Here is a 144,179-nt window from a genome sequence, read left to right as displayed (position 1 = left end):
ATATTGGGATTTCAGTTTGAGGAAAAATTCCATTAAAAATGTACCCAATATACAAGAAGGAAACAAAGACTGGTGACGTGGTGTTACGGGCTGAATTGTGTCCCCATAAAATTCACGTGTTGAAGCCCTAACCCCTAGTCCCCCAGAATGTGACTGTATCTGGAGATAGGGTCTTTGAAGAAGTAATGAGGTCATTAGGGTGCACCCTAATCCAACATGACGAGTGTCCTTCTAAGAAGAGGAAACTTGGGCACAGACATGCTCACACACAGACAGAAGGGAGACCATGTGGGGACACAGTGAGAAGGGGGCCATCTATAGCCAAGGAGACAGGCCTCAGAAGAACCCAACCCTGCTGACACCTTGATCTTGGACTTCAGCCTCCAGAACTGTGAGAGAATAAATTTCTGTTATTTAAGCCACCCAGGCTGTGGTACTTTGTTATGGCAGCCCTAGAAGACTCATACATGTGGTGATTTTTAATGTGGCAGAAGCTAAATATTAGCCCCACCGAGGCCTACTGTTCAAGCTGATTCAGGGAAAATTACTCCCTGCCTCACATTTTTATTCCCCTCTCTCCCCAACTTGGAACTTTCTGATATCTGGTCTTACATCTATCGCCATTATGCCCTTCCTAATAACATTTACTTTCCCAACCTGGCCCCTAAACTTAATAAAACCTGAGCTCCTTGAAGCCCGATCCTGGACTAAAAGGAAGGACACAGAGACTTGAAAGTTCATCCTGAGTGGCAGGGAGTCTGGAAGGACTGGAATGCTCTGGAATTTGGGTAACCTAACTGATACTGTTATGAAATGTGGATGCTAAAAAAAATGGTGATACAAACACTTCCAAAAGGCAAACTTTCTTACTATGAGTCTCACAGTTCATTGTGGGATTTCATCATTATGATAGACGGGACTGAACTAAGACAAGAGGAGAGACAAGGATGAAGGATGAGCAGTAAGGCACAGGTGTTTGGAGTTGTTCATTTAGTCCACAAATGTTTACTGAGCGTCCACTGTGTGTTTGCTTCAGATACACTGCAGAGCAAAACCTACACAGGCCCTGCCTTCTAGAAGCTTCTAGCAAAGAAAACAGAAACTGATATAAATATATATAGATAATATATCATATATATGTACATATACAATATAATAACATATATAATATACAATACATATGCAATATACATATTTTATATGTACATATACATATACAATAACGACTGTAGAAAGTTCCATGAGGGTTAAGTCCAGAAAGCTTTGAGAGTGAGCACAGCTTGATCTGCTCTGGTCTGAGTGGACAGGAAGCCTTGCCTGAGGAATGACCCTTGAGTCAGTGCCATGGGGAACGTTGGTCCCTCAGCTAACACTCGCCCCACTCCACTTCCCCTCCATCACCAGGACTGGAAGCCTGAAGACGACATTTTCCAGACTCCCTTGCCAGCTGGTTCTGCCAATAGGAGGCACTGCCAGGGGACTGTAAAGTAGGAGGAAGAGAGAAGCCGTGTTTCTTCCTGATTCTCATGGCGGCGGCGGTGGCAGCAGCAATAGGGGCAGTGACAACAATGACGAACGCAATAATGGTGGTGGCAACAGCAGTGGCAGGAGTGAGTGAGGGCTCGCGGGCTCCTCTGGCAGCCAGTTCCAGAGCAGCAGCCTCAGCAGCACAGCAGTGTGGGCTCTGGGTAATGCCATGTTCTCTCCCGTGCTTCCAGCCCTAGAGGTGGAGTGGCCTTCTAAAATCACCAAGCTTTATACAGACGACAATATTGTACTGGAATCATCAAACTTGCTAAGAGACTAGAACTTAATGATTCCAACCACCAAAAAGAAAGGATAATTATGTAACGTGATGGAAGTGCTAATTATCGCTACGATGGCAATCATATTACAATTATATAAATGTTTCAAATTAACATGTTGTACAGCTTAAATTTACACAATGTTATATGTCAAATATATTCAATAAATTCTTTTTTAAATTACCAAGTTTTGAGTAATTCAGCCTTTCCTTTTTCGCTCTTCCACTGTTCCAATTGACCTGTGTTCAATTCCCTCTGTTTGAAAAACCTAGGGGCCGGCCCGTGGTGTAGTGGTAATGTCACCAACTAGTGCCCCGAGGAACTCAAGGGTGGGTTTGGAAGCATTTATTTCCAAGTTGTTTTTTTATGTTAAGGAGACACAACCAGCAACACCCTGAAGCTAACCAAGCCTCCCTACAAGAGCTATGCCCGTGACCTTGCCTTATTTTTAATGCAAAGATCTCTTCAGGAGGAGATTAAGCCTCATTACCATAATCTGCAGTGTACCTTCCTCTCCCTTTTGAATATTCATTCCCCAACCGAAATAAAAGTTCCTGCTTCCCTTTGTTAGGGGATGCCATGACTTTGGAAATGATTCCTCATGGCCTCCTATTTGCTGCAAATACACTTTACATCGTGAGACAACTTCCACTGGTGTAGAGTCTTATTTAACTCACCAGGAGGCGAGCCCACTTGGTTCAGTATCAGTAAAGTCTGGCATGTTCTGCTTCAACAGCCCAGGTTCTCGGGTTCAGATCCCAGGCGTGGACCTACACCACTCCTCAAGCCATGCTGTGGTGGCAACCCACACACAAAAGAGAGGAAGGTTGGCACAGATGTTAGCTCAGGGCCAATCTTCCTCAAGCCAAAAAAGAGGAAGATTGGTGGTGACGGATGTTAGCTCAGAGCAAATCTTCCTCACCAAAAAACAAAACAAAACCAAAAAACCTAGAGTAGTTTTTGCCTCCCCAGCTAAACTAAAGCTTAGCTCCTAAAATAGCCCCAAGATACTGACTCAAAGATAGGAATCTGGATTAATTATCTGAGCTGATTCAGCTTGAATGCAGTAATGACCTCAATGTCAGTGGGAAATGGGATACTGGCCATCTACAGTATGCAGTGGCAAATGGTTACTTAAGTTATCATTGCTGGTTGCTTGGGATGAAGTGCTTATGGAAGGAAAGGCTTGAGAGGACCAAGTAGATGACTATAAAGGTTCTGGGTGGGCTGGCTGCTTCTGAACATACTGGTGAGTTCACAGAAAAAAATGACAAGCTCAGGGCCTCAATATCTCAGCTAATGTCAAGGTCAGAGAACCATAAAGCTCCTATAACAGCAAAAGAGAACCTCTTGTCTCTGATAGCCACAGAGCCAATCTAGCTAAAAAGTCAGACCTCACATTCGATCCTGTAGGTTGCAGAATTATAATTAACAGACTTACCAGGTCTCTTACGTGACCTATGAGTCTCTAATCAATCAACCAATCAAGTTACTGTTCTAGATACTAGAACTTGTTCCAGGTTTCACGTTATTGTTCTCTGTTTGGGTATAGAAGTGAATAAGACCAACAGCACTTCTGCCCTCAGAGAAGTCCATGCAAAGATCTGGAGGAAGGGCATTCCAAGCAGAGGGAACAGTAAAGCCCTGTAATGGAGTCAGCTTGGTGAGTATGAGGGACAGAAAATAGGCTAGTGTGGCTGGAGTGTAGTGAGTGTGGACATGTGGAGGAGAGTAGAGGGAGATGGGGCCAGAGAGCCAGGCAGGGGTTAGGACCGGCAAGACCAAGGTGAAGACTTATTTCATTCTGGTTTAATAAAAGCCATTTGAAAGTGCTAAGCAGGTGATGTACTGCAATATGATTCTGACGCTAAGCACCCAGAGTCAGCACAGACCCCACAGGTTAAAGGGCACAGCCCCCAAGAAGACTGTCATTACTTCAGATGCCAACTGCAAGTTCAGGGGTCCCAAGGCCACACACACTTCTGACCAACTGGCTAAAAATTCAGGGCTTCTATGACTCCCTCAGGTTCTATAATTCACTAGAATTTACAGAACTCAGGGAAGTGCTATACTTACAATTACAGTTTTATTATAAAGGATACAAATCAGGACCAGCCAAATGAAGAGACACGTAGGGCGAGGTCTGGGAGGGTCCCTAATGCAGAACCTCTGTGCCATCTGCTCAAGGAATCAGTATGTGTCACCCTCCCAGCATGTGGATGTGTTCACCAAGCAGGAAGCTCCTCTGAGCCTTGGTGTCCAGGGTTTCTATTGAGGATTCATTATGTAAGCATGATTGACTGAATCATTGGCCATGTGGTTGAAGTCAATCTCTAGCCCCTCACCTCCCCCCAGAGGTTGGTAGATCAGGCTGATATGGGGCTCAAAGCCCCAACCCTTTCATTACAAATAGTTGATCTTTCCAGCATGGGCTACGCCATCCTAAATCATCTTATTAGCATAACCTATTAAGACCCACCATGCATAACAAAGCCACTCCTATCACTTGGGAAATTCCAAGGGTTTTAAAAGCTCCCTGCCAGGAACCTGGGACAAAGAACACAGAAATTCTTTATGATACAACAGCAGGAGCGTATCAAAATCTGAGTTAAATTTTAGGAAGATTATTGCAGCTGCTACAGGGAGGGGTGGGCTGTAAGAGGCAAGAGTGAGCTTATGTTGGCATTCTAACCAGATGGCCCCTGGGCAGACTCCTTGGCTGTCTTCTGGACACCTAGTCTCCCTTGGTCTCTGTCCATTTTCCAAAACTGTTTCTCTAGCCTTCCCATTGATTCTAGGAGCTACATGACATCCTTGTAATAAATACTTTCTGCTGAGGTTAACTAGAATTTGTTTCTGTTGTTTACTACCAAGAACACTAAGTCTTGCATACTTTCTCTTTCCTTTCTACCATCAAACTTCCATAGTCGTTGCTCTTGCACAAAATAGGATGTGGCTGATTCGCAGCTCCTAACGATACCGGCTCAAGACCAGGTTGACATGAGGGAAGCCATGTTGTAGAGAAGAAACCCTACTGTAACCTTGAATGACCTCTGACTAACTAACCCAGCTGGATATGCACCCTCCAGGAGATATAACTGCTCTGTGGATTTTACGACCTCTGCTTGTGCATGTACCTCCAGCTGTGATAAGATGATAACTTTGTTCTTTTGAGTTCCTTAGGAATGTGATGACCCCTGAACAGAGAATCTATACTAATAGCCATCATCAATGAACACCAAAAGATCTGGTGTGGCAACTCCCAGTCTGTAACACCAGAGGGTCAACATTCCTAACCCCTCCCCTGTAACCCACCGGCCTCCATAACTGCTGTAAGACTTTGTGCCCCCTTAAGATGGTTCTTTCAGACATTAGTCTGCCATCTTCCCTCTTGCCAGCAAGCTGTAATAAAGAGTCCTTTCTTCCCTACCACCTTGCCTCTTGACTATTGGCATGTCTTGCAGCAAGCGGAAGACCCCCTTCGGGTGGTAACACTAAGTTTACATCTTTCAGTTCTAGACACTCACATTGGTTTTCAGTTCCATTTCCAAATTCCTAGGAAAGAGAACTTGATCACTTCATTTTGGGTCATACATAACTCTCTTAATCCAACAAGGGTAGCTAAGAAGGCAGGGTCATGTAGTACAAACATCATTGCTAGAGTCTCATGAGCTGAAAATTATTATAAGTAGAATAGACACCCCAAACATTGTTTCCTACAAAGAGGTAGAATTTAGATAGCCAGGGAAGAAAAGTATGAATTTCAAGAAGGAAAACATGAGCTGATGATGCATAGGAGCTGGAATGGTTGTGGCATTTTCAAAGAACAGGGGAGATTCTGGCCAAATCACAGCAGAGGGATCTGACAGGAAATGGAGGAGGCGTGGGCTTGGCTAAGAAGGGTGAGGCCATATTATGGAGGCCCTGAACACTTGGCAGAAAAGTTTCAACTTGTGAAGAAAATGGGAAGCCACTGAATTTTTCTTGGATGGAGAAAGATCTGATGAAAGTATTATCTGAACAGTGGTAGCAAGTTGAAATGGAGGTGATGGTGAGGGAGAGTGAGAGATAGATATGAATTTTTTGTAAATGGGATACAGCAGTTTACTCTGTATGGAAAATGAAAGAGAAATAAATCATAATTACTCCTACAATATTCAAAGCCATTAATGAGAGAACGCAGTAAATCTCAAAGTTACAACCGACCAACTTAAGAACGTCCCATAAAAAAGACTAGCCAGTTGTACACTACATCCTTTCTGTGCTTGTTCCTATGGCAGCCCTGCCTTTCAGGAGGCAACAGCATGGCCTGTTACTGGCAAGGAACTCTCAAATCTAATGAATAGCTTTTTTCCTCTTTAAGGGGAATCACGCATTTTGCTGACTCACCTCAATTTGACCAATATGGGAGATTTCTTTTTCATATGCACACATGCCCTTTTTTAAGAGCCTCTTTTCCCTCTTTCCTCTCATGTAATTTTTGCTCAATTACCTCAGGAAAATGTCCCTCCCTTTTGTCTCCCTTTTCTTCCATTTGTGAGACAAAGAAAAATGACCCTAATCGTGAATGATAAGTTTCAAGTATTGCCAGTGATACAGCCATACAGGGGAAAAAGGAAGGCCCTACGTTTGGAAGTGAGATGTAAAGTCGTAAAGACCCAATAGCATCAATTGAAAGCCTGGGAAAAGGCCCAAATTTCCCTTCAGAATCTCCACTACAGTACCAATCTATATTTTCATCCTCCTTTAATTAAGTCTATTTATCCAAAGGCATCATCATTTAGTAAAAATGAAAACTTTTCTTAATCAATTTCAGGGATGAGAGATTAAATTACTTACATAAAAGCTAATACTGCAATGCAAATTTTTTTTTTACTAATTTTTCTTGCAAATACGCAAATGGCATCAATATCATAAGTTTAAATGGCTTTGGTGGGCCAGCCTGGGTAGCTAGTTGCATTCATAATGGCATTTTTATGAGAAAATGCATTATATCTTCAAACCAACAGACTTGCAAGCTGATTTCTGGAAATCTCGTTTTTGAAAGTTGAACACTGCTTAACTCTCAATAAAAAGATTCTAATGAGAAATATGAAGTTATATAATTATTTTAAGTATAGTGCTGGAGAATTCCAACGTGCATGTTTAATGCATGTGACTTCGTTTCCTCACCATTTAATGGGTTTTTGGAAGCAGCCAGTTCTTTATTTGTTGTTCTTAAGCTGTCATTATGAATTCTGCTAGTTCACAGAGTGAAAAAAAAGACAAGCTGGAGGTATGAGTTCTGCTGCATGAATTTTCTAAATATATTTATTAATGCTCCTTAAATTATCCTCAAAGCTGGGTGACTCTCTCAATTTAGAGACTTCCAACTTCTCACTTGCTTTAGCACCACGATCTCACTTTTATTGTCCGGATAGCCAGATGCAGCTGCATGTATTTGCATTTTTTAAATGAATGAAACTCTTAACTTGTGGACATATTGGAGAGTCTAAAAATGTCCCATTTAAAGTCGTCGTCACAACTATATCCGCATGGGTGGCAGTTGAATTAGCCCCACTTTGTAGCACAGTTGATTTTCAAGGGAAACGTCTGAGTGAAAATGAAGGGTTTAGAAAGCCTTATTACTGGGTGACACAGAAGAAACTATTTTGGTTGCATTTCAAGTTTCCAACCGAAATGTCAAGTCAAGGCCACGAGATAAAAAACACAGGAGCAAAATGGATGAGAAGGCAGCTGCATGTCTGCTCAGACTTCCCATCGGCTACTTCTCCAGTAACTCAATTATCTTCTTTTGAACTTTTGGCTATGGTGAAGAAAGATCAGAAATTCTGAAGCTTTGATACATACTTCAAGGCCAGCCTCCCAATGACCCACATTGTATGATCTGAAGAGTATTCGTTCATTCACTAACACTTACCAAGGCCCCCCATCGTGTAAAGCCCTGTGTGATGGAGCCACAGGGATACAGGAGTGAATAAAATTCAGTGAGTGCCCTTGAGGAGCTCATAATCTGGAGGAAAGACAACTAGCTATAACATACAGCATAGTGAAAAGAGGTACTATAGTAGAGGAGTAAGCAAAATACTGTGGCAAAGCAAAGTAGGGAATGATTAATTCCAACGAGGCGACTCAGGAAAAGCTACATGGAGAGGTGGATTTGAGTGGAAGCGAGGAAGATTCCACAGATGGCATAAACAAAAACACAGAGGCATGGGTGGCAAGTTCAGGGGAGGGCCAGTAGTGCAGTGTGACAACGGTGGGGGCAGAGTTGATGCTAAGTCTTGGAGGGTCTTGAGGCCACAACCAGGAATTGAACAAGATACTTTGGGCAAGAGGAAGCCACTGAAGATTTTGAGGGGCTAAAACTATCTGACTTTGTGTTTTCAGAAGACAACTCATATGACAATGAAGAAAACGGGGTGGAGATTTGATATGTCAAGAAGCTACTGAAATAATCCAGAGGAGAATTAATAAGTACTTAAATTAGAACAGAACCAAGGCGTTGGATTGGAAAGGAAGCTCAAAGGAAGAAAGGACAGGATGTGGCAATTGATTATTTGGATGTCAACAGAGACTGGAATCTAGAGAGAATGGAGAACAAGCAGTGGAAGATGACTGAGGTTTCCCACCCAAGTGACAACAAGGGGAGAAGTCCCAATAGGCACGATAAGTAAATATGGCGAGAGCAGCAGTATGGTGGAAAGTGGGTGTTAGATAAAGCGTGGTCAGTTTTAGTTACTGATGAGAAATGCATGTGAAGATATCCAGGAGACCACTGGAAATTTGTCTTCTCCACAAGAAGTTTAGTAGAGGATCTACGTGAGATCCCTCTGAAACAGACCCTGAGCAAGAAGAGGAAATATGGGAAGATAAAACTTTGAGGAAAGCTATATTTAAAGAACAGGAACCAGGAAGAATCACAGAGAAGGCATCATCCGAGATGTAGTAAAGAGCCAGAGCAATGTTCTTCTTGGGAGCTAAAGAAGGGGGAACGGGGAGGCATGGATTTCAAAACTCCCTCAAATGAAACCTCTTTGAGGTGCTACCTGTCACTGCTATGGCCACACCAAAAAAACTAAACAGGGTCTCTCCTTAGTAATGGAATTATGGCCCCTAGCTCTCCTCCCTACACCTACTCATAAGACACTCAGGAGCATCTCCTCTCGGCCAGTCAGTTACGGAGCAGAAAACTACCACATCCGTGAAACACTCATGGGATGAATTAAGCAGGGAACCAATCCAGCAGTTTGGCAAAGCTGAAGTTGCAAACTTTCTCCTTTCAATTAATGTGTCTGATTTCTATTCTCAGATCTGCCCTACGCCATACCCCCAGGTCCTCTATGTTTAGTTAAGGAAATGAAGTCCTTTTTGTTTATTAGGGGTGATACTGACAATCTATAAGGTTAGCTGAAATTGCGCAGGCATCTCCCTGTACCCCAAATGGCTGTTTTTGTTACTGTAATTGTTGTTGTTAGACACTATTTATGTACAGAGTACTTTATAGCTAATGAACGCTTTTCCATGCCCTGACCCATTCCATGTACTGACACATTTCCATGCATTGATTTCTCACCACAACCATGTAAGGAAGACACTATTCTGTTCTCCCTGATTCTCACACTCAGAAATTCCCTGCACTAATCTCTCTGTCTCTGTCTCTGTCTCCATGTCTCTCTCTCAGGATTGAGCTCAGGTCATCTTTCCAAGTCTTTCTCTAGTTTGTTCTCTCTATTAACTGGAATCCACCTCACCTCCTTTCCCTTAGCACATGATTCTTTCTTTCTAACCTCATCCCTAGTCAATATTTTCCTTCTGGCAATCCTTGCCTCCGAGCTAACAAGATCACCATTGTCTGTCCCACTTTCGTTAGGTTTCTCTCCCTCTCTCTCTGCCCCATCACCCTTGAGCATTAAAAGAATCTACACTAGGACTTAGCATTAAGAGACAGCTATTTCCCATAGCAACAAAAGGTGCCACCACAATGCAAATAGACTTGAAAGGGGGACTTTTCATACTAGAGATATCCTTGGACAGGCAAATCAAAGTTGAGGAGGGGTAGGCTGCCGGTAGCTGGCTCCCGCCCCAATGGCATTGTCGGTACGCATTCCACACCCCCATCCCCTTCCTGGGAACCCCACTCTCCACCCTTCTTCACCCTTCTTTGTACCCCATGGGGGAGACCTTTATAGATTGCATCCACAGGCTCTCTTGCCCTCCAGCTCCTGGCGGGAAAGGCAAACAGAAATCAGGGGGTAGGAGAACAGTACAATCAGGTATTTTCCCCCTGGTCCCTCTCTGCTGTGCTGAAGGTGACAGTGGTCACCTGTCTCTCCAGAAGGCCACAGATCCTGTTGGCAGCCATCTCCTACAGCCACAGATGCTGCTCTCCCTGGCCCCAGTAACGGTCCTTCCCCTGCCTCCTTCAAGCCATAGGGTGGTAATGGCACCCTCTGTTACTAGCCCCAGCTGGTAGTAGTCATCCCTCACCATCCCCGTTAGTTCCCTTACCCCTGTCCATATCTTTGTGTGTCACTTCATTAAGCTCCTCAATTACCGCATTTGAGGGTGACCTGCCAGTCAAGGTCTCTTTACAGAACATGCAGTGCCCAGCAGCTGCCCACACACCCCTGATACCATCAACAACTGTAAATACCTTCGTAATAATTCATTTGCTAAGTTAACCCAATGGAGTACAAGGACATAAGGAAATGAAACTTCAGACAGTAAACTTTGATGACAGGAACAGTGTGTTAGTTTCCTAGGGCTGTCATAACAAAGTACCACAAACTGGGTAGCTTAAACCAACAGAAGTGTATTCTCTCACAGTTCTGGCAGCTAGAAGTCCGATATCAAGGCGTCAGCAGCGCCGTCCCTCTAAAACCTGTAGGGAAGAATCCTTCCTTGCCTCCTCTAGCTTCTGGTGTTTGCTGGCAATCCTTGGCTTTCCTTGGCTTGAGCTGCAGCACTTCAGTCTCTGCCTCTTTCGTCACATGGCCTTCTCTGCCTTCACATGGCATTCTCCTCTTTGCTTTGTCTATGTCCAAATTTCCGCTTCTTATAAGGACACCAGTCATATTGGATACGGCCCACCCTAAGGGCTCCATCTTAACTTGATTACATCTGCAAAGAACCAATTTCCAAGTAAGGTCCCATTCTGAGGTTCTGGGAGTTGGGATTTCAAAGTATCTTTTTGGAGAACACAATTCAACCCATAACAGATGGGTTCAGAAGCATAGGTTGCTAGGTGTCTGCGAAGCCCTCGTGTTTCTAAAGAGGCTGAATCTGCAAAGCAAGCTGCCTACAGCTGATGGGGACCTGCCAGCACAGCACCTGCTCCTGCCACTGAGGGGTCGGCATGGGGGACTTAAGAAGAAACCAGCCTCCTGAACTTGTTCATTGCACATTCAGTCCTACTCATGGGCCAAAATATCAGCCCCTCCAATGAAGCTGTGAAAAGGTGAGAAATGTAATGGGTTCTGTTTGTGAAAGACTTGAGGAAGCTCAGGTGGACGACGCTGTCTATGGTGATGATATATAATCATGGAGGCTATATTTAGACTCTTTCATTATAGAAAATGACACCATGTTCATGCTGGTCTTACCACTCACTGGCTTTTTCCACGTTTGCTTCCCTGAGTCCATTACTGCTACTTTCAAAGACTTTAACTCAAGAAAAATAATCTCTGTTCTGAGACCACAGACTTGCTACTTGGATATTCCAAGCTGGCAACTGGTATTTTTAACAGTCTTTTTTTTATAGCATCAAGGGACAAAAATCTGGCGACATCTTTAGATAGATTGAAGATCTAAAATTCGTAAATCTCAAACTATAAACTATAACTCTCCACTGCCTAGCCCTATAAAACCAACTCAGTGTTTCAACTAACACGCTTTAGCACCCTCGGTAAAACATTGTCCAAACTCCCCTACCTGGCATTTAAGATGCTCAGTAGTCTCACGTAACCATGTACACACCTTATATCCAATCACATATCATTCATTTCATTTATTCACTCAATACGTAATAATTAATCACCTACTATTTGCTTAGCAGGTGTTATGGGTTGAACTGTGTCCCCAAAGGTATACTGAAGTTCTAACTGTACCAGTATCTGTAAGGTAACTCTACCTGGTACCTGTGAATGTGACCTTATTAGGAAATAGGATCTTTGCAGGTATAATGGAGTTAAAGTGAGATCATAGTGAATTAGGGTGGGCCCTAATCCAACATGACTGGTGTCCTTATAAGAAGAGGAGAAGAGACACTGAGACAGAGACAACATGGAGGACACATGTGACAACCACAAGGCAGAGATGGGAGTGATGCACCTACAAAGAATGCCAAGGATTGTCGGCAACACCAAAAGCTAAGAGAAAAGCATGGAACAGATTCTCCCTTGGAGCAAGCATGGCCCTACCAACACCTTGATTTTGGACTTCTAGCCTCCAGAACTGGGAGAAAATAAATTACTGTAGTTTTAAGCTACTCAGTTTGTGGCAATTGGTTATGGCAGCCATAGGAGACTAATACAGCTGGTAAACCCCTAAGTTTAGCCAGACTCGTCCCCCATTCCCTCTGTAATGCTTTACTCTCTATCCCAACTCTGTGACTTTGCAAAAACATTTCCTTGCATTTGGAATGTCCTCTTCTCTACTCTCTACCTCTACAGATCACTGAAGTCTAACCTTTATTCAAAGACTAATTCAGGATTCTTGGCTCCTTGAAGCTCCCTGAACGATTCCAGCTCACATAAATCTCTCCTGAATAGACTAGTATAATATTTACTATATAAATGATCCGATTTAGTCCTTAATTATACCCTGTGTTATATTGTCTTTACCACCATTTATTATCTACTTCATCTTGCTGAGCCTCAATTTGTTGTTGTTGTTAGTGCCATCAAGTCAATTCCAACTCCTAGGACCCTGTGGACAGCAGAGCAGAACCCTGCCTGGTCTTTTTGCACCATCCTCTCCCCTTCCAGCGCTATATCAGACAATGCTCCGCTGCTATTCATAGGGTTTTCACGGCCAATTCTTTTGGAAGTGGGTGGCCAGGTTCTTCTTCCTAGTCTGTCTAGTCTGGAAGATCTGCTGAAACCTGTCCACCATGGGTGACCTGCTGGTATTTGAAATCCTGGTGGCATAGCTTTCAGCATCACAGCAACAGGCAGCCACCACAGTGTGACACTGGACAGACGGGTGGTGTGGTTCCCTTACTGGGAAATGAATCATCGGCCACGGGGGTGAGAGCGCCAAATCTTAACCACTAGACCACCAGGGCTAAGCCTCAATATCCTCATCTGTAAAATGGGGATAATAACACTCCACTATTATGGTAAAGACGATAATAACACTCAACTCACAAGGTGGTTGTGACGATTAAATTAGATATCAGGTTGAACCACATAAAGCTACAAAACAGCAAATCTAATATACATCAAGTCTTTCAAAGAGCATTCAGCATATAACAGGCACAGTTTGCTGGTGTTATTCCTGCTCTTGTTCTTCTTATTGGCTCAAGTCTTTTAGCTCATTTGAAAGGTTTTGAAAACCAAAATATTCCTATTATCCGCCATTGTGACTCTGTTAGGTGGCTTCTAATCCATTTAACTTAGCAAACCATAACTCAATAATTACCTGTTGGTTGACCTACAGGGTCCAGGCTAGATCTCAGGCCCAGAATCCAACCACTTCTCCCCATCTCCACTGCCACCCAGCTAGGAGTCACCATTGCCTCTCCCCTGGATGACTGCAAGAGCCTCGACTGCTCTCTGTGCTTCCACTTTGTCCTGGACAGTCTATTCCGAATATAGCAATCAGAGTGATCCTTTTTAACTTGTCACATCGTGTCACCCTTCCTCTTCAAATCTCCCATAGGTTCCCATCTCAGAGTGAAATCCCAAGCCCTTACAAGGCCCTCTGTGCTCAGATCTCCTATTATCTGTCTGACATCATCTCCTGGCTCCGGCCACAAGGCCTCTGTGCTGTTCCTCAAATACACCAGGCACACTCTTACTCGGGGCCTTTGCACTGGCCACCCCTCTGCAGGAAATGCTCTTCTTCATGGCTTACCCCCTCACCCTCTCTATGACGCTAAATTTAAAATTAAAACCCATCCCCACCGAGTCCCCAATCCCATAGCCTCCTCTATTTTTTCTCTCTGCAGCATGCCTTCTAAGTACATGTTTTAACTATATACCTATTATTTATTGCCTGACTTCCCCTCTCACTCTCTACTTTTCCTCACTAGAATATAGGCCCCACAGAGCAGGGATCTTTGTCTTTTTTATTCTGTAGCTCAGGTATCTAGAAGACTCCTGAGCACATCATGGGCAATAAACCTTTGTAGAATGAATGAACAACATCTCTTCTTTCTCTACCTTTTCATCTGCTATCTTGGTTTCACTTATGCCAAACTCTCTCTCCTCCTGGGCTCTGGCTGCGCACCTGCCCCTCAGTCATTCGGATGTCTCACAGCCACCACAAACTCACCAGGTCCAAAATCCACATGCCTATTCTTCACACACAGTGCGGCTTAAATAATACTTGAAAATTCAAATCTGATCATGTCACACTCCTGCTAAAAATCCTTCAATCGTTTCCCATTGCTCTTAGGATAAAGATCAAAGTTCTTACATTCCCTTAATAACCTGGTCCCAACTCACTTTCATTGGTCTACACTCCTCTCTTCACTCATTCCACCTGGACTGACTTGCTTTCAAGTCTGCAAAAGCACCACATTCCACACGACCTAGAGCTCAGCTTAGCTAATTCCATTCTTGGTTCTAATATGACTCTCTCTAGGAAGCCTTAACAGATACCCTGAGGTTGGATCTTCCTGTATTAGACCCCATATAAGGTGTCCAAAGGTGCATGGTGCACCATTTGATAACATTCAGTAGAGCGAATAATGACTTAATTAATACTTGTCTTCCCTGTGAGGCTCTGGGCTGCATGAGAGCAGATCCACACCTGCCTTTCTCCCCACTGTGCCCCCACTGCCTGGATCACTGCTCGGCACAGAGTACACATCTAGTAAGTGCTTGTTAAATTAATGGAGAGACTAGTGTACTGGAGTACACTGTGCTCTCAATCTCCACTCCCACAGTCCTGAACCTTTCTCCTTGATATCTGAAAATTAACACAATAGAAAGAGGGAAAGGCAAGATGCAGAGACGCCGTAAGCTCTGAGCCATTGATTCCATGCCTAGAAGGCCTGCCCTACAGTTAATTTTATCCCAAGAAGTAAAGGAGGAGGAGAACGGAATGATGGAAAGAATGCTGGGTTTACGGTAAGAAACATAGGGTTAGAATTCCAATTCTGCCTCTTAATAGCTGTGTGGGTTGGAGATGTCCCACCCCCCAAGCCTCACTCTGTCATCTGTAAAGCGTGGATAATGATCCTACTGCATAGGTTTGCTGTATTCAATGAGATATTGTATGTGAAAATGTTTCACAAGCTCTAAAACCTGTAACATACAATGTTAGTTAATACTGATAACAGCAACTTGTGAAAAATTACATTTGAACAATCAAATGCACTTTGGGACTTGATTTATGGGACCTAATTTACTCCATATACGTTAAATAACTGAACAATTGGTCCAGAATAGAGGCACACAGAAACTCTGCAAACAAAATATAACAACATATGGGCCGGCCCGACGGCGTAGTGGTTAAGTTCACACACTCCACTTTGGCGGCCCGGGGTTCGCAGGTTTGGATTCCGGGTGCAGACCTATGAGTAGGTGTAGGGAGGAGAGCTAGGGGCCATGCTGTGGTGGCGTCCCACATATAAAGTAGAGGAAGATGGGCAGAGATGTTAGCCCAGGGCCAATCTTCCTCAGCAAAAAGAGGAGGATTTGCAACAGATGTTAGTTCAGGGCTAATCTTCCTCACCAAAAAAAAAAAAAAAAACAACAATATATAAATAATTATTCATGTAAACCAGACTTTTTGCAGCACATTGTTTAGCCCCCTCCAGCCTTCCTCCTGGAAATGACCTTATTGGATGCATTTGGATGCATTTGGCAGAAGCTTTGCCCAAGTTCCAGACTTAACAGAAGTGCAACCCTCCGCTGCCCCGGAAGAGAAACCGCTTTCCATGCCTCCACAGATCGATTCAAGAACACCACACAGCAGGCACTCAGCAATGCCAAGCTGACTCCCCTCCGTGGATCTCCAGGTAAACTTTGGCCAAAACAGTCTTTGTTCCCATGCTTACATCAGCACATAGAAATTTAGGATTATATCTCTAATGCCTCATTATGCCCATCACACCTGGTAGGGCATGAAGGTAGAGTCCATTATCATAAAGAAAATCTAACTTTAGCAGGTTAGACACAACTATAGAGTCAAAAGGATTCTTTATTTTCACCATAGAGTCCCTTATCAGTCCACACCGAGAACTCCTCAGACAGCATTGGGAAATAACGTTCCCTCTCTGCCTCCCTACCTCTTCTGCCCCATCGTTCCCCGTCCTCTTCCACCAAGCTTCACCTTGGAGGGGCAGCATAAGATCATCAAGGTTCTGCGTGAACCCAGAGGAGGTTCTAGGTCCTCCTCTGAATGTTGTCTGATCATTCAGAGTGGCACATCTCGAAGGCAACACTTTCTTGCCTCACGTCAAAATCCCTGCCCCGATAAGATGGAATAAATATTTAGGCATCCCTCCACTGCCTATACCTGAATTTGTTTCTTCTGCCACACCTCCTTCTCCATACACACTTTCTTGCAAATATACTGATAAATAAACACACCAGCAGGTTGACACAGATTGATGCATCAAAGTGGAAACACTCAGTTTCTCTGTGCCAATGAACAAGTGGATCCCAGCGTAACACAAACAAAGTAAGAGCAAAGCTGAAAAGTTGCTCTGAACGAAAACAAGCTGGCCACCAATATTCAGGAGGCCACGTGACAGATCACACTCATCCTGATTTCCCATTTCAGGTGGGATCACTGGGAGCTGCCTGGGAGCTGTGCCCCCGGAAGACTTCCCGTGCAGTTTCCACCTCCTCGCCCTCCGCATGCAGCCCATGAAATAAGCAACATCAGCAGTCTGTCTTCCTTAGGCACATGGGTAAGGGCTCCTGGGAAGACAGCAAAGAACCTCAAAATTCTCCCAACTTAATTCCACCATTCGCTTCCTGGATGACCAAGATCAAGTTAGGTAGTCTCTAAAATGTGGGGTATTTCTGATACAATCCACATGGGACATTATCAAATACATTATTGTCGTTTATAAGTTTCAATTAATTCGTTTCTAAAAACAATTTTTGTCTTTATATTCGGATCACAAAATAAATAACCATGTATAAAAATAATATGTAATCATTATGGAAAATTTGGCAATGCAAAAGAAGAAAATTCAAATCACCTATAATTCCACAACCTAAAGGTAACCAGCATTAACACTGGGAATTTTCCTTTTAGTCATGTGTGAGTATGTGTGGGTCTGCAGTGTGTTAAGTATGTAGATATAGATATAGGTAAATGTATACATGTGTGTATATACATATATATATAATTTTTTTGCAAATTTTATGTATTGTAACCTGTTTTTATTGCCTAACGTTATACCAAGGTCAATTTCCCATGACTTTAAAAGTGTTTTTAGAAACCATTTTGCATGGAATTTGCGTAACATTCCATCATAGGCTTTTAGCAAAACCACGTTGTGCTATAACCACAGAGCAGAGTTCCTGGTAACAAAGCGTTCATCAAACAGACCCTGCTGTCAGCACCTGTTTCATCAGAACCAGCCCCTAGTTTACTCTGTATTTGTCAGTACCAGCCCCTATTTTCGGATTTGCTGCCTTAGCGACAACCATCAGGCAAAGCTCACAGTTTTATCTAACCGCCATATCACTGGTGCTTTTATGAAATAAAGAAGGCCACATCTCCTGCAATAAGAAACAGTACTTTCTCTCTTTCCGTTAGGATTAAAAAATTATCTTAGGGGCTCACAGGATTCCTTGAACAGATGGGTGACAAATAAAAGCCATTGTTTACAATGTCAGTCAGTCGCAGGATTGACAGCCGGCTGGAGCCCCCTCTCTTACCTCCCCTTGTCAGCACAAGCCCCCAGCAGGCAGATTTGTGCCGGATTCATTTCCCTCCAGGCATCTACCCCACGTGCAGTGTGCATGTCCTCAGAGAGAGCCCACAAGCCCATCAAGCTTTTTTGAGCACCTGCCTTTGGTCTACACTGTGCCAGATGCTGAGGGAGAGTTTTGACTTCAAATTTGGTGGGAAGATCAGATACAAACATTCATAATAGAAAAAAACAGAAGGCGTAGCTGTGCTTAAGGGAATCTGCTGTGCCCCCGTCTGTCTCTGATTTAGAGCACTGTTGATATCAGATACAGGCCCATCAGCTGAAGCAGAAGACTCAAGGGAAACCTGCAGCGCTCTCCAGGCATCTGGTGGTACCTTAGTGGCAGCACGGAGCTCAGGCAGACCCTTCAAAATAGCCTTGAGCAGCACAAACTCCATCCCCCAGGATACAGCAGGCAGGCTGGTGTCTCCTTGAAGCACCTCTGTCTCCTATCTTCTCTGTCTTGCCAGTTCCCAACTCCGGTTCTGTACTTTCTGGCTCTTAATATCTCTTCTGCTCAGCCTTTGGCTCCTTCCACTCATCCTCCCAGCAGTCATCCTTCCTTAATCTCACTGTTTTAGCCCCTTGTTCCTCAGCCTGGATCAGAGGCTCACAGATCCCAGACCCCTGAACACCACTGGTCTTGTACATCCCACATCATCCTAGGTCCAATGGTGATGGTCAACAAAGCTACTGTCTTCACCCCTCTTCCATGGGTGGAACATGCTGCTGCCACGTATCACTGTGACATGCATGCCATCAGTGGGCGGGCTCAGCTGGAGATTCAGTGACATACGCTGACTGTTGGAGGTCCTTCACGTGGGGGAAGGGGAGAAGAGGGCATACACAGTGATGTGCAGCAGGACAAAAGTCCTCTCAGGCCTTGGATGTGGAACCAAAGAAACAAAAGAACATATTCAACTAGGTCTTCCCTTTACTGTGTTAATTCCTAAAAGTTAGGCATTTCAGTAAAAGCCACTGTCCTCTCAGTTAGCTAGGAAAAGCTGCAGGGCACAAAACACACCCAAAGTATATGGAAGTGTTTATGGGTTGCCTATAGCTGATCCTGACTCAGTTGCGAGTTTCAGAAACCCAACTCACGTGGTCTCAAGCAAAATGTGAGATGTTTTTGGCTCATGCAACTAAAAGGTACAGGAGTAAAACTGTCATAAGAGCTTGGATGAGGACACCAAACTTGGTCTCTCTCCATCTCCTGCCCTGTTTTCATCTTTCTTGGCTACATTTAGGCAGAGTCATGCAGTGGCAGGAGAGCCCCCAATGGCTCCAGGCTTATATCCTATCACCCTAAGAACACTGTTAGACAGGGAGCTTCTCTCTCCCTGGAGATTCTCAAAAGTTCAGAAATTGAATCTGACGGCTTGGGCCCCTGGCCTCAGTCACCTGCCTATCTCTGAATCAACCACTGTGGCCATGGCAAAGGGATAAAGGGAGAAACCACATGGTCTGAGGTTTGGGAAGAGGCCAGTTCTCCAAAAATCAGGATGCTATTATCATAAGAGGAAACTGATACTCGAAGGCAAAAATAACAAATGTACACTACAACCCACCCCTTAGCCCCGCATTATCTCTACAAATCCTTCTTTCCATTTGGCACAATTTCAATAAAAACCCTACCTAACATAATGTAACTATGCCACATACATCCAAAAATTAAATCCCTCCATCTCCAGTCATAGACAACCCAAAATCATGTCCTGATTTTGTATCCAGCTCCACAACCAGGGTCTCTGGGGCACGTAGATTCCTCTCATGAGGTCTGGATATAGCACCTCGTAGTTTGATACCCTTCAGACTAAATGATAGATATAAACACTCCCAACATATACAGCAGTGTTCTTGTATACAAGAGTGAAGAGAAAACAAGATAATACAATAGAATTTCCATTTGGAAATGAGAAGGGGACCAGCATACGATGATCAGCAGTGCTTGACCCGTATCATGTTCCTTTGGACCACAACACTAAGGACTCATGCGCTAGCAGTGAGGGAGCTCCTTAACCAGCCTATCTCACAACCCTGGGTCTGCTCTCTAAGAGGATCCCCTCTGCCTGTTGTCCCCCATTTCCACATCTGAGGAGGGACTGGGGAGGATCCGTTAGTGACCCACTTATTCCAGATGGCGCAGGTTTGAGAATGGGGCTTGCCTTAGGGCTGAGCAATTACAGGCCCTTGTTAGCCATGCTGAGATTTCTCTGGCAAGACAAGTCCCTCAGAAGCTTAGTCCTTAGCACTCTTTCAGTCAATTTACATTTGGTCATTTCATGGGATATTAACCAAAGCAAGAGATATAGTCCTTAATCTAGACTCTGCCTGGGAGTTCTGTTTCTTAGCAGCAGCCTGAGGGCTCTACTCTCCTCAACTTAATGGCCTCCACTTTATCCTTGGTATCAGTGACATTCAAAACTGTGGCGTGGAATGGGAAGCCTCAGCTAATCTGCCTCTTGACCTGCACCCCAGGGGATAATTATGATTTTAATGAATCATTGATTTGTGCTCTCCCAACCATCTTTCTTCTTCCATAGTCGATGATTAGAAGACTTTTTAAAAATGTTATTGACATATAGGGAAGTGTAGCAATCATATATCTTATAGTCCAACGAATTATCACAAAGTGAGCACATCCATGTAACCATTGCCAGGTCAAGAAACAGAACAACACCAAGACCCTCAGAAGCCCCCTTGTGCCCACTTCCAATATTATTCCCCTCCCGTCCCCCCAGGTCTCCATCCACTTGATTTCTAACACATATTAGTTTTGCCTGTTTTTGAAACTTACATAAATGGAATCCTACAGTATGTATTCTTTTACGTCAAGCTTCTTTCACTCAAACTTATATCTAGGATGTGCATTCGATTTGTTGGATGTAGCAGTAGTCTGTTCGTGTTCATTGGTGTATAGTGTTCAGCACAACTACACCACAATGGATTTACCCATTCTGCTGTTGATGAGCATCCAAGTTTTTCCAAGAGGGAACTATTACAGACAATGCTGCTAAGAATAGTTTTTGTAAGTGTCTTTGGCACACATATGCACACATATTTCTAGGAGTGGAATTGAAGCCTGGTACCTGAGGGTTACTGTAAATATCCAATTAGAACATGATTACCTTTCCACCTTGTTCCCAACACAGACATAGATGAAAAGAAGTTAATCTTGGGGGCCGGCCCCGTGGCTTAGCGGTTAAGTGCGCACACTCCGCTACTGGCGGCCCAGGTCCAGATCCGGGCGCGCACCAACACACCACTTGTCCAGCCATGCTGAGGCAGCGTCCCACGTACAGCAACTAGAAGGATGTGCAGCTATGACATACAACTATCTACTGGGGCTTTGGGGAAAAAAAATGAGGAAGATTGGCAATAGACGTTAGCTCAGGGCCGGTCTTCCTCAGCAAAAAGAGGAGGATCGGCATGGAGGTTAGCTCAGGGCTGATCTTCCTCATAAAAAAAAAAAAAAAAGTTAATCTTGTTAATTTGCTGTTTCTTCTTTAACATGGGGGTGACTCAAGGATCACAAGGATTTATGAGCTTGTTTTGCAGAAGAAAAAGAATGCCTTCTGGGAAGTTACGATCACCAGATAACCAGCCCCCAGCTGATGCCCAGAAGTCAGATTGCCCAAGGGCTTATCTGGAGTGAAAGAAACAGGGATTACCACTTTGTTTCTCCAAAACTCCTCCTGTCAAGCCCCTTAGCTCTCTAAAACTCCCTGCTTTCTTCTCTTGTAAAAGTGGATTTGAGAGAACCTATCCTCCCACCATTTTGGCCAATTTGAATAAACCTTTCTGCATCTCCAAGCATAGGTGTCTCAGTGATTGGTTTTCTGCACATTGGGTACATGAACTTGAGATTAAGAGGTTTTATATCAGAATTTCTTGGTAGTAGGATATGCGTACATTCAACTTTAATAGATCATACCACACTGTTTTCCAAAGTATTTCTGAGATGACAAGGAAGGTTGAGCATTTTTCCATGTTTATTTTGCAAAATGCCTATTGATCAATCCTGCCCACTCTTCTATTGGATTGACTGGCTTTTTCTTACTTATTTATAGGAGTTCCAGATATGAGCACTTTGTCAGCTATATGTGCTGTACTATCTTCTCTCATCCTGTGGCTTATGTTTTCACTCTGCAATGATGTCTTTTGATGACCATGAGAATGAGTGGCAACAGGCTCAAGCTCCTTGCTGGTTTTCATCTTATCTTCTGTTCTGTTTCTAGTCTTCCTGCTTTTGCTCGACAGAACTTCATCATAGGACAGAGAACTCACCTCTTCCCGTCCTGAAAGGTAGAGCATTACCTGGCTCTCAGCTACCAAAGGCAGAAAAGACCTCTTTTATCAGACACATTTTTCTTCTTTTTCTACTTGCAGATGGACTAACTTTGAGAGAAGCTTGTCTCTTTCTCATAGAAACTCACTGAAGCTTCAAGAAGTAGCCAACACACTCCACAGCCTGAAAACTTCTCCCAGGTGCTTTAAGGATCCAGTCTCAATGGCACATGCTCTGAGTCCCCAAAGAGAATGGCAACAATTTAACTAGCTGCTTTGTTAGAGCATAAAGAAGACTGCTAACTTCTCAGCTGGGGATAGAAAGATCCTCACTGCCCTCCACCCTACCTTGGATGGCACATTTTAGAGTCTACCACTTGTAACATCCCACTGCTAGGTAGTGATTCCTAGCAAGAATCTTTCACAACTCAAACTAGCTTATGTAATTTAAAAAAAAAAAAAAAGAAAGAAAAGTGGAGAGGGCAGATTTACTAGGTCATGTAACTGAATAGTCCAGGTATGAATCTGTCACAGCTGCATACAGGGGCTCAAGCAATTTCATTTGGACCAAGTTTCTCACTGTCTTTAATTCTACTTCCCTCTGTATTAGCTTCATTCATTCATTCAGGCTGGCAGGCAAAAACAACACCAACAGCTCCAGCTAGCGTGCTGTCTTCTCAGACACCCCAGGGTAAGGAGAACATGTCTTTTCTCAATAGTTCAAACAGAAGTCCTGAAATTGAGACTCACTGAGCTGGCTCAGATCATATTCCCTCCCTTGGAATGATGGAGAAGAGTTCCCCTCCATACACAAAGAAAAACCAGTGTGCACCACTGAAGGAGGCACAATGGATGTTGAACAGATGAAAACAAAAGACGTTCTTGATAGTCATTTACTAATTGGAAGCATCGTAACAACTTACGGCAAACACTCTGACTTATCTAACCAGTGTCCATTTCCCCTCTCCCTTCTTCCTGGCTGATGGAATCTCAATTTTGTTTGCTTGGCAATATGCCCAGTTTCAAGGCATGCATTATAATTGGTCTAAACCAAGATTAATAAACACATTCTCCTTTTCCAGATTGCCTAATGGGTGGATTCATAACAAGATCCGGTCAATAAGAAAAAGGGAAAATCTGCTGGGGAGGTGCGGCTCTCGGAAAGATTTTCCTCCTTGAAAGGAAGAAGGGTTTCATACAGAGAGCTCACTTGCTGTCCTGGGCCACCCTCAGTTTCTGCCTCTGGTCATAGTTGTACGCAGATGTGATGTCTGGAGCTGCTGCAGCCATCTTATGGACCATGAAGGGAAGGCCAAGAGAATAGCAGAGATGCCAACTGAGAGCCCTGATGTCACGGAACTACTGTCCCAGCTCTAGAACTACCACCCCCAGGCTGTTTGTTAGGAAAACAGTATTATGAAGCCACTGGTGTTCAGATTTTCTGTTTCTTACAGCTATACACATCCTAACTCCTCCATGACTGTTCTCCACAAACACACACAAACCTCTCTTCATGCAGCAACCGCATGCAATGAACAAGCAGGCATTCGGTCAACCATCTTTTGCTGAGTTAAAACTATTAGGATTATCACCAATCCATATATACAAACACAGGACTGAGAAAGGAACACAAGCCACAGATACTCTCCCTGCCCCAGAATCTCTCACTCTTCTCCTTTTACCTTGTATTAGAGGTGGAATCTTATGAACTTGAAGATATTCAACCCTTTCTGACCTACAAGAAAGGCAACATCATATGGTTCAACCTAATATAATCTTTTAACCAGTAGGGACACCCTTTTACAAGGGTGTCTTTATGTTAACAAGTGTAGAAGCAGAAAAATTGTTTCCTTCATTTCCTAGCCATGGTGAATCCTTGAACAATATTTGGAAAAAATAATAGTTAGTAAATGGTGCTGGAGGAGACGGGGAAATGTGCGGCTGTTGTTGAGTTGCCCTGGGAAGAAAGTGTTCTGCTCGGCAACTGGCTGTACAGCCTTAGTCTCTGGGCACTCTGGATCAGCACCATCCAACAGAACTTTCTACAATGATGGGAATATTCTATTCTCTACTGTCCAACAGCATAATCACTAGCCATATGTGACTACTTGAGCCACATGAGCACTTGAAACGTGGACTGGTGTGACTGAGAAACTGAATTTAATTGTATTTAATTTTAATTAATTTCAATTTCAATTTCAATAGCCGCATGCTGGCTAGTGACAACCATACTGGACAGTCTAGACTTTTAATGACCTCAGTTCATGGCCTCAGTTCATTTGCAGAAACCAGCCTTGGTCCTGCCCCATCATTTCTAGAAAAGCTCAATCTTATGGTAAATATGACTCAAATAGCAGAGGGCAGAGAAAGCTAACCAGCCTGAATCCTGAGCTAAGTCCAGATGGAGAAGGCCAAGGCAGGCTGTGTGATGTTGCTGCCGGGTCACTCACAAGGACCGATGTCTGCTGCTGAGTGAAGGCTGGAAAACCAGCGAGTATTTTGGCTCACTTCTCCCCAAAAACCAACTTTGGGGAAACTTCAGGTACCACTAACATCTCTTCAATTTGGGCATTTATTTAAGGGTGATGAACAATGGTGGTGACAGTTTATTCAAAGTTTGTGTCCACAGATTCTCAAGCTCAGTTGGGGTAAAATCAGATCCATCCAGAAATGATAGTCTCTGTGAATGTCTGTGGTACTGTTTCCCAGCACACAGCTCTGCTTATCGCAGCAGACAGAGCTAATAGAACTTCATACTCATCCATCCATCTATTAATTTAATGTCCTGAGTGTCTTCTATGGGCCGAGCACTGTTGCATGCCCTGGAAACACAGAGATGAACGAAACAGAGTCCCTGCACACATGCAACTTACTTTCGAGTGGCTCATTCTAAGAAGGCCCTTTGAAAATAATCCCTGGAATGATCCTGCAAACTCACCATGGATTCTTGAACAAGACACCCTGGTAGCTTCCTATGGAAAGCCAGGTTCCTTTGGAGAAGAGCTGAGTATTCTAAGTAGTTTGGCATACACCGTGCTCATTTGAAGCCCTTTCAACACCAAAATCTGTCCTGGGCTATCAGAGCATCCTTCTAGTCTAGGGTTTCAGGGAAATCCTGAGTTGTGTTGCAGGCATCATGGCTAAGAAAGATGATGACTGCTTTAACCCACGTCTCCAGGCAGGACCTAGAACTGCTTGATTCCTCAGGACATCCAGGGAAGTGGACGAACATCTCAAAGGCTCTGCATGGTGAGCAGCTCAGGACACCAGGGTTCTCTTCTGATCTCTCCAGAGTCTTGAACAAACTCCTACTTCTAAACTCTGATCAGAAGACTCCAGGACTAAATATCTCTATGACATACTTAAGCCTGTAGACACATCCTGAGAAAAGAATCGGAAAAAAAGACATGATCTGTATAGATCAAAGGGTACGACTGTGGGACGTCTTAGCTCACAAATTGACTGTAGTGACTTCTTGGTCCATCTGTGCATAGTTTCATTCATTCACTCGCCTAACAAACATTTACTTGGTGCATATGGGCCCAGAAATGTACTAAGTGCAGGGGGTACAAAGATTAAAAAATATGGCACCTGATCTTGGGAAGCTTTTAAAGAAGATAGATTAATAAATAAATTATAATAGAAGGGAGATAACCACTCAGAACAAGACACACAGAGACCAGATACCTCTGGGAGCGTAGAGAAAAGGCTATGAGCCGAGTGGGGAGAGGGTGTCAGAGCAAGCTCCTCAAGGGAAGCCAACTTGAGCTGAATCTTGTAGAACGGTCTGAAAATGGTGTGGTCTGCAGTGGTTCTTAATGCTCACTGCGCATCAGAACCACCTGGGAATGGGCCAACGCCTGAGCTCATTCCAGGCCAATTAAATAAGAACTTTTGAAGATAAGACACAGGCACAGGTGTTTTCTAAAAGGTCTCCAAGTGATTCTAACATACAGCCAGGGCTGAGATCCACTACTCTTCTAGCTAGAGTGACAAGCAAGCCGTGCATCTCCGACTGTTGACATTCTCAGGTTGGCATGGCACCAACACAGAATTAGAGTTAAACAAACCAACCAAAAAAAAAAAAACTGTAGTTCATGTTCATCGCAATGAACTAGCACAGCACAAGCAAATGACTGCTTCTCATCCCCAAACAGGCACTTGCATTAGCAAGACGAAGACAGAACAATTCAGCAATGGATGATTTATGTGTGGGGGAAAATATGGCAGAAATTAAATGGTTCCAGAAAAACTTGAAGCCCTTCATTTGGAAGAGACGCATCACAGATTAAGTGTACTTCAAACTTAACCGTGACCTAAGCCTTAAATCAAGACAGCAGAAAATCAAGGAAAGAAACAGAAGCCCTGACCTATCCAGAAACATCCCAGATCCCCCATTCTCTATCCCAGGGAAAGAAACTACACTCAAACGCGACCAAACAAAATAGCCTTTGAAAGAAGGAAAAGCGAGGAAGGAATGAAGAGAAAAACATTAAGTATAACAAGAAGTAAAAGAAAGAACTTGCATGTAACCCAGCATATTCCTCTGTCTATTTTATATCATGCACCTTTACAAAAATAGAATTTGCCAGCCAGGATCAGCCCATGGATTATGTTGTTGGAAATCGCTGTTTCTGCAGCGAGGGCCCCTGGCTACAGGGCCAAAAGAAAAGTGAGACAATTATATTGGGGTGAATTGCAATTCGAGGCTGCACATCGTCGAAGAGCCAGCCTGTTCCTGCCCCTTGGTGAGGAGCTCTCCCCCAGACAGGTATCAGTTATCGGCTGGGCCAGCCCCATAGAAAGATGCTAACAGGCCTCCTAACGTTCCTTGGCTCTCTTTAAAGTGCTCCTCTAGTATTTTTCACCCTGATCTTCTTTCTGTATCTGCCTCAAACTGAGTATACACAGTGAAGAATACTCATCATCAGGGTGTTAATTAGATGACTTGCCTTCTTCTCGAGAATCCTTGGTGATCAAGTACCTGTTTTCCCATCTTAAATACCTACGCTAGGTTTCCTCATTTTTTTGTTATTTTAAACCGTACCTTCCTGGGGTTTGTTGTCTGCCTTACAGTGTTCTTTTTTGCAGGACAGGGGTAAAGAGAGGCCCATTTCCCATCAGAGAATAAAGATGCCCCATCGGTGACATAAATTCACAGTCAAAGACCCTGCATAAAAACATCAGATAAACCTCACCTGGTCCTCATTGTTTGCAATAAATACATCGGCAGTATCCTCCTGCCCTGAGAGGCACAGGTAATATCTAGGGAAACCTAAACAATAATAACAACAATAATTAGTAGTAGTATAACAGTAGTCATCATAATCAGTAATAATATTTACACTAATACTAATAACAAGGCTTTTTCGCTTTCCTCACATAAACCACAGCCAACAAAGTGAGCAATCAATTTTAGCAAATGGGTACATCCTACAAGTTTTGAAGGGTTTCACTAAAGTCAGTGTTGAACATTGGAAAATTGTTGAATGATAAATTACCTGCATTATAGACATAAAATCTCCCGCGCTCGTCCCCGGCGTCTCCAAATCCGGAGTCAGCCAAGTTTTATAATAATCATCACAGTAATAGCTGCTATTTATTAAGGGCTTACTATATTCAAACGCTGAGCTAAAGTGTTACAAACTTCATCTCATTCCATTTGCAAAACAACCCAGGGGGGTAGGTATTATTAGTATTATCTCCTTTTATAAATGATGAAACTGAGGCTGAAAGGGATCAAGTAACTTACCAAGGTCCCACATGTCATAATCAAGGGCTTTGAGAGACTCAACCCAGATCTCCCAGATCCGGATCCCAAGAGCCCCCGTTCCTAACCACGAGTCCTCTCTATGCAGCATAAAGAGGATGGAATCCGGAATCCGAAGGCTGGCTTCCAGCCCTCGTTCTTCCACTTGTTGGGCCCTGCACAGGTTGCTTCACGTCTCCGGACCTCAGTTTCCTCGTGGTAAAATGAGGCTAGTCCATTGCCCCCCTGTGTCACAAAGCCATCACAGTGACTGAATGAATAACACTGGCTCTGAGGGCAGGTACCAAGTCCATCTTGCATCCCCAGCGTTTTGCACTCAATAAATGTTTATTGAAGTGATAATGCAGCCAAAAGTGCTTAGAAAGCTGTAGAGCACCATAAAGTTCAAATGCATGAGATTCATGAAGAGCTATGGTCTGTGGCTGTGGTTGGGGAGGGCTGGCTCTGCCACGGCAGCCTCCCCGCGTGGCTTGTGGATTCATTTCTAAAGTGCTTAAACCTCAGGCTTCCAAACACTACAAATGAACACGCCCTGCAGTCTACAAATGACCGTAGGGAACCGTCATCGTGCTGACTAGCCACTTCCTAGAGGATTGCGCCAGTGCATCAAGATATAGGATGAAAGGGATAGGCCGTATTCCTCAGCCCCTTTCAAACCCACCCGTTATCATGGCCCAGCAGAGTAGTAACATCTTCACTGTGTTGTCAGTAGTGAGATCCCAGTATTTCTCCTCAGATTTGCTCAGAAACGGGAAAACAAGAAAACATTTCTCCTCAGAGAGAAATGCCCTAGAAGCTGAGGTACCAAATGCCAATCCACAAGGGTAATTAAATCCTAGTGGGGCTGAGATAAACACTGCCCCAGCCTGACAGAAACACTGCGTGCTCTGAGTTTATGCAGCCTGGCTCATGGGACAGCTCAGCGAAATATGCTCCCAGCCTGTCATTTCTGCACGCCCCACAGGCTAACGCCCTGGGAACAAGGCTCTCTCTCAGGTTTGCTCAGCATCACCCCTATTCTCCACAGCAACTCAGGTCTGCGGGGTCCAGGGGTGTCCCCCAACCAACCTCCACCATGTCAGGAACGCTGAGAGGGTTGGGAGGAAACACAGGAGATTGAGATAAACACACCCCACAGCCAGCACACTCATGTCTGCCCATCGCAATACACAGCATGCCCCATCTCCAGGATCCAGGTGAAATTCACCCCCCTCCTCTAAAAATAGCTCCTCGTTTCCGTGTCCCTGAAACAGAAACCGGGTGGGGAAGCGGGTGGAGCATCTGGCTTTATATCTACGTCTCCTAAAAAACCCAGAGGGGGCCCAGGGAGGCCTCGCAAGGAGAGCGCGTGTCACTGTGGTGCTGCTTGCAGACAGATCCTCTGGCGGGGATGATGCAATGACGGCAGAAGGTAGGAAAATGTGCTGCAAAGTTTGCAGTCTGCCCCATCTGGTCAGCGCTGTTTGTCCGGGGCATCAGCTCCTGCCATGCAGGCCCGGGCCACCTGGAGAAGTCTCTAGAGACAGGGAGGGCCAGGCCCCGCTGTCTGGGGCGGGCAGAGCCCAACCCAAAATGCAGAGAGCCCACGACTCTTCCCGGCAGCACTTCTGCTTTGAGATCTAAGAATCTGCCATCTCTGGCACTGAGCTGGGCTCTGAAAATACCAGAACGGAAAGGATACCACAGCGGCCCTCAGAGTTCTCAGTCTCGTGGAAAAGCCACACACGTGGCCAAATGGTAGGGTTTGTAACTGACTATGACGTTAGAAAGATAAACTGAGGCTGGACGGTGAAGGGCTTTATGTGCCAAGCCAAATGATATCTCCCCATTTGTGATCTCCAGATATTGTGCGCTGCAGAAGATGATCTGGAGGATGTAGGAAGAAAATATTAAATTTCCCATATATTTATTTTATATAATTAAATGCAAAATAAATTAAGCAACGACTTTCACTCCCTCACTTGGTCCACTCATCAGGGATCACAAGTCATCGAGGGTCCTGAGGACCCTGGGGAAGAGTAGACATTTGGTTGACAGTGGCAACTTCATTTCTCGGTTGTCTTTCACAACGTGACCTACGATAGATGAGCTCAGTTACAGAGTGGATCTAGTTTTTACCTAAACTAACTATCCCAAAAATGGGCAAGAAGCTTCCATTTTTTTCTAAAAAGAAACCATGGGGGCCAGCCCGGTGGTGTAATGATTAAGTTTGGCATGTTCCACTTCAGCAGCCCAGGGTTCTAGGGTTCAGATCCCGGGCACAGACCTATACCACTCATCGGGCCATACTGTGGTGGTGTCCCACACACAAAATGGGGGGAGATGGGCACAGATGTTAGCTCAGCGACAAGCTTCCTCAGGCAAAAAGAGGAGGATTGTCAACGGATGTTAGCTCAGGGCCAATCTTCCTCATCAAAAAAAAAAAAAGAAAAGAAACCGTGGATAGAAGTAATAATGCAAGAGAAAGAGAACAAGAAAAAGGCGGACCTGACAAGTTCTTAGTCAGCCACATCATGAGGGAAAACAATGACAACATAATCAGATCTCACCAGTCAGCCAAAAAGTTTTTAAATTACCAATAAGACTACTTGAAATGTAGCTTGACATATTCTGTTGGTAAGGAAGAACCCAATCCTGAGTGTAAATGGTGCCGTGAGATATTAGCTAATGACAGTAATGAAACCATTGCAATTAACAAGACATTTAAAAATACTGATTATATTATCTTTACTGTGTCTTTTCTGAATTTTTACACATACTATATAATGAGCATAATATATTGGTACCATAATGTGTGTATAAAATCACAAATAAATGAGTATACATCTGCTGGGAGTACACACTCAACACTTTTCACTGCTAACGGCGGGTAATCACAAATTCTCAGAAGCCACTGCTCTAAATGATGGAACCCGGAGCTCACCTAGATCCCATCCAGACCCCCTGTCCTTCCCATTAACTTCTCTGGCTTTCACGCTCAGCAACGGGAGGGAAAACCTTAAAAGGGGAGGCTGGGCTCTGCCATCTTCACACCTTCGTCAAAGACCACCCTAAAGCGCATGACCTACCGCTTTAACCCAACGTTCCGGCCCTGGCCGTGCGCCCAGGAGGAAACACCCAGCTCAATTCCGCTCTGCAGCTTATAGAGATTTGGGGCAATTCACGCCAACTCCACACATGCAAAGCAAAGAAGGTGTTCCGGATGCTTTTATTTTAATGTTAATTCTTTATCCTAATATGTATTTGAAGAATACTAACTTTGCATTTATGGTAGTGGTTTTCTTTTAAAATCAATTTGTGTACGTTTTATAAGAGTGGACATTAAAATATTAAGCAAATGATTTAGCTGGCGTGCAGATTCATGTGTCACAAGTTGGAGAGATGGGGGGCCGGCCCTGTGGCGCAGCAGTTAAGTGCGTGCACTCCGCTGCTGGCGGCGCGGGTTCGGATCCCGGGCGCGCACCGTCGCACCGTTTGCCAGGCCATGCTGTGGCGGTCTCCCACATAAAGTAGAAGAAGATGGGCACACATGTTAGCCCAGGGCTAGTCTTCCTTAGCAAAAATAGGAGGATTGCCATGGGATGTTAGCTCAGGGCTGATCTTCCTCACACGCAAAAAAAAAAGAAAGAAAAGGAAACACTGGACTAGATGACCTTATCTCGTGTCCAGGTCTGAAACTCTACGATTATTCTTCTCTTGTGCAGATATATACTAAAATATTGTAAAGCCCATATAGCAAATAACAGGACTTAGACAAGTACGTTTCAGTTCAGGCGTTGCCCCATGTCTTAGTCCCTTCAGGCTGCTATTACAAAAACACCCTAGACTGGGGGGCTTAAACAACAAATATCTATTTCTCACAGTTCTGGAGGCTGGGGAGTCCGAGATCAAGGTGATGGCAGATTTGGTGCCTGGTGAGAGCTTCCTGGTTCTTCTCATTGTCCTCACATGGTGGAAGGGGCCAGAGAGCTCTCTGGGGTCTCTTTTGTACAGGCACTAATCCCATTCTTGAGGACTCCACCCTCAAGAAACCTCCCAAGGCCCCACCTCCTAACACCATCACATTGGGGGTTAGGTCTCAACACATGAATGGCGGGGGACACAAACCTTCAGTCCACAGCACCCTGCTTGGTCTCTGGCTCCTGACTGCAGATGAACATAATGCAAATCAAAGGTAGACAAAGGGGGTGGCTCTTTCTCATGACGACAGGGCCCCCAACTTCTGAGGCCCAAGACGCTCACAGGCCCCGCCCGGGAATTCTGACAATCTCTGGGCACTTTTTTGTTTCTTGTTTCAGAAGAGTCGGGGGTGGGCAGGAGCACTGGTTTGTCTGTTGTTTTAGCAAAGAACATTCTCTGCTGTGCTGCTGTGGAATCTAACTACTAAAGAAAGAAATGACAAATCCCGGGAAAGAGAGTGTCGAGCAAACAGACTAAAAGAAACGCGAGCTCTGGGCCCTGTCACTCACCCAGGCTCCATCTCCTGGCAGAACTGTGCAGGTCTGCTGCCCCCTGCTGTCCCTTTCCTGCCTGCGTCTGTGTCCCTGTGTCCTGTGTTCCCCATGTTCTGCCAGAGACCGACATCCTGACCATGGCAGGCAGGGAAGATCACTGCAAAATAGGTATTTAACAGTGGGGTGAGACACTACCTTGCAAAAATGGACCTGAAACACCAACAATGTAAAATCCACCAGTGTTAAGAAAAGCAATGCAATGAGTGGCACGGCCTCTCCCCCTCCCTTACCACCACGCTGAACTACTGTGCCACCCGAAGAGACAAAAGCAGAACCTGGTAAGTGTCCCCAGCCAGACTGCCCGGTGTCATCCGGGTGGACTGAGAACAAAATTCCGGTTGTGCCATCCCTGGCGTGGATCTGAACTGAGGCTGGGAGCAGGGCTGGGGCATTTCAACCATTCCTTGGAGAAACAATAAGCTTCTATACTGAGCTGGGAGGCACTGTAAATAATACAAAGGGTATTTAACAGAGGTTGGGAGCAGGGTCCTGCTCTCAAAGGGCTATCTATCTAGAAAAAAGAGATAAAAACATAAATGGTTAAATAACAGTAGTTACCATTTACTGAGCCAGCCACTTTACCATTATCTCCCATGTTAACAACAACGCTGTAAACTAATCATCGCCAGGTTACAGATGGGGAAACTGAGGCTCAAAGAGGGCAAAGGACACAGTCCAGAAGCGGTCTGTCAAACCCTGGTTGGCCTGACCCCCCACTCCACGCTCTGGTCACTCACATCCCTCTATGGCTTGGTTCTGTCGTCTACAGGGGGAGTAACTACAGCCACCCACGAGGCCACACACAGGCCCACACTCACGGACAGGGAAGGCGCACATCCACGACGGTGCCACCTCGGGGGTTAGTGGAAGCTATATGAGTGGGATGAAGCATGCACAAATGTTTTATTTCAAAACCAACAAGGTTTAAAACCACATATAACTCATGATGTGCTATTAAATAAAAATATTTTTAAACGCTAAGAAAAATTGTTAATTGTGAAAAATGTCAATATTTGTTCATTCCAGTTGGCAGGTACATGGCTATTCATTATATCATTCTCTTGTACAGATATTATATTATTATCTTGTACAGATATAAACTAAAAGTGCTCCATATTTTTTTTAATTTCCTAAATAATATTTTTAAAGAAGAAGGAAAGAAACTGGAAGGAGGTAACTATCCTCCAAGGATCTGAATATGAAATCATGAAACCCAGTCTACCCACTTAGCAATCACCTGTGAGCCTGACGGTGAAATCGCAGGTTCAACCGTGGAGAACATTCCAGCTATTTGCACAGCGGCTTTCATCTGGGGAACCTCTGAGCACTTCACAAACACGAATTAATTGCACCTCCCGTCACCTCTGAAAAGATGGAGGTGCATGTTACAGGTTGTTAAAGAGAGTCTGGGGGAAATGAAGTATCTTGTCTAACATCACACCATGAGTTACAGACAGAATTGGGATACAGACTTAGAAACTTGACAAGCAGCTCTCTGGCCCAACCACAACCGTGATGGTATCACCGATCGAGAGGAAACCTACGGCATTGGCCGTTCCCTCGCTTTTCCCGACATGCTGTAGTGTACGGTGCCTTCAAAGAGCGGCCCTTACAGAGAGGTCACCTCCCTTTCCTCACATTAAGCCTCATCTGAAAATATCCTTCCACACATCAATAGAGATCTTTTTCAGGGACAACCCAAACCACATCCTCTGGCTTTTATGTTACATCTCCAGCCAGGCCTTTTTAAGCGCTGGGCCTATGGTGGAATGAAACGGCTCACCTTCTCCTGCCCCTGCTTTCCCTTCTCTGGGCAGACAGGGCCTGGGAAGAGCAGGGAAACCTGTCAGCATCGGGCCTCCACCGCCAGGGGCGGCCTAGTCCCAGCAGAGCTAGTACAGAGACCACTGGGTCCAGAATCCCCCTTGGAACGCAGTCAACTTCTGGTTGTCGCTCCTGGAACCTACCTCCTCGTACGGTTCCTCTTACCTGCCAACCTGATTCCCACAGCACCACGGTGGAGGAATTGGTCCTCATCGTCTCTCGCCTCCACTCTTAGCCTCCTAACCGGCCTCCAGGGCTCCCAACCCTGGATGGTGATTGTTCTAAAACACAAATCTGACCACATCGGGCCCCCACTGAAAACTCGATGCCTCCCCACTGGCCAAGGATGAGGTCCACGCTGCTTTGCAGGGGGCAGGCGGCATCTGCTCCCCCTTCCCAGAAGCAGAGCCCCCAACGGGCCAGTTCCTGGTGGAACATCCACAGACCTCCCCGCGTCAGCCAAGAGGGAGGGGTCTGGCGTTCAGTCATCAAGTTTAAACAAGGCAGGATGAGAAGGGCAGCAAAGCAGCAGAGCCAAGAGAATTCCAAACCGCAGGGAGCCCGTGGCAAGCAGACTCAGAAAAGCAGAGCCTGAAGCTCAGAGGCTAACAGCTGAATTGGTTTTCTCTGTGCTTCCTGCGGCCAAAGGCAGGAGGGTATTCAGGAACGGACTCCGCCGCCTTCTCAGGTCCCCCTCCCAGCTCGGGCGGCCAGGGCTTCCTGGGTTTGCCGCTGGAAGACACTGGCACAGACTACTGAAGCTCTGAGGACGCCACAAGGCCTCAGGACGCTCCTCAGGCCGGGAAGCTGCCCCAGCAGGCCAGGCTTAGGCCCTGGGACCAGTCCAGCGCTGAGCCTCCCGGGGAGGGAAACACAGAAGCAGCCAGAGCTGAGCGCCGGCCAGGCACCCCACACTCACGGCTCTGGATGCGTCTTGTGGCCAAGACAGAGCCACGGAGGATCTGCCCCGGGGAGTAATGCAATCCGATGGGGGTTTGTAGGAAGACCACTCTGGCAGCTGTTTGGGGGCAGGGAGACGACCTAGGAGATAATGACAAGAGTATGGGGGGAGACGGCAAGGGCCTGAACTTCAGCAGGGAGAACGAGGCAGAAAGGAGGGCTGTATGCAATCCGTGCTGGATCTCCCGCGAGGGGTGATGGTACCGGAGGTGGAGGGAAGCACGGAGCCAGAACAGACGCGGGAAGCTGAGAGGAACACCCACAGCAGATAAACCAGCAGTGGATGATCCAGGGTTTCAGTTTCCATGAGGTTTGCCCAGGAGCAGACAGCATGGGCTACTCTGCTCTCTTAGTATCTGACACATTTTACCTCCAATTTTTGCTCAAATGCCTCGTTCTACTATTAAACTGTAAGTTCCTTTATGAGAAAAATCTTATTTTGTTTATCTTTGAACCCCCAGAGTCTAACACTGTACATCACATACAACAAGCGTTTAATAAATAAAGTCAGTGAGGTCTCACTGGCTGGAATACAAGAGTGTGTGTGTATATACATATACATATATACATATGTATATATAATAATTAGGGGACAAGCTGGAAGGCAGAGTTAAGCCATATTGTCAAGGATGTTGAATTATGGGTGTATTTGTGTATTTTACACCGTAAGTCACGGGGAGTCATTGAAGTTTTATGAGAAGGAGAGTAATGTGATCAGAGCTACGCTTAGGAAAACTAAACTGGCCAAGATATGTTTCACGGATTAGAGCAGGAGGAACCAGAAGTGAGATCAGTCAGAAAGCTTTAGCACAATTTTATCACACAGAGTTCCCGCAGAGAGTGTCACAAGTGGTCCACAGCCCCATTCTACAGAGTGCAAGCTAAATCGCTGACCGTTAAATTGAAAATCATGTCTCAGGAATTCCAATTAAGACAGACACAAATACAATACAAAATCCAACTGTGCTAGCTCGAATATTTCCGTCTTCGCTGGGAAAGCCTGCTCCTTCAAAGGCCAAAAGCATTTACGACTCCCTCAAGTCTGAGCCTGTGCCATCTTGTGAGTTTGAAGAGGCCCACATCTGGCTTTAATGACCATTGTCTAAAAAGAAACATATCTGGAGAATTGGAAAGGAAGGAAACGCTTGCGTTTAGGGGGAAAGCGGGGAAGGATGGGTTTTATCTCAAACCATCTAGCTTCTATTTTATAAAACTCTCCATCGCCAAACCCATTTCAGGCCTGGATTCTCACAATGGTTACATATCACAGATAATAGGGGCCTTAAATGGAAATGCCTCTCATTTGTCACTCTGGTGTGACAGATGGCCCTCTCCTGATATTCAGGGACATGGACTTTGCTTTCAGAGAGAAAAGCCTATAAAACAATGAGGAGTTGTCCAGGATGTGCAGAAATGCTTAACCCCCCGCCCCTGGGCATCAAACGTATACATGGACTATAAACAGCATTCCTGAGCAGGGACCAGGCCCTGTTCATCTTCACACCCCCACAGCGCACTGCACATAGCAAATGTCTCTAAAAGTGAATCTCTACATAACCAGTTTAATGAGAAGTCTCGACCCGTGAGGTATAAGTATAAACTGGTGTCTTGCGCTGGTCGGCCTAGGGGGTTTTTGCAGTTCAGAAGAATCCAACCGGAAACAAGAGGCCAGGAACCCCCTTCTTACAGATCCCCCTGATAACAGAGCAGGGATAGGGGTGAGTTTTGGGGTTTAGACTATGTTTATACTCAAAGCCTTTTGGTTTAACGATGGGCCCCAGTTGACATATCAGGCTGCAGTATCTACCATCCTGGGGATATACATATATCAGAGAAAGAGCAAATATATATGTGTACCCAACAAACACTTATACAGAATTTATTATATGCCAGGCACTATTTTAATCACTTTTAAAATATTAATTCATTTAATTTAATGCTCATAACACACCCAGAGGAGAGGTACTATTATTATTCTCATTTACAGATGAGAAAATTGAGGCACAGAAAAGATATGCAACCTGCCCGGGGTCACAACGCTGTTAAGTAACAGAGTCAAGATTTGAACCCAATCTGTCTGGAACCAAATTCTGTGTCTTATTGGCAACACCGGCCTCATAGACACCTCTTTTCTGGGTTGCTACAATTCTCTACTTGATTTATTTATTCTTGACATGTTTTGAGAATTGGTACGTCCCTTATTTTATGAATAAGAGTACTTCCGTAGATATTGAACTTGTTGAGAATTAAAATGGGATCATTTTCTCCCTAGTCCAATGCTGGGCACAGTCTGATTGCTTAATACATGTAAAATTCCAGTATAGCAAAGAGTCTAGTGCAAAAACAACTAATTCCATTTCTCATGGGTGACTGATAGGCATGTTGGCTCTGCTTCTGATCTCACATGCTTCCCCTAAAAGGGCTAAATCAGGTTTAACTTCAGGGAAGGCCTTGGAAGCAGGGATGAGACAAACTCCACTCTCATTCATCCTCCCTCGTTGCAAACGCCCCAGAGAGTAACACGCAGGCTGAAACTTGGTCCACCGAGCAGCAGAGTCCATGACTGCCAGCAGATCCTTTGCTATTGGGGCGGGGAGGAGGGTGTTACAGAGCTGAGCCCTGATGCCAGGCAGAGCAAAGGCCGAGCCTGAAGTGGGGAGGAGCAGAGACAGTCAAGATAGAATGTGCTGGCCTCAGAACTTGGCCTGAGGAGTTTCACATTCCACTGTTCTTGGACCAGGAGGAGCAGCCGTGCACGGAGTGAGTGCGTATGTGCGCAATGAATGGGAACGTGGCCTCTGTCCTGGTCACTCGCGGCAACGCCACTTCACTGCTGAGTTTTCAGTTGTGTTTAACACCCAGCTGCCTTTGCCACAAAGAAATTTCATCCCCAAGAGATTCGCCAGTCCGCGAAGATTCATTCCCAAAAGATCATTAGAGGTCAAAATTCTACAAACCAAGATTCCTTAAAATATGGAAAATGCCCATGGGCCTTGAGCACCAAAATCTTTCCAACCGGGGTCGGGAGAGAGAGTGTACTTTCAAAGTGGCAAACAAGATTAAGGCTGTAAGCCAATCATTTCAAGAGAAATAACCCAACTTCTAGTGCAATGGGTCACAGGGATCAAAGTCCTCTCCCAGTTAAAGCTTTGGCCTGCTCAGAGGACTTTGCACCTCCAGAGTTTTTGTAATCGATTGACAATTCACCGGTTTGGTCGGACACCAAGAGCTCATATGGTGTCAGTATAACCTGGAGATAAAATTAAAGTTTGGAATCTGTTCTGCAAAGACAGTGTGACAGAAAGGCACGAACAATATAAAGAAAAGGAAACCTTAGAGTCAAACAGACCTGAGGTTGAGTCCCAGCCCTGGCAGCTATGTAATCTTGGTCAAGTTACTCAATCTCTTTGAACCCTAGTTTTCTTGTTGGTAAAATGGGGATAATTATAGCAGCCCTAGGGATTCGATTCTCTTGTGAAAGTTACATGAGATAACATGTGAAAGAGCCCAGCCCCCGGCCACCTACATAGTAAGTATTTCTCTTCCTTGTAAAAATACAGATCAATCTGCCATCACCGTAAAGTAGCACCATTCAGCAAATTTACAGGTGAGTTCACCAAAATGGAGGAAAAATGTATCCAAGGCATTTAGTGAGTACTCAATGCATGTACACCACAATTCATGACATGGTGAGAAATCAGGAGACATAGCCTGCTTACACTCCAATAAGGAAGCAAAATGTTCATATCAGACACTCAGCAGCATAAAAGTCCTAACCAACCTCTGTTGGGTATTCACAATGTGCCAAGCATGATGCTGACAACTTCAGAGATAGATCTCATCTGATCTTCTTAACAACCCAGTGAAGTAGTCACTGTTATTCCCCATTTTCCAGATGAGGAAACTGAGGCTTAGCAAGGTTCACTTGCTTCCCCGAGGCCCAGAGCTCAAATACGGGCTTTGAACTCAAGGTGAATCCAGAAACACAGGCATGCAGGGACTAGCTACAACTGAGTCTTGGGAGAACTCGGAGAAAGATTAAGGTGGGGTGGGACTAGCGACACAAGACTTCTTGGAGGAACAGAGTTGGGCCCTAAAGGAAAAATGGGATTTGGATGGGCAGAGGGGAGGAGAGAGGGAGCAGAGTAAGTAAATCACAGGAGGAGGCTCCAAAGGACGGCGGGAGGAAAGGGGCAACTTTCTATAGGGGGAAGGAAACCAGAAGGAGATCCCTGTACAAAATGCTGCTTGGAACCCAGCATTTCAACCGGCCTGTGTGAGAACCACATCCCATATTTTTAAAGAACACCACATAGTTTACAAAACACTTACACAAAATTGTCCCACTTGACAACGAGAGGTAACTTTTATTGAGCAACTTGTAATAAACCAGGCCCTGTACTGAGCTCATTCCAGCCTCGACATGACCCTGTGAGGTGGGTTCTATTATTGCCCCTCCTAGATGAGAAGACAGAGGCCACGGTCAGCCAACATGTGCGACGGCAGGATGTGAACCCAGATCTAACTCTGGAGGGCATCACTTAACCACATAGTCCTCAAAACAACCTATTTAGTAAGCAGGGCAAGTATTATTCCCGTTTTTCAGATGAAGAAACTAAGTCTCAAAGAGAACAAGTACCTTGAGTAAGTTCACTCTAGTAATAACCAGACCAGGTTTTGTGACATCTACTCAACCCCCCACACTAGGACAGGCCACCCCAGTACCCTTCCTCCTTCCTGTGATGGGGTGAGAAATGGGACTCCTCTTAAAGAAGGGGGTGCCTGATTGCCCGCCCAGGACCGAAGGGTCTCGGGGGGCTCCCTGAGCCCCTCCCTCCCGGAGCTGGTTGCTGTGGCAGCCGCCAGGGCGCGTGTTTGTGCCTGCTGGGCTGGGCCTGTTATTTCGCAGTAGTTGGCACTCCCTCGGCGGCCTCTGCCAGAGGGCTGGGTCGGTTTTCCTGTCTATCTCCTCTGCAACAGCTGTGTTTTCAATAGGGAGCGTCTCCTGCTCGCCTCTCCTCGGGGGAGGACTGCACTCCAGCTCCCCTTATGAAATGCCAGGCTCCCGTGTGCCGCTGCGCAGGGCTGTGTGAGGATAAGATTAGGAGGGCGGACCGCCCTGTGCGGTGGGGGGGGGGCCCCAGGCGCCCTGCTGGGGCTGTCCCTGGACAAGCTCCCGACACAGCCTCCCCTGGGCCGCGCGTGTGCTCCTCTGGGGCCCGGGAGGCCTGGGCTGTAAGCCTCAGCACAGCCTCCCCACTGCGGGCCCGCGGGCTTTGTCAGGGCGGGAGCCTGGGACTCTAGGAGGAAGGAGATGAAAAGGGAGCGACAGAGACAAAGGGATAGAAGAAACAAGGGAAGAAAAGACAGCGATTAAGGGCCAAAAGACTAACACGAGACAGAGAAGCTAAATGTGCTGCCCTCCAGGTTTTCAAACAAGTGTCAGGTTCATATCTCCTACCCTGCTTAACAAATATTAATTTTAATTATACAAAACTAAATTGTATACAAAATTAGTATATTATGAACTACACAGCATATTGGCTTTTAATAATTTAATGATAAAATAAAGACCATCCTCTTGAAATGGTCCCCCTCCCAAAACGGTGCTGCCTTCATCCCTATGGAAGTCTCCCAGGCGTCCTGTGCCCCAAATCTCTCCCGGGGAGAGCTGGGTGCCCGACAACAGATGCTGTTCCTCTGCCCTTCTGGGACTGGTACCCAGCCTCCCCCCACCCCGTCCCGTCTCCCCTCGCCCTCCACAGTTCCTATCCCTTTCCCTTAGCCCGCTCGACCCCGTCAACTCACACGTTTTCAGCATCCATCTCACCCTTCCCTCCACCTTTTCTGTCTCCCTGGCTCTGTTCCTCGCCATTCATACGGTTTTTAAATGCACTGCTTCCTTTCAGTGGTTAGAGAAGGATAAAAGCTTTCCTTTATGTTTGCCAGTGTTTAAATTGCTTCTGAAAACACCCAGTGGTAAAGACCAGGAAAAAGGGACAGTCTTTTTCAAGGGATTGTTTATGTAGAACTTAGCAGGGAATATAGGCAGGGGGTGCTTGGTAATTACTGGACTCCATTCTCCTGGCTCACGGCCCAACCCTCCCCGACTCTTCTTGGTGCAATAGCAATCCGCCTCCGCATGGCTGGCCAGGTCAGGCCAGTGCAAGGTTACCTAGACCAGGAGAAAGGCTTTGCCCTCTGCTCTCCCAAGCCAGGGGTCCCTGGAGGCAGGAAAGTGGGGTTTAGCTGTGAAGAGATGGGTGAGCCTGCAGATAAAAGGTTTTCAATTCCTGCCGCAATGCACTGCCTTTCAAGAGACCTGGCTTTCTCACCCAAATGATGCCCCTCTTCTCTCCCCTCGATGTTGTCCACCTGGAGTTTCTTCAAGGAGAGGCTCTCCGCTGACCAGCTACAGTCTCGCGGGTAATTTCTGGCCACAGTCTCACACTCTCATTCTATCTTAGCAGATGTTTGCTTGAGCCTCTAATTTCCATTTCATCCGGCCAGTACAATGGCCTGATTGCCTCAGTTTCTGAGGACCCCCAGGAGACAAGGGCCCCAGTCTCTGGGTGCTGTGCTCAGCAGCACTCCTGGATTCGTCCACAAGTGGTATCCTGAAGGAAGGCCCGCTCGCCTGCCCTCTCCCACACGCCTCGACACCAGCCCTCCAGTTTCTCGGGGAGCCTCAACCTCATTTGCCCCCTACCCTACCTTCCTCCAGAGTCACCTCTCTCAGGGACTCGTCTTGCAGGAAAGTAACTCTTTGCAGACAAATTTCTGTAAAAACAGGATAATGCTTAAGAATGTGAACTTTGGAGTAGAAAAGAACCTTGGTTCAAGTCTCTATCCTACTGTCTGCTGACTGTGTGACCTTGGGCAGTTCACATAGGACACCCTAAACCCCAGGTCCTGCTCTGTAAATTGGGAATGATAATAGTATCTACCTCATAGTGCTGTTGCCAAGACTAAATGAGATTAAATAAAATTACGTGAGGAGAGTTCTTAACAAAGTGCCTTTCACACAGTAAGCTCTCAATAATGATGTTATTATTACTCACGACCATTTATTCAACACTCTTAAGCCCCTACAATGAACAAAGTATGACTCCCCCTACCTTAAGTGTCTTTCTGTTCAATGGAGGAATCTGATAAATACACAATTGGATATGATTCTGTAAAATAATGAGAAATATATATAAATATATATATTTATTGGTCTCTACCCCCGGTTCCTACTAATATTTGGTCTTTGACCTGGGTTCCTGGCAGAGCTCTTAAAACCCTTGTAATTTCCCAAGTGAGAGGAGCGTCTGACACGCATCTCCCAAATCCCTTGGAATTTCCTGGGTGGTAGGAGTGCCCTTTGTTCTAACGAGGTGGCTCTTGGAGGGCTCCTGGATGGGAGCTGGTCCCCAGAAAGACTAAGCCATGATTAGAAGCTTGGAACTTTCAGCCCCATCCCCATTCTCTGGAGAGGGGAGAGGCTGGAAATTGACTTAACAATCAATCGTGCCTGAGTGATGAAGCCTCCATAAAAATCCCTAAAGAATGGGGTTCTGAGAGCTTCCAGATTGGTGAATACAGCCACGTGCCAGGAGGGTGGTGCACCCCAACTCCACTGGGACAGAAGCTCCTGCGCTCTGGACCCCATGCACCTCTTCATCCGTCTCCTCTTTATATCCCTTATAATGAACCAGTAAACAGAAGTACGTGTTTCCACGAATTCTGTGAGCCATTCTAGCAAATTATTGAACCCAAGGAGAAGGTCTTGGGAACCCCCATTTATAGCCCGTTGGCCAGAAGTACAAGCGACAACCTGGGACTTGCAACTTGCATCTGAAGTGGGACAGTTGAGGGACTGAGCCCTTAACTTGTGGGGTCTGATGCTAACTCCTGGTAGAGAGTGTCAGAACTGAACTGAATTGTAGGACACCCGGCTGGTGTCAGAGAACTGGTCGGTGTGCGGAAAAAAACACACATCTGGTGTCAGAAGTATTGTGAGTGTGAGAGTGAAGGAAAACACAGCATGTTTTTCCTAAACGAATGCAAAGCAGAAGTAAGAAACGCAGCTCCACATGAGACAGCAGCATGGCGTGCTCTGGGGCGTAGGGCAGAGAAGGATTAATCTTACCAGGAGAATGGAGGAGACTCAGCAGTCGAGGAGGCACTTGAGCAAGGCTTTGAAGCACGAGCAGGACTGTGATCAGCGGAAGCAGCAGGAGGGAAAGCGTGGAAATGAGAAGGTGCAGGTGTGCGGACTGAACAAGTTGTGGATGCTTCCTTCCTGAACAAGTTGTGGAGGTTCCAGCCCTCCATCCTCATTCCCAACAGCCCCATTGTCCATTTAGGTATCCACTCAGTTCTGGGGAAACTCTCGAAGTAAAAGGGAACTTTGCAGCAGGCAACCAGTCAGCACATCCCATTGGCCACAGGGATTGGTGAAGGTGTAGACACGCAACATAAACAAGTCTAATCAGATTGAACATGGGTTAGGAATGCTGGGGCAAAGATATTCTATCTTTCTTTAGAGACATGAACAAAGAAGCACAAAGCCCAAGAGTTGCTGGCAACCATCTTGGGACCATGAGAATCAGAAAGAAAGAAATAAGGTCCTTGGGGAAATTGTTGAGCTGCTGGATCAAGCCTTGCCTGAAGCTCACACTGATAATGGCTAATATATCCCTGTATTATATAAGTCAGTTTGAGCTAAGCTTTTCAATTTCTTGATGTTTAAGAAATGACCTGAAATCATGTGTAGCAGGAATTGTGAATACATAAAGGGTTGTAAAAGATACTGAAACCAGAAAGGTATTAGAGGGTCACATCATGAGAGGCTTTCCTTGCCCCATGCTAAGGTGGTGAACTTTATGCAGATAGCAGGGAGACCCACTGAAAATTGTTTGTGAAGGGGAGGTGCCATGATCAAATCTGCTTTAGGAAATTAACTGCGATGGCAGGAAGAATGATAGACTGGACAGAAGAGAGATTAGAAGCAAAAAAAAATGTGATTAGCAATGAGTCTGAGGAAAGGACACTTTATCAAATGTCCCCAGATGTTGACATGGCTGGGAGTGGGGAGGGGTGAGCCAGCAAAGGTCCTCCAGTGGCAGCCTCTCTTCTTATCAGCACCAGAGGCCTTGCCCTTGACAGCGTACCATCTACAGCTAAGAGAACCACGTCCTAATGCTGCATACCTCAGGAGGCTCGCCAGCTGTCTTAGAAGGCTCAAAACACAGGAAATTTTTTTTATTTTAAAATCTACAACAAAGTTTAATTTACTTATATGTTTTAAACTAACAATACTTTTTTTTTTTTGAAGATCAGCCCTGAGCTAACATCCATGCCAATCCTCCTCCTTTTTTTTTTCCCCCCAAAGCCCCAGTAGATAGTTGTATGTCATAGCTGCACATCCTTCTAGTTGCTGTATGTGGGACGCGGCCTCAGCATGGCCGGAGAAGCGGTGCGTTGGTGCGCGCCCGGGATCCGAACCCGGGCCGCCAGTAGCGGAGTGCGCACACTTAACCGCTAAGCCACGGGCCGGCCCCATAAACTAACAATACTCTTAAAGGGTGGGGAAAACAATGTACCCCAAAACAACGAGCTACAACAAAGCATTTCCACTCCCAAAAGTTTCTGAATCGCTGATCTAAATCCTGGTGCTCCCTTCCTGGTGGGAGCATCCATCACGGCATCAGTCCCCAGGCCCCTCGGCAGCTGCCAGAGTGCTAGAACCTTCTAGAGCCTGTGGACAGGAAGGGGCCTCCAGAGCTCACGTGGCTGTATCCCTTATACCCACGAGAAAACGTAAGTCTCTCCTGGAGCGACGTGAGCATCTTCATCTTCTCTCACTGCATCCGGAGAGAGCCCTCCTTCCCTGCTGCCCGCGCTGCCCCCCCTGTTCCAGCCCGGCCTCAGGCTGATCGTGCCAAGGCAGCGATGGTCCCGCACCCCCCCTCCTCGCCCCCTGCCTCGTATAGTTTCCTCCCCTGTGCTCTCCCAGCATTCGATAACCTGGCTGTTCCCATTCTGGCTGGTTCCCCACTCCCACAGGCAGACTGCCACCTGCACTCCAAACCCACTGCTTAATTTACATAATTCCAATAGCTTTCACGGCCAGCTTCCTGTTTTTGTAAACTCCTGTGTGATTTTTTTCATTTTTTCGTTTCATAAAAAACAAAGAGCTCTGGCTCACCATCACCCTCTACCATCTTAGTCTCCCTGCATCAAGGGAGACAGGGAAGCTTCTAGCTGATGGTTTCCCTTCTTGTTTTAGAAATAGAAGCTTAAAAAACACCCAGTGGTTTCCAATCCACGGTTTCATACAAGCTTTTGACTTCACTGGTTACTGGCTTCCTGTTCACAGAAAGAAGTTTCAAGCTGAGTCAGAGAAGAGAGCCAGGCCTGGCAGTGATTCATTAGTGTTGCTAATGACACCCCTGCCACCACCACCAACCTCCATCAACACGGCTTCTGCCGGGGCCGCCTGGCCTCCCTGTTAGCCTAACCCTGGGAGAGCAGGAAACTGAAGCTGTCCTCCTGATTTTCTCTTCCAGATGGTGCAACAGTAGCAGCAGTCATCACAGGCCAAGCAAGGCTGGCCTTGAGATAAGGACACCAGCTGGGCCCTGAATCCGGGTGATCTCAGGGATGCCCAGGAGGCATCGCGGCTTCAAAACAGCTTCCCGCTCTCCCCACCCTCCCTTTCCACAGGGCCTGAAGATTCCTCCCTCTGAGTTTTTTTGATCTTCCTATAAGATACAAATACAGCTTATACGGGCCACTCGCACCCTAATATGATTAACGCAATGAGCTCACTTTGGAAACGCTGATCACTCGAGAGAAGCAGACGGAAGAGATGCGGAAACGATAACCCAAAAGACTACCAGGCCAGCCAAGAGAGGCAGGCAAGAGACACAAATGTCAACTACTTCTGGGTCTTGCCCAGGACCAGGCGTGGCCGCAGGGCCCGCAGCGGGGAAATCCCTCACCCCTTTGCATGCCTCTAGTGTGGGGATTTCTCCGGATTCCAAGGTCCTCTTGCAGGGCCTCAGCAAAGAGCAACCCACACGGAAGCTGCTTTATAAACGCGTGCATAAAATACGGGGGTTGCAAACCGTGCCAGGACCACAACAATAAAGAGAGTTGATAGGTCTTCTCACAGCTAAGTCTACCACGTGGGTTGTTTGTTTAATCTTCACGGTAACCTAGGAAACACAGCTTCTCCTGATTCTAGAGATGGAGGGTGAAGACTCCACAAGTAAATTTGCCCCAGGTTTTCTGACTCCAAGTAGCATAATGCATCATGATGTAATTGATTAATTCTTAGATTTATTAAAAATCAAGAGGTAATTCGCATAACATAAAATTCACCATTTTCAAGTATACAATTCAGTGGGTTTTAGTAGATTCCCTATGTTGTGCAACCACCACCACTATCTAATTCCACGTGCCAGCAGCACATGAGTTGGGCAGATGTGCAAGTCCTTCCCACAGGCCCACCCCAGGCTGAATGGGCCAATCGATCCCCCTCCTCAAGTAGACGACAGTGAGTAGACACCAGAAGACATGAGAGAGGAGGGAACAGCAGAAGCCTTGAGGAAGCAGAAGTTCTGAGGTACCAAGAAAAAGGGAAGGGAGTTGCTTGGTAACCAGGAGATCAGAGCTCAACAAACTCCAGCAGCTGGGAGGACAAGGGGCCGAGTCTCTGGAATTACATAAGATCTTGAATCATTTTTCACGTCCCAGATCATGTTCCACCCCACGTGAAAAGAGCATATCCTACTGCTTAGTAGGCATCTCTTTCTCCATGGATAGCTCATAAACGTTTTAAACTTGACTAAATGCAAACTAAAATTCTCCATTTTTCTCCTCAAAGTCTGCTCCCTTCTCCCTCCCCCGCCCCCTCCATCTTTGTCCTCCAAACTCACCCGCCTTCTTCCATTTCCTTTAACTCCTCTGCTGTCTTGCATCAGAGAACACGCGCACGCTGCACCCTCCACTGGGAATGCTGTTCACCTTATGGTTTCCCTGAGCCCCTCTCTGCCCAGTACTCAAACGCTCTTCACCTAGAATGCCCACTCCTCCTGGGATCTCAGCCCAGTCTCACCGCCTCAGGGAGGACCCCTCGGAGCAGCAGCCCCTCTCTTCTATGCCCTCGTGGCTGCACCAGGCATAGCTTCTTGTAACCCTGCCCATTGCTGTAATAGCACACATATAGTGTGATTACTTCATTGACGTCTATATCCAGCTGGACTAAAACTCGACTAGGGCAGAGGCCCTGTCTATTTTGGCTCACCTATGAATCCCCAGCACCTCGCAGGGCAATAAATATTTGATGAAGAAATGAATTCAATTCTGATTAGGACAGAATCCCTAAGAGCTCTCCAGGATAAAGTGGTTGCAAAATGAACCTCAAAAGAACCACCGGAATTAAACTATAGAAACCAGGATTTAGTGCCATCCAGCTGGTATGCAATATTATCAATAAGGGATGTGAAATACCAACATTGCTGATAAAATATTCAGAAATTATATTATCATAGCTTTTGACCCAACATCTGTGATAAGACAGTTAAAAATCAACCCTGGTGGCTTTTTTTTTTTTTTTAAAGTCAATGAATTTTTATTTAAGTAATTTCACACGTTGTGATTCTTTCCACTGCCAGTCCCCTTAGTTCCTCCAAAGTTTTGAGTCTTCAAGATTGGTGGCTTCTAAGACTAAAAAACAGGAAGACATTATGACTGATTTTGCAGTTCATTTGAAGCACCACATCTGACTTTACATTGTCCTTTCTCATCAGATCAATATGTTCAAGTTTAGTGTCTGTTAAAATGCTGCAGTCTTGCAGCTAGTTTACATAGCATTTCGGGTCTGTGGCAGGGATGAGCACTAAGTCGTGCTAAAGAAGGAACTCTGGCCTGTCCTTTGAAGACTGGAGAGCAAGTTATGGAGTCTCTTCCTGGGATATGAGAGAAGAAAAGAATCACATTCTCTCCTTGCCCACTCTCCTCTCCTCCAACCTCTGCATACAGCTTTGGTCCCACCCTTGTTACTGGGCTTCCAAAAGCACTGGGGGCGGGGTGGGGGCGGGGTGCCGGTGAATGGGAGTGATCTGGATTATCTCCAATACACAATAAAAGCAAATCATCCCCAAATTACATTATTTTTACTATATCAGAAACAAACCACTTGTGATACACCTTGCAACTCATCTGGATACCTGGTGGAGAAACTAAATAAGGAGTTGATTGCTTTCCTGGAAAAAAAGATACACTGGTTTTCCAGCCCATGTTTACACATTACCCCTGCGGCCAAAGGGGTTAATTTGGCTCCGTTTCAGCCTCTTGGTGGTTCTATCTCACTTAACACAATAGCTGTATTCTGAAAACCTGTGTGCATTTTGTCTTTGGTAAACAGTACCATATTTGAAAGGCACTAGGGGAGCTTCCTATTTAAAGGAATTCCGCGTGAAGCAAATATCAGAACTACGGCTACAAAGACTGTGTGACAACATGAAAAATGCTTATGACTCAGTGTTAAGAGGAAAAAGTCACAATCAAAATTGGGTGTACACTACGATTAAAATTTTTAAATGACGTAGATGTACATATGATAAAATTTGGGGATAGAATTTACCAAAAATAATAATAGTTATATATTAGGGGGATAGAATATGGGTTATTTACTCTTCACTCTACTTTCCAAACTTTCTGGAATGATGTTTTTAAAACTAAAATGTAAATTAAAATAATTTTGTGATCTTATTTTAAAAGTTGAACAATTATTTAATTGTGCTATCAATCTGAATCTTTCCACAATGAACTTCATTTAAATTGGGGCAAATCTGTATTTCAAAAGTTTTCAAACCATTAATATTTCCCATTAAAATAAATTTTAAATTTAACAATTAGAACAACCCTAAAGTCAATCAAAATTAAAATGTGAAGAGCCAGCCCTGACGGCCTAGTGGTTAAAGTTCGGCACTTTCACCACTTTGCCAGCCTGGGGTTCGGTTCCTGGGTGTGGAACCACACCACTCGTGTGTCTGTAGTCACGCTGTGGCAGCAGCTCACATAGAAGAACTTACAACTTGGATATACAACTATGTACTGGGGCTTTAGGGAGGAAAAAGAAAGAGGAAGATGGGCCACAGATGTTAGCTGAGGGTGAGTCTTTCAAAAAAAAAATTAAAATGTGAAGAAGAAAAATACGAGTAAACTAGAAAAGGACTCTATTTCTCTGAATGCAACTCCTGAAGCAGCTTTTGTGCACAGCAGGAATCTCTCTCTCACCTTTGTGCTTTGTTCTATACTGGAAACCACCTGCTCCCCTCTCGGCCCCTCCCCAGATGTTTATTTTTCCTTATTTTTGCTAGCAACAATCACACCCCGTCCTTGAGCCCCTGGGACAGACTGAAACCACATTCAGAGAAGCATCCCAGTTCTTCCCACTCACCCACAGAATATGTACACACACACACACACACACACACTCTCAATGTCAAACCCTTCAGAGCCCCAAGTAGGTGTCTCTGACCTTTTGGTTTGCTAAGGACAACTTTAAAAGCTAAAAATTGGCTTGTAAACTTCCTTTATGCTCTGCAAATACAAAATTTCTCCATGTCTACAACACAAACCAGTCACTTACCCAACGACCTCTTTATTACCTACCATATCAAGTTTTATACACAAAGACTAACTAAAGAACTTTCAACAAATGGATTCCTTTAAAAAAATAAAAAGAAGGAAGATTTTATTTCGAGGCTCAAAATGCCCTTGTCAACTGGTGACAAATAAAACACATTTTACAGGATGAATTAAAGGCCGTGGCGTCAATGCCCTCACTATCCGGGGAAATCATTGACTAAATCCTTACAAATTGATTAGATGGCTCACTCTCCTCCATTCTGATGTTGTTGCATATTACAATAAAACAGCCAAAGTCATTCAGTCTTTCCCCCAACAGATGGTATCTGTTTTTCCCTTATACTTGCCTGAAGGCCTCTGCTATAAACTCAGAAATAAAATTGAAACTTTTGGAAGTAACCTCAAAAAGAGATGCAATAAAAACTGTAGCAGGTACTCCTAACTATTGACATTACAGTGACCACACTCACGAGTGCAGGCTTCCCAGTTGGAGATGACATCACTTCCACAGACACTTGTCTCGTCTGCATCCAGGGACTTAGACAGGACCTCTCAGACCCCTCACACAGAGACAGATGACTTTGTGAAAGTAGACTGCTTAGCCTAAGATCAGCAAAATAAAAATTAATTTCCTGGGATTAAGTGAACAATTAGTTCACTGATTGCGGTTAATGTTCTATTTTGAGTAGGTAGATGAAGAAAAATCCTTTTCTTTCTCCTTTATCCCTAACTATCAGTTTCACAGGACACACTTTTATAAACTGGAATGAAATATTCTTTAAGTAGTATATTATTCCAACATCCTTCCCTAGAATCAGGAAAAAAATTCTTATGAAAATTCTTAGTATATATTTTAAACTAGGAAATTGAAAGAAAAACTTAAAAATAGTGATTCTGTAGAATATATTAATAGACTATCTACAAAACTACCCAAAACAATTGTAACGATGATTAAATATTATTCAAAATTCTTTTACTAAGCTCCTTTACTTTTCAGGATCATGTAGTTATTTACTTAGGCTCAATAAAAATCCATCCTCTTTCCTATAAAATTGAACTGGATAAATCAAATTTGCAACAGTAATCAAGACACAAACCTCATGGAATTAGATATGACAAGCTACTACTAGGACCAAGGACTATGCTTTATAGGTTGAAGGGAAATGCCTACAAACAGTAATGTGCTGATAAGTGTTTAACAACTGGCTCTCCAAAGGAAAAAGAAGCACTGCTGGGTAGTGTTCGCCAATTTCCATGGTGTAAATACTCCCGGCATGGCCAATTTCAACATGACATCACTGACACAGAGTTGGGAAGAGGCAGACAATAATACACCATTATATAGTATTTCTACCTCAAGGATATAATAGATGTAAATAACCTCAAGAGCATACATTAAAATAAAATGTCATACAATAACTAGGAAGTGATGGGTTTTGAGTATTTATTACCCCTGATTTAAATATAATTTATTTAATTGTAAGTTACATATAAATTTTAATTTCTAATAATGGCCATGTTTAACAAGCAAAAATTCCTGCAAATTTAACAGTCAGCTCTCGCGAACCAGTATGATCTAGTTCCAGTATACCACTCCCAGAAAACTGTCCTGGAATCTATTCAATGGCTCATAGAATATCAGCTTTACAGGTAATAAAGAATTTCCCAGCAGGTCAGGAATTTGACAAAATTGAGGGTCTCAGACAGGATACCCTTACAAGCTACTGCAAGGCAAACCTCACAGAAGCAAATTGGATGGTCCTTGTTCCTTAGCTCAGTAAACAAGCGGATAAAGGCAATAAAATAATTCTGATACACAAAAGTAAATTACAACGGTAGAGGATTTACAAGTTAACTCAAGCTAGAACTGCTCTAGTTTTATTAATATGTAACAAGGATGTCTGTGTATATTAACATCTCTTATACACTATGTAAATAAAACCAGTTAAATAAAACATCAAACAAGTTATACTGAATCAGAAAATCTCAAAACAATTTATGAGGTCCAATCTGCATGTTAGAGGGGGACTTGACCATAAGGAGAGACTGCGAAAACACAACTAACACCCTGCTGAGCCTCCATTATGGGAAGGAGATCCCATCCCATAATCACGGGAGAAAAATCCACTTTGTACTGAGACAAAAAAACCCACAAAAACCAGGATCACTCTGTATAATTCTAGTCCCCAAAATATGAAACCTTGAACCTTTCCTGTAGGTTACTGACTCCCTAACAAAACCTCTCTGTCCCTAACTTTTGCAACACTGACGTCTGAAGATAAGTCTCAACCTTTGTAAATATTAAAATCCTGTAGGAAAACTACTGTTTTTCCACCATAAGCAGACTGACAGTAAACTCTGTGATTTGGTAATTTTTTTTTCCTTTAAACATCTACTGCATTTTTAATTTGATGAGCCTGTCTTTCTCAAGCCTGGACTCCCTTGCAAACCTCTTAGTAAGTAAAATTGTTTTCTTTTCTAAATGCTTTTGGTCTCTGAGTCTTTCTTTGAAAGTAACTTGCTTATTTGCCCCTATTTTTTTGGTCCTACATACTTATCTAGGTTCTGCTCCTAGTCATGGCCATGTGGCTCCACGTGGACCAAACTTCTTGCAGATAACAGCTATAAACTCTGAGCAGAATATAAAAACAACTATCTGGAGACAGTGGAGAGCAATCCAAAACAGGTAGATACTGGAAGGGAGTCAACATTTGGATGAAAGGAAAAGAACTGGGTGAGTTTCCCATTTTGTATGGCTTTTATCCTGAGAGAAGGCCTCAAATTGCACTATGCAAAGCAACCAAAAGTCAGGAAAAAAAAATGCCCAAGTCTTACTGGCTTGAAGAACCAGAGGACAGAGTTTGAGGGAAACGCAGCTGTTGTAAAGCAAAAGGGGAAATCCTGAAAAGTAAAGAGGAGCAAGGAGGAGCCCCAAATTGTGTGTATAAATTCTGTCCAAATCCCTGGCTAATGCCAGAACCACACACATGTGAGGCAGACTTCAAGCAGTCCAGCTACGACTAAAAGAAATGAGCAGAAATTTGAGCTGCCATTCACAGCAGGGAAGACAAAGTTTACAGTCTGAATTCCAACAAGTTAACTATTAAAAAAAGAAAAAAATATTCTTTTGGGGAACATAGCAGAATTGAGAATCTCTACAGCATATCATTCAAAACGTCTGGATACAGTTAAAAATTATTTAACCTTCAAAGAAACAGGAAGACATTATCTATACTCAAGAAAAAATAAAATCAATGAAGATCAACCCTGAAATGGTTCACATACTGGAATTAGCAGGCAATGATTATAAAACAATTATTATAACTAACCTCAAGGACATAAAAGAAAATACGCTTGTAATGAATGAAAAAATAGTAAGTATCAGCAGGTAACTAGAAACTATAAAAAAGAACTAAATAGAAATTCTAGAAATTTTTAACATGAAATGTTAAAAAATCACTGGATAGCCTTAACAGTGAATAAAGATGACAGAAGGGGCCAGCCCAGTGGTGTAGTGGTTAAGTTTGCATGCTCCACTTCGGCAGCCCGAGGCTCACATGTTCAGATCCCAGGGGCAGATCTATGCACCACTTGTCAAGCCATGCTGTGGCAGGCATCCCACATATAAAGTAGAGGAAGAGGGCATGGATGTTAGCTCAGGGCCAATCTTCCTCAGCGAAAAGAGGATTGGCAACAGATGTTAGCTCAGGGCTAATCTTCCTCACCAAAAAAAAAAATAAAGATGACAGAGGAAAGAGTCAGTGAACTTGAAGATAGATTAATAGATTAGTTATCTAATCTGAAGAGCAGAGGGAAAAAGGATTGAAAAATTAACAGACCTTCAGGAACCTGTGGGACATTATCAAAAGATTTAACACACATGTACAGCTGGAGTCCTCGAAGGAGAAGAGAACTAAAACGAAGCAGACAAAATATTTGAGGAAGTAATGGCCAAACACTTCTCAAAATTACTATGTCCCCATCCAGATTGCAAGCTCTGTGAAAGCAAGGAAATCTAAGTTATACCTCTTAAGTAGTCCACACAGCATCTAACAAAGTTAAGCCACATACTAGATTCTCAACTAAAACACACTTACGGGCCAGCCTGGTGGGGCAGTGGTTAAGTTCACACATTCTGCTTCGGCAGCCCGAGGTTCGCCGGTTTGGATCCTGGGCAAGGACCTACTCACAGCTCATCAAGCCATGCTGAGGCAGCATCCCACATAGAAGAACTAGAAGGACCTACAACTAAGATATGCAACTATGTACTGGGGTTTTGGGGAGAAAAAAGAAGAAAAAAGGAAGACTGGCAACACATGTTAGCTCGGGGCCAATCTTCCCCCACCCCCCAAAAAAAAAAAGAAAAACAACAAAACAAAAAACAAAATGTATTTATACATTCAGCATCAAAAATAATTATTTATTGAGTGCCTACTGTGTGTGAAGCATGATGAAATGCGCTAGAGACACAAAGATGTTTTAGTTACAGCCACTATACGTAATGAAGGAATAAGATTTTGAAAAAGATAAGACGGATAAGCCCCATTGTTACTTTTTGAGGAAGCAAAGGGTTTCCGATGGCCTCTGTTTTTCATTCCTTTCTAGGCAATTCATCATGATTTGATTTAACTTGCTTACAGTGATCCCTGCTAAAAGGAGAATGTAACATTGTGAATCCAGAGTGAGAAGGGATCTCATATCAGCAGGCCATGATTACAGGGCTATCTTTCCAGAGCCACTTCAAACAGTCCTTTTCTTCCCTAACTGTTTTCATTTAGGACAAAAGGGGAAGCCTCTTCTACACAATTCTCACTATTTTTGCTTGAAGTTGCCTTTAGCTTTTAGATAGAACTTACATCATCTAGACACCTACAGATGATTAACCGTGACATATTTTGATACTTCCGTAAAATATGGAGGGAAACAGCTGAGAAAGACCATTTCCCCACTTTGGGAAGAATACACAGAGGTGTGCATACCTCTCCAGGACCTAGAGAGTATAAGATCAAAAGGATTATGTGTGTGTCTGTCTGTGTTTGTGTGTGTGAGACAGACAGCAAGACAAAGAGAGCCAGAGAGACAGAAACACAATGAGAGACAGACAGACAGAGAAAGTGGGACTCTTAACATTCCTTTCTCTGTGTGAAACCTTGAAGCACTTCCCTCAGTCTGTTCACAAACTATCCAATAACAGTCTGTGATTCTGAGAACTAACCTGTCCACAGATAAACTCAGCAAAACACTCCAACAGAGATGTACTTGTCTGATACGCTGATTTTAAGTATTACTGTGGATATAAGGACATGATTTGGGGCAAAAAGTCCAAAACTAGACGGCTGGAACCATAAATTTAGCAAATGCCCTTGAAATGAGCTGTTGGAAATGTCCTGATTCTGTTATAAAATAGAATTCAGCCATAAAGATATAAGCAGAAATTAGATTTTGGTATGTTTGCAGGAGCCTCTGAGTCTAGGAAGTGGCATTTATGAGTTTGGTTATGAGTCTGTCACTGGCTCTTATAGTGACTTTAGTCAGTATTTTAGTCTCTCTGGTGCCTATTTGGTCAGTCAATTGGGGATAATACTCTTTGCTATCCATTTCACAGCAGTGCTGCATCTGTCATAATCATAATAGCTGTCATTTATTGTTACTACTATGCATCAGGCACTGTGATAAGCACTCTACTTGCATTATTTCTAATCCTAACATTCATCTTGAGGGTGGATGTTATTCAATTTACAGATGAAGATCCCGAATCTCAGAGAGGTTTAGCAACTTTAGAAAAGTCACGCCAACTAGTAAGCAGTATTGCCAGGATTCTATCAAATGCCTCTCACTAAATTATGCTAGTTTGCTCTTATTCATTAAGCATAGTTGATATATAAAGAACACTCTTGGTACATATATACTCAGAAAAAAAAGAAAAGAAGAAGAAGAAGAAAGCTTAGGAACTGCATTCAAGGAGTATAAACCTAGATGAAAGATGAGATGTGGCTTAAATCAACCAGAATATAAACAAAGCACAGAGTGAAAGCTACAGGCTGCACTTAACAACTATGCATCGGGCCGGCCCCGTGGCTTAGCGGTTAAGTGCGTGCGCTCCGCTGCTGGCGGCCCGGGGTTCGGATCCCGGGCGCGCACCGACACACCGCTTCTCTGGCCATGCTGAGGCCGCGTCCCACATACAGCAACTAAAAGGATGTGCAGCTATGACATGCAACTATGTACTGGGGCTTTGGGGGAAAAATAAATAAATAAAATCTTTAAAAAAAAAAAAAAAAAAACAACTATGCATAAAACACAAAGTCGAAGAGTACTTGAGATGCTTGGGGTATCTCCTGGAAATCACTGGAGACTCTTAGTTTTCATGCCGTGTGCATCCTAACCTGGATAATAAACCAAGAGTCCTACACACATACCCCACAAGACAAAAGAGCTGTGTATCCCCTACCACATGATTTCTGATGTAACTTAAAAATAAATCTCTAGGAGATGGCCTGATGGTGTAGTGGTTAAATTCACATGCTCCACTTTGGCTGCCTGGGGTTTGCAGGTTTGGATCCCGGGCGCGGACGTACAGACCGCTTATCAAGACATGCTGTGTCAGGCGTCTCACGTACAAAGTAGAGGAAGATGGGCATGGATGTTAGCCCAGGGCCAATCTTCCTCAGCAAAAAGAGGAGGATTGGCAACAGATGTTAGCTCAGGGCTAATCTTCCTCACCAAAATATAAAAATAAAAATAAGTCTCCAACATTTGCAAATCAGAAGAATTAGAAAAATGCAGTTTCACAAGTTGATGATTGTTGATGGGTCCATGGGAGTTCATTGTACCAAGTCTCTATATTTTTGCAGGCTTAAAACTTTCCATAATTAAAGTTTTAAAAGAAATAAAGGGGAAAAGAGAAAGAGAAAGAAAAAGAAAAATGGCAGTCTGCCTGGGATGGAAGAAGAGTGATGCCTGAAAACAAAGAAGAAATTCTGATAAAATAAGTGACTTACGGAGGAGCTTCCTTCTCCCTCTTGGCCAATAGTTGTAGGATTTTGAGAGGAAAAAACTCAGAGAAGAAAGAGAAAGATCCTCCTGTTAAAACCTGAGAGTATTCTTACAAGAAGTGAGGGACTCTGAATGACCAAGAAAAGCCAGCATCTCGGAAGATACACCAGTGTGGCCCAATATGGAAGAGTTGAGAGTGGCTACATAAGGAGCTCATGAACAAACAGTAGGTTTGTAACAGGGAACTGTCTTCAATGAACTTGACTGTATCCCAGAACAAAGTTCAAAAATATTAATAAAATTTATATATCAAAAATGTATCTAGACTGATATCTCAGTGAATCCGTCTGTTCACGCACTTATCAGGGCTTCCACACAGTTATTTATTTTGCCCTAGCTGATCTTGTTTGCTGCCATTGGCATGAAATGCCCAACTGCAGCTGTTACAGTTGTTCTTTCATTCAATTTTAACTTGTAAACCAGTGATTCCCAATGTTTTTCAAGTGAAGACACCTTACCATTGCTTATTTGATTTTATGAAACTTGTTCCTTTTTTCCCCCCAAAGGAAAAAAAAGCTTTATGACATATTTAGTTTTTAACAAAACTAACCAAAAATAAAAGTTCTGGTAATTATTTAAAAAAATTTTTTTTAATATTAATAGGAATACAAATATATCCAGCATTCAACATGGTGAAATTCACAATGTCCAGCATCCAATCGAAGATTACCAGACACACAAAGAAATAGGAAAACCTTATCCTTAATGAGGAGAATGATCAGTTAAGATAAACTAACCCAGAACTGTCCCAGATGCTAGAATTAACAGATAAAGACATAAAAATAGTCATTATAGTTGTGTTTATATGTTCAAAATTTAAATAGACACATGAAAAGATAGATATTTTTAAAAGATTCTCATCAAACTTCTAGACATACATAGATCAATGGAACAGAACAGAGAGCCCAGAAATAAACCCATGTATATTTGGCCAACTAATTTATGACAAAGGAGCCAAGAATATACAATGGGGAAAGAATAGTCTCTTTAATAAATGATTGGGAAAACTGGATAGCTAAACACAAAAAAAATGAAACTGGACCCCTATCGTACCCCATGCCCAAAAATCAATTTAAAATGGCATGAAGACTTAAATTTAAGACCTGAAACCATAAAATTCCTAGAACAAAACATAGGCAGTAAGCTCTTTGACATAGGTTCTTGGCAATGAATTTTTGAATTTGACATCAAAAGCAAAAGCAACAAAAGCAAAAATTAACAAGTGGGACTACATCAAACTACAAAGCTTCTGCATAGCAAAGGAAACCATCAACAAATGAAAAGGCAACCTATGTAATGGGAGAAAACATTTGCAAATCATATATCTGATAAGGGATTAAATCCAAAATATATAAAGAATTCACACAACTCAATAGCAAAAAGGAAACCTGATTAAAAAATGGGCAGACGGGGGCCAGCCCGGTGGCTAGTGGTTAAGTGCATGCACTCTGCTTTGGTGGCCCGGAGTTTGCAGGTTCGGATCCTGGGTGCACACCCACGCACCGCTTGCCAAGCTATGCTGTGGCAGCGTCCCATATAAAGTAGAGGAAGATAGACAAGATGCTAGCCCAGAGCCAATCTTCCTCAGCAAAAAGAGGAGGATTGGTAACAGATGTTAGCTCAGGGCTAGTCTTCCTCACCAAAAAGAAAAATGAGCAGAGGAACCGCATAAACATTTTTCCAAAGAAGACATACAAATGGCCAACAGATAAATGAAAAGGTGCTCATCATCACTAATCATCAGGGAAATGCAAACCAAAACCACAATGAGATATCACCTCATACCTGTTAGAAGGGCTATCATCAAGAGATAACAAGTGTTGGAGAGGACATGGAGAAAAGTGAATGCTTGTGCACTGTTGGTAGGAATATATACTGGTATAGCCACCATGAAAAACAGTATGGAGGTTCCTCAAAAAAATTAAAAATAAAATATGATATTCTATAAATGCTCATATTCTAAAAATTCATATTCTAAATTTAATTCTATTCTAAAAATAGAATATGAATACCACATGATCTAGCAATTCCACTTCTGGGTGTATATCCAAAGGAAATGAAAACAGGATATTGAAGAGATATCTGCACTCCCATGTTCATTGCAGCACCGTTCACAATAGCCAAGACATGGAAACAACCTAAGTGTCTATCAGCGAATGAGTGGATAAAGGAGATGTAGTGTGTGTATATATATATATATATATACACACACTAGTGTGTGTATATATGTTGTGTGTGTGTATATATATATATATACGTATATATATATATATATACACACACACAATGGAATATCATTTATCCATGAGAAAGAAGGAAATTCTGACATTTGCGACGACATGGATGGAGCTTGATGGCATTACGCTAAGTGAAATAAGCCAAACAGAGAAAGACAAATACTACATAGTGTCACTTATGTGTGGAACCAAAAAAAAAAAAAATCAAGCTCAGAGAAAGAGAGAGTAGAAAAGTGGTTGCGAAGGACTGGGAAGTAGGAGAAATAGAGAGAAGTTGGTAAAAGGGTACAAACTTTCATCTATAAGATAAATAAGGTCTAAGGATCTAAGTATAACATGGTGACTACAGTTGATAACACTGTATTGTATAATTGAAATGTGCTAAGAAAGTAGAACTTAAATGTTCTCACAAAAAAAAAAAATAGATAAATATGTGAGGTGATGGATGTGTTAATTAACTAGAAGGGACGCCTTCTCTCACAATGTGTATGTATATCAAATCATCACAATGCACACTTTAAATATCTTACAATTTTATTTGTCAATTATAGCTTAATAAAGCTGGAAAAAACAAAGTAAAATAAAATACAAACCAACATCTAGACAATTCCCGGAAAAAAAAAAAAAACTTCTGGAGATGAAAACTATGTTATCCTAGATAAAAAATAGATTGGATGGAATAAATGGCAAAGTAGATATTGCAGAAGAAAAGATCAATGGATTTGAAGACAGCAATAGAAACTATTCAAAATGAAACAGAGAGAGAAAAAAAGAATTTAAATAAATGAAATCAGGGCCAGTCCCGGTGGCCTAGTGATTAAGTTTGGCACACTCTGCTTCAGTGGCCCAGGTTCAGCTCCTGGGCGTGGACCTACACCACTCGTCTGTCAGCAGCCATGCTGTGGTGGTGGCTCACACACAAAAAGAGGAAGATTGACACAGTTGTTAGCTCAGGGCGAATCTTCCTCAGCAAAAAAAAAGAAATGAAATCATCAGTGAGCTGTGGGACAACTTCAAGCAGCCTAATATACAGGTAATTGGAGTCCCCAAAGGGTGGAGACGTGGGGACATAAAAAATATTTGAAGAAATAATGGCTGAAATGTTTCCACATTTGATGAAAACTGTCAAGTCACGATGCTGGAAGCTCCATGAATCCTAGCACATGAAACATGAAGAAAGCTACACCAAGGCACATCATATTCACAGTGCTCAAAATGGGTGATGGAGAGAAAATCAAATGGACCTCCATAGCCCAAAAACAAATGAACCTCAACCTAAGCCTCACACCTTTTACAAAAATTAGCTCAAAATGGATCATTGATTTAAATGTAAAATGTAAAACTATGAAATTTTTGGGAAAAAAACAGGATAAAATCTTCAAGACCTAGGACTAGGTAAAGAGTGCTTAGACTGGACATCAAAAGTATGATCCATTAAAGGAAAACTTGATAAATCTGGACCTCTTAAAAATTAAAGGTTTTTACTCTGTGAAAGACCCTGTTAAGAAAATGAAGACAAATTACAGACTTGCAGAAAATATTTGCAAACCACATATCCAACAAAGAATTTGGTGTCTAGAATACATAAAGAACTCTCAAAACTCAACAGTAGAAAAGCAAACAAAACAATTAGAAAGGGGCTAAGGACATCTCAATGAAAAAGATATATAGGTGGCAAATAAGCAAATGAAAAAATGTGAAACATCAGCATCTAGGGAAACGCACATTAAAACCACAATGAGATATCACCACACATCTATCACAGTAGCTAAAATAAAAAATAGTAATACCACCAAATGCTGGCAAGAATGTGAAAAAACTGAATCACTCATACATTGCTGGTAGGAAGGTAAAATCGTACAGCCACTCTAGAAAATAGTTTGGCATTTTCTTCTAAAACTGAAAATGTACTTACCATGCAACCCAGCAATAGCACTCTTGGGCATTTATCCTAGGCAAATAAAAATCTACATGTACTCAAAAACCTATACATGAATGTTCATAGAAACTTTATTTGTAATAGCCCAAAACTAGACACAACCCAAATGTCCTTCAATGTGTAAATGATTAAATAAACTGTGGTACATCCATACCATGGAATACTACTCAGCAATAAAAAGAAACAAACTATTGATACGATGAGACTTTGGATTGGCCTCAAGGAAAAGCCATTCTCAAAAGGCTGCTTACTGTATGATACTATGTAAATGATTCCATTTATATAAGATTCTTGAAATAATTACATTATGAAAATGGAGAACAGATTAGTGGTTGCCCGGGGTTATGAATTAGGAGAAAGGAGGTAGCATGGCTATAAAGGCACAAGGGAGCCTTGGGGTGACAAAAGGTTCTGTATCTTGATTTTGGTGGCAATTACACAAAGCCACATATACAATAAAATTACACAGCTACATGTACAAATACACATACACACAAATGAGTACACATATGATGAAATTCTGAATAAACTCTGTGGATTATACCAATGCCAATTTCCTGGTTTGGATAAGGTACTATGGGTACATAAGATGACATGGAAGGAGGTGGGGTGAAGGGTACATAGGACCTTCCTACACATTTCTCTGCAACTTCCTGTGAGTCTATAATTATTTCAAATTAAAAAGTGTAAAAAAAAAGAAAACAATGTTTACACAAAAATAATAACAGTATAGAGTGGAGTTTATAACAAATATATGAGTAAACCGTATGACACAATAGCATAAACACTGGGAGGAGCAGTATGAAGGTATGCTCCATAAGGCTCTTAGGCTATACACGAAGTAGTAAAATATAAGTTTTGAAAGTAGACCATGATGAGTTAAAAAAGATACTATAAACCCTAAAGTAACCACCAAAATAGCAAAGTGAAGAGATTTAGCTAATAAGCCAACATAAGAGATAAAACAGAAACGTAAAAAACATTCAATCCAAAGAAGGCAGTAAAAGAGGAAAACTGGAACAAAGAACAGATGAGACAAATAGAAAACAAACACAAATGATAAATTTAAATCTAATCATATCAATAATCACTGTATCCACACATTCTTTTCAAGTACACATGGAACATTTACCAAGATAGACCATATTATGGGCCATAAAACATATCTCAGTAAACTTAAAAGGATTTAACTCATACAAAGTATGTTCTATGATCTCATGGAATTAAATTAGAAATCAATAACAGAAAGATGCCTGGAAAAATCTCCAAATATTTGGAAATTAAATAACATGCTTCTGGGCCGGCCTCGTGGCTTAGTGGTTAAGTGCGCATGCTCCGCTGCTGGCGGCCTGGGTTCGGATCCTGGGCGCACACCACCGCACTGCTTCTCCAGCCATGCTGAGGCCGCATCCCACATACAGCAACTAGAAGGATGTGCAGCTATGACATACAGCTGTCTACTGGGGCTTTGGGGAAAATAAATAAATAAATAAATAAATTTTTTTAAAAAATAATAAATAAATAAATAATATGCTTCTAAATAACCCATAAGTCAAAGAAAAAATCAAAAGAGAAATTAGATGGACCAGGCCCAGTGGCCTAGTGGTTAAGTTCAGCACGCTTTGCTTTGGCAGCCTGGGTTCGGTTCCCAGGCACAGACCTACACCACTCATCTGTCAGTGGCCATGCTGACAGATGGCTCACATACAAAAAAAAGAGGAAGATTGGCAGCAGGTGTTAGCTCAGGGCAAATCTTCCTCAGCAAAAAAAAAAAAGAGAGAGAGAGAAGTTAGAAAGTAGCTTTAACAAAATGAAAATAAAAATACAACATATCAGACTTTGTGGGATTCTGCTAAAGCAGTACTTACAGGGAAATTTATAGCACTAACTGCCTGTATCAGATTAGAAGAAAGGTATCAAATCAATGACCTCAGCTTCCGCCTTATGAAACTGGAAAAAGAAGAGCCAATGAAACCCAAGTAAACAGAAAACAGGAAATAATAAACATCAAAGAGGAAATCAATGAAATAGAAAACAGAAAAACAATATACAAAATCAATGAAACCAAAAGGTGATTCTTCGAGAATATCAGTAAAATTAATAAACCTCTAGCTACGCTGATCAGGAAAAAAGAGAGAAGATGCAAATTATCAACATCAGGAATGAGAAAGGTGACATCACTACAGACTCTACAGATATTAATAGGATAATAAGAGACTATTATGAATAACTTATGACTGTACATTTGACAACTTAGATAAAATGGACAACTCTTTGAAAGACACAAACTACCAAAGCTCACTCAAGAAGAAAGAAATAACCTGAATAGACCTATATCTATTAAAGATATCTAATTTGTGGTTTAAATCCTTCCCACAAGGAAAACTCCTAGCCCAGATAGCTTTACTGCTGAATTCTACCAAATATTTAAGGAAAAATAATACCAATTCTACACAAAATCTTCCATAAAATTGAAGAGGAATGAATACTTCCCAACTCTTTCTCTGAGCTGCCACTTCTCTGATACCAAAGCCAAAAACATAAGAAAAGAAACAACAGACCAATATCCATCATGAACATAGATATGAAACTCTAAACCAAATTTTAGTAAATTGAATCCAACAATTATTAAAAGGATAATATATTATGACCAAGTATCATTTATCCCAGGAATGCAGCATTGGTTTAACACTCAAAAATCAGTGTAAGTCACTATGTTTACAAACTAATAAGAAACCACCATGCGATCATCTCAATAAATTGCGAAAAAGCATTTGATAGTGTCCAACACCTTTTCATGATAAAAACACTCAACAAACTAGGAATATAAGGGAACTTCCTCAACCTGACAAAGAGCATCTACGAAAAACCTATAGCTAACATCATACTTAATGGTAAAAGACTGAATACTTCCCCTATGATCAGGAACACAAATGATGTCCATTCTCATTATTTCTGTTCAACATTGTACTAGAAGTTCTAGCCAGTGCAATCAAGCAAGAAAAAGAAATAAAAGGCATCCAGGTTGGAAAAGAAAGCATAAAACTGTCTTTATTCACAAACTATATGATCATCTAAGTAGAAAATGCGATGGCATCTACAAAAAAGCTATAGAACTAATAAGTGAGCTTACTAAGTTTGCAGAATATAAGATCAATATAACAAATCAATTGCGTTTCTACATACTAGCAACACATAATCGGAAATTGAAATTTTAAAAAACAATACCATTTACAATAGCATCAAAAAATATGAAAGAGTAGGGATAAATCTAACAAAAGACATGCAAAACAGGTACACTGAAAACTAAAACACATTGTTGTAAGAAATTAAAGAAGAGCTAAAAAAAAAAAAAAAGAAGAAGAAGAAGAAGAAGAAGAAAGACATTGTTCTTGGGTCAGAAAACTCAATATTGCTAAGACATCAATTCTCCCCAAATTGTTCTATAGATTCAATGTAATCCCAATGAAAATCCCAGTGGGATTTTCTGTAGAAATTGACAAGCTGATTTTAAAATTTATATGAAAATGCAAAGAACTCAGAATAGTTTCAAAACAACTTTGAAAAAGAACAAAGTTGGAGGACTCACACTACCTGACTTAGATTTACGTAAAGGCTACAGGAATCAAAAAGTGTGGTTTGGTGTAAATGAGGCAAATAGATGAATGGGACAGAATAGAGAACCCAGAAATATATCTATACATATATGGACAACTAGTTTTTGACAAAGTGCCAAGGCAATCCAGCAGAGAAAGGATGGCATTGGAACAATTGGATATTCATATGCAAAAAAATGAACTTCAATCCATACCTCACACCATATAGAAAAGTTAGCTCAAAATGGACCATAGACCTAAATGTACAACCTAAAACTATAAAACTTCTGGAAGAAAATATTGGAAAAAAATTTTGTGACATTAGGGCAGGCAAAGCTTTCTCAGATATGACACCAAAAGTATGACCCATAAAAAGAAAAATTAATAAACTTGACTTCATCAAAATTTAAAACTTTAGCTCTTAAGAGAATGAAGACAACCCACAAGCTGAAAGAAAATCTTTGCAAAGCATGTATCTGATAAAGGACTTATATTCATACTATATACAGAACTCTCAAAAATTAATAACAAACAACAAATTTTAAAAATGGCCAAAGGATTTGAACAGATACCTCACCAAAGAAAACATACAGATGGCAAATAATCAAACAAAAAGATGCACTAGGGAAATGCAAATTAAAACCACCATGAGATCCCACTACACACCTATTAGAATGGCTAAAATTTGAGACCGACCATCCCAAGTGTTGACAAGGATATGGAGGAACTGGAACTCTCAAACACCGTTGGTGGCAATATAAAATGGTACAACCATTTACCGACTTTGTAAAACAGTTTGGCAGCTTTTTAAAAAGTTAAGCATAGCACAGAGGATTTTTAAGACAGTAAAATTATGCTCAATGATATTATCATGGTGGATACATGTCATTATACATTTGTCAAAACCCACAGAACATGCAACATCAAGGGTGAACCCTAATGTAAACTACATTTAGGTGATAATGATGTATCAACGCAGGTTCATAGATAGGAACAAATGCACCACTCTGGTGGAGGATGTTGATAATGGGGGAAGTTGTGCACATGTATAGGCAGGAAGTGTACGGGAACTCTCTGATTCAATTTTGCTGTGAACCTAGAACTGCTCTAAAAAATAAAGTCTATTTTTTTCAAAGGAATTAAGTACTGATATATGCTACAATATGGATCAACCTTGAAAATATCACACTAAGTGAAAGAAGCCAGTCACAAAGGACCACATATTGTACGATTCCATTTACCTGAAATGTCCAGAATAGGCAAATAGAGAGAGATAGAAAGTACATGATTAGTGACCAAGAGCTACTAGGGGAGACAGGGAGAAGGAAATGAGGAATGACTATTAATGGATATAGGGTTTCTTTTGGGTTGAATGTTCCAAACTTAGATTGTGATGATGGTTACATAACTCTGTGAACAGACTAAAGACCACTGAATTGTACACTTTAAATGGGTGGATTTTATGGTATGTTAATTAAAATCTCAATAAATATGTTTTAAAAATTAAAAACTCACTATGATAATTGAGAGAAGAAATGATATATATGATCATTTTGGAGGCACATACATGTGAGGAAGAAGCATACATTCAGAAACAAATATGTATGTCCATAAATTCATTAAATTCCTTTCAGCTGTGATTTCAAGCTGGCAGCAGGAAAGGAGGTATACCTTGTGTGTGGATATATGTCTATAGACTATTGGTATGATTATCTCCCCTTGGAAGAAAGGGGAGTAAAAGTCATACTGGTTATGAAACCATCTTCTCCTTAAAACGTATAAGGAATCAGAGATAAGTCTACATTACATATCTTTTGTTTAAAATATACAATGAATCAAGGGTAAGTGTGTAAGTGTAATAAGAAAATCTGATTAGGAAATAAAAATGTTAAGCCTACTTCTACCATATGATCCAGCCATTCTCCTCCTCAATATATACCCAAGAGTAATACAGAGGCCTGCACACAATGTTCATAGCAGTTTGAATAGCCAAAAACCAGAAATGATCCAAATATCCATCCACAGGTGAACAGATAAACAAACTGTGGGACATCCATATAATGGAATATTATTCAGCAATAAAAAGGAATGAACTGATATATGCAAGAAGATGGATGAATCTTCAAAAAAATTATGCTGAGTGAAAAAAGACAGTCAAAACAAGAGTACATACTATATGATTCCATTTATATAAAACTTGAGAAAATGCAAACTAACCTGTAATGACAGAAAGCAGTTCAGTAGCCAGGGGAGGAGTGATAGATTACAAAGCGGCCCAAGGAAATTTTGGGGGAGATGGATATGTTCACTCTATTGATTGTGGTGATAGTTTCACAGATGTAAACATATGGCAAAACTTATCAAATAATCCACTTATGTGCAGTTTATTGTATGTCAATTATACCTCGATAAAGCTATTTTAAATAAAAATGACTCCAAGATCAAGAAAGATATGGATCATATGACTCTAACAATCCTCCCCCCCATACCCACCCTCCGTGTGCTGAACCAAGGGCCTCACTCCTGCTTTTTCTGAGCTCAGGACCAGGGCTTTTCACAAGCTCCAAATGTGCATCTTCCAAAGGCAATCAGAGGAGACTCTCTCTCCCCTCTGCATCCTTACTGCCCCCCGACACCCCTACCCCCCATATTTAAACAGAAGCTAAGAGACACTAATGTGTGCTTATGAAACTCCAGATCTACCCCACCCCCACTGTGAGAAAGACTTACAATTCAGTGATTCGAAGAAAAACAATAGCACAAACAGATCAATTTTATTGTGTGCACAGGGTCCCACCAGAAGGAATGCCCCAGCAGAGATTCAAGCTGTGTTATTTCTGTTCTTTATTAAGAGCTATTTGCCCCTATACCATAGTATAGCAGGCAGGAAAACAGCTGGATGTCAACGAGGGTCACCGTATCTGTCACAATTAGGTTCGGCTGTGTGTCGTTGAATATGTGGGTTTATTCTCTCGCTCCATTGAAGACCAGAAGTACGCAGTCCCGAACTGTTTCGGCAGCTCCGTGAAGTCATCAGGGTCTCAGCCCTCTCCTGTCGTCCCAGGCATGTGCCTTCCACCCTCAAGGTTACATGGTGCCTGCTAGAGATCTCGGATCTGAGCAGAAGGAGGGAGGGAGAGGGAAAGGCAAAGAGAGGTACTCTGATTGTCCTAGAAGGTAAAAGTGGTGCTACCCAGAGGAGGGAGAGGTGGGTCACCAGCAGGTCAGGTGCCTGGCTGTTTGGGGTCAAAAAGATGGTGGACACGGAACCAATCCTGGGATAGCACCGTGGTGTCTTGCACCCTCGAGGGTGCTCTCGAAAGAGCTGATCACTGGAGCTGACATGTCCTCTGGGTATAGGACCAGTAATTGAGTGCGGTGCTAAGATTTTCTTTCCCTCAAGAGCCACTGCAAGATAGCTGCCCTCCTGTGTCCTGGTCCCACCCTTCAGGGACCGCATTGCAAGTGCAGGCAGGACCTCGCCTCCCTGGGGACCAAACCCCGCACAGGGAGACTCTGCTGAGGCTCTGCCCCTGGATGCCTGGCCTCTTCCTCTGAGGCCACAGCCGCCCACTGTTTCTGGGTACCACTGGTAAGCTGGGTGAACAGGCACAGGCCAGCAAGAGGAGTGTTTCCTGTCCCTGAGCACATATTCGAAGAGTGGTGACGCTCAACAAATTCATAAAAATAAGCATGTTATCATTAGGGCGAGAAGTGGGAAAGCAGTGGGAGCTGTGTTCAACAGGGGAAGGAAATGCTGGTATCAGACAGTAAGAGGCATGAAGAAGGTAGTCAAAGGTGGTTGCTTTCATCAGACCCGGCTCTCCTGCCAGCCAGCTGCAGGCCACATCCCCCCCCCCCCCCAGCCCTGCTCTCTGATCTTAGAACCCAGGGAGCATCTGCCTCTCACCCCGAGTGGCCTCACCCTGCCTTGTGAAACTCGGCTCTTGGCAGCCTCACACCTGCGCGGCATCAGAAACCTGAACGAGGGGTTGGCTCTCCACCTGAGCCCCTCCACTGAGCACGACCTTGGGACGCGGGCAGCCCACACCTCACACCTGAGTGCTGCTCCCTTCACTGCTGTGACCGCCAGAGGAGCTGGGAACTGTTCCCGGCTTCACACTCTGACCACCCGACTCCCCAGGACCAGCTTCTTCTCAGCGGCTGGGCTCCTCCACCACCAGCAGGCAACAAGATCAAAGGGAGAGCAGCTGTGCTCCACTCCCTCAAAACACGCGAAAGCACTAGAGCGCCCTGGACACAAAGCCGGGCGGTTAGGAGCCTGGAGAACATCCTGCACTTCTGGGCCCCCTGCCCAGGTGGGGCGCTTCAGCCACAAGCATTAAAGTCATACATCCCCTTTCTTTAAAACAGATCTCAGACAGAACTGAAGGAACGGACCACAACATCCAGTCTCTGGTATATCTTTACAGAAATTCTCTACCCCAGTGTATTCTGTGCAATGCATTTGCAAGAGTTTTACTTAAAAGTAATTTAATTAATTATAATAACTAATATATAAAGTACATCTTATTTACATTCAACGTGGAAAAACTAAGGCAACTAACAATGATAAGGGGACATTCAATCCTCCCAGAGTGCAGTTTTTGAAATGACCACCAGGTGTCAGAGTTATCAATAGTATTCCTCAAATCACGACTGGAAAATGATTGTTGTTACATGCTGTGCAGTCAGCTCCGACTCCTGGTGACCCTGTGAATGCCTGATGTCCATAATGTCCTGTCCTCATAGCCCTGCTCAGCTTCTGTAGCCTCACACCCATGGCTTCCTTTTTGGAGTCAATCCATCTCCTGTTCGGTCTTCCTCTCTTCCTGCTGCCTTCTACTTTTCTCAGTTTTACTGTCTTTTCCAAAGAATCCTGCCTTCTCCTGATGTCCCCAAAGTACGGCAGCCTCAGTTTTGTCGTTTTTGCCTCCAGCGATAGTTGAGGCTTAATTTGCTCTGGGACCCACTTGTTCATCTTTCTGGCAGTTCAGGGTCTGTAGAGCTCTCCTCCAGCACCGTATTTTATATGAATCAACGTTTTTCCCATCAGCCTTCTTCAGGGTCCAGTTTTCACACCTGTACATAGTAACTGGGAATATGAGGGTGTGGATAATCTTGGCCTTAGTCTCTAATGACACTTCCTTACACGTGATGATCTTTCCCAATTCTTTCATTGCTGCTCTCCCGAGTCTGTCTTCTCTTGATGTCTTGGCTGCAGTCTCATCTAAATTGATAACTGAACCAAGGTATACAAAGTCTTTAACAATTTCAATGTCTTCATTGTCTATGTTAAAGTTGTATAGTTCTTCTGTAGTCAAGATTTTTGTCTTCTTGATGCTCAGATGCAGTCCTGCTTTGGCACTTTCTTCTTTCACTCTCATCAGAAGTCATTTCGGGCCAGCCCCGTGGCTTAGCGGTTAAGTGCGTGCGCTCTGCTGCTGGCGGCCCGGGTTCGGATCCTGGGCGCGCACCAACACACCATTTCTCCGGCCATGCTAAGGCCGCGTCCCACATACAGCAACTAGAAGGATGTGCAACTATGACATACAACTATCTACTGGGGCTTTGGGGGAAAAATAAATAAAATTATAAAAAAAAAAAAAAAAGTCGTTTCAAGTCATTGCTGCTTTCCACCAGTAAGATGGTCATCTGCATATCTTAGATTGTTCATATTTCTTCCACCAATTTTCACTCCTCTTTCACCTGAGTCTAACCCAGCTTTTCGTATGATCCGTTCCGTGTACAGACAGGGAGATTAAATGCACTCTCGTCTGACACCTTTGCCTATAGGAAACCATTCTGTCTCTCCATGTTCTGTCCTGACAGTGGCTTCTTTCCACAGTACAGGACAATCAAGAGCTGAGGCACGTCCATTTCTTTCAGAGCAGCCCAGAGCTTTTCATGATCCATGCAGTTAAAGGCTTTACTATACTCCATAAAACTGGAAAGTTAAAAGAAGGGAAAAGTGCCTGGCTGGAAATGAGATGGCGAGATCCTTAAACAGGATTGTTTGGCCCTTTGGCCCGATATTTTTTCTCCTTAGGGTTGGAGGGGAGGGAGTAAGGGGAGCTGCAGGAAAAAATATTAAATTCTCAGACCACAGATTCCCATTCAGTTGGGGACCCTCTGATCTTTGGAGAAGTTCCGTTAAAGCTCTGTTAAACGTCACATGGGAAGCATAAAAATGGCTGGGCAGAGTCCGTCCTCCCAAAGCTGCGAGGCTACTTTTGGAAGCCAGGGCCATCTCTCCTCTCCTCAGTTGGGAGACCTGAGGAGGGGTGAACACAAGAGGAGGACACACACAAGAAGGGGGTTCAGCTACGGTGATCCTCGTTTTAAAGGGGAAAATTCAATTCTGTACCTTTAACATCATAGTCTCTTATTCACTTCCGGTTGGATCCCCTCACATACACTTCCTTTACCAGGCCGGACCTGGCTGTTCTCTAGAGCTGCTGACATTCGCTTGAGAGCAGGGAGTGGGGCATCTGCCATCACAACCTTCAGGCTGTGCCCAGGAGTAATTACACTGTTCTTCCTCCAGGGACCGGGCGCAGGCGGCCTTGCCGGCACCACACACCTGGCTCTTGTGGAGCCGACATGCTGTGGAGGACTCCAGGTGACGCCCACGGCAAGCCTCATCCTGTATCTTCTTGGATCATCAACATGCGTCCCCGCAGAAGAGGGGGATGAAGCAGTTACAACACAGCCTTGTGCAAGGAGAGGACAATGACCATGGCGCCAGAATGAGCAAGGCTCGTCCCTGGGAGGGCACAGCTGAAGACTGTCAAAAAGAAGGGAGAATCCTTGCCACGTGTCCCAGTTGGCACTTGTCAAGGCTGTTCCCCGGACCACATCCATTTCTGGCCGTGGGTCCAGGGCAGGGTTCAGACCCACTACATGCCAGGGCTTTTCATAGGTGCAACTTTCCTATGCGTATCAATGCCAGGCTTGTGGAAGGGGGTCAGGGGTGGTGTAAGGAGAGGGAAAGAGGCAAGAAAAGAGTTCCACATTTCACGGACCATGCTATTGATATTCAAATACTACTCAAGATTTGTGATTTCCATAAATTCTGAAAGGCAGATTAAGGCGATCCTTTATGTGATTTGAACGACCTCATCTGCTAAACTGGTACATCCTATATAGGCCACAGGAAGCAACAGCAATTATTTAAGTCACTATACATCTTAAATGCTATATACATAATTTAAAATGATACACCTGTGGTGCCATACACATAATAAAAATGCCAGTTATTATTAAACATAGGTAGTATTCATATTCAAATATGACCATGCATTATGTTTGATGTTTAAACAATGTACAAGCCAAATGCTTCATTTAAAAATAAAAAGGGATAAAACGATGTTTATGCTGGGATCCGCATTAGTTGACCATGACCGGTATAATAACTGTTGCTTTGATGTGGCCAGCACTGGTGCGGCAGCAGAGACTTTTTTTTCCCATTATCCTATTATATGTGATATAAGAGGTATGGAACACAAAGAATCTCTCATAATGCTAAGCATACTATACCCCTGATCATTTCAAAGGGAATGCCCTCCCTCAAGAGCGAGGCCTGAGCCAAGGGGTGGGGCCATCGAGCACCACCCTAATCTGCTCTGGGTTTGTCCGCCTCTGGGAGGCCAGGTTAACGACGGGCACCCCCTCCCAGCACTGCAGTCACTGTTTGGTGACTCCTGGATAATCCTGGACCCACTGGATTCCTGGTCAGTCAAAGGGCTGCCCAAACCCACCACAAGTTCTACTTCATTAGCCACTCAGATGACAAGGGTCTCACAAGTCCAAGACAGACTTCACGGGTCAAGGTGTATCTTGAGATCCCCAGGCTTCTAGGTCCTCTGGAAAAGGAGCAACCGGTGGGGTCTCGGGCGTGGGAAGGGAAAGGATTCAGGCCCCCACCTCACTGAATCAAATACCTGCTCACCACCCGCCCCTCCACTTTAATGATGCTTTGGTGAGCGAGTCAGAGAGAGGTGGGCGGTTCTGTTTGGCTTCGGTATGCTGTATGGTATCCTAATGACAAGGACTCCACTCCCTACTTAATCCCTCTTCCACAGAGATTCCACCTCCAAGCCCTGCCCTCTGCTCGATTCAGAATCTTGCAGCCTCACCAGTACCTGAGGCTGTTTCCCTCCCATAAAGCGAGTAAGGAAATCATTGATGTGAACACACAAAAAGAGAAGACTTCCTGAATCAAACATGAGTTTGGGTGCAGAGGGAGGCCAAGCTAAAAGCTCAGAGGTCACTGACCATAATTACCCCTCCCATCAGGGCAGCCTTCCTTACCTGTGGCCAAGCAGCTTCCGAGGCAGTGACGAATAGCTGAGCCTGTCGAAAGTCCAGACGAAACATTCCCCGCCGGGCTCCCAGCCCCAGCTTCAGCCATGGGTCCCAGAAAAGTAAACAGACTAAACCAATAGAAACAAGAGAGAACTGGTTTTCCTGCTCTCCAGAAGGTTCATGACATTTCAGTTATGTTCAACACAATATAGCCGAATTATTTTTAACCTTCATGGAGCCTCCTGGCTTCACAAAAGAAATATTAGTTGGTAGAGTTGAAAGATAGCTAGAAGCAGAGACCAGGAAAAACTTGACAAGTAGACATGAGCCTGTAAATATTGGGCAGGTAAAGGATGGCACCTTTTGTTCAAGGAACGAGAAGTGTGGTGTGTTTTGGGTGTTGCTTATTTGCAATTTATTTCTCAGAATAATATAGTGCATTTCCTTTAAGCAATTTCACTGCTATTTCAGCAAACGGCAGAGGAACCCTCAGTTCTGACTTCCCCAGTGGCTCTGCTGCCATGATTATCAGATCACAGTAGACGAGTTCGAGATAATTCTGCCTAAAGTCAACACGAAGAGTTCTTAATGCCCCATCTTCTGGACAACTTGACTCAGTGTCTAAACACATGGATCTCACTTTTTTTGTTGTTTTTTTAAATGATTTTTTTTTTAAGAATACTTCCTCAATTCTTTTTTTTTGAGGAAGATTGGCCCTCAGCTAACATCTGTTGCCAATCTTCCTCTTTTCTTCTTTTTTCCCCCCAAAGGCCCCAGTACATAGTTGTATATCCTAGTTTTAGGTCCTTCTAGTTCTTCTATGTGGGATGCCGCCTCAGCATGGCTTGATGAGCAGTGAGTATGTCCGCGCCCAGGATCCCAACCGGGGAAGCCTGGGCCACTGAAGCAGAACGCGAGAACTTAACCACTGTGCCACCCGGCCAGCCCCTGGATCTCACTTCTAATAGCTCTGCTATGGGGCAAGGGGAGAGAAGGGTCCATTTTCTCTCTTTGTTCCACTGTTTTCCACTCCACTCTATGAAAATCTTTCAAAATTTATCAAAGGTATACCACAACCTCACGTGAAGAGAGATATCCAATGTTCTTCTGATTATGGTACTAAGAGTTTAACACCAGAGTTGTAACTTCCAGTGCCTACAGGTGCCAAATAGATTTGTTTCATAATATTATCTTGTTGTATTCTTTTGTCCCTGAAATATTTTGCTTTTTAAAATATCCATTCTTCCTGAAATGTAGCCCACTTTTATTTATTTATTTATTTATTTATTTATTTATTTATTTATTTATTTATTTATTTTGCTGGGGAAGATTCACTCTGAGCTAAGATCTGTTGCCAATCTTCCTCCTTTTTTTTTTTTTTTTTAATGCGAGCCACTGCCACAGCATGGCCACTGATAGATGAGTGGTGTGGTCCTACGCCCAGGAACCAAACCTGGGCTGCTGAAGCAGAGCGTGCCAAAGTTTAACCACTAGGCCATCAGGTCTGGCCCTATAGCCCACTTTTTATAGAGACATGGGTATGAGAAATAGCTCACTTTCCTCTTAATTCTACTATCAAAAATATACAACAGCACAAGTTTGACCATAAATGGCAGCTGACAGTCAAACTCAATGTTTCGGAGAAAATACAGAGTAGTGGAGACTGTGGTGAACTGGAGAGCACATAACTGTATAAAGGTAGAAGCCACTGATAACACCAACAGTTCGTCTTGCAGAAGTGTGGACTAAAGTCTTTTTGTAGAAATCAGAAATCCAGATTCTTATGGATAATCTCCCAATTTTTAAATATGGACTATTAGCTTAAAAAAAAAAAAACAGTCATCAGGTCGTCACTTTGCTACTTCCCTTTAATGACTGAAGGCAGTATGACTGGGAATAGAACTATCCTGGAAATCGGGAACCCATGACTCTTAGACCTAGCTCTGACACCAACTCACTCTGTCCCTGGGCAAGACACCTAACCATCCTGGGTCTCAGTTACCTTGTCTGAAAAGTGCACAGGACCAAAAATCCTTTCAATTCTAAATTATTATACTATATAGTTAAATAAGTTTTCTAGATGGCCAATTCCCAAAAGAATAACCAGGAACATAATTAAAAGAAAAAAAAAATGGATCATTGTGCCATAGCAGGGTCTATTACACTGTCTAGACACGGCCTCGGTGTGGCCAAGGCACTTGGTTAATATAACCACAAGAATGTGAACACTTTTATCAGGCCAGCTTTCCTCTGTGATAGCCGCCCACCCACTGGGGAAAATAAAAAATTGTATATTTCCAGTATATCATGACTGTGGCAGGAGCACCTCTCTATGAAACAGAACTCTCTTGGGACTTTTCAACCCAAACCCAGGATTTCAAGGGAACGTTGAGTCAGAAATCAAAGCTGATCAACAGGCTGTCCTGAGCCACGACTCTTGCTTTTCAAGTTCACACTCAGCCTACCTGCGATGAGATTTGTAGTTGCCACATCCTGGCCTTCTGCATGAGCCAGCTGTACTCGGAACAGCTCTTGTTACATAACCCTCGGCCGTGGCCCACATGTGGACATGAGCACACGGCTCATCCTACAGAAAAGCACACAGGATTTCAGACACGGCACGTTTGTTTTCAGGGAGCACGGGACAGGAATGAAAAATATTGAGCTGGAAAATAATGAGGGATGGGTAAATTACGGGCCTTTTCCCACTGCAGAGGTTAAAAATAGGCACATTTCAGAGCAAATGAAACTGTTCACATTCTTGTGGTTATATTAACTGTGTGGCTGGGGCAACTGAAGGCCTGAAGAACAACAGAAAGCAAAGTGAACTATAACTGGGCAGCTTCTTCACACAGGCCATCTTGACACAGATCGCCTGGCTCCAGGGGAAGTGGGGAGTGGGTATATGGCACCTTCATTCCTAAGCGCTTTTGTGCGTCAATTGTGAACAAGGCCTTTTTATTTTCCTATTAGCAGCTGCCAATAAGTATCTAGTATGTTTTTAGCGATGAATTACCTTTGACTCCAAAACCAACTATGATCTATGTCTTCAGCTCTGTCTCTTAGGGCATTTTCTTCACCGTGCCCTGTTACTGCCCTGGCTTTAGGTAACCAGTGTTTATTCTAAGGTTTTTACCCTAAGGCCTTCGTATCATCTGTTCCCTCTGCTGGGAATGCTCTTTGCCCTGACCTTCACAAGGGTAGCTCATTCAGGTCTCAGCCTCCAGGGTAGCCCTCAGCCCTCTCTGCGCATCCAATATAAAGTATTTGCCCATGCACTCTGTGTCACATGGCCCTACTTTAATTCTGGGCCTGGCACTTCACACCACCTGATTTATTTCCTGTTGACCTCTTTCTTTATTGCCTGTCTTCTCTCACTAGTATATAAGCTCCAGGGTAATAAGGACTTTGTGTCTTGTTCATGGCGTATTTCCAGCAGCAAGAACAGTGCCCTGCATATAGCAAGTGCTGGATAAATATTAGTCGAAAGAATGAACGGATGGTTGGATGAATGGAAGACTCCATCCAGCAAATAGCTGTGAAGCGCCTCTGGTGCACTGGGAATACAATGAGGAATAAAATCCTCCTTCAAGCACTCCACAGACTACCAGGGAGGACAGACGTTTATACGGTGCAATATGGTGAGAGAAATGCTTATAGAAGCGTACGAAGTCTTCTCCCCAACATGAGTATGAGGGCAATCTCTAAGGAAACTTAAGAGTTGGCCAAAAGGGCAAAGGTTACAAGAGGGGTGGCAGGGAAGGCTACCCACTGAGAAACATCACAACAAAGGCACCAAGTCTGAAGGCAGAGCATGGGTTCCAGGAGCCCCACGAGGTTGGGTATGGTTGGTCTACAGGTGAAGGAATGAGGGGCCTCAAAAGAGAGGCATGAGCCAGTTCTTAGTGAGCCTCGTAGACCATTAGTTGAATCTTCTAAGCAATGGGAGCCCTTGAGATAGTTTTAAGTAGGAAAGTGACATGATGGTTTTATGCTTTATAAAGATAACTTTGGTGACAGTGAAAGCAACTAATTAGAGAAAAGAACAAAGCATTCAGGGGGTTATTGTCCAATCTAGGTGAAAAAATGTCAAAGATCCCAACTATTAGTGGCAATGGAGAGGGAAAAGAGGAGACAGATTTGAAAGCTATTAAAAGGGTAGATCAATAGAGCTTAGTGACACACGAAATGTGGGAGGTGAGGGAAAGGATAGGGTTAAAGAAAATCCCAGGTTGTGGTTTGTGTCATCAGAATTAATGGTTTTCATGCTTTAGGCCTGTGAATCCCTAAATTCTTTTCGTTTATGACATGGCCGATTCTGAGTCTGCTTGCTGTTTACATGAGCTCACGGACACTTGCCCCAGTGGCTATCTACGGTCCTAGCACAAATGATAGTTTATCTACTTAATAAGTAAGTTTGTATAGAAGTCCCTCTGATGCGTGTGCATCAAATCTAGAATGTTGATGATTTCTCTGTTCATAAAGACCCACATGTTATTTCAATGCACAGCCATTTTTGGAGGCACACACTGATCCATCACCACAGAAGCATGACTATTGGTCTAAATATAGATGTGCCTGTCACCTCAGAGAAAGAACAGACCAGAAGTCATGATTCCACTTACTCCAAGGAAATTTTAAGGTGATAAAATTGAAAAACAAACCGATGTAATGTTTCTTAAGTCTGTAAATCTGATCGAAAGGATGACCTCACCTAGGTTTCACTTCTCTTGACCTTAACTGCTAATTTAGCCCCCAGACCCCTCTAAAGCAGCCCCCACTCCCATCCCAAGATATTTCTCACAGCCCTCAAGGGATATCTCACAGGTGCCGTAAAGCGACCACGGTCGGCTCTCTGACCCGACACCCTACAAAGATCCCAGTTTATTCCTATTTCCTCCTCTGGCCCCCGTCTGCTGCTGCCAGCAGCAGAGAGGCTATATCGTGTTAAGAGCATGGGCTCTGGTGCCTACCAGCTTGGGCTTGAATTCTGGCTTTGCCATTTGTGAGCTGTGTGACCTGGGGCCAAGTTATCTAGCCTCTCTGTGCCTTAGTTTCCGCCCTTGTAAAATAAGAGTAATATTATCTAACCTACCTCATGGGGGAGTTGAGTTGATTAAATGAGTTAATATTTATAAAGGACTTAGACTAGTACCTAGCACACAGCAAGCACTCAATACATGTAAGCTATTATTCCTACTACCACTGCTCCTATTGGGACTGGGGAAGCCTCTGGTAGGTCCTGCCATAAAGCGTCCTGCCAAGGGACAATGCCCTCCTTCTGTAACATGATATCAAAGGGGTCACAAAGCAGTACAGCTTATGCCTGGTGTTTTCTAAAATTACCAGTAAAAGAGTTATTTACATTTTTTACTTGCAGAGCTCCCTTCTCACACTGTCCTCCAAAGGACTGAGACGTGAGTCCATGGGCACCCAGGCTGGAAGACAAATGAGTGACAGACACCACACCGTCTCCCTCCCTCAGGGTGGGGCCTTGTTACAACGTCAAGTGGGTCCTGCCAGGCTCCCACTCCCTTAGGATGAGTTCTTCCCAGGAGAATCCTTCGTTCCTCCTAAACAGACTTCCAGAGCCCTCTTCTCCATTCTTCCAAAGGGAGAGTTTAAATCTGATCCTTTATAAGAATGAAAGACCAGCTGTATTATGAAATTACTTGTAAGTGGAAAACAAGTATAAACTGTAAAAACATGATAAATTAAAGACTAAACAATAGTTCTGGAGCCAGCCCTGATGGCCTAGTGGTTAAAGTTAGGCGCTCTAACCACTTCGGTGGCCTGGGTTCACTTCTCGGTCGTGGAACTACACTACTCGTTTGTCAGTAGCCATGCTGTGACGGTGGCTCACATAGAAGAACTGGAAGGACTTACAAATAGGATATACAACCATGCACTGGGGCTTTGGGGAGAGAAAAGAAAAAGAATAGTTCTGGAATGGACTTTTAATTTATCTTTGATGATGAAGTATCTGTCACTAGTTTTTTTGTTTTTTTGTTTTTTTTTGTGAGGAAGATCAGCCCTGAGCTAACATCCATGCTAATCCCCCTCATTTTGCTGTGGAAGACCAGCTCTGAGCTAACATCCACTGCCAATCCTCCTCCTTTTTATTTTCCCCCAAAGCCCCAGTAGATAGTTGTGTGTCATAGTTGCACATCCTTCTAGTTGCTGTATGTGGGACGCAGCCTCAGCATGGCCGGAGAAGCGGTGCGTCGCTTCGCACCCGGGATCCGAACTCGGGCCTCAAGTAGCGGAGCGTGCGCACTTAACCACTAAGCCACGGGGGCGGCCCTCTGTCACTAGTTTTAACATTAGGACAGGGAGAGGAAAATGAAATTTTAAAGATGATGCCATTTACATTAGCATCAAAAAACATCCAATACATAGGAACAAATCTAATAAGAGATGTGTAAGACCTACCCAGAAAATCAAGGAACACTACTAAGAAAAGTTAAAGAAGACCGACATAAATGGAGAAATATGCCATATTCCTAGACACAAAGATTCAATATTATAAAGATATTTGTTCTCCCCAAATTGATCTACAGATTTTATTCAATTCCAGTCAAAATCTCAGCAATTTTTTGTGGAAACTGACAAGATGATTCTATTTTTTCTATAAAATGCAAAGGGCCAAGAATAGCCAAGGCAATCTTGAAGAAGAAAAACAGAGCTGAAAGATTTACACTACCAGATGGCAAAACTTATTATAAAATTACAGCAATTAAGTCAGTATGGCATTAGCACAAACTTTTGTCAATTACAGTATAAAGATACACAAATAGACTGATAGAACAAAGAGAGTTTAGAAACAGACCCACACATGTACAGTCCTCTAATTTATGATATCACTGCAAGACAGAGGGGGAAAGATGGTCCTTTCAAAATGGCACTTGATCATCTGGATACCCATATGGAAAAACAAATGAACCTTGACCCCTATCTCACACCAGTCACAAAGTAAATTCTGGAAAGAGTGTAGCCATAAATTGGAAAGGCAAAACATTGAAACTTCCAGAGGGTAACTTAGGAGAATATCTTCATGCCCTTGAGGACAGGGAATGACTTCTAAAGTAGGACATGAAAAGCACAAAACATAAAGGGAATAATTGATGAATTGGATTTCATTAAGAGCTTCTTCTGCTCCTCAAGACACTATTAAGAGAGTGAAAGCAAACCACCCATTGGGAGAAGAAATTTGCAGTACATATATCCAACAAAGGATGTGTATCCAGAATATATAAAGAATTCCACAAATCGATAAGAAAAAAGAAACACAATTTTAAAGGGGGGGAGGGGCAAAAGACTTAAAAAGGCACTTCATAGAAGAGAATATGCAAATGGCCCCAAAAAACATTTAAAAAGGGTACAACATCATTAATCATCAGAAAAGCGCAAATTAAAACTACAAGAAGATATTAGTGGGATCCTGGTAATGTTCTATTTCATGACAAGGGTGGTGGCTTCACAGGAAAAAATTCAGTGAGTTGTACACTTACAGATTTGTGCACTCCTCTCTCTATACTATACTTTAATAAAACTGTTTCCTAAAAAAGAGAGATAATTAGAAATACATCAACCAAATGCAATGTGTAGACCCTGTTTGGATCTTGCTTCACATGAGCCAACTGTTAAAAAAGAATTTGTGAGACAGTTGGTGGAATATGAACACTTACTGCATATGTGATGACAAGGGATTATTAGTTTTTTTAGGTGTAATGATGGTATTGTGGCAATGTTTTCAAAAAGAGCTCTTATCTTTTAGAGCTACATTCTGAAGCATAAATACATATACTATAAATAAAAATAATATCTTGAATTGGCTTCAAAATACTCAGAAGAGGGAGGACGGATAAAACAAGAGTAGGTGAGTTGATAACTATTGTAGCTGGATGCTGGGCACATGGGAATCACTGTACTATTCTCTACCTTTGTGTAAGTTTAAAATCTTGCATAATAAAACCTTTTTTAAAGCTATAGAATAGCCAAGGTTTTATGCTTTGGGGCTATTTATAACTCCTCTCTTCCACCCTCCCCAACCTAATCAAATAATGTTATGTAGTGATGATGGAAACCAGGAACATTGAACCCTTAGGCTACAGGGACCTCCAGAAGTCATCTTGGCCATTCCTTCATTACCAAGCAGAGTATCTGAAATAGAGGAGAACCCATACCATGTGTGCACACTGACCAGCATAGGAGACAGCGTGCCTACTCTCAGAGAAGGAGTTAAAAAAGAAACGTTTACTAGGGACCCAATATGGCAGAGCAATCATTTCCCCATGTTCTTTGGGGTGTATGCCAAAGTAAAGTCTCTAGCAACCTGGTTGCCCTCCCTAAAAGAGCAGACGCTTAACACAAGCTTCTGTGGTCTCCCTGAGCTGACCCTTCCTGACTTGTCCCTAGATATTAAGCTGATGCTATGTAGCCTCATCTCAGTTAGATACCCGTGCCTTCCTTTGCCAGTTGACCTGGCTGGAGCTGCTAATGGAATAAAGCAATCAAGCATGAATTCCTGTATAAATCAAGTCTGGCTCCTTCTTATTCCAGGATCCTGGACTAGCATAGGCTTACACAGTTTAGAAACCCTCATTAGATGGATACAAGTGGGTGCAAAAATAACCTGGCAAGGGCCTCCTGACTTAATGTGTCTCCCAGGAGGCCCTCTAGGTTTGCAGCTTTCCTAGTTCATAGGGAAAGGAAATTCACTCATTCCTTCCGGCCTTCATTCACCATTCACCATTTCAAGGTGAAATCTGCTAAATTGAGAAACAAATATCCAGGTTACACCCACCTTAGTGTGCTATCCCCTCTAGGCAAAATACTGCACTTCAGCAAGGACTTCTTGGGAAAATGAACAGTCTCTTTGATAACAAGTTTTCAGGCCCTCCCTGTGGTAGCTTCTGGGGGAAGGAAAACCTTTTACTGTCCCTCATGGGCTCACTTACCTACTACTAATTAGGCTGATGAAATGCTGAGAGCTTCCAAGGTGAGGGACCAAGGTTTCATATACACAAAAAGGGCAAGATTCAGAAATTAATTTATAGGACTTGCTCCATTTCTTCTTTTGACCCCTAGGAATTTAAACAACGGGTACTTTCCAGACTAATACCAGCCATCTCTGAAAAGTAGTGTAGTGTAGGGGTTGGGCGCCCAGCTGTCCCACACACCAGCTATGTGATTCTCAGTTTTCTGTTCTTTGCTTAATCTGTAAAATGGGAGTTATAGTAGAACATACCTCCTAAGGTTGATGAGAAGATTAAAATAGTACAATATATATACAGCACTTAAAACAATGCCTGGTAAGTGTTAGCTTTTAGTATTATTTTATTATTATGGAAGCCTTGCCATGGACATGTGCCATCACAGGAAAGAAAGGATAAGAATGGAAAGGGTGGACGCTAGGCAACAAAAGGAAAAGCACAGTGTTGTTGAAACTCTATGGCTCACCCTTACGAACACATCTATTTCGATCTAGTTCCATGATATTTGTCAATAACTGGGGGATACAGAAAAAGATATTCTGAGATAGCAGGAAAGTGGACATCCTTCTATTTCAGAAATGTGTATGGAAAGGCTGCTCTTATGCGTGGGGACACAACCTCATTAGTATTAAGGGAACCAGCAAGTCTCTAAAACTGTCAGTCCTGATTTAGCCGAGCACTGCTCCACAAGGCACAAAAAGAAGCTAAGAGCTACTGTTTTGCTCTTTTGTTGTTAATGACTGGCACTCATGGGCTCATTCAGCCAATTTTTTTTTTTATTTAGAGTACAGCATTATAATGTTCCACACTCACCTATACATTTAGTATTATTTAGTAAAGAGTACAATTTTAATATAAAAATAATTAACAGAGTCCAGGGATCTTTTCAACAGCTTTTTAAACTTTATGTATAATTACCCACTACAGTCTTTAAAATTTTTAATTTTTAAAAGTCTAGCCGTTAGACCATGACTTCCATATGGGCTGCGTATACATATTCAGAAAACATATTTTCTCATAATAATTAGACTTTGTTGTTAACAATCATAATTGGGTTTTACTATTGATTATTATTTATGATTGTCATAATCCCAGAGGGACGAACAGCATATATGAAACTGAGAACAAGGCAGACAGCCCAAAGGGCTTGTTGTCTACGATGCAGGGACGCCAGAGGCAATTAATTATTTATCTACTTTTCAAAGTTAATAAATAGGAATGTCTTTTTGCCCTTTATTCCCCAGATGAATTTAACCAAATGAGAGATAGGGGTGTGTATGTGCAGAGTTAGCAGTCTGAGAACAGGAAGTGCAGGTAAAGGAAAAGAGAAGATTTAAAAAAAAAACAAATATATTTAATGTCAATTAAATATGCACAACACTGCTTTATCTGGCATGTTTTTATTATGATTAAATTCTCATGAATATTTTGATGGTTTTTGAGTGTACTTTAAAAAACATGAGTGCTTTAAAAACATAACATTTATTAATATTAAAAAAAGAAAGCAAAATTCAAATAACCCCTGTTGACACTTAAAAATACATATATAGTTAGAAAATGCAAAAACCGAAGAAAAGTATCAAATGGAAAAAATAAGAACCTCCCTCCCAGTCCTTCCACCCAAAGGTAAATCATTGTTTATGCTTTTCTATCCTACCAGAAAAAATAGTGTATGCATATATATTCATTTATTTACCAAAATGAATCATATTATGCACAGTTCTGTTACACACATTTTTTACTTAATAACATATCTTATACTATTTCTATATCAGCACATGGTGATTACCACATTTTTTGTGCTCTTATACACAATGCTTCTGTGAATATCTTTGCACACACAGCTCAGCGTTACATGCATTTTTTTTAATGTGACCTAACACCAAAGTCAGTGCAGCAAGTACAAGCGACTCCAAGCAGTCTATCCCAGCTGTGTGGTGGGGAAAGAACAATCTAGTTTCTTTGGTTTATTTCAGTTTCTTCAGAAAATTTCCTGAGACACTGTTATTTACACCAAATGCGTCTCGGGAACCGCTTGAGATGGCTACTGAGAAAAGAAGCCTTTTCGGCTGAGAGGAAGGTGAATACTTCTACCTGTTCGCTTCTCAGTGCGCAGGAGTCCCGTCTTTCCATCTAGATCCACCTCGTGCGCCACCCCTACCCCACTTACAGGAGTGTCCCGAGTGCTCATGGCATGAACGGAATGTTTGCAGAAAGGGGAAAATAAGCAAGTGCTGGAAAGACATGCATGGGACAGCAGGTGAACTGTCTGATCACTGTGCCCTTCACTCTATTACACAGGTACTGGAAACTCTCCAGTCATGGAGACCAATATGAAGCACAACATTCAGAGCTGTCTGCCTACAGGTGCACAGAAACACAGCTGAGCAGCAGAGTTGGGTAAAAAATAACTACAGAGTCCACAGCTCAGAAATATCACTACTAATAAAACCATCTTATATCTTTGCACTTAGTTGGCTCGAGTCCTTTTGGAAATGATGCAGAATTTAAATTATATTTTAAAATCTATCAACACAGTATTTCAACACAGTATTTTTCCAAATATTTGTTATATTTGTTATCTCATTTGGCTCATACATCAACTCCATGAGGCAGGTAGGCCTGTGTCATTATCCTCACTGAAAAGATGAAGTGACCGCCAGGCAGCAAGGTACAACGACTTGCCCCAGGTCAATGGGCTAAGTGTTCTGACTCCGAGAAGTGTGCTCTTTCCTGAATGCTCTCAAGCCCACACAAGTCCAACAAGTCCAGCTTGCTAATTTTAGAACTCCAAACCAAGAAAAGCTAGGAATGAAGCTAGAGGTGAAAATATGAATACATCCCTCCCCAGTGATACCCCAGATCCGAAAAAGTATCTCTTCCTAATAGGAATGTAATAAATTGAATACTATTGACGTTGCTAAGTACCAGGTTGAGACACCAAACTTAAACCTTGACAGAAAAATATCAGTCTCTACTAGTTTTATGAAGATTTTGTGAAAATTTGGTTTTACGTTTTATTATAAACACCCACACTATCTCAGCTTTTCTTAATCTAGTAGCTCTTGATTTTTACACTAAGGCCCTGCCTTGTCCAGTACTAGTTTCTGTCATTTAGATATCTAACACCTATTTCTTGAGCTGCCTTCTTGTTAATCAGGACTGTCCTAGATGAGTGTTTTTCAAATTTTTTTGAGAATGGCCTACAGAAGAAATATATTTTATTTTGTAAAGCATAGATATGCAGCTGTCATTGAAACAAAACCTTCACAAAATAATAATTACCCTTTTCTATGGGTAATTTATATTTTCGATGCTTTTATACTTTTCCATTTCATTTTTTAAAATTGTAATTATAGACCAATACCTTGATTTCATGACTCACAAATAGGTCATGGTCCACAATCTGGAAAACACTGGCTTAGATGAACAATACGAAGATCCTGCCTCAAAGAATTTATACACTAGTAGGGAGTCTCATCAATGTAGTTCACAGACATCTTATAGCTGGAAAGTCCTTAGCGGTCAATTAGTTCAACTATCTACTCAGTAACTGATTTTACAACATCCCTTACAGAGGGTGACATAAGTGAAAGGCTTTGCTTGAATATCTCCAGGACAAGAAGCTACCTCTGATTTGGAACCCAGCGCAGAGCTGTTCATATAAAGACCTGTTAAAATGGTACAGAAATGAAGTTGAAAGAATCAAATACCTAAAGATACATTCAATTTCTTTTTCCTAAAAGACAACTTGGACCTTTATTCCTAAATCCATCTCAGTCTTCTCCAGGAGGAGGGTGAAAAGGGGAGTGTAAATCAGAGGGATAGAAGTCTAGAAAGGCCCCTCTCTGACTTGAAGAAGGGGCTTAGTAAGTCAAAAACATTACAAGCAGCCTTCAAAATTGGAGGCCTAAATAAATGATAGTCACAAAGGCTAGGAAGCTGGAAGTCAAGAAAGGTGCCCCTGAGGAGGTCTGAAACAGGCTGAGCCTCAAAAGACTGACTGGAATCAGAAGGGTAGAGAGAAGATGGGAGGGTGTGATCAGACTCAGAGAGAAATGAGCCCACCACATTTGAGGGAATAGTAACGAAGGGTTCATAAAGGGAGCAGGAAGAGATAAAGTCAGAAACAAACATTGAGGTGCATCTGCAGAAAGCAAGATAGACTCTGGATTTTATCCTGCAGGTAATTCGGTGTTACTGAAGGTTTCTGAGTGTGTACTGGGTGGTATTTCAGAATTACTCGTCTGCACATGGACTTGAAACCTGGCTCTAAAAACACTCAAGAGTTCAGACAACAGGTTCTCCAGCTGTAGTTTAGTATGAAGAAAAATGTGTGCACGTGGACTTCATAAATTCAGAATTCTGGTAAGAGCAGTCTTGGTCACACAAAAACTAGAAAAGCTGGGATATACATATTGAGTTTAGACAGCAATTGAGTCCAGTTTCTTTTTCCTTTCATTGTTTTACTTTTCTTAATGAAGCGTGAGCCTTGTCTGTTGCCACCACTAAGTGATTATTTCCTTTATGAAAGCTATAGACTTTATTCAGAAGCTTGTCCTCAGTACTGTTATGGGCCTAATAAATTATTATAAACAATTCTGCAAAAATTAAATTTTATATAAACAATAACAACACTTTTAATAATAAGGCTGTCTAAAGTTAATATACTAACAAGGATTTCTGAAGATGTTAACCATCTAGTAATTCAGGCTCTGCTGGATACAGTGACAGTGCCCTATGGACCTTAGCTAGAACTCAGGCCTGTCTCAGGTGAATAAAAACATCGCATGTGAGTCACCTTGCAATTACACCGCCAGCTGGAAGCATATTTAAGCGATGAGAACTACAAACCTCTGTAAGATCCTGCATTGTCTTCCTCCCCCTTCTTCCAGTCTGAGGATCACTAGAGCTCAAGATTCTTTACTAATTTCTCAGAAGCATCATTTTTCATTATTTTTCTAAATTTAAAAAGGACTGTCTCCAAAGGCCTCAAAGTTAGATTATTAATATTGTAAGTTTCAGAGATATCAGATGCATTAGTGAGTCTATATTTTTTTCCATAGGGAAACTACTTGAGAGAAAAATTTTTTTTAATTTCCCAGAAACTATTTGTACATATCAGGTGTACACGCTATCAATTACATACAGGTCAATAATTTTAGGGGGTAATGCAGACCATTCACCAATGATCAAGATTCTGCCCAGTTTTCTGTTGCTGCATTTCTACATCCACATAAATGAGTAAGTCACAGTGACACGGAAGCTGCACATTTCACCTAAAAATTTCAAGCCTGGGATCTCAAGTGGAGTCTGAATTCTCCTTAAGATGTATGTTTTGGAGGCAACTGCTTGATCTACATTACTGCTGGCTAAACTGGGCAGGACTCAAGAGGCAGCCGGCAGGGAGGAGGACCCAGCCAAGCGCTAAGAGAGTGAAACCCCTTCAGCAAAGGCCCCCCCTCCTCTACACACCCACATTCTTTTTGTCACTCCTTGTCCCCATCAGATATTGCTCATCCAGATTATTTCATCTTCAGGGGTGGAGCACAGATTCCCACGTGCTCATCATCTCAAACCTCCCGGGATGGCCCGAGCACAACTGTGTGCGGCGCCCGGCTGTGGAAATTCCAGTTGTTCCGCACCAAAATGGGGAGGTGGTTCATCCTGGCCGGAGTCCTGGTTGCCACTAAGTGGCCTACCACAACCCGGCGCCTTGCAGGCTGGTGACAGACCCTTGCCACCTGCTCCAGCCCCATCTTCAGCCCGGCCTGGAGAGTCCGCCGCCCCTCCGCACGCCTTCCATTTCTGGGTCACCCCGGGGTAGACACGCACACACTCGCGCACACACTCGCGGCCATCCTGTGCACGCCCGGCCTCGGAGGGCGGTGACAAACTTACTCCTCGCCGAGGCGGCGCGGCCGGGGCGCAGGCGGAGAGGCCGAGCGGGCCGGGCTCCGGGTCGGCTCGGGTCGGGGTCGGGGTCGGGGTCGGCCCCCGCCGGCCCGCGGGCCTTCCTCCCCTCCCAGGCCGGCCGGCCCCCGGCGCACGTGCCGGGTGACAGGCGCCCTATAGGTTCCATACCTGCCACCGGAAGTGAGTGAGGAGGGCAGTATAGGCATTTCCTGTGACGCGAGCGCCTGGACTCCATTAGGCAGCAGCTGGGGGAAGAATCAACACACCAGGGAGCGGAGCGGAGCGGGCCCGAGGACAGAGGCGGCAGCTGCCTCCGCTGCCGCCCGCCGCCGCCGCCGCCGCCGCCGCCCCGGCCGCAGCCCAGCGGCCGCCCCGCGCCCCCGCACCGCCCGCCGCGCCCCGGCGCGCCCCCGGGCCGCGCACCCCGAGCTGCCCCGGGAGGGGGGAAAGGGCCCGGATCCTCCTTCTCCCCCTCCTCCTCCTGTCCCCCTCCTCCTCTCACCCCTGCCCTGACCCCCGCCCCCGCCCGACCCTCGCCCCGGCCCCCGCCTCCCTCCCCGCCTCGCCCCCCCGGCTTCCCACCACGGCCTCTCTCGGCGAGGAAACTCTGGCCTCCGCTTCCTCCTCCTCCGACTCGGACACCGGCGGAGCCTCCCCGCCCCCGCGGAAGAAACCCCGAGCCTCGGCGGCGGAGGGAGCAGGAGAGCCCGGGGCTTCGGCCGGCCGCGCAGGCCTCTCCCCTCCGTCCTCGTCGTCCTCGTCCTCGTCGTCCTCCTCCTCCTCCTCCTCCGTGGTGGTAGTGGTGGGACTCCCCCCGGCTGCTGCCCCTCCCGCCGCCGCTGCCGCCCCCCACCGAAGTAGCGGCCACAGCCTGGTCAGCGGCAGCATCATGCAGGCCAACGGGGCAGGAGGAGGAGGAGGAGGCGGCGGCGGCGGCGGAGGAGGGGGCGGCGGGGGCCAGGGACAGACCCAGGAGCTCGCCTGCCTGGCGGCCCAGAACGGGGAGACGTCCCCCTCGTCGTCGTCGTCCGCGGGGGACCTGGCCCACGCCAATGGGCTCCTGCCTTCCGCCCCCTCCGCCGCCAGCAACAATAGCAACAGCCTGAATGTCAATAACGGGGTCCCCGGCGGGGCCGCCGCCGCAGCCTCCGCCACCGTCGCAGCCTCCTCCGCCACCACGGCCGCCTCCTCTTCCTTGGCCACCCCAGACCTGGGCAGCAGCCTCAAGAAGAAGAAGCGGCTCTCCCAGTCTGATGAGGATGTCATCAGGCTAATAGGACAGCACTTGAATGGCTTAGGGCTCAAGTAAGTATTTCTCCCAGGCAGCTGGTGGGGACAGACCGAGGGACGGAGGCTGCAGGGGGGAGGGGGGCTGGAAGGAGCTCGGTCGAAGGGGGAATCACTGCTGGGCACGCAGGGCCCCGGACCCGGGAGGAGGCAGCTCAGACCGGCCGACCGGGGAGGAGGAGCTGACCTGGAGGGGAAGAAGGGAAAATCAATCAGGCTGACAAATTGTGAGCCGAGAGGGGCGGTCGGAGGGTTCGGGGAGGGGGAGTAGAAACGCAAAGGTTTGCCCCTCCCTGCACACCTTCGGAGCTTAATTGTCTGTCAATAAAGACAGATGCGGGAGTGGGTCTCTGTATGTGTTGGGGGAGGGGTGGATTCGAGCTGGTGGAAATAATGAACCTTGGAGGATTTGTTTTTCAAGTATATCTCAGAGGCATCTTTGTGGGACACCTCCCCACCCCCAACCATGACAGACGAGTCAGGCAAACTACCAATCAGGAAAGACAATCACCTACAAGTGTTTATGGGAACTGAGGGGCTGGGATAAATTGGAAGGAGGTTGTTGGATAAATCTGATGGAAATAATAAAGTAAGATACCGTGTTGATGTCATTGAAAGGCCCTTAATTGTGTACAAGAGGCCTACCACTAGCTGGTCTGAAATCCCTGTTTAATACCAAGATGATTTCCTCTGAAAAAGGGACATCTGATCTGGTGAATCATTTATTTTCAAATATAATTTAGGTGGCCTTGTGTACCTAAAATAGAGTGGAAGTAGACAACGACCTTGGCTAAAAAAAACACTGTTGTGTATACACACAAAGAAAAACTAAGGGAGTAGGAGATTGGATTGGTGGGAGTGCCATGGAGCCCAATGGAGGAGGTGGATGAAGCAGAACCAGGATAGGACTAAGGGGGAAGACATGGAGCAGTCGGTTTCTTAGCCTCAAAGCATAGATTAAAATAAGCTCTTTGGCTCAAAGTGTAGTCTTGGATTTACAGATTTATTCTGGGGAGGGGGAGAAGGAGCACTTTTTAAAAATGATATAAGTATTTTGATTCTCAGGCAGATTATTGCACTGTTTAGCTGAAAAATAAAAGGAGCTGAATAAGAAAGCATTAAAACATAAACAAATATGTAAGACTGATAAAGGAAGATTCTTAGATATCGAAATATCTGATGGGAGAAACCACAGTTGATGAATCTCGGAAGCTCTCAAAGAGAAATATATCGTAGGAAGATTTCAGTTTGTTCCCTAAGGAAAAGGATTAGTAGGAAAACAGATTTTGTAAATGCTAAGAGAACATATTCCTGAGAGAAGAAGCAAGCTGACAGCAGCAGGAGGAAATAACTCGTGACTGTTTGGAACCTACACCGTAGTAAATTTGCTATTTTTAGTATAGAGAGAAAGGGAATGATTTTTGATGCTGGATTTATTTTACTTTTAAAGATTGACCTAGTAGAATTTCTCTGCGGACGTAATATCTGGATGTAAGGCTCTTACCTAACACAGGTCATCTCCACCACCTTGTATGGAGCTAACAATTTTTGTCTTTTGAAATGTAATAGTATGGTTACTATGTAGATCCTGGTTTTTTCATTTATTTAACCAGTTGGTTGCAACACATTTTTAGAAATTTTATGCTTCATTAAACTTCTGAGGCATTGAATGGCAAAAGTAGGAAGAACTTATTTTGATTCTGGTTTCAAGAAAGTTTTTAGATTTGACTAGATAGAAATGTAGGTGGCCAGTTGAAAAATCAAGCTTCTTTCTCCAAGCACGCGAAAGCTCTTTCTTTATTTTTTCTTCATCAGGAGGTTAGCTTAAAAGCTTTGGCAACTGTTTTCATAGACATTAGTTTATTTGGAAGAGTGAAACCCTGAAGTTGGCCAGGTCTTTTTACACTGTATCTCTCCTGCAGCCAGACTGTTGATCTCCTCATGCAAGAGTCAGGATGTCGTTTAGAACATCCTTCTGCTACCAAATTCCGAAATCATGTCATGGAAGGAGACTGGGATAAGGTAAAGTAGGGCATATAGAGCTGTGTGACTGCTGCTAAAATTATATATCTGATGTGCATTTTGTGACGTCTCTGTTTTTCTTTTATACCAATTTTTGCAGGCAGAAAATGACCTGAACGAACTTAAGCCTTTAGTGCATTCTCCTCATGCTATTGTGGTAAGAGGCGCACTTGAAATCTCTCAAACGTTGTTGGGAATAATTGTGGTAAATACACTTTTGTTCTTAGTTTCACATTTATGCTTATTTTAGTAGGTTATTGATAATTCTAGGTTTCTGCCTCTTATAAAAGATAAGGCCTAACAATAGTTAAATTTCATATAATTAAATTTGTAAACTAGGATGAGTGTTTATGATGTTTTAAAGTTTGAGTTTTATATTTTTGAAGTCACATTTAGTCAATGTGTCATTTGAACCTACTTTATAAATTAATCTACAAAATTATATTGAAAGATCATGCTTTCATTGCTTTTAATAGAGTTTTACATTTATAGAATCAAGGGTAAATTATACTTTTATATTATTTAAAATACTGAATGTGCTGGTAAAGAACGTGCTTTGGTGTGTGTATATCCATATAGCCTTAAGTAACTGATACATTGATTATCTTTTTTTTAATCTTTGGGAATTATAGTTAATTCAAACCAACTCCATTGGTGTGCTCACCATTTTCCATTCTTGCATTCCAGTTGTGTGAACTGACAGTGTCAAAGTTTGTGTAATAGGTATTACTCTGGTGGAGGGTTTGTATGCAGACTTATCCATTGGGCTCTGCTTACTTATTTCCCCAACAAGATCAATTTAGTAGTTTAACCTGTTAGCCTCTTTCATAAATCTTAGTGAATCTTTTCTACTGATAGGCTCTAATTCTTCAGTAGATGTTGGTGAGGGAGAGGAGGGAAGAAGTTTGTTTCCAAGTGATTGGAAACCATGAAGAATCAGCTGCTGGCCCCTGGCTTTTTAACTTCTAGCTGATTCATTTGTTGTCAAAAGCAGTTTCCTGTCTGGTGGGGGAGGGAAAGAAGGCGAATAGGAAGTGAAGCAGGGAAACCAGCTGTTTGTTAAATATTAGTAAATGACTGCTACATTTTGATTTTTTTAAATTGGCTCAAACATTAATCTTTTTGCCTTTGTCTGTAAACCTAATGGAGCCTCCTGTTTTTGATGTTTGAGTTTTTTTGAAACCTTAATTACAAAAGAGTTTTCAAACTCTTAATAGAATTTCATCCAATAATATAATCCTAGAGAATGGACTTAAGGTGAATTAAAGGTGCAAACAAGTATAAACAAATATGGATTCATTTAAATTGATGATCTATTATATTATTTTTTTCTTTCATTAAATATTTAAAATACTAAAATTTTTAATTTATTGAATCAGATTGATAGTAAATTAACTCATAGAATAATCAATTCCATGGTAAGTTTTAAAAGTGAAAATACAGAAGTTAAAATAAATAAACATCTGTATTCAAAAGGATTACAAATTTTCCAGTAACTAAATTTTCCCCAATCAGTGTGTTTGGGTTTAAAAAAAAAAATCTAAGTATATTTTAACTGGGCAGTTTTTCATAAATTGCTACCTGTGACATAATGGACGGTGACCCTAAAATAAAGACAATTAAATGGCCAAAATAAGAACTGGGGTTCTTTTCCCATTGGACAAGTTAGCTGTGCTCCTATGGTGACCAAAGAGAACTTGTCCATGGACTATTTTAAAATAAGTGTGTAATTTCTTGGACGATTGTTTTCCTTTTTGAAGCTTCACCCAAATTATATCTGTAATTTAGTAGTAAAAATTTTAATAGGTTCACTTTCTTTTTCTCATTTGTTTATAGTAATTTGAGACTTCTGTATTGGATTTAGATTAGGACTATCTCATTAGAAACCTTGGTTGGAAGCAACATGTAAACTGAAGAAAGGTAGTTGTAGATAAGGAGGAATCCTTTCTTTTTGCTGCCTGTTCAGTCTAGAACATTCTAGGATCTAATAAAAAATGAAGATTAAGTCTCTGGCTGAACCTCACACCCTCAAACTGTTTAGGTATTGATACAAAGAAAGGAGTTCTAACTTTATTTCACTTTAAGCATTGATGAATCAATTGCTTTTAAAGAGTGAATTAAGTTCAGCATTTTTTCTCCTTTCTAATTGTGTTTAGATTTACTCCTCTCCCCCACTCCATCTCCAGAAGATAATCTAATGTAAGCATCAATTTGTAATAATACCTTAGGAGACAACTATTTGGGGTTTTTTTTAACATAATTATTTTAATTGTATGCCCAGACATATTTGATGACTTAGTCTAGACTCAAATTGTATTTTACTTTTTAAACCTGAATGTTTTTATTTACCCAATCCATTCTCTACAATCCCTTCCCATATTTTTTAATGGTTTCCAGTCAAATGATCCTAGGAATAGCAGAATTTGCTCTGGATTTTCTGGCAGCTGAGCTCCTGAATCAACATTTTTCAGTTTGGGTTCAAATATGCTTAGCCATGTCTGGGGAATTTAGGTGGGTATTTGAGATCAATAACATTAGAAAACTTTTATATGTCTACAAATGTTTGATTCTTTATTTTTTAATATAATAGAAATATGCTTAACAAAAGTGTTCAAATATTAACTTGATGTACAAAAATTGACTAGTAATATTTTGAAGTCAAATAGGGAGGAGTTTTGAGAGCCATGGTATAAATACAATTCATTTCCCCTTTCCTCTGAGTCATGATTTAATTGCTATAACTTGGTTATAACCTTATCCCAGAGTTAGTCAGAACCACTGCTAAGTTAGCTAGGAGGCTGCCCTTGATAACCAGACTTCCTGTGTTCACAACTTCTGAGTTTTTCTTTCATATTGAGTTCAATATAATTATGTGAGGGAAAAGGATAAAACAATCCAAATATTGGGTAGGATAGGGGGACAAACAGCAGTATTTACCATGTGAAACTGTCTTGCAAGCTATCCTAGTCACTTATCAATTTCAAGTTTTTATTAGATAGTAAAAGAGAGAAAGAAATACTGCTGGGCCCAGAGATGCTGCAAAATTATCAGAGACCAGAAATAATCTCTTACAGAGGTCTAATTAGGAGTTGGGGAAAGATATAAAGGAGAGTTTGTTTTCTCTTCTCTTTTTCTTCTTCATTTAAGAAGCTCATGATCTTCTAAAAAACCATTAGTAAAGCCGTGTCCCCACCTCAGCAAATTTCAATTTTGCCTGGTTTTTTTAACTTTTTCAGTAAATAATTAACATGATTTGTGAAAGATGTTTCTTTTCTTGAAACTGTATTCATATTTTTGTGCTTTAAATTTTGGGAAGTAAAATGCAGTTTTACTCACCATCCTTATCCTATGTGTCAAATACCTGAACTGATTTTTAGGAGAATAAGCATTCTCTCTCAGCCAGCTCTCTGGCTGTGCGTGGCCACAGCATGTAGTTGCCATGTACACTACCAGGATTTGGTGTCTGTTTGAGGATATTCTTTGTCTTAATCTGGATAAAGTGACTCATAGAAAAATGTTCTTGCACTGCTTTTACAGCATTCCCTGTATACACAGAAACACATATTTGTGTTGGCTTCTCGAAAAGTTTTGCCTTCCCCTTCTCTCCTGCCCTGCCTCTGCCCCTAGAAAGTAATAAGAGTTCTAGCAGGATCTTAGTGGGGAAATAAGGGGGAAATAGCACTTGGGTCACTGTCCCTACACACATTGGAATGGGGGAGGGAGTGCATAGGACCTAGTGATGGATACCCCCCAAATAAATAAATAAATAAATAAATAAAGACTTGCCCTGAATTAAAAAAAAAACAAGTTTCCCCAAATTGCCAATTGTTAAGAAATACATACTGGCCGGTTCCACGTGGGCTTTAAATGAAAAATTCTGCAACCAAATATGATTCTTAATTTTGAATCAAAAACACTATCCAAAATGAAACTTCTAACAGTATGTTGATAAATGGAAATATATGAGCTCTCCGTTTAATAAAGACTTGAAGTGTTTTCCGCAAGATAAAATGGTGAGAATATCCAGAATAACTTACATAAAATCCTTTGATTTTTAGATTGTTTTGTTTTATTTAGTCTTATTTTCGGTTTTTGTCACCAGATGGACTTCAAAGTATTTTTTTATTTGACATATAAAGGTTAACTTTAGGTTACATGTACAGCAACATACTTTTCAGAACTTCTTGGTAACTAATCTATTTCTGAAACATTCATTAGTCAATCTAACTTTATGTGTAAAATTTGGTAAGTGTAATTTTTCTAGAGTTATACGACCTTATCTCATGGTTCGAAATTTTTCTATTGTTCTTTAAGATTTAAGATAAGATTATTACCAAACATAAGCACTGTATCTTATAAAAGATATGTTTAAATGTATGCCTAACTTATATGAGACAGTTTGTTTTTGTTTACTTTCTCTAGAAACCATTTTTATAAGCTTGTAAGTTATGCCTTTCTTCTAAATACTCCCTAATAGAAAGGCTTGTAGAGCAGTTCCTTATACTCTTAATTCTGTAAATAAATGATAATTTGTCCACACTATTTTTTGACAGCAGTATATTTTTAATTTTTTTTTAAAGCATCTTACTGAAGAAGAAAAGGCTGTCATTTGGGTTTTTCTTTTAAGTGGATTTGAGATTTTTACCACTATTCCTTGGAGTTTCTAAATATAACTAACGTTTCTTATCTACTAACTTTTCTACCTATATCACTTGGCTTGCTCAGGCAGCACAAGTAGCAGATATGATGAAACAGTCCCTCCAAGAAGTGGTCCTTGATTAGATTTAAGGTTTAAAAGAAATTCCAAACTTGATATGCATAAATATCTCATTCCTGTAGCAAAAAGCTGCTAAGATTGTGATGATCACTTTCAAGTTAAAAGTAAAATAATAGAGTAAAGGAACATTAAAAAATATTAAAGCGGGGCCAGCCCGGTGGCGTGGTCATTGGGTTTGCCCACTCCGCTTCAGCGGCCCGGGGTTCGCAGGTTTGGATCCCTGGTGCGGACCTACACACTGCTCATCAACCCATGCTGTGGCAGGCGTCCTACATATAAAGTAGCGGAGGATGGGCACAGATGTTAGCCCAGGGCCTACATATAAAGTAGCGGAGGATGGGCACAGATGTTAGCCCAGGGCCAATCTTCCTCAGCAAAAAGAGGAGGAATGGCAACAGATGTTAGCTCAGGGCTAACATCCTCACCAAAGAAAAAATATTAAAGCCAAACACGTTTCAGAAAAAAGCTAAACGTGAAAGTGTTTCACAGTAAGCTGGAAATGGCTTGTCCCTTTTGGGGTAAAGAGCTGATAATAATTGTGCTTCGTTAGTTAAGTGCTTCAGTGATCAGATTGTTACCAATACACAAATACAAACATTGAAGCTATTTAAAGACCTCTGAGTTCAACCTTCTATTGGAGGTATCCTCTTATTGCCTTCTAGAAAGAGTGAGTCCATCGAGGTTATGCTTGTCCACTTCAGTCATAGGACACTCGTGCTTTGCACACCAGTCTCCACAGTCATGTGTCGCTTAACGATGGGGATGTAGTCTGAGAAATGCGTCGTTAGGCAATTTTTTCATTGTGTGAACATCATAGAGTATACGTAACACAAACCTAGATAGTACAGCCTACTACACACCTCGGCTGTATGGTACTGATGTTACAGGACCACCATCGTATGTGTGGTTCATCGTTGGCCGAAATGTCGTTAAGCAGCGCATGACTGTAGTCCATTTGCTGGACAGGTCTTCTTACTTTTGATAAGCTAAAATCTGACAGTTGATGGCTTCTCCCCTGTGGCTCTAGCTCTGCTTTCTGGTCTACTGAGTCCTTTCACATTGTAACTTTTAAATAATTCCTTCATTAACTGGCTTTTCTGCAGTCTTTTCAAAACTTGTTGCATAAAACCCCCAATGCCCTATTATAAAAGTCAGACTTGTGACAAAGCAAATTTAGAATATTTGAGATAGTTCTAAATTTTCATACAAGAAATAAAATTCTAGGTGAATGTTTTGAGGGCAGAATTCACTTTTTCCTTTGTTGATTTCTTGGTCACTAATGGTCGTATCTAATTTGAGATTATTCGTTCAAAGCAGAGTTTTATTAAGATGTGGAGTTGAGCAAAGTCACATTCAATCTACTGTGACTATTAAACCAGAATAGTTTGAGTCATCTTAAAGCTTTATAAAAAGTTATTTTCAAAGGACATAGTAGAATGGTTTCTACTGTTCTGTTTAGGCACAAACATTTTCTGAAACTTCCATCAACTTTTTTCCCCTGACTGCTGCTTTCTGTCATGTCAGAGGATGAAGTTTTTGCTGCTGCAGCAGAAGTACCTGGAATACCTGGAGGATGGCAAGGTCCTGGAGGCACTTCAAGTCCTACGCTGTGAATTGACGCCACTGAAATACAATACAGAGCGCATTCATGTTCTTAGTGGGTAAGGAAGCTCGGTTCTTAGACTCCAGGTTGATGAAGGGGCTGTTATCTTTATCAGGGTTACTGTTTCAGAGTTACATTGCTTCAGCATTTTTCCAAGATCTGAATATTGCTAAATTCTTAGATAATATTTGTCTGGATAAATTCACTTATATGTGTACAAACTATTTTTGTCATCCTAGGAAGCTTTCCCTATTAGAATAGAGAGAGATTTAAGTGGGTGAAAGGGAGAAGAGATATGTATTGCCAGTAAAATGCCATTTCATAATCTTCTGTAAAAACAATAAGCTGGGCCGGCCCCGTGCCTTAACGGTTAAGTGCGCGTGCTCCGCTGCTGGCGGCCTGGGTTCGGATCCTGGGTGCGCACCGATGCACCGCTTCTCCAGCCGTGCTGAGGCCCACATACGGCAACTAGAAGGATGTGCAGCTATGACATACAACTATCTACTGGGGCTTTGGGGGAAAAAAATAAATAAATAAAATTATTAAAAAAAAAAAACAATGTAGTTTCCAGTATCAATGCATACAAACGTTTTTTTTTAACGTGTGCTTGTCATGTGCCAGCATAAGCGTTTCATATATACAATCTCATTTTAATCGTTTTAGTTTAATTTCATGTCAGTCCTTTAAAAGTTCAAGTGCCCAGAGGCTTGATTCAGGACTTCCCTTCTGTTCTCTGTCTGTTATCTCCTCTCATCTGAGCTCCTGATGTGTATATCTAATAGCCTGCTTGACAGTCTCCGTTTGGGTGTCTAAAATTCTTGATTCCAGTTGTCCCTCCACCTCCTCTACCCCCAGAGACCTGTTCCCCCAGTTTTCCTCATCTCAGTAAGTGGTAAGACCTTCTACCTGCTTGGTCAAACAAAAAACTTAAGCCTCATCCTTGCATTTTTTTTTAATCTTTTAACTTTGACATATATTGACCTAATACCAAAACCTCCCAAATTTGTTCATTTCTTTCCGTCTCCACAATTTCTGTCCTAGTTAAGCTGTACACGTCTCTCCTAGAATATTGTAGTAGCCTCCTAATGAGTCACAGTGCCTTCACCCTTGCTCCCTTAACAATGCATATTTCACACAGCAGCCAGATAAGAACAGTAATAAAACCATACATTAATGACTTCATTTCTCTCCCTTTCTTAAAACTTCCCAGCACACTTAAAATCCAATCTCTGCTCAGGCCCACAAGGTCCCTGATCTTTTTCTGCCATCTTTTCCCTTATTCATTACTCTCTAGTGACACTAATGTTCTTTTTGTTTCTTTTTTTTTTTTTTAAAGATTTTATTTATTCATTTTTTTCCCCCCAAAGCCCCAGTAGATAGTTGTATGCCATAGGTTCGCCTCCTTCTAGTTGCTATACGTGGGACTCGGCCCCGGGTTGGACGGAGAAGTGGTGCCTTGGGGCGTGCCCGGGGATCCGAACCCGGGCCGCCAGCATCAGAGCGCACGCACTTAACCGCCAAGCCACGGAGCCGGCCCAAGATTTTATTTATTTTATTTTTTCCCCCCAAAGCCCCAGCAGATAGTTGCATGTCATAGCTGCACATCCTTCTAGTTGCTGTATGTGGGACTCGGCCTCAGGATGGACGGAGAAGTGGTGCCTCGATGCGCACCCGGGATCCGAACCCGGGCCGCCAGCATTGCAGCGCGCGCACTTAACCACCAAGCCACAGGGCCGGCCCTTTTTGTTTCTTAACTTGCCAAGCCTTAAAGCATTTGCACTGCCTGTTCCCTTTATCTTAAATACTCTTCCCTTAATCTGGTTGCTCAAGCCAAATGTCCTCTCCTGAGACCACCCACCAGGCGTTCTCTATCACATCACTCTCTTTTTAAATTTTGTTCTTTATAGCATTTTTCACTGTATATGTCCAACATCTAGAACAGTATCTGGCACAGAATGAATTTTCAGATACAAAATGATGGACAAAAAGATGGGCCCAGAGAGGTATAGGGTTCATTGTAGGGTTTTTGCAGATAAGGAAACGGAGCCTCAGAGAGTGAAGTAAACAGCCCAAGATACAGCTAATCAGAGAGCCAAGAGTCAAAGCCTGGTGTGACAGATCCCAGAGTCTCGGGTCTTTACTGCTGCTACATCTTGAAGTAATAGACTCGGCTAGATAGGTTAGTATTGTAGCTGACAGATTCCCTTTCTGATCACCTCTTTCATGGGGTGTCTGCTTTCTGTATCACCTAAAGGCCATTCACATGATGAAGTTTTTCCTGCTCTGGTAACAGAACACATAATTTAATCATATAGTTTTTATTCCAAAATGAACTTCATCAAGTTTATCCTTTGAACTTTTCACATAAGGGAATAGCCCAGAGCTGACAAGTTGTGGAATTGGCTTCAGAACCCAGGGTTTCGTCCTCTCAGTCCAGTGTCCTTTCTCTTGTACTCCGTGACTTCCCATAACAGATACTGAAACCTTAAGGTATACGGTGTGTTTTCAAAAGGGCATGGAAGCAGTCATAGATCACTTTGGCAAAATTTAAAAAGTAACAATTTTTCCATAAAATTATTGATAATAAATATTACTCCCCAAAAGTTATTTTAGAAACCAAGTTTTTGCAATATTCAGCTTCTTAGAGTTTTGATCTTATAGGGTATTTTGATCTAATTATTCGTATTAAAAAAACCAAGTACTTCTCATCAGCTGAGACACTGGATATGTACTAAGTAGCAAGAAAACCAGTAGTTCTGCTATTGGGTAAAAGGCTATTAAATTACTTCAATGCTAAAAGCAATATACTTGATACAATTAAGAAAAAGAGGAGGTGATACTCATGTTAACACAAAGATCTCTGATGCTTACGTTATCATTTACTAAGCTCTACCTGTATACCAGCTGGTGGACCGCGTTCTTCATATACTCCATCTTATGTAATCCTCACTACCCTATTTAATACTCTCTTTACAAGTGAGAAGAACAGATTTGTCTGAAAACTGAGTACCAGACAGAATAGCAAGAGAGTTACTTGTCTAATCTCCATGTTTGAGTAATGCCTTCACTTCTTTTACTTTTTAAGCCCGTTCTTCTGAGAAGAGCCAGAACCAGGTCAGGGTCACACTTCCAGCAGGGGGCCCTCATGTATTCTCCAGAATCCCTGAACTTTAGCGTTTATGCCTCCTGCGGCACATATAGTGAGTAATAAAACAGTTCCCAAATTTTCTGCTTTGGGATCTCAATACCTTTCACAGGATGACACAAGGATGATTATCCGATTATACCATTTCTTGAGTGACGTTTATGATAAACTCTTGAAAGTATGTTGTTTTTGTTAACTTAATATAAATATCTTTGAAGGTTTTTTTGAGTTTTGTTTTACTATTGAGAAGCAGTTAAGTTAGCGTAGTGGTTAAGAGCAAGTTCTGCAGCTAGACTGCCTGGGTTCATATTCCTACTGTGCCTCTTAACCTAAGCCTAAGCCAGTTTCTTAAGCTTTCTGTGCCTTGGTTTCCTCATTTATAAAAATAGAGTAATATTGCTTACTTCATACAGGATTGTTATGAACATTAAATGAAGTAATTTGTATGTTGAGTGCTTAGATCAGAGCCTGGCACACAATAAGAGCTACATATATATAATGATAAATAACAATAAATATAAGAATATATTCTATTTATAGATAACAATAATATATGTTTAGCTGTTAGTGTTATATTACATTTTAGTAATTATATCCAGGTGCCAGGTTGTATTAATGAAGTGGATCTACTGTAGAAATGTCTTGATATATATTTCTTAGTAAGAACTAGATATCCAAAGTATAATCAGTATTTTTCAATTATGTTAAATCCAAAGAAAAGAGTGTGATATTTGGTGCTTTCTCTGTCATATTTTTAGGTATCTGATGTGTAGCCATGCAGAAGACCTACGTGCAAAAGCAGAGTGGGAGGGCAAAGGAACAGCTTCCCGGTCCAAGCTGTTGGACAAACTTCAGAGTGAGAGTCTTACTTTTTGGTGTTTCTGTGTATTTTCTTAGATTAGAAATAGGTATTGTAAATCCACTGGGAAGACTTGTGCCTAGACATACCCTTGTTGAGTGGTTATATAGGGGAAGGCAACGGGGAAATGCATTAAGAGGCCCTTTAAACCAAAGGTTTTGGAATTCTGCCGTGGAGTCTCTACGAAGCGAACCTCAGGAGTCAGTGCGAGGATGGTGGTCCCAGAGCAGTTCTCCTTTCCTTTGCTTTATAGATTGATGGTCCCCTTAAGATTTTGTTGAGGGGAGAAGTGTGGTTAGAGAAAAAATAATGTAAACCACAGCTTTAAGCCACAAAGCGTTTTAAATATTTTGTTGATTTCAATAGTATGGCCCGGGTTTCTTTAGGTAAATTTTTTTACTCTCCCCCCAAATATGTAACTTCCACATTAGATTAGGGGTTTTATTTTTGCCTCATCTTTATCTAAAAGATCTTTCCCTCTCTGGTGAAATCATATTATTCTCTATGTTTCATGTTGAGGTGGGAGTGGAGAGCCTAAGAATCAGAAAACCATGTGGTTGGGGAGGTATGAGGCATTGAAGGATTGAAATAGATCAGTATCAATATCAGACCACCACTGAGTCCCTGCATTTTCACAGTATACTTGGCGTTAGAAGCAGTTCGATGGGACCTGGAACTTGACTTGTTCCAGCATGTGGCTGCTTTTTGTTACTGGAGATTTCTCTTATACTTCTAGTGATGCTTACTCTCTCTCTGGTACACAGTCATCTTTAGGTTTTCTTTTTGTCATCACCACCTTTTTATTTTTTGTTGGTTTTTTTTAATCTGGTTTTTTTTTATTTTAAGAAAATCCACATACAAATTAAAGCCCCCCTATCCAAGTATATTTCATAAGAGTGGCAACATAGCTATAGGTGCTGGTAAATATTCATAAAGCTCACGTGTTACATCACATCGCCCAGAACTGCTCTACTTAAGGCACACGATGTTATTAGGGCAGGGGCAAGTGCAGCAGAAGATGAGCAAATGTCTTAAATAAAAGTTTATACTTCTTTGTTTTTTTAATTTTTATTTTTATTTCTCTTTTTAAAAATATCTCCTATTAAAGCTTATTTACCACCATCAGTGATGCTTCCCCCACGGCGTTTACAGACTCTCCTGCGGCAGGCGGTGGAGCTACAAAGGGATCGGTGCCTGTATCACAACACCAAGCTCGATAATGATCTAGATTCCGTGTCTCTGCTTATAGACCACGTGTGCAGTAGGTAAGAGGAAAACTTCTCACATTCTGCAGCAGCTAACACTTTACAGACTCAATTATGAACTTTATTAAAATGTTTTCTTTTTTAGAGTTTTATCCAAACTATTCATGTCTGATTTAGTAGTTGTTCACAAGCAAAGCTAGAACTACTGAACTTGAAAATTAAGAGCTATTTGTGTATCTAAACCACACTTTGAGATCTGAAGCTGGAAAGCCTATTTTTCCTTTTCTTGTCCATAGGTGTGGTTGGTCATTTTCCGTATCTGGCCATTTTTTAAGGACTTATAAGTGATAATTGTTTGGGAATGCCAGAGATCACTTAGTGCCTCTTTTTCTGGACATTATATCTATTTTAACTAGGGCCCAAATTATTTTCTGCCCATAAAGATCATGGAAATACTTTTTTCATAACGAAAGTTCTGCTTTTTAGCAGAAGATGGCCTCTAAACTAAAAACGGTGAGAATAACAGGTATTAACTTTCTGGCTTGGGTTTTGTTATTATACCTACCCATGTGCATAGTTTAACTTGTAGGAATTCAGGCGTCGCTTTTAATGTTAGGAGTATTTTAAGTAAAAATGTCCCTACTATTTTAATATGCTCCAAAATTACAGCAGAGCTTTCATTTTTAAGATACTAAAAAACAACTTGTGAAATCTTTCGAACTCCAGGAAGGAAATGATTTGGGTCTAGTGAACCAACCAAACATGAACAGCTGCAGTACTTGTGCTCAATTTCTTTTGCCAAAGATCATCAAAGAACTACTGAAAGCAGCATGAATAGGAAGGACAAAAGTATAGAAGTGTGAGGGCTTTGGAAAAATGAGGAACTGAATAACCATAGAAATTATATATATGCACATATTTACTGTGGTTTAAGATAATTTTTTAGGTGTGCATAAACTACATGTAGTTGAGTTCTCACCTCACCGTCCCCAGTTGCAACAAAAGATAAAAATCGAGCTATTGGCCTTCAATTAGTTACCTGTTATTTGTCTTCAAGTATTGGTAATTTCTTGGTGCGTGTCTTAAAAGTTCTAAAAGAAAGTGATTAGAGATCCTTTTCCTTTATCCCTTTTTACTCTTTAACATTGTTCTTTGACTTGCTTTTGAGAATTTTTAAGTCTTTTCACTTACATTAAATAGAGGTAGAAGGAGATAATAGAGTAAAAGGTTATATGGTTTCGTATTTCATAGCTCCTTTAGGGAATTTGAGACCAATGTTAAAATCAAGACAATTATAAACTCAAATCATTTTTTGGTTCATGAGTTTATTGCTGGCGGAATACATTGAAAGGTGTTTATGGTAGACTTTATGGTTCAAGAGGTGTTAGTAGGTCAAGAGCTTGCCTTCCTGTTTGGAAACGGAAATCTATGAGAATGTGACCTACGTTTTTCCTAAGTCCTTTAACTTTTATACCAGTACCTATGAAAGTAAATGATGGAAAATACCTAGTCTAACTTTTCCAACCCTCAGATCAGGATCAGGCTCCTGTAAACCTACATAGCAAGCCCTCTGAAGTGTTACATAGGCATGAAAGAGTTCTTGCTCTTCAGGAATGACCATTGATTGGAAGGGCTGCTCTGTAATCTTTTAGAGACAGAACAAAGCTTGGACTCTGCTGCTGCTAGTTACCGCTCCGCCACCCCACCCCCACCCCCACCCCCACTTTAGAGCCAGCTTCTTAAAATAGTTGCCTACTCTATGTTCACAAAATCTACACCCTTCCTTTTCCTTCCCTCTTCAGATTTCTGTAGTAGTAGGGCTTGTGCAGGCAGCACACCCCCAGAACTGTTGCAGGTGTTGGTGAGGAACGGTGTCTTTATTAAATCCAGTGGCTGCTTTCCAGCCTATATCTTGACCTTTCCATAGCATTTGACTACAGGCCTTGAAACTTGTCCTTTGACTTCTAAAACATTCCAGACTCTAGGTTTTTCTCCTGACTATTCCTTAGGCTCCTCCTCTTTACCTGTCCTTTTCATAAGTGTGTGTTCCAAAATGATGTTCCTTTTCTCATCCTACTCTCCTCCTTTAGATTACACCTCCATGGTTCTAGTGACTCCTAGGTCTGGGTAGAGCTACAGAATTTACCTCCTAAGCCTCAGACCTCAGTACAACAACATGGGTGTCACTCCAGTACCTTCAGTGCAGCATGGCAGAAATAGAACTCCCCTGTCCTCTCAGCTGTGCCTGCGAAGTCTGTCTGCCTTTCCTCTTGAATTCCCTGTCAGTGAAAGGCTGCCATCTACCCAGTTTCTCCAGGCCAGAAAACCGGGGGTCAGCCTTGACTTGTCACTCTAGAGATAGGTTTTGAAGATACTAAGGGGGAGATGTCAGGCATTGAGTCACCGTGTACAGTCTTTAGAGAGAGTTATGTCCTGTGTTCCTGAACTGGGCTAACAGAACCGGAATTTGATTTAATTCCTAATATTCCCCACTCATCTCCAAGTCTTCAAAAGAAGAGTTGATATTTTTTATTTTCTGCTTTACTCCCTTTTAGAAACTAGATTTTAGCATTGAAACTAGAAAACTAAATTTTCAGAAGTTAAATCTTAGCATTGAAATCTAAATACCAGCTTTTCTCTCCTCTGTCTGGAGAACAGAAAATTGATTATGAATAAGTGAACTATGACTTTTTTAAAAAGTCCTGATGAGCACTGAAGAGTTTTCATTAGGTTATATATTATTTATGTTTTTCACAGTTAGTGTATATATATTTTTGGTTAAATTTGAGCAGTAAGGAACAGATTTTTTTTTTTTCTTAATGATTTTGTGGGTTTTTTTCACCAACCAATAGAAGGATGTTTTCACAGGTAGCTTTATAAGTATGAATTTTTTAGTAAAGGATTACTATAAAATATTTATAGAAACTTAAACTATTAAGATTCAGTTTGATTAAAATGCTACATTTTATTCAGTTTTATTTGGGAAGGTAGTAATATTTTTAACACCATCTTAAATTTAAAATTTATTTGAAAACAAAGACATGTAAACTATCACTTGTATACATTTAAAATTAGGCTTTTAATAAACTGGGGGCTGTTAATTAGTCTTTTAAAAAGATTAAGTAATGATAAAGTAATGACAATTTAAATACCACTTTACTGGCGTTCAGATATAAATGATTATCAGTAGACTAGATGATTTTTGCCCTATAATTTTGATTATGAATTCTTCCTTTCTTAAGGACATTTGCTACTCTGATTTTAGATATATCTTTTCATTTATGATCAACGTTAGCCGTTTGAATCACTGTGTATTTTATGCCTAGATATAAAGTGTTTCTCACTGAATAAATGACATCGCTATTGGCTATTACCCATAGGAGGGAGGGAAAGCCATTTTTGATATTGAAAGTACTTATTTGGTTGGAGTTTTATCCAGCAGTGTCTTGAAAGATACAATTTAAAAAATGATATTTGTAAAGAAAATTGGCCTTGGAGTCAGCCATAGGTTTAAATCCTAGTCCAGTTATTTATCAGTTTATGATGTCTGATGAGTTATTTTCCCTCTTTGAGCCTCATGAAAATGGGGATATTACTTGCCTTGCGAGGTAGTTTTGAGAAGTAGCAATACTATATATAAAGCATGTCACAAACTGCTTGGCATCTAGTAAGTGCTGAGTTAATGTCAACTGGTATTGATTATGTTTCAGTTCAGCTGTAGAATAAAAGTTTAACATGAGGGTAAATTATAATTAGACAATCTGAAAGTTTAAAGCAGCCTCCAAATAGCTAATTGCTAAGGTAGCTTGCCATGGGTGCCAGATAAAATAAAGAGTGTTAACTGAATTTATCTTTAAATATCTATGACCCATCAGGCTGGTAAATTGACAAAATATGTTTTTAAGTTATAGATTGGTTGGAGGAAAAAATAGGAAGACCATTTTTTCAATACAGACTTAAAAAAGTTGATCCATTAATGTTTAAATAACTTTTTTATAATAATATAGAGTGTATAATATAATGCTGTTCTGTCCAGACAGTAGCCACTAATTACATGTGACCATTTAAATTTAAACATAAAGTAATTCAAATTAAAGTGAAATTAAAAATCGAGTTCCTCAGATGTACTAGCCACATTTCAAATGCTCAGTAGCCACATGTGGCTAGGACTACCAGATTGGACAATACAGGTGTATACCATTTCAGTTATCACAGAAAGCTATATTGGACGGTGCTGATGCAGAAGCTGGAAAAGGATAGAATGGTTTTTAGAAGTGAGTATTTAATGAGAATAGTTGTTCTTACGGTAACTTCCTCTTTAACTTGGTAAAGTTAGTCATAGAATTCTTTGCCTTTAATATATAATAATAACTGCCACTTACAAAGTACTGGCTAAGTGTCAGACTCAGTCTAAATGCCTCACATTCATTATCTCATCCTTTCATTTCATTCTTGTGTAAGAAATTCTGTAAGGCAAGTACCATTGTCTTCATTTTATAGTTGGAAAAATTGAGGTTTAGAGAGGTTAAATAAGTTGCCCAGAATCACAGCTAGTAAGTGGCTGAGCCAGGATTTGAACCTATGTCTGTCAGACTCTACTGCCTCCATTCCTAAGGCTTTAACTCAACCACAACAGCCCCTATCATATATGGCACTTCTCCTTTGCTCCCCCAAAAATAATATTAGTAATCACTGTGGAATATCTATTGCATTCCAGGAATTTTAGATGTATTTCTTATCCTTACAAGAACCTTAAGAACCCCTTTAGGTATAAATCTCATTTTATAGGTGAGGGAACCAAGGCTCAGAGGAGTTAAGTGACTTGCCAAAGCTTGTGAACCCAACTTGTCTGACTACAATGCCTATTCTTTTTGTTATGCCAAGTTGCTTTTATATCAGTGAAAATATACATTATTCCTGATAGAACAACCTGATACCAGCCAACTTAAACAGACAAACGTGAAGCCCTGATTATTAATTTTTATTTGTATGAATTTGACTTAATCAGACCAAAAAATTCTGTGATGGATAAGTACTTTGTATCTTTTTTAAGGTTGAGAAGAGGAAAAAAAGAATAAATTGTAAACTGAAGCAGGTTTAAATTACTGATTTCCCCAAAGATTGCCTTGATTAGTATTATATTTTTCAACATAGCAATAGAAACTTGATTCTTAAGATTTGCAAATGCATTCATATCTTATTTTTAAAGTTTTTGATCTCCAAAGAAGTTTTATCAGTTGTGTAACCTTTTTCATTGTTAACTACTCTCATCTGTTTTGAAAGAATAATTATGTGTGGACTTCTTTGTTATAGGAGGCAGTTCCCGTGTTATACTCAGCAAATACTTACGGAGCATTGTAATGAAGTGTGGTTCTGTAAATTCTCTAACGATGGCACTAAACTAGCAACAGGATCAAAAGATACAACAGTTATCATATGGCAAGTTGATCCGGTATGTACTCCAGTATGAGCGTTTAGATTGCGAAAAGAGATCATTTTTAATTTAATTGATTGAGTGCATATTTTTAAAGCATGCATATATAAATAGTATTCTTTTGCAAGAGCATTTTTTTGTTATCTTTGTCATGTCTTACCTCTTTCTGTGTTGGCTAGATGATATGTATAGGTTAATAGTATTATCAGAATTTTTGAGTGTTTTGTGTTAAGTCTCTGTGTGCATTATCTAACGTACTCCTCTGATTAACTCTTCGAGATACTAGTATCTCCTGTTTTCAGATGAGGAAACTGAGATAGAAGTTAAATGCCCAGGCTCTCACAGCTGGTAAATAGCAGAATAAGACTCAAATTCAGGAATATTGTGACTCTGGACCTACCGCTCTTTATGTCTCTGCCAATTTGTATCTTTGTTAATACTTGCTTTACAGATTAATACAATGTCCATTCTGTCACAAGTTAGAAAAGACTCATTACCATTTTGCCTTCTGAAACCCTTCATTGACTTGTGTAATTTGTGGAACTTCTGTTAAATACCCCCCACTTTTGTTTCCCCCCAGTGATACGTATGAAAAGTATTGTATCTTGGACTTAAAATTGTAAGTTATCTCTAAATCATATTGGTCTTTGTTTTTAACTAGGTGACCTACAGATTTGTAGAAATAAGTATTTCCATTTCTTTCAGCCAGTTGAACATTTATCAAGCAGTCAGAGAAGTACCTGACTCCAGATAGGTTAAGGAGATATATTTGGTTTAGGAGTCATTCACCTAAAATCATGAAGTAAATAATCTTATTTTAAAGTTTAGAATTAGAATATGCTGTTAGCCCAAGATAAAGTTTTGGACTCTCACGTTGAACAAAATAGAGACTAGGAGCCGTAGAAGGAAATACCTTAAAAAGAAGAGAATCAAATTTGAGAGCATACGTCCATTCTTGTGCACCTGCTGTATGCTGTGAATGAGGAAAGGTAAATAAGGTCTATTCTTTGCCTTAAAGCAGGCACTCTTTACTTTTTTTGCACCATGTACTCCTGGCAGTCCGATGACCTGTGGACCCCTCCTCAGAATAATGTTTTTAAGTGCGTAAACCAAAACTCGAAGGAAGCCCAAGTATATGTTATATGTTAATTACTAAGGAAACCCAACTGTATTGAAATAAAGTTATCAAAATAGTACAGAAACAGATATAGTATAATTATATGTTGCTTTTTTATTAACGCATTAACAAATTCTAGCAGCAGATCTAATAACTGCCAGAATTTTGAAGTAGTGCTGAGCATAAATAATATTTCAACTGTAATATGATATGAAAATATTTGAGATTTCTATTATAACAGTCACCTGCTATTACCTAATATAGTATACTAATGTACCTAATATATCACCTAATGCTACCTTATATAATACCTAATACTACCTTGTCAGTTGCCTACCGGATTGAAGGAAATACTGAAATTCAGCCTGTGGTTAGTGAAAATAAAGATGTGCATTTTTCCTCCCATTTAAGTTCAAGGACCCCTCCTTCTATCCCTGGTTGACTCCTTGTAGATCTCAGGTTAGGAGCCCCTGTAAAGGAATGTGCAGTTTAGAAAGGGAAGGAAAACACCCTGAAATAAGTATCATACTGTATATATAAAGTATTATGAAAGCACAAAGGAGCGTCACAGGTAGGAGGGCCTCATTTGAGCCTCGCTGTATGTCACACATGTGGAGACAGGAACAGGGCATTCTAGGAAGAGAGGGGCCTTCCCTTGCCCTCCCCCCACCCCCGAATAAGAGAATAGGATGAGTAAGGCGAAGAGTGGGAAATGAGACTGGGAAAAGAGTTTGGGATCCAGTCATGGCCTTTGAATACTATTCTAAGGAGTTGGATTTTCATTCAGCAGTTATTTGCAAGATGTCTGAAAAGAAAGCAACTATATCAAAATTATGCTCTATTACGTTGTTTTCTAGCAGCAGTGTGTACGAGTGCTTTTTGTTTATTTAGCAAGTATTTATTGAGTGCCTGCTGTGCGCCAGGCCTTTTGCTAAAGAGGGACAGACTGAGCTCATGATGACACAGGGTAATAGTTCTATGATGGGTTCTCAGGAGCTCAAGAAAGAGCTCCTAGTGGAACTGGAAAGCAGGGGAAAGTAAGGCAAGTAAGTCTTAGGTAAAGAAGGGTTAGATAATTATTTAGGCAAAACTGGTTACAACTGGCCCTTGGGTGAAAGCAAACATGGCTGGGCATTTGGGCAATTTGGAGGAAGAGATTTTATAGATTAGGAGATGAGATTAATGAAGTAAGTAGCAGCCAGATCGCGGAGGCTTTTGTATACTTTGCTAAGACTTTTATGCCAGTGTTTCCCAGAGTGTTTTTGTCAGAATACTAGTTATGCAGAATGGCAATAGGTGTTACATGTAAAGAGCTTTTTTGGCCAGATTAGCTTGGGAAATGCAGAGTTAATGATTACATTCCAATCTGAGATATAGTGGGTTTTAGGGTTTGGTATGATGCTATTTTGTTATGTCAGATACTATTTGAAAAACTTGCAAGAAAATTGGTGATCTTTTTGAATATGTATTTTTTAATGGATAGAAAAAAGAAGGCATAGAGAGCCTTTAGATTGGAGTTGATGTGATTCCAATGCCTAGTTTCCTTTACCAGGTTTTCTTACCTTTGCCCCCTAAAAAAGAATTTTACCCATTCCCCCACCCAAAATCCAAGCAAAGTTAAGTGGATTCCATGAACATGATATTTCCACTTTGAATAGGTTAGTCTAAAGACATTGTACTGGGCCGGCCCCATGGCTTAGCAGTTAAGTGCGCCCGCCCTGCTACTGGCGGCCCGGGTTCGGATTCTGGGCGCGCACCGACGCACCGCTTCTCTGGCCATGCTGAGGCCGCGTCCCACATACAGCAACTAGAAGGATGTGCAACTATGACATACAACTATCTACTGGGGCTTTGGGGAAAAAAAAGGAGGAGGATTGGCAATAGATGTTAGCTCAGGGCTGATCTTCCTCACAAAAAAAAAAATAAAGACATTGTACTTGTAAAGCTATAGTATTACTATCTTCATTTATTTTCAATTTTACTTTTGCAAGATTATATTTTTTTATTAGTATGGACGAAACAATTAGTTTTTGAGTTAAATATTCCTGAAGTTGTTTGTCATCAGTTTAGAAGCAAATCTTTGTGTAGATCTGAAGCACCATTATGAATGAAAGTTTGTTTCTGGAACATCTTGAGCCACTCCAAAGACAACTTGCTTATTAAATTATGCAAGCTGCATGGACCTAACGATGCTAGGATCTAATACAAATACCTTGTGCCCATTCTCCGCTGGACTAAATAATTGAATGAATGAGAAACTTAGGGTCCAGTGAAGAAGCAAAATCATAGTAAACACGTCTATTTCTCAGTGATTTTCTGAGAAATGAATTTCTGGAAAAAAATTCGCAACTTAGTTTTATGAGACTAGTTCCAGACCTAGTTCTAAATGCTTGTAGGTGGGCCGGCCCCGTGGCTTAGCGGTTAAGTGCGCGCGCTCCGCTACTGGCGGCCCAGGTTCGGATCCCGGGCACGCACCAACGCACCGCTTGTCCGGCCATGCTGAGGCCGCATCCCACATACAGCAACTAGAAGGATGTGCAGCTATGACATACAACTATTTACTGGGGCTTTGGGGGAAAAAAAAAAAAAGGAGGAGGACTGGCAATAGATGTTAGCTCAGAGCCAGTCTTCCTCAGCAAAAAAAGAGGAGGATTAGCACGGTTAGCTCAGGGCTGATCTTCCCCACAAAAAAAAATATATATATATATATAAAAAAAATAAAATAAATGCTTGTAGGTCGCTGTCATTGGATTTTCCCCCAGGCTCAAAACTGGTCTCAATAAGTCTTTAGACCAAAGTCTGAAACTTAACTCCTTGCTTTTCCCACCTCTAGCCAAATTCCTATGTCCTCTATTCCCTGTCAACATCCATCCGTACCCCCTAAGACAGAAATTTGGCGGTTGTCTTTCAACATTTCTCATCTCCTTCTGTTGTGTCAGTTTTATGTCCCAGGTATATTTTGATCTGACCTTTTTAAGTGCTGACCATGTGAGTTTAGAAGCTCGTTTCTTGTCTGAACTCTGGCTGTTGCATTGGCTCATTACGGGTGTCCTTATCCTGTGTCTCTCTGTTGTGATTCATCTTCCACATTGTTGTACAGTGAGTTCTCGTCCTAAAGCCAAATAGCATAGTATGTATTCCCCAGCTTAAAAGTCTTGTAAGTGGCTCTTCACTCGCAGGATAAATTTAACCCCTTAGCCTAAAATAAAGATGTCAACTTCTCCAGCCGTGTCACTTGCCACTTCCACATTTATACTCTCAGTTCATCCTGCACAGCTCAGAGTATCTGCTCTAGAGTCAGGCAGCCCAGGTTCAGATCCCACCGTACTATAAACAGAGGCAAGTTTCCAACCTTTCTAAACCTTCATCTCCTTCCCTGTAAATAGCAGGGAGGGGAATAATGCTTACCTGAGAGATTTATGAGGATTAAGTGAGATATTGTTTGTGAATGGTGCTAATATTGATTAGCACCAAATAAATGATAGCTCTGCTGGTGGGAATGTAAAATGGTGCAGACACTTGGAAAGCAGTTTGGCAGTTCCTCAAAATGTTAGAGGTAGAGTTAGCATATGACCCAGCACTTCCACTCCTATATATATAACCAAGAGATATAAAAACACAGGGCTGCACAAAAGCTCGTACGTAGTCGTAGCAGCATTATTCATGTTAGCCAGAAAGTGGAAACAATCCAGATGTTCATCAGCTGATGAGTAGATAAACAAAATATGGTATATCCGTAAAATGGGATATTATTCAGCAATTAAAAGGAATAAAATACCGATACATTCTACAACATGAATGAACCCTGAACATTGTGCTAAGTGAAAGAAGCCAATTACAAAAGACCACCTGTATGATTCCATTTATATGCAATGTTCAGAATAAGCAAATCCACTGAGAAAGTAGTGGTTGCCAGGGGCTGTAGGGAGGGGCAGTGGGGAATAACTGCTAGTGAGTGTGGGGTTAGTTTTTGGGGTGATGAAAATGTTCTAAAATTTTCGTGGTGATGGTTGCACACCTCGGTGAACATACTAAAAGGCACTGAATTGTATACTTTAAAAGGGTAAATTTCATGGTATGTAAGTTATATCTCAATAAAGCTGTTTAAAAAAATAAATAAGAGGTCGCTCTTAAACCTCTTTTCAGTTTCCTAGAAAGTCTCACAAGGGCCAAGTCTGTGTCGTTTTCTATTTCCATCTAGCACACAATGCCTTGTATATAGTAGATGCTTAATATAGACCGCTCACACAGCTTAATATTGCTGTGTGAGCGGTCTTTATGAAGCGAGCTGTTAGAGCCTCATTAGGGGAAAAATTGGTGAGATGGGTGAAAACTTTCTCAGGTTAAATTATCCAAGTCCATCTTTACAGCTGTTTAAGTTCTGTGCCAAAAAAGCAGTGACAATGGATGGGAGGTAACTGAGCTCTTTTCCCTCCTAGGACACACACCTGCTGAAACTGCTGAAAACGTTAGAAGGGCACGCCTATGGCGTTTCTTATATTGCGTGGAGTCCAGACGACAACTATCTCGTTGCCTGTGGCCCGGATGACTGCTCTGAGCTTTGGCTCTGGAACGTCCAGGTGAGCAACTTCATCCTCGGTTTAGCCTTTAAAGCACAGTCATACTGCACATACTCAGTATAACTTTATTCTTGATCTAAGAACAGAGCCATTTAACCAAAATTAGCATTAGGTATCTCTTGTAAAAGATAATTCTTCAAATGGAACCCAAGTGGCCAGATTTATAAACTTAATTATTATGCTGAGCACAGTAGAGTTTTTGGAGATGGATCAGTAAGTATTTTCAGGAATGTTGTGCTTTGTTCTGTGGAATTTGTACCATTTACTGTGGTGCTTTGTACCTCGGAAAAGATTTTACAGTTGTTTCATAGTTTGAGAATTGTACATGAAAATTACCTTTTAGGTGTGAAAACATTGGCATTAAACCAAATTTTCCATCTGATGGCAATAGCCATCTCTTTACGTATATTTAATATTCTGATTTAGTTTAGTAAATTTAAACGATGTTTTCGGTACTTATTATTAAGGGCTTTATTACTGTTTATAAATGAAAACTTGAACTTTATCCAGGTCCCATTTTAGAAAAACTCAGCATTAAGTTCACTCCATTATCTACAGACTGTGCTTTGGAAACCGTGTAGTTGGGATTTAAAATTTTTTTTAAACTTCCTTCTCTCAGCTGACTGGTTAGGTGACGTTTTTTGTTCTTTTCACCCCTGGGCCACGGAATGGTGCAGGCTGTGGTTTGGGTGTAAAAATACGAGTTGGTGGGATAGGGCTTTGAGTCTGGGGGCCTGTAGGTAAGCTGATGTTTACCGAGAGAGTAAAGATGAAGCCCACAGAAACGACTCAAGGAATGACGACGCCTCCGAGGGCAGAAGGAGCACTAAGGTGCGCCGGAAGATGACGGGCCAGAATTCCAACTCTGCTGCCACAACAGGGAGCTTTCCTACTGCTCAGCCACTGATTTATGTTTCAACCCCAGCCTTTTCATCAGAAAATGTTCAATATTAAGAAAAGCTGAAGGAAGAGTACAATCTGACCTGTATATCTACCACCCTAGATTCAACAGTTGTTAACATTTTGTTATATTTTGTGTGTACATACATATGTGCATACAAACGTGCATACATATTTATATATATATACCCAAAACATTTGAAGGGTAAGTTACAGATAGAATATTTTACCCCTAAATACTTAAGCATATATCTCCTAAAAAATAGCATTCTCCTATATAATCAAATGGCACTATCTTATCTAAGAACTTTAACTATAATTCTCTTATATCTAATATTCATTTCATAACCAAAATAACCAAAATCCCCGGTTGTTCCCAAAATATCTTTATGCCATTTTTATCAAACAGTTGTTTAATCAGTGTTGTATTTGTGATTGGGTTCAGGGGCGTGGCAAAGCACAAAATAGAATGGATGGCTTTCTCTCGATGAAACAGGCTTGAAGTGAATTGGACCTAAAAGACAAATTTTCTTTTCGTTAAAGCGTTTTTCCCCCTCACAGGAGGAGGTATGTAGTCATCATCCCATGGTAGACACTCTGAATTTATAGTGCCTATGTAGTCATCCTTTGAGTCAATTTTGAATTTCTGGACAGTTAAACTATATTCTAGCCTGTTTTACTATGCATTACTTTATAGACTTGTTCCAAAAGGGTGGGGTGTTTTTAGTCAGTTTTAAAATTGTTCCTTTATGTTTTTAGGTAAGTTCCTAATTAATAGCCTCATATACTCGCTATCCTGAGCATAACCGAAGAAAAGACCATTTCTGCCTTCAGAACTTAGTGTGTGAACATATTTGTGAATAGAAAATGCCAGGGATTTAGCTGTTGCATGTGTATTTGTGCTTCCAAACTTGTAACTGTTTATATCAAGCAACCCGAAAAGTAAACAGGTGAGAGCAGTTAACCATATGGGGGAAGGATCTGAGGTTGCTGTTGCTGAGTATTTTTCAGTGTGAGGGAGACGTCTGGTTTTCTGTTTTTTGTGCCCTCTTTGCTTTTATTACTTGGCCCCGTTTCCTGATCATACACTTTGTTTTCACTCTTTTTTTTTTTTTTTTTTTTTACTTTTGATTACCCATTTCTCACAGGAAAATTATGCCCATGTACTTTTTATTATGCCAAGGGCAGCTATTATCTCTCAGATCCTGTTTCTAATCCATGAACAAAATGGAATCAAGACTAGATTAAATGGTATGTGTCTACCTTCTAAGTTGAATGACTTAGAAAAAATAACAGGAGGATATCTGAGGGTTGTAACCACTGAACAGTCTTGCTTAACTGGGAATGCTTTAGAATGTCTATGCTAAATAGTACAAGAGTTCCTCTTTCTTTTCTGTTACTTATAATTGAAATAAAGTTACATGTCAGAAAAATAATTTTCATTTCTCTCTTCCCATCTTGCCTACTACATTTTGAGTGTCTTGAATATGAAATTTAACATAATTTAGACTGCCCACACCATTGGCCTAGTCTAAGGGCGTAGTTTTTTTCTACCCATTAATAATGTTCTTAAGGAAGTGCTGATTGCATTAACGCAATTTTAGAATAAAATTCCTAAAGACCTATGGACTGAGGAGAAGTGGAACCTCAGAAGGAATAGGTATGTAGTGTTGGGCTTTTCGTCATCTTACTTGGGAAGAATTACATGTTTTAATTTATGAATGTAATTGACTTCAGATGAGAGTTGTATTGGCATTTATCTCATCATACCTAGTCTTTGGGTCACCTCTGCCAGGCGTTAACTCCTAGATTTTTCTTCAAGTCTTTAATTTCTCTTCTGAGTGCCATAGTCTTGTTTTGTAAGGCCAGTTAAAACAGCTCATTTCTCTAATTAGGAATACCAAACTAAGCAGATATCCCAATTACCCTTCTTTTTTTTTTCTTTTTTCTTTGTACATTCCATTTACAGGGGTATCTGGAAGGTCTTATATACAGTTTTATTTCTTTGTAGACGGGAGAGCTCAGGACAAAAATGAGCCAGTCTCATGAAGACAGCCTAACAAGCGTGGCCTGGAACCCTGATGGGAAGCGCTTTGTGACTGGCGGTCAGCGTGGGCAGTTCTATCAGTGTGTGAGTATCTGCTGCCCCTTTCAAAGGGCTGCTTGTGTCAAAGCACATACAGTTCTGTTTAAATAAAGAATTCACTCGACTTGATATCTTTTGTAAAATATACCATATGAAGATCTGCTTGGCCATCTTTCTAGATAGGCACTGTCCAGTGGAACTTTCTGTAGTTTTTTTAATCTTATTTTTAACCATTTCAAGTGTTTTACAAAGTACAGACTTTGAGTTTAGTAAAACATTTAAGAATTGTTTTACTAAACATTTTCTTCTTATAAACAAGTTCCTAATATATAGGAATGAAAAGATTTAGTATTTAATTTCTTTTGAGGTTTTTAGCCCTTTGAATTTTATGTATAAAAAAAAAGAGATGGTGAATTTCATGAGTAGACTGTCTTATTTGAGGAATGAATGTGGTGATGAGTGCTACCCAAGAACTTTTCAGTCTTTATTTGGGGTATCTTCTGATCAATACCTGCCCTGTTAATCTTGGATTATTGGGATGATAAAAATAACTAATAGGTAAAAAGTCTTATGACAAGGTAGACTGACACAAACACAGTGTCATTACTGTCTGTTTAGACCACATGTCTCTCATCACTGCCTCACTGCCTAGCGTGGTTACAGTAGGCACTTGCAGCTTTATTTTTAAGACTAAAATTAAACAAGATAATAAATCCCATGGAATCTTTCAAAGTAGCTAAAGATCACTTATCATAAAGACTTGCATGTAGCCATTACAAATTCTCAATTTCTTTTATTAAGACGGACATGAAACTCACAAAATATCTAGTGTCGTATTATCTCAGCATGATTATAAGCCATTAGTTCTTAATTCCCTGGGTGCAAGATGACCCTGTATGTTTCCTCTGACTTTAGCCGTCCCATACAGTATTTAAACCTTCAGGATACAGGACCTGGTGGTTCCCTAATCTGTAAAATGGGAATGGGAATGCCTCTCAGCGCTTTGAATATTCAATAGGAATGATCCTAAGAGCTTTGATCTGTGGAGTACGTTACAAATTTGGTGAAGTTTTTTAAAATGTCATAACAGATTCCTAAATTCTATAAATCTATAATTAATGTTTTAGTAATCTGTTTCTATATCACAACTTCTGAATATTATAGGACAAATCCCAGCATAGTGAATTTTAAAGGAATGTTTAAATTTTCCAATAGTAATGAGACCTTTACTTGGAACTTAGGGATTCTTTCTTTCTTTGTATTTATCTGTCTACAGCAGGTTCTTGAAGGGAAGATAGATTTTCAGATATTGTCTCCCCGTACATGTTAGGTATTGTTATAATGCAATTTACCCTATGTTCAAATTTTCATGATTAAAAACACTTACGGCACAATTAGGCTGAGCTCAGTCTCGAGAAAAGACAAACTTATTACAAAAGGATGTTGCTAAGAGATTCTTCTGGGTTTGTCTTTCCTGTCTGAGCACTGTTTGATAATGAAGTTAACAGTGATCTTCTCCTGCTCAGGATTTAGATGGTAACCTCCTGGACTCCTGGGAAGGGGTGAGGGTGCAGTGCCTCTGGTGCTTGAGTGACGGGAAGACTGTGCTGGCCTCAGACACACACCAGCGAATCCGGGGATACAACTTCGAGGACCTTACAGATAGGAACATGTAATGATTTTCATATCCACTAAGCTACAGTTAACCTGATTTATATGAAAATGTGTAGTGGAACTAGCTTTTTCAGAAGAGTTTTTATTATGTTTTTTGTTTTGGTGTGATTGTTCGGTAATGTGGATTGATGGTCAGGTGGTGCTTAGTAATCATGAACTCAGATTCTTTTTCTTGATTAAATATAGTGTATAATAGTGATTACAGACAAAATTGTGGTGTTGACGCTAGATCATTTTATATTTTGATAATTTGAATGTCTTGATTCTCAGTATATTGCTTCTGACAAGTTATTTTCTGGTTACAGAGTACAAGAAGATCATCCCATTATGTCTTTTACTATTTCAAAGAATGGCCGATTAGCTTTGTTAAATGTAGCAACTCAGGTAAGTTTATTAATATAATTCTCAGGAAAATTGAGCTTAGTTCAAATTTTAGTTGTGATTTTTTAGTGTGTATATATACACACATACATATAAACAAATATTTCTACTAATTCTTAAATTTTATTGCATGTGTTTGATCCTTAAGTGTGTAGAATCAACTGTAAGTCTATCAGAACGTTGGCATTTTGCATAAATAGAAAATGAAAATGTTCCATCAAACAAAGGGATATTCACAGATTACTTTTTGAAATTCTTTTGAGTTGAGGTAGAATAAATACCTGTATTCTCTTTTGCCTACAGGGAGTTCATTTATGGGACTTGCAAGACAGAGTTTTAGTAAGAAAGTATCAAGGTGTTACGCAAGGGTTTTATACAATTCATTCATGTTTTGGAGGCCATAATGAAGACTTCATCGCTAGTGGCAGTGAAGGTAAATTATGTCACTATCGGTTCACTTATATTGATGGATTTAAAGTTCTATAATTCTCTCAATTTGTGAAGGTAGTTGCATCTCCAAGCAAACTCAAGATGTTAAATTAAAAATTGTATGAGTTATTTATTCAAACATTCCCCTTTTTCGAAATGACTTGAGTCCTTATTTTCTTGTCACAAAGCAGTAGTGCCTCTTCTGGCCACGTGGGGGTGTGCTTGGTGCATGAGTCAAATCCAGGTTTAGTTAAATCATTACTTTTTCATATGGTGACTTGTTTTTTCATCAGACTGATGATTTTCAGAGGTTAGTAGTATCTAAAAAAAGGTTAATTATGATGTTTTACCTGAACTTGGACAGAATTCACTATAGTTAGATCTTCAGTGTTTCTTTAATGGCCAAAGAGAATAACTCAGTTTGATAATTCTTATGGTCTCAGAAAAGTTGAAATTACGGAATTGTAGTTACGGAATTGTCTCTACTACCTTTTTGAATCAACTTATTTTTCAGTCTAACAACATCAGTATTTCAGGCAGGCATGTGCTTAAAGTAGCCAACCTAATTTAAAATATAAATTGTTTAAAATATGCAAGCACAGGTAAATGAGGCAGTATTAAAAATTAGTGTAGTTTTTAAGGTAATAGAAACATAAATAATGGCAAATTATTGCAAATTTTCATTCAGCACATTTTTCTTGAGTACCCAGTAAACTGATATTCTAAGTACTGCAGCAGCAAATTATTTAAGTCACTTTTTAAAATACTGAATCTAGGGGCTGACCCCGTGGCCTAGTGGTTAAATTCGTGCACTCCGCTTCAGCCGCCCGAGGTCAGGGGTTCAGATCCTAGGCACAAACCTACAGGCGTCCCACATACAAAATAGAGGAAGATTGGCAGAGATGTTATGTTAGCTCAGGGCGAATCCTCCTCAGCAAAAAAAAAAATACTGAATCTAGTCTTACAAGATAGACCAGGGAACTGGATTGTGTTGGTAAACACTTTTGGTACTGAATCATTTATTGTATAAGATGTTTACTAAAAAACTGATATCAATAGATAAGAGGATCACAATGTGACACATGAGTTTTTCCTTTGTGTATAAGGTGTATGTAAGGATTAGGACAAAGAGACATTTAGGGATTTAGATTTTAGCAAGAAGCATGTGAATTTACTTATTCTTTCTTTCCCCCAAAAATTCCTGTCAGATAAGATTGAGAGGAGAGAAGGGTGGTTTGTTAGGTAACAGTTGTGAGTTGACTTCTTTCCAGTCAAAACTTCTTTACCTGTTAGTGTAATCATGTTATGTTCTTCTGATTCTCCATTGGTTTCTTTCTTTTTTGTGTGTGTGAGAAAGATCAGCCCTGAGCTAACATCTATTGCCGATCCTCCTCCTTTTTTTTTTTGCCCTTTTCTCCCCAAAGCCCCAGTAGATAGTTGTATGTCATAGTTGCACATCCTTCTAGTTGCTGTATGTCGGTCGCCACCTCAGCATGGCCGAACAAGCGGTGTGTCAGTGCGCACCTGGGATCCGAACCCGGGCCGCCAGTAGCGGAGCACGCGCACTTAACCACTAAGCCACAGGGCCGGCCCCTCCATTGGTTTCTAATTTGATATGGTCTAAATGTATTAAGCCTTCGACTTGCTTTTTAGCTCCTCCTACTCTAAGATCTCTGTCCCCGTCCTCTATTCAGTCTTGTTTCTGGTAGGTTTCTTTTTCCTCTTACTTATGCCTCACAATCCCCCATACCTCTTTCTAAAAATAATATGTACCCTAGAAGTGCTTAAAAATATGTATGGCTACCATTATCCCTAGAGATGCCAATCTTTTCATTTTAAGCCCAAACTAACTTAGAACTAAGCCTGATGAATAATGTAATTACACCACATTATATTCTGTTTAGGGCTGAAAGTGAAACATAACTGAAGTAAAGAGATTAGCGTTCTCATCACTCAGGTGGTTTAGAATGGTTCTAAAAATGTTTTGAACACCAAGTGGGTACAGTGAATGTATTATCTCCCCATTTGTAAGGAATATATTCCAAGGACCTTCCAAATCGCCAAGTATATGAATGCCAGGATCAAATAGAGCAGCTAGGAAGCCTTTCCCCTGCAAAGTTATGCCATTACTCAAGCCTTTCATTGCATTGCCCATATACAGAAAAACTCCCTATTTTTTACTTTTGCATAAGCACTGGATTTCCTAGACTGATAAAGCCAGCAGAGCTTGATCATAAAGCCTGTCGTTCTGACCTTGACTACTTCTTCACATATTGGTTTTGGCTGCCTCTTCAGCAAACCTCCTCTTTGGATATGTATTCACAAAAGCATTTTCCTCCATATATAGGCAGATTTCAGTTGCATTCACACTTTTCAAGCCTGAAATCTTTCTCCTTTGTGGACTTCTTCAGTTGAATGGGAAACGTAGCTAATCTCTCGGGGGTTTTTTTGCTAATTTCATTTCATGCAAGGAAAAATTCTTTTCAAAAACTATTGAAAAACAAATACTGTCTAGGAAAAATAAATTCAGTTTTTCAGTAAGTGTGTTTTAGCTTTTGCTTCACTCACACACACAAATGTTCAGATACAGTCCCAGCTTTGTATCTCTACGTTAGAAGTTGTGAAACCAGGACATACTCGTGCATCACAAGTTAATTCCCTTTTCACCACTCAAGTCTCTTCAGCTGGCGGCACACCCAGTCAGCGTTCTCACGCTGGCCACATAGATGACTGACATGTTTCAGATTGAACACTTCTAGTTTACTCTGGGATTCTGCCTTCTGTTTAAGAACCATCACCTACATTTAGTTAACTTTTTACAGTAATACATGGTTGTTTACATATGCTAGACTGTTCAAAACACTTTGTCATATACAAATGTATTTTCTCCTCATCACATGATGAGGTAAGTACGAATCCCCATTTAAGAGGAACGGTTGCAAAGAGTGGGTGACATGCCCAAAGTTACCCAGCTGCTCAGTGAGGGAGGGGTGAGCGGGATGGTCAGACTCCAGAGCCCGTATCCTGAACCATGACTCTGTACCATTCGCTTGTGTTTTTGGAGATTAGTTTATCACAAAGTAACGAGGTTGCCAGGGGTTGGTGTTTGTGGTCACTTCATGAGATTATACATAGTCTGCTACGGAGCCACGTGGTGATGCAGGGAGGGACAGCTGTCTAGACTCACTAGGAAGCTCTAGAGCAGGATCTGGATTTCAGCCTCAACTCCGCCGTTACTGGCTGTTGATCATGAGCAGGTTGCTTAACCTCGCAGTACTTCAGTCACCGTCCATAGAGGGGCCGCCTTGGGGTGGTGGTGAGGACTCAGTCATGTACATGAGCATTCAGTACCTAGTCTGTTGTACGCACTCAGTAAAGGTCTAGCTATCCTCTTCATTATTGCTGTTTTTGAATTGGGATACATTGCTTTTCTGTCACCTCACATTTCCATGGAATTTGTCATCTCTATCCTAGAATTCTTTACATTCAAAGACCTTGCTGAATTAGAGAATATTGTGGGTAGGTTTTGTGGTGACTTGAGGACTAACCACCTTTAACAGGGGAAAAAATGTATATCTTATTAAAATGGCTTTTCATAAGGTAATTTGTTAAACTATTCATGTTATATTTGTTCTGTTTTTAAGTTCTAACAATCAAGTTGTATGTTCTGTTTGTAAAGAACGGGAAATTGAAAGCCAGTTGGTTTGTTACTGTGTAGCCACACCGTAACTGTTCTCTGCATCCCCGCCTGCAGATCACAAGGTTTACATCTGGCACAAACGTAGCGAACTGCCGATTGCGGAGCTCACGGGGCACACGCGCACAGTCAACTGTGTGAGCTGGAACCCGCAGATTCCATCCATGATGGCCAGCGCCTCCGACGATGGCACTGTGAGGATATGGGGACCAGCACCTTTCATAGACCACCAGGATATTGAAGGTACCGCTGCTGTCCCGCCGCCAGTGCTTCTCCAGGGGCGCTGCTCTGCTTGTTGGGAAGTGGCCGCACTTGAGTTGTGGGGGTGTCATTTATTCTTCCCTCGTTTAGAGACTGCACACTGTCTCGCTCCACAGAAGGAGTTTAAGAGTCTAAGATACAATGGTGTTTGTCTGTTTGTTTTATTGGTGACAGTGGGAAGAATAAGGTAGAATGTGCCACCTCATTTACATCCAGTTAGCTGTTTAGTATTGTCACTTTGAAAATCTTGCTTCATCATACAAGAAGCATTTTATACTTTTATACACGTGAGAACTAGCCTAGTATACAAAATTTGAACAACTTTAGAATGATCTCAATCATGGATCTTACTCTTAAAAATAAACATCTTTTGGGCCGGCCCGGTGGCGCAAGCAGTTAAGTGCGTGCGGTGCACTGCGGTGGCCCGGGGTTCGCTGGTTCGGATCCCGGGCACGCACTGATGCACCGCTTGGCAAGCCATGCTGTGGCGGCGTCCCATATAAAGTGGAGGAAGATGGACACGGATGTTAGCCCAGGGCCTGTCTTCCTCAGCAAAAAAAGAGGAGGATTGGCCTATGTTAGCACAGGGCTGATCTCCTCACAAAGAAAAATAAATAAATAAACAAACATCTGTTGACACCACGTAGCACACTAGAGAAAGAGAAGGGGACTGAAACTGATCGTGTCTCAATGTGCCAGGCATCATGGTAGGCCCTGTATGTACACCATCGTGCGTGACGTCTTCATAGCCCTGCAAGAGAAGGGTTTTTATCCTCCTTCCTACGGCTGAGAAAACTGACACATGGCAAGACTAATTAACTTGAGTGCTGCCAGGTCTTCAAATCTAGGTCTGAAAGGTTTTTTTCCACTACTTTCAGATACTTGGAGATGAAGAAAGCCCAAAGCCAGAAGGCTAACAGTTAAGGACATAGCTTAATTGAGCAAGATATCAGTACTAGATCAAGATAATGAGAAATTTTATATAAATGACCTATCACCCTTTTTTCAAACAGAGCAGGTAAAATATTTAGTTTGCTTAGAAGGAAGTAATTTACCTAGAAACAGATAAATTTTTTGTTCACACTGTGTTCCCCCTAAATATCTTAGTAAGAAAGATGACCTATGGCTCTCAGTTAAGTTATCCTCAGTGGAGGGTTATCGAGGTAGCATGTATGGTTTGAAAAAGCATATTCTCTATACCTTTTTTTGTCTTTGTGGTACAAACTGGAAAAGGCTTGAGCAGATCTTACTGGCAGGTGAGGAGACCCTGCCGAAGATGAGAGTAAAGCGGGAGGAGCACGTGGCGCACCCAGTTTGAGAACTGCTGTTCAGTTGTTCAGAACCTTGAGGGCCCGTCTCTATGCGTAGATCCCTCCTACGTTCCTCTGTTCTCCCGTTCCTCTGGGAAGTCACCTAAAACCAAAAATCGCAATCTTCTTATGTTGTCCTGTTTAGGTTTCCAGGCCCACTCTCCAAGAGAGATGTTTTATAGATCTATAACTGTGATTCTATGTTTTATAGATCTGTAACTGTGATTATATGTGCTTTTCTAATTTTATTAGTCATTTGGAAGTTATTTCTTCAAATAAGCATATTTGATTTGAAGAAATAGGCAAATACGAGGGAGGTAGTAACAGATTTGCCCTGTAAGTGGGTTTATTAGACCTGCCTTGGCGGCATGTTTACGCCTCCGCTGCGGTGGGGTGAGAGTCACACTGCTCTTGGTGAATCGAGTCAACATGGATGCTCACTGTGGGGTGGGCCAAATCGTGGCTCAGTTGTGAGATCTGGGTCCAATTTGGCAACTTTCCATTGTTCTTTGGCAACATAGGCACAGCCCTAAAAAGATTTTCATTTTCACCTAAAACAGAAAAACAGCTTCTATACAGCTAGGAATTTGGTCATGTGCCTTTTATGCAGGTATCTTCTGGGTTCTTTTTCCCCTGCTTGAAAACCTTGTTTTTTCTAATTAAAGAAAAACATATTTGGAATAGAAATTTTGAAAGATATAGATGAAGCTAAAGAAAATGACATTTAAAAATCATAACCGGGCCGGCCCCGTGGCTTAGTGGTTAAGTGCGCGCGCTCCGCTGCCGGCGGCTCAGGTTCGGATCCCGGGCGCGCACCGATGCACTGCTTCTCCCGCCATGCTGAGGCTGCGTCCCACATACAGCAACTGGAAGGATGTGCAGCTATGACATACAACTGTCTACTGAGGCTTTGGGGGAATAAATAAATAAATAAAATTATAAAAAATAAATAAAAATCATAACCTAGGATACCATTAAAGTCATTCAAATAAAAATACTTCACTTAACAACTCCATTTCAGTAAAGAGAGTTTGCGGACCTTTTATCATAACAGTTGAGTTCCGTACTGTATGTTTTTTTTGAGGAATGTGTAAAATGGAATAGGATCAAGTACTAATACATGCTACAGTATGGATCAACCTGGAAAACAGTATGCAAAGTGAAAGAAGCCAGACACAAAGGAGCAGATATTGTGATTCCACAATGTGTATGAAATGGTCCTGAATAGGCAAATCCAGAGACAGAAGGGAGACTAGTGGTTGCTTAGGGGTGGGGGTGGGCGTTTCTGTATGACTGCTAATGGGTGAGGAAAATGTTCTAGAATTGATTGTGGTGATGGTTGTGCAATCCTGTGAATATAATAATAGTGACTGTTGAATTGTACACTGTAAATGGGTGCCTTGTACAGTATGTGCATTATATCAATAAAGCTGTTGACACATATCTCCCCCCCACCTAAAAAAGAAAAGTGTAGGGTGATACTGCAGAATTTCACTAGGAATCACTGAAAGGAGAATTAAGTACGTAGTTATAAGGCACAGTTCTGCCTTGGACTGCCAGATCTTGCCTTATTTCTATTGTAAACTGTCAAAGATTTTTCTGTTCTGTGTAACTATTTCAAGGTTCATTTTAAAAGTGAGATTCCAATATGATTATTCACCTAGGTTCTCCAATATTTAAAATAATCATGAGTTAATACTGTAATGTATAGCCTAAGATGTGATGCAGACACCTTGTTTTAATGATTATAATGAAAGTATCAAGAATTTGCCTTGATATGATTGTGTTTTAATGTTAGTAGATTTTGTAATGTCATGATGCTGATTTAAAACTTTCTAACTGGTAACTTTTTTCTCCCCCTCCCCTCTTCTTCCTCTTCGCCCCAATACACATTTCATCTTGTCTTCATTCAGAGGAATGCAGTAGCATGGATAGTTGATGGCGAATTTGGAGCAGACGACTTCTGTTTAACTTAAAATTAGTCGTATTTTAATGGCTTGGGATTTGGTGCAAACAAACATGATTGATAGCTGGACAGACATGCTCGTCATGAAAAAAGAACCATTTCTGAAGCCCGATTGGGGCCAAACATTCACACCTTGCTTCATAGTAACCAGTTGAGATGAAGCACGTCGTTAGAACGTTGGTGGACACCGTGTTGAATTACCCCCCATCGGTCGTGAAGAACTGTGCTACATTCAGGCTTACCCATTGAACTCAGTATATATATTTTTTTCCCTCCTGCCTTTTGTCTGGCGGGATACCATTCTTGTTGCTCTTCTGTGTAATGAAGTTTAAATGCTTGTTTGGAAAACTTTATTTAACAGTTTAGAAGGCTTGATAGAAAGAGTGCATTAGTCTGAAGAGTATACATTGGATAGGAAAGAATTCCTTCTTTTGTTTCTCCAAATCTTTCCGCCTTATTTAGCTTGAGATCTTTGCAGCTTGGTTCATGGATTCTAGCCTTGCCCGTTGCGCAGTATATACTGATCCAGATGATAAACCAGTGAACTATGTCAAAAGCACTCTCAATATTACATTTGACAAAAAGTTTTGTACTTTTCACATAGCTTGTTGCCCCGTAAAAGGGTTAACAGCACAATTTTTTAAAAATAAATTAAGAAGTATTTATAGGATTAAAGTGACTTCATTTGTATACATTTGGAATCTAAACCAGCCTAAAAACAGTTTCTCTGTGACTTAGATACACAGTATAACTGATGCTCTTCTGGAATTCCCCGAGAGATGTGGTCAGACACAGTGCTTGGAAGGACATTACACAGGAAATTCAGAGGCAACCTTGGAAGGTTTTCCCCCTTTTGTTTTATTCCTGAAGGAACATCAGTACCTGATCTTGAAGAGATTCAAGATTCAGAAAGAGAATTTTAAATGTATACCAACATGAGAGATCAGTAGTCGATGTAGGTTTTCGACAAAACTTGTTCCAAGTTGTTCTCCACTTGGGAAATCATTTTGGTATGAAATCTAGCAAGAGAGTAGGAATCAGCAGATATAACCACTTTGAAAGTTTATAGTATAACTGAGCTTGTTAGAAGAATTCAGCAGGTTACAAACAAACTGGGTTTAAAACCTCATAGTCCTTTCTCTTAATTGCCCTTAATATTTTGACATATAGGGATACATAAATTTAAAGAAGATTCCTCCTCAGTTTTTCAGATATTGCCATACTGAACCTCATTCTAAACTGGTGCTGTGGATAGTCTTTCCCTCTCCCCTCCCCTTTTAGTTTAAGGAAAAGTTTCCTTCATGGAAAAGCACTTTTAATTTTGAGAATTTCACATTTAAAGTAAGCCAAAAGCCTGGTGTTCACATTGTGCTTTTAAAGCCCATAACAGCTGACTACAGCATCCTTAGTCTTTAAAATTTCCTCCCTTTTCTAGTAGAGGATAAATATGGTGACCACAGCTGTTATGTTGGGAAGAGTGGGAGTACCCCCAAAATAAGATTCTGGTGAAGAAAAAGTCTTGTACTAAGTTCCCCTTTAGGCCCAGCCAAGTCTAAAATACATTATTAGCATGAGTAGACTCCTTCAGGATCCACAAAGAAGAGAAGGGCTTGGATGTCAGCAATTCTTCCATTGGGGGGTGAGGGGTAGGGGGATGGCAGCAGGGAGAAATGGGAAAGGCAGGGAAGGGGAGAAGAAAGCAAAACACAATTGGCCTTAAAACATGGATTCTCTCAAAAGCTCATAGTAAGAAAATAACAGATCGTGGTCAGCAGATTATTTTATCAAATTGGTATGTAAAAGATTTCTTTAAGCTCCATTTTGCAGAGACCACCACTTAGAAAATCAAGAATTCTTGTTTTGATACTTCTAAGTTAAAATAACTATATGTTACAGTTTATCTGGTACTTCATTTTTCTTAACTAAAATTACTTTTTACTTTAAGCTTGAATAAAAATCTTCATTGGTAACTGTATACAATTAAGTGGCAACTTCTCTTTATCTCAGTACAGTTAAATCCATTCATATTTTAAGTGATTCATGTATACCCTGAAGCCGTTAATACACCCCAGTCTCTACAGTAACATCACTAACAAAATGTGGGCATAGAAACTCCACAGCTGTTTACAAATTTGGTGTGCTATGGCACATTTGTAACATTCACTGAGATTTGTGCCCATTCAGGGGCAATTAAGCACTCAGATTCTACTATACTTTACCCAGCCACCCCTAGATCTGAGTTTTCAGAGTGCTTCTGAAGTACGTTTAAAAACACTTGAACACAGTGGAGTAAAAGTGAGGCACATTTTACAAGAACATAACTCCATTAAAACGGAGTAACAACTATGCAAAGGTTTCTGTAGCAGCTAGGTGAGTCTGTTTTCCAGGTCTGTCCTAACTGGTAGCTTCCTGTCTATACTGGCACTTTGCTGTGCCAATTTGCTGTAAACATCTATTTCATGCATTTGCCACACAGTGACTGTGCTAGAAAAGTGAAATAAATGGTGAAGAAACCTAGGATTTTATGGTACCAAGAACCTGATGGCAAGATGGTCTAACCCACAGCTGTTAACTAAAAACTTCTGACACTGCTATAGTCTCTATATAGGCTTAAGAGTGAGAATATATGAGTGAGAATACTATCAAGCCAGCCGCAAGATACTAACAAATGTATAAATTGAAAAGTACCAATACTTTTTGCACATAGATCAAAATAGAGTGGAGAATTTTGGCTCCAAAAATCAGGTTAGTAGGCTCATTTCCATGTGCTTAAAAATGTTTTTGTTGTTGTTATTCATTGATTAAGGGCTAGAGCAAGTATGAAATTAAATGTCTTTTTCCTCCAAATAATTGGTTATTAATAGTACAATGTTGGATTTGGGGATTACTAAAATTGGAGTGTGGGTGGTAATAAAGAATTAGAGTGGGGAATTAGTTGGGAGGGATGACAAAGCTTCAGTTTTGGGTTTTTGTATTTTATTAGTGTTCATGCCAGCTACATTTCTGTTAACTCTTATTTGCCAAGTAAATGTGTTATATTAAACCAGGTAAGTAGTTTAAACAGAAGAAATTTTATTTGCAAATATCCCTACAAATTAGCCCATTTTAGTGGGTGGGAGAACAAAAAGGGATTACCTAACTTTAAATATAAACTAAGTTATTAAAATAACCTGCTAGTTGGAAAAAAATCCAATTTTTGTCAATATTTTCTTAATCTGAAATCACACTAGTAGTAATATGGTGATTTTTATTATTAGGAGTGTTCTCCCTCTAGAGTGGCATTCCATGTCATTAATAGAAAACCCTTCTTTCCCACCCCTCCCCATCTTGAAATTTTCTTTTTTAGGATGTTGGTTCCTGCACACAAGAACTGCCCCTATCACCTCTGCTCACAGTGGTAAATATATTCTACATCTCTTGAAAGGGAAATATCCATGTCAGTTTCTTTCACAGCAGAAGAATGGCTGCTTTTGAATGGGGAGGAAAGAAGACATTTTTCTTAATATCCTTTTTGTCCCATCTCTAAAATGTATAAATATCTCAACTTAGTTTTACTTTAATTTCTCATTTAGACTTTAGCAAACTCTCTTTTGGGGTTGCTCTCCAACATATTATTTCCATTTCAAAAACCATATCTGATTTAATATAAACTGCTAACTTTAAAAGAAGAGGTGAATTTGCATTTACACTTAGACACTTTCTAAAAACAGGGTGAACTTAATTGAAATTTTTTGGTGTTATTAAGGTATTGTTATGGTAGCTGCCCTATAGTTGCAAAAACAAAAACTATAAAACCCCATCCCCTGTCTACCTAATCCAGGAAGCCTGGATTTAATGAAACTAGTATGTGCGCTTGCGTGTGTTCTGTGTGTGGAAGAGAGAGAGTACTTAATTCATAAAAAGTCCTGGAAACAGCTGTTCTGGGTTCTTGTCAATTTTACTAAAAGTCTCGTGCACGTATGAAGTGCCCTCTCTGAATTTAAGGTTTGGTTAATACTGGTATATTTTTATAAGACTGAAATTGTGTCCCCATCTTTAACTTAAACGTTTTCATCTATCAGGGTCAATGTGCTAAAACCGAATCGTAACATTTTTAGGCACAGACGGAAAAAATGTTATTGGCTCCTTGAAAATGTGTGTGTGTGGCGAGGGGAATAGATCCACAAAAGCATGTATGTACTTACAAACCAAGCTGTAGAGATCAAGAAAAGAACTTAAGTGTTGATCTCAAGATTTCTAAATTGTCAAGATTTACATGGCATTGTGGTGAACTAGTTAACATTTAGAGCTTTTGGTATGTAATAACTATTTGCTATGGACTGATTAAATGTTTCAAAGGATTGTGTTCTTAAATTTTGGGGGGTTTTGTTTTAGTTTTTTTTAACTGCCTCTCAGATTATATTTAGTAGTTTAAATTTCTTTGCTTTATTATTTCATTAAAGCATAAAAAACTTCAGGTCTCTGATATTTATTTTCACTGTTCTACTAATTATTTACAAAACACCCTTTGTTAACTTTTATTTTATAAATGTGTAGTATATTAAACGTCTTTAAAATTTTGTTCAATTGAAACTACATTAACTTTGATTTGCTTTACTGGGATTTTTTTTTTTTTAATACAACACCTTTTCCATGTCAGTGCGTAGCACTTAACCAATCGTTTGTATTCCCTTTCAATCCAATAAACAGAATGAATAACTAAGTCATTGTTGCTGTGTTAAATCTCCTAATATCCATTAATCTGAGTGTTTAAATGGTACTTTTTTCATCTAAAACAACTGATTTGCTGAATTTGACTTCCATATATTTATCTGGAGTTTTTAAGTGGTGTCTAAGGAAGCACTGCTTCATCTGTTGGGATATCTTTTTAAAGAGCTATTGCATGTAATCATGGATTAATTTAGAAAACTTCAAGGAACATTTGCATTTTCAGGAATCACGTGCCCCAGTTCAAAAATATTACTGTATGTGAAATTATGCATTTAGACATTGGATACTTGATTAATTATATAGTTCTTTAAAGATCTCCTTGGAGAAAGCATTAATGTGTACAAACCTACACAGTACAAAACTACATCTGTAGTTATAAAAAATAGAACCAGTTGCCTCATCTGGATGACTTATTACAGAAGTGGGCTTTAAGATTTTTACTACTAAGAGTGGAGTTCTACGCAGTAAAAGGAAGTTCAAATGTGAAACATGATTATTTGGCAGGCAGTGAGTGGAGAGTCAGCCTAGAACAGCAGACCCACCGCTGAGGCAGAGAGGTGATTCTCCCACGCTGTTGCTCACTGCTTTGGAAGTCGTGGTTCGCAGCTTCCTCTCATCAACAGGCAAGGGAAAAGAGAAGTTTTTGTATTTGTTTTCTTTAAGTACAGCTATATTTTGTAGATTTAGCTGTCAGATTGTTCATCTACATTTAAAGTTTCATGCCAGATCCCAGCACCAGGTAGAAAAAATTTCCCAACCTTAACAAATCTAAGAGTAGAGGCTATTTTAAGACAATTCAGGGCCAGCTGGGTGGCGCAAGTGGTTAAGTGTGCGCGCTCCGCTGCGGCAGCCCGGGGTTCGCCGATTCGGATCCCGGGTGCACACCAACGCACCGCTTGGCAAGCCATGCTGTGGCGGCATCCCATATAAAGTGGAGGAAGATGGGCACGGATGTTAGCCCAGGGCCAGTCTTCCTCAGCAAAAAAAGAGGAGGATTGGCAGATGTTAGCACAGGGCTGATCACAAAAAAAATTTAAAAACTCAGTTCTCTTCCACTTGTGCAAAAGAAAAGTTGATGGTCCTTAGTTACGTCATTTAATGACTTCTACTTGAATTTTTTCTAGAAAACCTTGAAACTGTTAAGGAAGAGTCAACAAACAAAATGGTCCCATCATCGTGTCACTACTTCCAAGAATCTTAAGTGCCTGCGGTTGATTTTGTGGCAGCGGGCTCTTCTCCCTCAAACTTGATGAGCATACTCAACATGAGCTTGCTGTATATGAAACAGTATTCTAATCCTGTAGTTAAAATACTAACTCAGCATGTAACTACAGCTAATGCAGTAAACAGGGAAGGGGAAATAAATTTTCAATCCAGTTTTAATTTCCTTTTCTGACGTGAGAATTAGTGGCTTCCTTGGTCACTGTATTAAATGGATGCCGCTGGAATCCCTCGTCTCAATGTAAGACTTTATAGCCTCAGGAAAAACATCTTACGACATAATTAGCCACGGTGATAGACCACATCTAGAATTCAAATTAATGACTATACTGAATGTCCCTAATCTACAGAAGTCCTCCTGTGTGGCTTCATTTTCCTCCTGTTTTATAGGTAAGAAATGGAGCTAATTGGGAGTCATACACCAAATAGTTTCCAAATATTGAATAACTTTCCCTCATCCTGCATACTGAAAAATATCAGTTTGTGGGCCTGAGAATTCAGAAAAGGGATCTTGATTTTATTATCAATGAAAACAACTTTCTAAAAGTGCTTTCAAGAGATAGATGCACTTCTTTCTGATAGAAAACATCTTGGATCTTAAAGCTACAGTTCAAAAAGGAAAATAAACTTTAAATGAACATGCCTGATCCTTTTCCAGGAAGATATGTTTAAATCGGCTCTTTTTCCCTACTAGTGGTTTTGCATGAAAAGACCTTTTCAGTAAGTTTCTATTTCCTTGTCCACAAAGAACTGCAACTAATTTGGTTTTAATACAGTTTTTCTTTCTATACTTGCTCCTAGTGTAGAGCAACGTATATATAATTGGAGTGCTTATTAAGCACCAGGCATTTTATGTACATTAAACTTCTATCTCTGTGAGCAAGGATTATTGCTCACTTTTTTGTGTGATATACTCAAGCGTAAAGCAATTGTAACACAGTTAATAGTTGGTGGCGCTGGGATTCAAACCCGTTTGATTCCAAAGCCTGTGCTTTTAACTCCTAAATCCAAGTGCATGAGACTCAACTGGAGGCTTTTTCACTTTCAGATTTCTAAGCCACCTTCCAGATCTTGAGTAAATTTGTTAACACCCCAGGTAATTTTATGTTGTCAGCTGGCACTGATGCACTTATTGGTGGTTTTTGAGAACCACAGGACTAGGCTATGTTACTTCTTGCAGGAGCAAGAAGGGTACTGAGAGGGACTAACCACAACACTACACACCTCTTTGGTCACTGAGTAACATTACTATGGAAGAGGTGTTCATCTGGGCTAATATATTGGGTGCTCACTGTAGGCCAGTCACTATGGGTGAGCCGCTTTATATGCATTCTCATTTATTTCTCAAGGTAGCTCAATGGGGCAGATCTAATTCCCATTTTACAAATGAGGGAAATAGGCTTAAATAAATTAACTGGGATGAAGGAGCTGGCACTCAGCCAGGTGCCTCTGAGCTAATGTTCTTAACCACTGTACTATACAAACCTCTCCCTTGGTCTGTAGATGGCCACTTACCTTAGAATAAAAAGTGACTTAAAACTTGTCCAAGATAGGTGAGAAGTTTTAAGGTGCAACTTTACTGATTCTAGTTAACTGCATAGTTCAAAGAAGAAAATGACACTTTTGAAATAACATCAGGAGACTTTTCTCCATACAATCAAAGCAATCAATAAAACAGACTTGATGTTTTATAGAGGAAAACCTCCACAATAAATCTGAATATCTTTAAATTGTCTTATGAATTTGTAGAGTAGTGGTTAAAAGCAGGGGTTTTGGAGTCATGAGACCCGAATATAAATCCTATCACTTGATGTGTCACTTCAGAAAAGTGACTTAACCTGTCCTGTCAAAGCCTACTTCCCTCATCTGTAACAGCAGCCAACAGTGTCTCACAAATAGCACTGTAATGGGTGAGGACAGAGTAAAACCACAAACAATTTTTCAAGAGTGATTCAAAAGTTACAATCATAGAGGATACAGTCAGCAAAATCCAGACTTTTGGAGGTTCTACACAACAAATGACTTGATTACTATGTCAGATGACCCAGTTTCTTCAACAAATCGCAAGGAGAGGGAGAGGAACCTAGTGGATTAAGAGACATTAATCAAGTGAAATGTACAGATCTTGTTTGGATCCCAGTGTGAACAAACCAACTGTGAAACTTTTGAGCCAATGGGGGAAACCTGGGCACCAACTGGATCTTTAGTTACTAAGGAATTAGTAGTTTCTGTATGACATTGGTACTACAGTTATGGGTTTGTGTTCTAAGAACTCTTATCTTACAGAGACACGTACAAAAATACTACACATGGGGCCGGCCTGGTGGTGCAAGTGGTTAAGTGCACGTGCTCCGCTGCGGCGGCCCGGGGTTCGCCGGTTCGGGTCCCAGGGGCGCACCGAAGCACTGTTTGGCGAGCCATGCTGTGGCGGTGTCCCATATGAAGTGGAGGAAGATGGGCACGGATGTTAGCCCAGGGCCAGTCTTCCTCAGCAAAAAAAAAAGGAGGATTGGCAGATGTTAGCACTGGGCTGATCTCCTCACACACACACACAAAAAAATACTACAGATGTAATGATGTCTGGTATTTGCTTCAAAGTGGGGTGGGGGAGGGAAGGTAGTAGGTTGTGGATAAAACAAGAATGCCCATGAGTTTGATTATTATAGCTGGTAAAAATAGAACATTACCAAGTAACATGGATTAGTCCTATTAATCTCTTGCAAAAAGTTAGTGTCTTTACATAGAGCTACATCAGAGGACTAGCCTTGCCCTGCAGGTCTCTTTCTCATAGAGTAGATACAGTGGCAGCCAAACTTGTTGCTTTTTGTTTTGTTTTGGTTTTGTTTTTTGAGGAAGATTGGCCCTGAGCTAACAGCTGTTGCCAATCTTCATTTTTCTTTTTTTCTCCCCAAAGCCCCAGTACATGGTTGTATATCCTAGTTGTAGGTCCTTCTAGTTCTTCTATGTGGGACACCACCTCAGCATGGCTTGATGAGCCATGAGTAGGTCTGCGCCCAGGATCTCAACCGCAAACCCTGGGCCACCAAAGCGGAACATGCGAACTTAACCACTACGCCACCAGGCTGGCCCCAAACTTGTTGCTTTTAATTGAGCCATCAGGTTCAACTTACACCCAGTTTGCATCCAATCTGTGAAGTACTCTGCTGATCAAATCAAGTGATAAGACCAGGCTCTAGAAGGAAATTCATTCCTCATCTAACTTGAGTCCATGTTATATCCTCTCCTTCAGAGATTATCAATTTGAGTGAACTGTGAAAACAGACGAAGGATTCAAGCTCCTTCCTTGTTAAGTGCCAGAGTATATGGTACCTAGAATAGCAGACATAAAATGAGATCAAGTGTCCTGGATCAACAACAAAGTGGGGATTCTGATAAAGCACAGGGCCCTTAGAAGGGACCCAGGAATAAGAAAGATGGCTGGAGGGTGATGGTATAGTAGTGTGTGACTCAGAATCGTACTGTGCCCTCTCAATATCTGACACACGAGGTGCTCCATCGGAGAACAGGAATTTCAGTATTTGTTAAACCGACTCACATTTTGACTAGGTTCTAATGTTTAACGGGAACTGATACAAATGAAACCAAGATTGCTCCATAACGGATGTAGCAAACCCAATACACAGCAGAGGAAGCCACAGTCAAACCTCTGAGCTCTCGGCTAGCTGATTCTGACCATCCACTCACTCACTCTCCCCTCCCCAGCTTCAGAGGGAAGAAACTGAAAACAAAAACAGCTTTTATCAAGGAATTTATTCTAAAGAGCAAGTTGAGCTCAGTACCAACTTCACTCCGACAACACTCCCTCTGACATCTATGGTCCTGACAGCGATTAGTACTGTGATTCCGCAGTTCACAATGCTGGCCCTAAGGCTTTGACCCTCTGTCCTTAGATTATATTCATGTAACTAAGCAAAACAATTTGGCTACTAGCTTTTAGAATTTTCACGATAAGTATGGCTTAAAACCAAAGGGGATGGGCCAGCCCCGTGACTTAGTGGTTAAGTGCACACGCGCTCCGCTACTGGTGGCCCCGGGTTCGGATCCCGGGCGCGCACTGACGCACCGCTTCTCCGGCCGTGCTGAGGCCGCGTCCCACATACAGCAACTAGAAGGATGTGCAGCTATGACATACAACTAGCTACTAGGGCTGTGGGGGAAAAATAAATAAATAAAATTATTAAAAAAAAAAAAAACAAACCAAAGGGCTTCACTGACAAACCCTCAGAAAGCCAGAATAGCCCATTCTTTGACTAGCCTTGTTAACTTAAGTTTCACTACACTTAAGTTTCAACCTGGGACCGGCCCGATGGTGTAGAGGTTAAGTTCGCATGCTCTGCTTCAGCGCCCCAGGGTTCGCAGGTTCAGATCCTGGGCATGGACCTATGCACCACTCATCAAAGCCATGCTGTGGCGGCGTCCCACACATAAAGTAGAGGAGGATGGGCACGGATGTTAGCTCAGAGCTAACCTTCCTCAGCACAAAGAGGATTGGCAATGGATGTTAGCTCAGAGCCAGTCTTCCTCACACACACAAAAATTTCAATCTTGGGCCAGCCCCGTGGCTTAGCGGTTAAGTGCACGTGCTCCGCTGCTGGCGGCCCTGGTTCGGATCCCAGGCGCGCACCGACGCACCGCTTCTCTGGCCATGCTGAGGCCGAGTCCCACATACAGCAACTAGAAGGATGTGCAGCTATGACATACAACTAGCTACTGGGGCTGTGGGGGAAAAAAATAAATAATTAAAATTAAAAAAAAAAAAGTAATTTAAAAATTTCAATCTTTGTTACACTGCATAGCAAAATAGTATATTTGGTTTAAAGTACATAAACTCACGTGGCAGAAATCTAATAATAAGCACAGAATTTCAAACTTACCTTCTCTATATTGCTGCCTGTTTCTATATATTAGAACGAGTTTATTTACATTTTGGGGACAGTTAATTACACCTAATGCATAATAGTTTCACCACAACTTTTAACAAAATATTACTTGTGAGTAAAGCTGATTTCACAAGTCTCAAGTGCACCAAATATAGCAATTTCTCTTCCTAGCCTAACATGTCTTAGAACATCTCATAATGTGACTGCCCGGAAAACAAAGATGGCAGACCTTGATTATGTTGCTCCATTGCTTCTCACCTCTCTGACGTCAAGGACATCAGTTAGACTTCGTGCTGCAAGAGCAAGAGAACAACACAATCGATTTACTTGTTCATTCAATAATCATTTATTGTTTCTGTGTGCAAGGCACTGTGTTGGGTGCCAGGAGCAGTCGGAGGAAGAAACAAATATGAATACGCGTGCGCTCTGCCCTCCAGGAGCGTACAGTCTAGTCGCAGAGATCACTTGCACACAAATAACTGTGAGATCAGACAGAAAGCGGCAAGTGCCACAGAAGACAGAGTTCCATGGGCAGCTTTCTTAGCTCTCAACTTCAAAGTAAGACCAGGTGAGAGCAAGCACATTTGGACTCATTCCATTGTCACCTGGGTGGCATGAAAAGGTGGCTGAGGGGACCTGCCAGGCTTTGACGAACTGAGCTGCATCTTAGATCCTGCTTCCTCAGCTCTCTCATCTGCGATTCCAGTGATTAGCAAGGGCCCTGGTACCACGGAAAGGATGGAAGGAAAAGGACCAGGGAAAATAACACAACATACAGATAAAAATATTTTGCACAAGGAGCAGCCCATGGTGGTCTGCCCTGGCTGGGCCATGGGTGCTGCCTTCTAGAGGGACAGGGAAGAGGAGGGCAAGGGAGAAAACTCTGGACCAACCATCAGGATTCCAGATGCAATCTCTAGGCCTCAGTTCTCTATCTTTAGGATGAAGAAGTTAGACCAAATGACCTCTAAGGTTGTTCTCTGCAACTCTCCACTCAATGAAAAGCATAGAAGATCAACGTTTAGCATCTTAAGCACAGCTTTTAAAGTCAGTGCTTTTCCCCCTTTACATCATTTGTAGAAGAGCCCCTAAAACATAAAAACAAAAACCCAGTTACCCCCTTTCCTGGCTTTGATACAGACAAGCAATATAAGAAAGGTGGTTTTGTTTGTTTTTAACCAGTTAATGTTTCAGAAGTAAAGAGCTCCTGTTGTCATAAACAAGGCACCGTTCTGATTTGCTCAGCCTCAGCAACTTATGCCTGACAATATGTAGACACAGCCTACAACTACATGGGTTTCTATTTTGGTTATTAAGAATAACTGAATGAGAAGATAAAACATTTTGGTCAACCGTCTTCCACCATCTTTGAGCTTCTTACAGTAGCTTGTCTGCCTCTCAGTCCTAAGGACTTAAGTTCTCCAACAACTTCATTGCTTTAAAAGCTTGAGCAGAACATTAAGAGACACTGGAAGTTACAGAGAATGGCAGAGTGAAGGTAATGTTTTTTTTTAAACAGATGAAGGTGAGCGAGAGAGAGAGACAAGCGAGGTTAAGATCCATGTTACAGCTTCTTGGCTCTTGGCCTGGCAGAAATACAAGATAACCACAAGGAGCAACTTCTGACACTCAAAGAGGCCAAGAGAAAGAAGTTGACTTTGCCTACCATTTCACTGTTCCTTTCACGGGTAGTCCTCGAAACGTGGGTCTGTCTGTATAGGGAGTTGCTTAGCAGCCCCCTGGCTTCTGCCAAGGCTGAAAGGACAGGCAACACTTGATCTTTTGGTGACCGCACACCTTGTTTAGCCACCCAACTCTGCCTCAACAGAGTGATTAATCTCTTTGGACTCTGCACAAAACACAGTCATGTTTCGCCTAAATGCCAACACTTCAGATAGTAACATTAAAGCACAAACTAGGACTGAGACTAAACTGCCAGGTTCACTTTACCTGGCAAACAGAACTGAAGAGGTTAACTGCTCTCATCAACGGCAAGAGTTTACAAATACACCTCCAAGGAACGGAGTTTGGGTGGATATTGCTATGTCTATGAAACGGCTTGTATTGGGTCTCCCAATTCACAAAATGGTCTGTGCAGCAGGACAGAAGTGTCACAGTTAATCTGGCACAAGCAGAGCACTGACAGGCTCCATTTCACTGACACTGAATGACTGGCTCTTCCTGCGTCTAACGTGATGAGCGTCTTCTACAAATCACCTCTCCAAACCCATTAGAAAATACGTCAGAAGATCAAATACAATTGGATCAGTTAGAACACAAAAGCAAGACCTGGAAAGAGCCAGTGGGACTGTATGGGTTGCAGGGTGATTGTAGAGGCAGTGGCTCTTAAATGAAAGCTTCTTGATAAAGTTTTGCTTTTTTGATTTATTTTCCTTTCTATAAGCAGGAATTACGTTGTACCTGGGCAAATGGCTTATAAGGTTTCAGAAACGGCAAAGAAATATATGTTTTTTGAAATGTCTTTTTCTGTTAACATTCTTGTGAAAAGTCTTAGCTGACAGTCCATAAATCTTTAAACCATATTAAATATATGAAGCTGCCACAATCTAGGCAAAAGGGTAATTTACTTTCCTTCTTCCTTTGCCCAGATTAGCAGTATTGCTCTGTACTCTGACTTTTCAGGGGACTTGAAGAGCAGCTTTGCCATCTATTACGTTTTCCCTTTAAAGTGGGCATTTATCCCTTTATTTCTTAGGCATGCAAGGCTGGAACGGCAGTCCTGTTCTACATACAAATAACAGACGATGAAAAACACCTTCACATGTTGGGGTTCAGGCTAAAGTTGAGAACCAGAAATCTACAAAAACTCAATTCATGTTTTTTAAATACTTTATATGGTAAAAATACAGCAAAAATATTTTTTTGTCCAAAGAGGAAAAAATATACTGCTATGGTCACGGTTGTAAGGATGATTTACGTAGTCTCTGGCTCCTCAACTGTGCACTGTAGTGTAGGCTGACTTCACCCATGGCTTCTCCAGCTTCAGTCATTAATCAAAGCTAAAATCATACTGTGGAGAGAAGACATTAATGTTACTAACGTTTCCTTAGGAATGTTCCTTCATAGTCTGGTCTGTCCAGACTTGTGTTCCTAAAGCTCAGAAAGGAACACTCATTTGGTACAAGACAATTTACACCTAAAGGAAAGAATATCTACATTAGGGCCTCTCAGTGCCCTGATTTTTTTCACTAAAATGTAACTGGAGTGGCGGTGGGGGCAGAGAGTATAACTGAAAACCAATGTTGGGCTACAGTCTAGAAAAAACAAACTATGTCTAGAAACACACTTTAGTTCTGTAGCCAGATCTTTGCAGATGCTGTCTCTGTGCCTGGACCCCCTCCTCACCCACCCCCAGGCAGCTCCTTTGGGAGCGGGCGTTTCCACCCAGGGCAGTCGCATGGCTTCCTTCCATAGCTCGCCCTCTTCCCGCACACTTCTCCTTATGTTCCTACCAGTGGACTGTGAGCTCTTTCGAGACGAGAGCAGGACACGGGCGTCATCACTGTCATATTCCAGGATGACACCCAGGCACTGCGATTACCAAGCTCCCAGCTTTCACATGGGGATTTTGTGCTACTCTTTTGTGTCATGTGCAGTGCTGCACACAGTGTCCGAAACAGGAATCACCCTATAAACACTCTATTAGAGCCACCACAGTTAACAACAGTAACAAAACTAGCATTTCCTTCACTGGATTCAGCCTTGTTCTGCTGAGATCAAGTGACTAAAATACACAAAGATACCCCTTACATTACTAAGTAATCACATGAGTGATTAGTTGTCCAAACGTAACCATGCTAAGTAGACTCAGTACACAGCACAGATTAATGGTAGTAGCTAATATTTTTGAAGGATTTTTGCGAGTCTACTATAGGTCAACACAAACCTAAGTGCTTTACGTGCAGTATCTCACTCAGTCCACATCACAATCCAATAATGTAGGTACTATTACTATCCCGTTTTCAGATCAACAAATTGAGGCTCAGAGAGGTTAAGAAACTTGCCCTGGGTCACACAGTAAGTGTAGAGTCCAGATTCCACTAGGCTAGCACCTAACCAAAAAGCAAAGGCATAGATTCCACCAATCTCTAAAGAAGCCGGGCATTTTTCCTTTAATTCTATTTAATAAACCCTGAACGTCTGCTATGTGCAAGATACCCAGCAAGCCGTGGCAAGCAATACAGAGGGGAGCAGCACAAAATTCCTGCATTAGAAATCTAATGATATGGAAATAAAACCACGTTCAAACAACAGCAACCAAAACCTAAGAGGAAAGTGTTACAGGGATCTCTGAGACTCCTCTTTCATCCTAATCCCTTGAGCTGTGGGTGGTGCCAAGAGGTAAGGTGACAGCAGCATAACTAAAAATGGCAAGCTGAGGAGGGAGTGGGAAAGGACGGGAAGAGAAGGGAAGGGAAAGGATGCAGGCAGTGAGGAAGGCAGCTACTCAAACCCATTACGTCTAGCTTTCATTTAGCTGTGAAGAACCATCGGGCCGGCCCCGTGGCTTGGCGGTTGAGTGCGCGCTCTGCTGCTGGCGGCCCGGGTTCGGATCCCGGGCGCGCACCGACGCACCGTTTGTCCGGCCATGCTGAGGCCACGTCCCACATGCAGCAACTAGAAGGATGTGCAACTGTGACGTACAACTATCTACTGGGGCTTTGGGGGAAAAATAAAATAAACAAAAATTAAAAAAAAAAAAGAACCGTACCTTAACCCTGCCCCTAAATTGCTTCCTCATTCCTCCAGTCCCCAGTCTTCAGCCCATCGTCCCACTGCTTTAAATTCAACAACTGAGAGCTAAGACACTTGTGCATTTTCAAATCCTAAGACTTTGGGTCTATGTAGCGAGACACTCCTCCCAATCCTACACTAACTCCTAAAAGGGTGCTACGCTGGCTCTACCCACAGCTGTCTCAAGAAGCTCATGTTATCGAGACCCAGGGAGTGTCCACTCTAGTCTGCCCTCCAACAGCATAAACCCTGGGGGGTGCGGAGGATGAAGAAAGGACACCCTTGCGTTAAGCTGATTCCAGCCTACTTTCTGTCTCTTCAGAAGCAGACAAATATAAGGGAACATATATGATAATAAAGATACCTTCATATTGTTTGACAAAAAAGTAATAAAAATGAGAATAGGTGTGTCTTAATACTAAATTTCTTTGCTCCTTAGTCTTCATCTTTAATACTGGGATTAAAAATGAAGCCCATTGGCAGTGAGGTACAGTATGAGAAGCAGAAACTGACACCAGTGTGCTTTTTCTATCCTAGTTTTTAAAATACAGAAAAGCAAATACGATAAATTGTGACAAGGAAAGCCTCTAAACTCTAATTTCAATCTAGTCTATGCTAGTGGGTGGAATGAGTGCAGCGACAGGATTTTAGGAAGCCTGCTTTTTCAGGCAGAAGCTAAAATGGCTCCAACTTCTAAACTATTTCAGACATAATAGCAATTTTTTATACAGTTTCTAATTATTAGGAATCTTCTCAGTGACAGAAGTTTAGTTCAGTACAAGTTTTTCCTAATAGTCCTTACGCCTATGTGAAAAATTAAAATTTACCTGGGGAAAAAATAGGAATGGTCTAATTAAGCCTGGATACAAAAGTTAAGCCTGACATCTAGATTCTTAAAGGTTTACTCAAATTGTCATCATATATGACAATTTTTTCTCTTCTTCGCCTATTCAATGGGTCTATGATAGGTAAAGGAAAAGGTGGCATGTTTCTCTCTAAAACATGACATAATAAATTTAAGTTTAAAATAGGACTGCATAAAGCTTTCAGTGTCTGACAGCCAATCCTTCATATTAATTATTTCCAATCTGTTATAACTGGGAGACTGATACGATTTTACCAGAACAGGCACTTAGCATGCTGGAGAATCGGCATCACACCTAAATTCCTTACTGCCAAGAAAGATCAGCCCAACTTGGGTATAAGTTGTTGAGAGCTGCTGCCAGTGGTCGGATCCAGAGGAGACCCGTGAATGGGACAGTCTCTGGGGTACATGTATTAATACCTATAACAGGCAGTGAGACCTCACAGCTGGATACTAGGGCAGGAAAAGAATGGCAAAGACAGTTTTAATTTCAATAGCTAAGGAACACCTACTACCACAGAGTAACTCTATTGTAGGTCAGACAGAATGCTGGATTCAATGTCATACATTAAAAATCTACACAGCCACGAGAAATTCACATGATCCTCAAAAGCTCTGCAATGTCAATGCAATATCCTATAGTATAGTGATATCTCACCCACCAAAAGCAGGCGCGGCATCCAGGAAAATGCCAAGAGTGCTATAAACTCACCTATAAAGATACATGAAGAAACAGAGCAAATGGAACCCTAGCTTGATCATGGCTTCCTTCATGTGTGACTTCAGCTGCCCTCGATTGTGTATTTCTGTTGGGTCAAACACTCCCATGTTACCACTTGGCACCATAATGTACCTGATAAATTAAAGGATGCACACACATTAGAAGGAAAATCAAATCATCAGTATAAATATTCAAAAATAAGTAACCAATAATAATCAACCTTTAAAAGTGAACCAATCATAGCAGGCTTAAATTCAGACCAAATATGGACAGATTATTACAATGATGTCACCAGCCACCACTTAGTTTTCT

General features: G+C 41.7%; 2 protein-coding genes across 4 annotated transcripts in view; one reads left to right on the top strand and one right to left on the bottom strand.

Annotated features, from left to right (window-relative positions):
* Positions 1 to 88,500: 88,500 nt before the first annotated feature.
* On the top strand, positions 88,501 to 131,396 carry WDR26 (WD repeat domain 26). 2 transcript variants are annotated; one of them, XM_004439547.3, is made up of 14 exons: positions 88,501 to 89,266; positions 91,171 to 91,270; positions 91,371 to 91,475; positions 97,572 to 97,708; positions 101,554 to 101,651; positions 102,763 to 102,919; positions 108,173 to 108,311; positions 113,850 to 113,990; positions 116,902 to 117,021; positions 118,503 to 118,648; positions 118,956 to 119,034; positions 119,335 to 119,464; positions 123,215 to 123,400; positions 126,642 to 131,396. In XM_004439547.3, the coding sequence occupies exons 1-14, from the start codon at positions 88,851 to 88,853 to the stop codon at positions 126,665 to 126,667; spliced, it is 1,980 nt and encodes a 659-aa protein (XP_004439604.1). In that variant the 5' UTR covers positions 88,501 to 88,850; the 3' UTR covers positions 126,668 to 131,396. The 2 variants fall into 2 exon arrangements, with proteins under 2 accessions (XP_004439604.1, XP_004439605.1); XM_004439548.2 differs by having other exon boundaries at positions 88,713 to 89,266; positions 91,371 to 91,427.
* An 8,962-nt stretch (positions 131,397 to 140,358) lies between these two features.
* The window catches only part of CNIH4 (cornichon family member 4), a 12,869-nt gene continuing 9,048 nt past the window's right edge, over positions 140,359 to 144,179 (bottom strand). The window contains exons 4-5 of one of the 2 annotated variants that reach the window (XM_004439544.3): positions 143,859 to 143,999; positions 140,359 to 140,557 (exon numbers count right to left, since the gene is read on the bottom strand). In XM_004439544.3, the coding sequence (XP_004439601.1) occupies positions 140,530 to 140,557; positions 143,859 to 143,999 (169 nt within the window). In that variant the 3' untranslated portion in view covers positions 140,359 to 140,529. Of the gene's footprint in view, positions 140,558 to 143,858; positions 144,000 to 144,179 lie in introns of those variants that run through there. The other variant, XM_004439545.3, reaches the window with a different exon arrangement.

This window comes from Ceratotherium simum, chromosome 36, assembly GCF_057802395.1.
Source record: "Ceratotherium simum simum isolate JZ-2026a chromosome 36, ASM5780239v1, whole genome shotgun sequence".
NCBI classification, from domain to species: domain Eukaryota; kingdom Metazoa; phylum Chordata; class Mammalia; order Perissodactyla; family Rhinocerotidae; genus Ceratotherium; species Ceratotherium simum.
The sequence above is the reverse complement of the archived record's forward strand: the minus strand, read 5'-3'. Positions and strand labels throughout refer to the sequence as shown.

Excerpts from the sequence above, each read along its gene's own strand:
- WDR26 (XM_004439547.3), top strand. The coding sequence starts at position 88,851 with ATGCAGGCCAACGGGGCAGGAGGAGGAGGAGGAGGCGGCGGCGGCGGC. Across the intron at positions 117,022-118,502 it reads GTGGGCAGTTCTATCAGTGT|GATTTAGATGGTAACCTCCT; the intron begins GTGAGTATCTGC and ends TCTCCTGCTCAG. Across the intron at positions 119,035-119,334 it reads TGTTAAATGTAGCAACTCAG|GGAGTTCATTTATGGGACTT; the intron begins GTAAGTTTATTA and ends TTTTGCCTACAG.